Here is a 121,896-nt window from a genome sequence, read left to right on the forward strand (position 1 = left end):
AATACCATCTACAGTACTCCCCACTCTTCACTCTCTATCCTCTAACACTGTACCATTGTTCTTTTGGGCACTTATCGTCACCTGGCCCAACATCACATACTAGCATGTATATGGTGATCTACCTTCCCAAATAGAATGGAAGCTCTATACGGGAGAAACATAATTCCACCCTATCCACGTAACTATACCCAACATCTAGAGCACTACCTGGGAAATGGAAGGCCCTTAAGAAATAGTTAATGGATGAGGAAAATGCCAGAAGCTGTTTCAGAAAAACGGGGGCAGGAGGGTAGGAATGAGGAACTGTCAGGGTAACTGGAACTGGAAAGAGGTTACAGAAAACATCCCTCTGTTCAATTAGAGAGTTTTTTTGTTTTTTTTTTTTTTTTTAGCAGAGACAGAACATCTCTAACCTAATTACATTTGCAGGAATTGAACTGATTTTTAAATACTGTTAAAAATGCACAGCAAACACTGTAGAGAATGTCAAACTCCTGACACGAAAATGACAGTTGAAATTTGTCAGGAATATGTAATGAACATCTTCTGACAGAGTAGGCTATGATTAATAGACTGTATTTTAGAACTAATATGTTGAAGTAATGCATAAGGAACTTGCATTTGCATCAAGTTTCAAAGATTTACTAAGAATGTTATGTGGTAATTCTTCCTCATTTACTATTAAAGATTATTAATATCAATGATTTATTGATAGTTTAAACTTTAGCTCTTACAATCTAAAAGAAATATTCAGTCTATCACCTCGTGTCACTTCATATTTAATTTGTTCATTTATGCACAGTTTTCGGACGGCCCAAGTATTGCTAAACTTAGCAACTGGCATCTCTTCTCAAAAATGGAACACATGAGGAGTAAGGTAATAGCCCTTAAAAACCTTAAGAGTCTATATAGTAACCATCTCCCAGAGTATCAGCCTATTCAAATTCCCTTTTCAGAGCCTCTGCTTCCACCATCCCAACTGAGTAGGTAATAAGCCATGGGGCTGCCGACCTCCCTACAGATAAAGAGAACAGAAGTGGACAATTGACCCCAAAATGGGCCATTCAGATGGTCTTTGCCTGTAATTCTGAGATGGTCTTCAAAAATTCCAGCAAGAGAACTTTCATTTCCAGGAATAAAGAATAGATGTATTTCTCCCTATTTCTTCCACTAAGCATAAATAAAAGCCCTAGATGTTACACATAAAATTAACATAAGACTCTGAAAGGTAGAAAGTGGGTGGCAGAATGACTAGGGTCCTTGAGACCCAATAGTGGAACATCACAGTTGTGAGTACCCTGGGTTTTATTTTAGTCTCATATAACCCAAACTGGGTGCTGGAGAATCAGCAACCTGGAAGCACCAACAGGGATAACCAAGAAATGCCTCAACCAGAGCCTCTCTCTAGCCAAAGGATCAGAAAAGCAACAGCCTAGGAAAATAGAAAATTTAGATAATAACCACTCTACTTCGCACACCACAAAATAAACTGTGCTCCCACCCAGCAAAGGCTGAGTGAAGAGACTATACTTCCACCCTAGCCAGGTGGTAGTGAGGCACTCTAAGGTGGTGCTAGAGAAGAATGAGTAGGTCTCTAGGACGTTTATCCTTACCTTAGTGTCAGTGGAAACCACACAGGAACCTGGACTTCTACCACACCTGCAGAAACAAGTTGCCGTCTCTCTCCCCTGATGAGGTGGTATCCTGGGAGGCCTAGCTGGAGAGGCAGGATGCTCACCACTACCTACTAAAAGGCCATCTCTCCCCACAGTAGAGCATATCCTGGCCCATAAAACAAACCTCAAGAGATTGTAAAGAATTAAAGCCATACCAAATCTGTTCTCTGACTACAGTGGATTCAAACTAGAAATAACAGAAAGATACCAAGGAAATCTGAACACTTGGAAACTAAACTGCATGCTTCTAAATAATCCATGGGTCCAAGAGGTTTATTGGATATAAAATGTAATTGAACTTAATTAAAATGAAAATACTGTGTATTAAAAATTGAAGGAGGCAGTGAAAACAGCTCTGGGAGAGAAATTTACAGCATTAAAGGCATACGTTAGAAAAGTCTCAAGTCAATAAATGAAGCAAAGAAGTGAGAAATAAACCCAATGCAAAGAATGAAATACGAAATCAAGGGAAATGAAAAGAAAGAGATAAATCAATGAAACAAAGAGCTGATTCTTTGAGAAGAAAAAAACTGACAAACTAGCAAGAAAAAAAAGAGAAATAAGACAAATTACCAACATCAAGGATAAAACCCAGGATATAACTCAAACATTGTAGGTATCAAAAGAATAAATAGCTACCATGAATAATTCTAAACACATACATTTGACAATTTAGATGAAATGGATCAATTCCTTGAAAAACACAAATTATCACAACTCAGCCAATAGCAAATAGTTAATTTTATAGCCCTATAACTATTAAGTAAATTGAGTTCTTTATTTTAAAACTCCTCAAAAAAGAAATCTTAGGGGCTTCCCTGGTGGCGCAGTGGTTGAGAGTCCACCTGCCAATGCAGGGGACAGGGGTTCATGCCCCGGTCTGGGAAGATCCCACATGCTGCGGAGCGACTGGGCCCATGAGCCATGGCCGCTGAGCCTGCGCATCCAGAGCCTGTGCTCCGCAACGGGAGAGGCCACAACAGTGAGAGGCCCGTGTACTGGAGAAAAAAAAAAAAAAAAGAAATCAGCCCCAGATGTGTTCACTGCAGAACTCTACCAAACATTTAAATAATTAACATCAATATTATACAATCTACTCCAGAAATAGAAAAACATTTTCCATATTTTATAAAACTAGTATTACCCCAATACCAACACCATACAAAAACAGTACAAAAATGAAAAACTATAGATCAATATCCCTCATGAATATGACACAAATATTCTTAACCAAATATTAGCAAATACAGTCAGCAATATAAAAAGAATTAAACACCATTACCAAGTGGGGATTATTCCACGGCTGAAAGACTGATTTAAAATTAGAAAAAAATCAATGTAATTTCCTTTAACAGGCTAAAGAAGGAAAATCACAAGATCAGACCAGTGGATGCAGAAAAGGCATTTAACAAATTTCATGATTAAAAACTGTCAAAAAGTTGGAATGGAGGGAAATTTCCTCAACTTTATAAAGCACACCTACAAAACACCTACATCTAACATACTTCATGGTGAAAAACAGGATTAAGGCCAAGATGTCCACTTCTACCATCCTAACTCAACATAGTGTTAGAAGATCTACCCAGTGCAATAAGGCAAGAAACAGAAATAAAAGACATACAGATTGGATAGGAAGAAACAGAACTGTTCCAATTTGCAAATGACATGATCATCTATGCAGAAACTCCCAGTGCATCTCCAAAAACCAATCCTAGATAAAGAAATGAGTTTAGCAAGGTCACAGGATATGAAGATGCAAAAATAAGTTGTATTTTATATACTACCAATGAATAAAGGACACCAAATTCTAAAATGCAGTATCATTTACAATCACTCATAAAATATAAAATAATCAGATATAAATCTAACAAAACATGCACAGGACTTGTATGCTGAAATACAAAACACTGATGAAAGAAATCAAAGATCAAAATAAATGGAGAGATCTGACACATAGATAATGGAATAAAGAATTCAAAAGTAGTCCCACACCAACATGCTCAACATTTTTTTTTAACAAAGGTGCAAAATATTTCCATGAAGAAATAACCTTTTCAACAAATAGTAACTAGAGCAACTAGGCATCTATAGAGAAAAAAATAAAAAAGAACCTCTACCTAATCTCACAGCTTTACAAAAATTACTCAAAATTAATCACAGACAAATGTAAAATGTCAGACTATAAAAATTTTAGAAACAAAATAGAAAATCTTTGGGGTTTAGGGTTCAGTAAAGAGTTTTTAAACTAGACACTACAATCACAATCCGTGAAAGGAAATCTTTATAAATTTTATCTCATTAAAATCAAAAGTTTTGCTCTGTTAAAGATCTATTAAACATGAAAAGACAGGCTATGGAGTGAGAAAGTATTTGCAAGCCATGCATATAACAAAGGGACAGTATCTTTAATATACAAAGAACTGTCAAAACTCAATAAGAATTCTATTTGAAAATGGGCAAAAGATGTGAACAGACATTTCACTTAAGAGGGTATACAGTTGACAAGGAAGCACATGAGAAGATCTTCAATATCGTTAGGCATTAGAAATTAAAAACACAATGAGATATCGCTACATACCTATCATAATGGCTAAAATTAAAAAGTGACAGCACCAAGTGCTGACAAGGATATGGAAAACCCAAACTACTCGTGCATAGCTAGTGTGAATGTAGAATACTGCAGATACTTCAGATCATATTTTGGCAGATCTGTGAGACACATACTCCTGTGCCCTTCCAGTTCAAGTTCCTTTGGGCTTAAGCTAGTACAGGCAGGTTCTATTTCCTACTGCCAAACAATTTCTAAAGAAGACAGCCATGTTCACAATTACATCAACACTCAGAACCAAGTGGAATATTTTAAAAATGTGCGGGATACACCACAGGTACATACCTTATTGTTTTAGTTCCACCAGTGTACTAATTTTAAGGCTAATATAGTGTGACGTAGTAAATTTACATAAATGTTTATATTACCAGTATTGATTACAGTTGTAAACATGCACCTGCCCAGATTAATTAACCTATATAGTAACCTGTGATGTAACTATATAATGGCATTGAGATGTTCCATTTCAGTGGGAAAATCGTTTTTCCAGTAGTTGAACCAAGCTGTTTTGATTCTACCTCACTTTTCATCATTAAATTAGTTCATCTTCAATAATTAGAAAAACAAGAGAATATTTAAGAGAAACATGATTGTTTGGAGGATATCTGTTTTTCAAGCTGGATAGCATAAGTGGTAATCAATTTATTTATATTTATGTTACTGGGATGTGTGGACCATGAGTGAAACTTAATTTTTATGCTTGTATGCTTATGGTCATTCTTACGCTCTCCATGTGCCCACAAATAATCGCAAAAGGTGATTCTGATCCTGTCTTAGAAAGAAATGATTCCATTTAAGACGTAATCCTCTCAGAAGTGTTTTTCTCAGGTTTATTTAAAATAGCAATTACCCCTCCCTCTCATAAAATCCAGATTTACAAAAATTAGCCATAACTGTTTCAGAACCTATTTGTTATACATAGCGAGGAGCACTCACCCACCCAGGTATGCATTTATTTAACACGGTCGTGGTCCTCACCGTGTTACACATTGAGCTAGATCTATCAAATACAGCTAGTCCTTAAGACCCTCACAGACAATAAGGGTACCACATCTGCAGTGGGTCTGTGAACTGCACCTCAGGATTGTATCAGTACATGAGTAAGTATTCTGGGATGTGCAAAGGTAAGCAGCAAAAATTACTCCATTCAAAGTGAAACTAGTGTGGTTGTATTGATGAGTTTGTGTGTGAATCTAATCGCATTGACCTATCTCACAGCTTGTGGTATGACAGTTGAAGGTAAGCTGGAGCCTTTAGGAAAGTGTCATGAACTAGTTCTATCGAGATTGAAAACCTCAAACCAAAAAGCAATTCAATATTTTAGAAATTAGAGACCTTGTACCATGACACTAGAAGTGCTTTTAAATAGGGAGATATGAACCAAAAATGTGTTATACTCACACAAGCTCTGAATACCAGGATAGAGCTTTGTTATATAGCTGCTGGTAAGAGAAGTCTAAACCCCAGAAATGTTCCCTTCAGGCAGCTTGACATTTTAACTCAGCAAATTACAAAACCATTATCCCTGACATTTTCTGTGAGTGGGACAAGCTTCCAACTTGCTTCTGCTCATGTGCAAATAAGTATTCAAATGGAACAGACATTTTAATAAGATGAACAATGCTATCTGAGAGTATCATACAAAGCACCTTCCTTTCTTACCTCATAAAAGTGCTTTGTTATGAAAGAGGATTAACAACTCTCATAATTATAATCCTAATTGTTCTGTTGACTGAGTGCCCATCACATGCCAGGTCCTCTACTTGGTACTCTCCAGGTGTCATCACATTTAATCCTCACAATAATCCTATGAGGTGGAAGAGGAAACGGAGGCTCAGAACGATTAAACTAGCCTAAGGTCACAACTGCCACCAAGAAAAGTCAAACATCTCATGAATGCTTAGAAAAAGGGAGGAGAAAGACAGTGACTGCCCCGGGAAGTGAGCGTGAGAGGTGATGGGTGAGCAAGTAGAACTTTTATTCTTATTTTCTATATCTACTGCTTTTTTTTTTTAAATGAGAATGGATTATTTTTATAATAAAAAAACTATTGAATTCCTTGATCTGATAAGACACCTGTTGTATGAAAACATCAGATCCCTTGAGTGCGGAAAACACAGTCGGCACTAAGTAATTACTAGACAAAACTGAATTGGGTTAAAATATTTTATTCTTCAAGAAAATGACAGGTAGGTGGGAAGCAGCTGCATCGCATGGGGAAATCAGCTCGGTACTTTGTGACCACCTAGAGGGGTGGGAGGGAGACGCAAGAGGGAGGGGATATGGGGATATATGTATACGGATAGCTGATTCACTTTGTTATACAGCAGAAACTAACACACCATTGTAAAGCAATTATACTCCAATAAAGATGTTAAAAAAAAGAAAATGACAGCTAAAACCAGAAAATAATTAGCAAAGTATAAATAATGTGCTTGTCTAATATTTATAAAGTATCGTTAGGTTATACAAAAAAGTACATACTGTATAATTCTACTAATAAAATTTAATAAATGATAAAACTCATTTTTGCTGTTAGAAGTCAGGATACGGTTACACTTGGAGTGGATAGAGAGCGACTGAAAGGGAAAATAAAGTGGATTTCTTATATGCTGGAATTTTCTCTTTCTCAACCTAAGTTCTGGTCACATGGGTATGTTCATTTTAGGAAAAATTAATGAAGCTGCAGACTTACAATATGTGAACTTTACTGTAATCTATTATATAGCGATATAATGAGGGTAAAATAAAATTAAAGTGTCCATAGCAAAATTAATAGCACTTACTGCACAGTTTAAAATTTAAAAGCCAAGACATAATAAAATTTAAAATATATAGTCAAAGAAAATATGATGTAATAAAAAAAGAAAGAAAAATGGAGACATGGGTTAAGATTCCAACTCCAGCAGTGGCCTGTGAGATTAAACTTGGGCACATCTCTTGACTTCTGAGGGCATCTGTGTCACAGACTCTTAACTTCACCTCTCTCGCAGTTGTTGCCAGCATCATATAACAGGTATGCAAAGCATAATACTTGGCACATGGTTCCATAAGCATTCATTTCTCTTCCTTGGTTTTAGAACAAGATATGACTATAAGTTTCATACAAAAGCATCTGCTATTATTCTTAAATGTAGCAAGAGTTCATAACCAGTAGTATAACTCAACATCAATGTGGACAAGCATATTACAAAGGAATGCTCATGCCAGCTTAGAATTAGACAATTCCAGAGGATTTTTAAATATTTCCAATTTTACATGCTTTTCTGGGGTGGGAAAGCAAATGGTAGGTGGTGACGAACCTACCATGCCAACAGATATGGGTGTATAATGTGCTGTCTGAAAGAATACTGGCTGTGACACACTGTTTTTAACATACAGGAGCTGGGACCCTGACTCAGTAGGGTGTCACTAAAATAAGGGTCATTGAAGGAAGAAGTGATGAAACTCCAGGACCCAAATTCAAATGCAGCAGGAAAAAAAAAATGACCTGAGTATTGAAAGATTTTGCAATGCATGGCAATCATTTAAAAGGCAGATCATCATCAGATTTGGTGAGAGCTGGCGTATCGTTTGGCATGGTGCAGTGACTGAACAGCTACTGTGTATGGAGCCTCTGGCCTCACCAGCCATTTCTCATCTGGGCTCCAGAACGGGTGGACTTTGGAGAAGATTGAGAGGAGCAAAGGTTGAAAACAAAGACAAAGGAGCAAAACTTAAAATCACCCAGCATCATTCACGCAAAGAAGAGAAAAGTAGTGGACAATTCAACAACCATCTTTAATTGTCTTTGAGTTAAAAAAAATTAAGGATTTAGGGGGAAAATAACAAGTACATTGTCAACAAAAGCAAACATGCTGCATGTTTTTAGTGCCCTGCCTCTTGGTTCCATTACAGTTCTCCCAGGCAAAAATGATGCCTCCCCTACTGGCTTTATTTTGTTTTCAGAAAAGCACGTACAGTGTATAATCACTGTAACTTCTGATTACAAAAATGAAAAATGCGCCTGGAAATGGAAGCCAAAAAGTAGAATGGAAAAGAAAGGGATGGTTGGGTGAATACATTTGTTTTATGTCCTCCAATCTCCCATGACATTCCTTGGCCAATAGAGTCCATTGTAAATGGCTCTAAACGTCATGGATCGTGACCAGCTCCCCAAACAGATACTAACAAAATTTGGGGGCAGTTATACAGTCATGAAAGATTGATCTATTACATGGCAGACTTCTGAATATCAAAAAGGATGACCAATAGTAAAATATTCTAACTTTGCTCTTTACCTTCAAACCTTTAAAAGTTTAAAGTCTCCCGAAAAGTGAATTGATGGCTTACAAAAGTGTGGTCAAGTCCATGGCTAAGAAATAACATGAAACGTCTGTTTACATGCCAAATTTTCACATGCTCTCTACTGTGGTGACAGAGGTGAGAAATGGAAGTTTCTGGCTTATTCTTAGAGTCGCTACCACAGAAAAATTAAATGAGACAATTGTGAGGTGATAGAGAATTAGTTATTCTGCAGTAGGAATCAGCAGACTTTTTTTTTTTTCTGTGAAGGGCCAGATAAATGTGTTAGAATATGCAGGCCAAATGATTTTTTTCACAACTACTCAACTCTGCCATGTAGCATAAAAGAAGCCATGGACAATATACAAGTTAATGAGCATGGCTGTCTTCTAATAAAACTTTATTGAGAAAATGGGCAGGCAGCAAGTAGTATTTAGCCTGAGGGCCACAGTTTGATGACCCCTGCTCTAGACAGCATCACTAAGACCACCTTGCTATTGAGTGGAATACATCAAACAACCTTTTAACTGAATCTGGCCAAGAGACAGAGAGCCAGACACAAGCACAGACACACAGAGATAAGAGAGAGAAAGAGAGAAAGAGAGAGAGAGAAAGAGAGAGAAAGAGAGAGAGAGAGAGAGAGAGAGAGAGAGGGGGAGGGAGGGAGGGAGGGAGGGAGAGAGAGAGAGAGAGAGAGGGGGAGGGAGGGAGGGAGGGAGGGAGGGAGAGAGAGAGATTCAAGAAGAATTTAATCCACACATTAAAAGAGCACACTATGTTTCAAGAAAAACTGGCACGGAACAAGCAAGAACAATACATTTCCTGATAAACTTAACTAGAAAGAAAGCAAGAAGTAATTTCTTTCTTTCTTTCAGAAAGAAAGCAAGAAGTAGTGTGAGCATGATGATTTTCTCTTCCTTTATAGATCTTATGTAATGTTGATAAGTAAAGGTACACATACACTTAAGTCAGAAACGCTGTAAAGACCGTGATCACAGACACAGCTCCGCACAAGTCCTATGTGTTAAAAGCTTAAAAGAAATGAAAAAAGTCCTTTGAGCATCAAGACAGAAAGGGGAAACAATCTCACTAAACTCATACTTCTACACAGCCATATTCAACCCCAGAAGACGGTAGGACAGTATGTACAATGCCCTCTTACAGTAGCCAAAACACGGAAGCAATGGAAGTAAACGCCCATTGATGGGTGAATAAAGAAAATGTGATATACACATGCAATGGAATGTTATTCAACCTCTGAAAGGAAGGAAATCCTGCCATTTGTGCCATGATTAAACTGGAGGACATCATGTTAAATGAAAGAAGCCAGATACAGAAGGACAAATACTAGCTCATACCACTTACATGAGGAATCTAAAATAGTCAAACACAGAAGCAGAAAGAATGGTCTTTGCCAGGAGTTGGGGAGGAGGGGAAAACGGGGAGGTATTGGTCAAAGGGTACAAAGTTTCAGTTAGGCAACATGAGGAAGTCCTAGAGATCTGTTATATTGCACAGTACCTACAGTTAACAATTCTGTGTTGCATAGTTAAAAATTTGCTAAGAGGGTAGACCTTAAGTGTCCTTATCACCAAAAAAATGATAAGAAGGCAGGGGGAATCTTTTGAAGGTGATAGATATGTTTATGACATAGATTATGGTGATGGCTTGACAAATGTGTACTTATCTCCAAACTCATCAACTTGTATACATTAAATATGTACAGTTCTTTTATATGTCAATCATACCTGAAAATGGTTATATATATATATATACACACACATATATACGTATATATATATGCACACAGTGTTCAAGGAAAGAAAATGGGACAAGAATTTTAGACTAAAGTGTAAAGATAGAGAAGTGGTTTTGAACTATTAAGCACTCAGGGAATACAGTTCCATGACTCATTTTTAAGAACCCGCTAAAGAACAACCAACCAAGAATAACTAGACAGCAATGGCCAAACAGATGTTGGTAAGCATTCATGCCAGCAAACTGTAGGACTAAGCCTAGAGCAGTTGTGAAGATTATGATCACAAAATGGATTTAACATTATAAGCCCCAGAATTGTTTCGAAATGATATAATTAACAAAACCGGAAGGAAGTATCAGAAAGAAAGCAAGAAGTAATGTGAGCATGAAGATTTTCTCTTCCTTTATAGATCTTATGTAATGCTGATAAGTAAAGGTACACATACACTTAAGTCAGAAACACTGTAAAGACCGTGATCACAGACACAGCTCTGCACAAGTCCTGTGTGTTAAAATTTCACAGTGCATTAGTAGGTGAAGTATTTTCTCCAAACACATTACAGCCTTTGACTTTTTTAATAGCAAATCATCCAGAGAAAAGCACTGGATCTTTGTAGAGAAATTACCTGGAACCAAGTTACTAAAATGCAGTTAAAATGAACATTGATGGAAATGATAAAAGCAGAGAATCTCCAAATGAGGGATGAAGATACTCCAAGTGAAAGTCAAGGTTTTTAAGTGGCTACTAAGACAGTGGCTTCCAAAACTTGCTACATTTTTTAGGCCTTGAAAGTTTATACATAAGTGAAAAGAAATTTTTCCTAAGTATTTATATTCATAGGTATCTTCATTAGAATAATTCTGTTTTCTAGTGAGTCAAATTTTATTAGAATAACCAAATGGTGGTTCATAAGATGTGAAAATGTTAGAGCTGCCAATTTAAAGAACCCTGTGTTAGATGTGGGGAAAATATTATTAAATTGTTGGTGGAAATATAAATTAACATTATTTTGAATAGCTATTTGGTGGTATCTTTGAAATTTGGTATTTTCAATCCTAATACATTATTTACCTGTTTATCAAGAAGAGACTGGTCAAATGAATCATGGCATGTCCTTCAGAAGAATTGTATTGCCTATTTTTTAAATTTATATATTTAATTAAAAATTTAATATAATTATATATACATATATCACATGTATGCATATATATTATATATACGTCTATATATCACATGTATGCATACACTCATGCAAACACACTTGCATATGCAAAGAAAGTAGCTGAGAGGATCTAAAATATGGGCAGTATGATTGGAAGGGAGATCCTTTTCTACATGGTTTTTTAATAATATGCGTGTATTTTATTAGTTAAAATAAAAACCAATTTTAAGACATAGTAATACCTAAGTATGACTCGGGCACCAGAGCCTATATGACTGAATAAAAACACGTGGCAAAAAAAATAGATAAGCCAAGTATGACTTTCCACTAACAGAGTGGATAGTCATCGTTTTACTAGTCTGGGCAGAAATCCTTATTTGGGAAAGGGGTCCATTCCATACAGTCCCAAGGAAGCGGTCAATCACTTTGCCTTGACCTCTCCCCCCGGGAATGAGCAGTTGGCAGGTCCCAGACTGGCCAATTCGAGGGCTCCATTCCTCCCAGCCACCATGATTGGTTCAGAAACGGGCAAGTGACCCACGCAGGTCCAGTCAGGGTCTTCCCTGCATGTGCTAAAGGAATGTCACAAAGTTAAATCCTGTTTCACAAGCTTATGTAAAATCAGGACTGCCAACAGCTATCTTTCCCAGTCCCGTGAAGAAAGCCATGTGTAGTAGAAGAGAATCAGGTCAACTGAGAGGAAAACAGATTTCAGAGATAGAAATAGAGTCTGCACCTTTTCAGCCATTTAATCCAGCCATGCCTGAAGTATCAGTTCCATTCCTGGACTTGTCAGTTACCTAAGAAGCTCCTTTGACGCTTCTTCGTCTTGGATTTCTACCATTTGCCAATAATTATCCTGAATAATACAACTGCTATGCCTAAAGAGAACAAGCTGTGGGTTTTTTGTCTTTTTAACATCTCACCTTGAACCCAGTATATCCCAGTCATGGTTAGAACAGAAGATTATCCCTGGCTCTCTTCCTATGACCTTTAATTAGTTTAAATATTTTAAAATTATTTTATGTTTTTAAACATAACACATACATGCTTCAGAAATTTTATAAAATCCAAAATAAACATAAACAAGAAATCACCATAACTCCTTGGCCCAGGTGATTACTGTGAAAGCTTCCATGCATTTCCTCTCAGTTTAGGACCATGCACATGTGGTTTTTAAAGTTGAGGTCATACTCTTTGGAGTTTTTATCCTGCTTCTAGTTAATGTTTGAGTAACTTCCCACATAATGAAATGCTCCTCAACTATGTGAATCTTAAAGCTTCACGGTATTTCATTTGCCTTCTCTCCTTGAAATATTTCCTTCTAAGACCAAGGGAAGAAAATATTTCTCTGTGTTTCCCCCTTCCTCACCACGCCTACACACCAGTCTCCTCTGCTGGTTCTTCCTCACTTCCAAATGTTGAGGTATCATTGGATTCAGCTCTCCAACTGCTTCTTTCTCTCCTCAGATGTTGGGAAATCTCATCCTATCTCATGGCTTTCAATACCCCCTATACACTGACCATTTCCTAATTTACATCTGCAGCCTGGACTCTCCACTCTACCCTGGATTCAGCATAGTCATTTGTTTGTCATAGACATCTCAAGTTTGACATGCCCGAAACTGATCTGATATTCACCCTTGCTCCCCAAACTTGCTCCCCAAACTTGCTCCCCACTGAAGCACTTCAGTGAAGGGCAATTCCATCCTTCCAGTTACTCAGGTCTAAAGCCTCAGTCGTCCTGCCACCGCTCTCTTTCTCACACGCCACATCCTGTCTATCCATCAGCAAGTCCTGTTGGCTCTATTTTCAAAATATACACAGAATCTGATCACTTCTCACAAACCCATTAGCACTACCTTAGTCCAAGCCACCGTTCTCTCACCTTGAAACCAACATCCTGTTTCCATCCTACCCGCTACTCACCCCTCATTTCATTCTGTTCTCAAAGCAGCCAGAGTGATCAGTTTAAATGTATGTCAGACACAGATGTAGAGAACAAATTTATGGATACCAAGGGGGAAAGCGGCAGGGAGGATGACTTGGGAGATTGGGATTGACATATATACATTACTATGTATAAAATAACTAATAAGAACCTACTGTAGAGCACAGGGAATGCTGCTCAATGCTCTGTGGTGACCTCAATGGGAAGGAAATCTAAAAACCGGGATATATGTGTACATATAACTGATTCACTTTGCTGTACAGCAGACACTAACACAATATTGTAAAGCAACTATACCCCAATAAAAATCATTTAAAAAAAACGTATGTCAGAGCATGGCGCACTTCCGCCCAAATCAAATGGCTTCCCACGTCACTGTGGCCAAATGCCAAATCTTTTGCCCATAGTGACCCGTGGACTCCCAGCCCACTCATGCGGCTGCAGCCACAGTGACCTCATTGCTCTTTCTTACCCACCCCAGTCATGCCCCTCAAGCCCTTTGCTCAGAGAGAAATTTGCCAAACAACCTTCACCCCACTCCCCCTATATCTGCCTGGATCATTCCCTCTCCTATTTCAAGTCACTGATCAAATACAGCCTTCCCTGACCACCTACTATTACAACCCCTGCTCCAGTGCCTATCCCCTTCCCATGCTTTAGTTTTTTCCACGACACCTATCACTTGGAGACACTATATAATTTATATCCTTCCACCTCACACTCTCGGAACTCACCCTGCTCACCACCACCACGTTGCTCTTGTAGATTTTAACATTTTCGATGAAACTGGTGTTTATCAAGGTCACCAACCAACCCATGTTGCCAAATCCAATGGACTCTTCAATGCCTTCATCTAAATAGGCATCACATTTTATAACTTAAATTACGGTATTTCACTGCCTGAAACCCTAGGGGACTTCCCACTGTACTTGGAATATAATCCAGACTATTCAGCCTGGCCCAAAAAGCCTTAATGATGCCTGACCACCTCTCAGGGTTCATCCCGCACCAATCCCCCCCAATCCCAACCAGTCCTCAGAACCCCGCCTCGCCCCGCCACACCAAGCCTGGTCCAGCCTCAGGGTCTCCCCACGTGCTGCTCCTGCCGAGTCTTCCCCCATCTTCTCATCCTCCTGATCTCACCTCTGATCAGAAGACCACAGGAGACCCTCCCTGATCCCCTTATAAAAAATGTCCCTCGTTCTTTTCTATCGCAACACCACTTCCTCACAGAACTTAAATGACAAATATATTTACTTTCTCCCCTAACTAAAATACAAACCTTATAAAGGACTCTGATCATCATCTGACATCAACACATCTACCAGCTGCCTGTACCTGAGCCCACAATATTCTGTCTTCTCTCTTGTTATGGTGGAGGGACCCCCCCCTTCCACTTGTGTCCTTGACCCATCCCTTTTCATCAAATCAAGGACCTCATTCCAGCAATTATCTCCTGCCTCTATTGCACTGTCAATTTCCCCTTTTCTACTGGACTGTTCCCATCAGCACAAAAACATGTCATAATTTATCCTATCCTGGAAAAAAAAAGTCTTTGCCTCTTATCACCCTTCAATTACTACTGCATTATTCTGTGTTGTTTTTTTTTTTAATCCTCAAAGTAGTTCTTTACATTCATTGTAACTTCTCCCATTTTTTCTTAAACCCACTTAGTTGGACTTTTACTGTAACCACTCCATTGGAACAGTTCCAGTTAGGGCCACCAAAGGCTTCCATTTTGACAAATTTGATGGTCATTTCTTGGTTCTCATGATACTCAGGCTATCACGAGCATTTGACCCAGTTGAGCACTCTCTATTCTTGAGTCTTCACCTGACTTCCAGGATATCACTCTCTTTTTGCACCCCTCCTTACTCACTGGTTGCTTCTTCTCCATCTACTTGACTGGTCCCTCTACAACTCCCTGACTGGAGTAATCCAAGGCTCAGTCCTCAGACCTCTTTCTTTTCATATCCTCATTCACTCTCTGGATGATCTCGCCCAGTTTCAGACTTTAAATACCATCAACAGGCCATTGACAGCCCAGTTTATACCTCAACCCTATACTCACACTTGCTACCGCCAACAATTCCTTAAGTGAATGAATTAAGGCAGAAACACTGTCCATCTTCACGGTATTACTTAGCTCCTAAAACAGTGTCTGACACAGCACTTGGTAATTATCCATTAAATTTATGAATATTGTTAAAACTAGACACCACCGTGGGAAAACTGAAAAGACAGATGACAGTCATTAGCTAATTTCAAGTAGTTGTTTCTTTTCACACATGCCAATGACATTAACAGAAGGCAATGCAAGACACTGCTTTCCAAGCATGCAGTGGTCAAGCGGTCAGGCTTGTTCCAAACCTCAGAACTGGAACACCCAAAGGAAATGATGGATTACATATCATTCAGGAAATCTGGGAAATTCTTTTTCTCATTCTTAGACCATTAGTAAGATTTGATTAATAGAAGTCTCAGGGACATATTGTCAAGAATGAACATGAAATAAACAAATTCTACGTGGCCAATTTAGAAGAAAATCAGGTACAATTGAGTGGAGGTTAAGGTGGCCACTGTCTTTAAAAACAAAGCCTAAAAAGAACAGACAGAAGAAGGATCTAGTCTATGCTTCTTTGAATAAAAATAAGTGATTGACACCCCAAATGTCCAGGCCATTTAAGTTTCCCAGACTGCAATCCATTAAAAAAAAAAAAATTTACTCACAGCAACATGAATGAATCTTACATACATACAGTTAAGCAAAATAAGCCAGACACAAAATGAGCATGTACTACATGTTTCCATTTAAGTGAAGGTCCAAAGAGGGCATAAGGGAACTTTCAGAAATTATGGAAATGGTAGATGTCTTGATTGGGTAATAGTTATATGGGTGTATAATATATTTATCAAAATGCATTGAACCATTTAAGATATTAATATTTTAATGAATGTAAAATATAACTCAATTTTAACAAATAAATTTTCCTGCAATGAGTGTTCTGGGGGCTGGAGGGGGAGTGGGAAAAATAAAAAACAAATGCCTTCACTGCAGGATCTCTCAGAGCCTTGAACATGCTTCTGTGCACTGTAAATCTCTAAGAGAGGCTACAGGATGCTGTATGTTCCAGGTTCAATTGCTCAAGGAACTTTATGTTTTTCTTACATATATTAACATCTCTAAGGCACTAATGTTTCAGAACCCAGTAACTTTAGTCTGGAAAAATTCAAACAGAGGCTATAAATACCACTGCAGTCTCTGAAAAAATAAAATCAACATTTTTTAGTGAATCCCCCAGAATAAACTAGTTGCAAAACGTACCCTTAAAGAAAGTCCAATTAAGTACTGGAGTAATTCTGTCCAAAATAATAAATTTCATTTTGGAGTTGTTGACCTCAAATTCCTTCTCGCAATTATTAGACGGTAAAGCCAGTCGTCTATCAAACAATTCCACGTTTGTGTCAAGAAAGCATGCAACGATATAGACAATACTTATCTCTCTGTTCTCTGTAGGACATGCAACTCATCCAGAGGTAGCATCAAGTCATCGAAACACAAATTTAAAAATAGAAGTCTTAGATTGGGTTCCCTGGGAACCCTTGTGTACCCGTTTACTGTGGAAAGCTCCAGACCAACACCTATCGGGAAACACGACTAGGCAGGGGGAGGAGTGTAACTGTGACACAACCACAACAAAGGTGGGCAGCTCTGGAACCAGGGCAGCCCTTAAGTGTTGTCCAGCCTTGAGGCAGAGGGGGCCAGACTTTTATATCTTCACAACAGACCAATCACTGTATCCTGGCTGCCCTAGGAAAGGGGCACAACTATGGGCACGGTGGCCTCTTTGAGGGTCATTTCCACAGGGAGGATCAGCTGAGAGCCATCAGCTACCAACACTTCCAGCAGCAGAGAGAGTGAGTGCCTCAGCCTTGAAGGGAGAGAGGCGTCACACACCAGTGTCCACTACAGCAGCCAATACGCACCCCTTTCACCAGGCTCAAAGGGGTGTCTGATCTGCAAGAAACCCTCCGGACCAAATCTAATTCTCAGGCTATTAATAGTCAAGCTCTGTTCAAGTACCAGGAGTCAAGGACTGAGATTTTGCCCATATTGCTTTGTCCTTGACAAGCATTCACAAAACCGCAATAGAAAGTGCAAATAATCTTAGATGGTTACTAAAAAAATTCTCTCACAATATAAACTATACACCAAGACACTCATATGACTAGCTTTGCCATGACTGGAAACCTAGCTGTTCTTCAGGAAGAAGAATGGCCTGAGAACATCAGATATCTTTAAGAACTAAAACACAACAATCAGTAAGACAAGATTTAGCATCAAAAAGCTTTAGAATCACCTTCCAACACTGAAGTGTTCTTTTTTCATCACATTTTCCTTTCCTTTTTTTTTCACTTTTTTAAACTGAAGTATAGTTGATTTACAATGTTGTGTTGGTTTCTGGTGTACAGCAAAGTGATTCAGTTATATATATACATTCTTTTTCGTATTCTTTTCCATTATGGTTTATTACAGGATATTGAATATAGTTCCTTATGCTATACAGTAGGAACCTGTTGTTTCCTTTGCCTTTTTTTAAAAAAATAAAATTTAGTATCCCATTGGACAAACTAATTAAAAAGTGTTTAGAGGAGTCTCCCTGAGTCTGCTTTTCAATATATGCTAATAATCAATTCACATATTCCTTCAAAATGCATCTACCAAGGACATCCCATTAAAGGACATCATGCTTGGTATTGAGGGTACAGAGATGAATAAGAAGCTCACCATCTAATAAAGATGACAGACATGTAAACAGGTAATGATAAATCATTCATTCATTCACATATACCTAGGCACCATACCTTGAACAACAAAAACATAGCCTTTGCCCTCATGGGGCTTACATACAGTGTGAGAAGTGTTCACACAGAAGACTGTAGAAGGTGCTATAGCCTCTGCCTACACAGGGAAGGAGTGCCACAGAAAACTCTCTAACAGGAAGCTCAACAACAATAACAATTAACCTTTCCTGAGGGTGTAAAAGGTGCCAAGCACATATGTAAGTTTATTTAACCCTCACATCAATCCTCTGAGGCAGGAATTATTATTATTCCCTATTTACAGGTGAGGAAATCACAGCACAGAGAGGTTAAGCAGCTTAATCAAGGTCACACAGGTGGTAAGCGGTGGCCTGGGATTCTCAGAGGACATAACACTGGAACTGAGCCTTGAAAGCTGAGTAGGAATTTGCCAAATGGACACAAAAAGGGGGGTGGTGGGAGTACTCCAGACACAGGAAACTGCAAGTACCAATGCTTAAAAATCCTCAGAAACTTCCAAGTTCATCCGCATGTAGGCTGCTGGTGGGAGAGTTACAGGAGTCCAGGCCTGAAAAGGGGGAGCGGTGGGCTTGGGCAAAGACAGAATCCATGTGCCCTACAGAGACTGAAGGAATGCAAACACAAACTGCAGGGGTTTTTAGTAATATCAATAAGAACATTCATAAGAATTAACATGGCTAACATTCTTCAAGAGCAGTCAGACACGGGCTACATATTTCTACTCGTTATCGCATTTCAGCTTCATTACGATCAAAGGGAGCAACTAGATTGTCCGGGGTTCTGCTGCTTATGAGTTACACAGCTGTGGTTCAAAACTAGGGAACTCTAACCCCAAAGCCTGTGCTCTCTCAGCTGCTGGGTCTACAATACGTGGCAATCACCCCTTACCCTCACCCGCCCAACCCCTACTCGGGAAACAGAGGGGCAGTGAGGAGGGACCTCATGCTCCAGCCCAGGAGACAATGATGCAGCTGCCTTTAACCAAAGAAGTGAGAGCTGGGGGCTGGAGAAGAGATTTGAGAAATACATACACAGAGGTGGCACTGGAGACTTCTTAAGATCGGGCCGTGAGAACGAGGGAATAGATGTGGAAAGACATGGTGAATCCTTCACCAAGTGAACGGGTGGAAATAAGCACTGAGAGGTGGGCAGCGGGATGGGAAAAAAAAAAGATGCTAAGGTCAAGGTCTACCTAGGCTAGAGATAGAAGGGCCTGCTGGGCAGCTAGATATTTAGGTTGGGAGCTGAGGAAAATAACCCACCGTGAAGGTACAGATTTGGCCAAAAACATGTTGAAGGCATGGGAGGAGGTTCATTTGTCTAGGGAAAATGTAAAGAATAAGAAGACGGACAGAAACCCAGAAAACCATTCAGGAAAAAATCCATTTTCCCACCTGTAAAAATAAGGATACACACACGCACCCACACACACACACAGCCCCTGACATATCTACCTTCTTGAACAATCTGAGGAGCTTTCTTAGAAGTAAAGCTGGTTGTCCTTTAGTGTTACCTCTGGAGAAACCACCTTATTCTCTTCCACATGTGAGGTATTGAATTACTTCTAGGGGGTATGTTTCTGCCGAAGAAAATAAGCTAGTTGAATGACGTATGTATTTAATAATAAACAGTACTGATAGTTTATCAGCGTTAGCACCAAAAATCTGCTCGGCCACTCTGAGCCCGTCACCGATGTCAGTAATTCCACTTCAGGCACAAGCTCGGTGGGCTCTGCGTGGAAGCACCGATGCTCCTAGGATATACCTTTCTCTGGCTTCATTTACGTTCTCTCTTCACCCTTCACCCTAAAAAACGTCTCAGTGGGGCTTACCTGCCTTAGGAATCTGTACAAAGGGCGATTTCTCCCGTTTCTCTCTTTTTAAAAAACAGTGGAAAACTTCCCACTGTTAATATGTAGCAAAAAGAGGGAAGAAAAATAAATAAAGCCCGTCTGGTCCGCCCTCCCTGGCTGTTGCTACCTTGCAGTTTATGACACACAGATAGAGGGAGGGCTGCCGGAGTGAACGAGGCGGCCCGGCAGCAAGTCCATTCCCGGGGAAACCACGAGTGCCCGTGTGCAGGCGCCTCTGCCTACTTTGTGCCCTGCGATGTCTTCTGTGCGACTTTGAGAGGGGCTGGGGACGATGTCTCACCGCGCGCCCGGCCCAGGCGAGCCCCGCGGGAGGGAGGGAGGGAGGGACCCAGCCAGGCGGGGGCAGAGGGAGCCGCCGCGGACCTTGCAGCGCTGGAACTGGCTCGACTCTCCCAGGCAGTTTTTGAAGTCAGCAAAACAGAAATCGAATTACTATGACGCTGATGGACGACGCTCAGGGAAAAGGGGGCTTTCTGCCGGCTTAATCGCCATGAGAGATGCAGCGAGTCACCGAACAGCCAAGTGTGTCTACCGTGTGGACCCTGAAGACCGACCTATGTAAGTCAGGCTGCTGTATTTTATTGCTGTATAATTTTCTTTCTGGCTTGAAAGGCTGCTTGGCCGAAATGTAATCGTTTCAGTGAGAATCTCTAGAGTGGAAAGTTGTCTGCTGATCTTTGCTGAAGACTTTTTCTTTCTTTGATTAACTAAGCCACATGATACAAGCTGACATTCCTGCCAGCAGCCGTGGCGATTCAGCCTAAGACTGACGGAGACCTATAACCCAAAGTACATCCAATTACTATGGAATTAACCCTGGCTGTATTTTTAATTGACTGTCAGTGTAGAGTACCTCCAGCCCCACTGTTTTGGATTGCTTGCTGTTTTAACGCTGCCGTGGCTCAACTAGTATTATCAGCATAACCAACCGAATGAGACAGAGCTAAGAGAGATTCCCGGTAGTTACAAAACTTTTTTTTTTTGGCCAGGATCACATTTTTCTCCCTGACCGCTAAAAACGCAGCAACCTGTATGTTAAAAGTTCATTCTGCTTTTTTGTCCTTGCCTTGGAGAAAAAAATCAAGCCAGACAAAGGATTCTACTGAAATTGTGAAGGAAGGAAATATAAGGAAGCCACCACAGTTCTTTAACTACTATTGTAATAATGGGAGAAAAAAAGCCAACCAAAGAAGCCCAGCACGTACGCCAGCCTGTGACAGAGCATGGGGACGTAAAGCTGAATGGTGAGCAGAGCCTGTAACTCGGTTTTTCGGTACTTCATCTGCTACAAGTTCCAGCTTAGACATGGATATTCTCTGTGAAGAAAACACTTCTCTGAGCTCAACTACAAACTCCTTAATGCGATTAAATGACGACACAAGGCTCTACAACAACGACTTTAACTCCGGAGAAGCTAACACTTCGGATGCGTTTAACTGGACAGTGGACTCAGAAAATCGAACCAACCTTTCCTGTGAGGGCTGCCTGTCACCACCCTGCTTCTCCTTACTTCATCTCCAGGAAAAGAACTGGTCTGCTTTGTTGACAACTGTAGTGATTATTCTAACCATTGCTGGAAACATACTCGTCATCATGGCAGTGTCCCTAGAGAAAAAGCTGCAGAATGCCACCAACTATTTCCTGATGTCACTTGCCATAGCTGATATGCTGCTGGGTTTCCTTGTCATGCCCGTTTCCACATTAACCATCCTTTATGGTGAGTGGCGTTGGTTTCCCAGCTGTACCCACACTGGTAACAAAGCATGTGCATGTTATTAGCAGATGAGTCAGGGCTCACGGGACAAACTAAGAGCAGGGCTTTGTTTATACAGGAGGGTCTACCATGTTATACTGCTTAACTTTTACTTTTAAAATGAGACCTCACATTTTAAGAGATCAGACAACCTGTTATGTGTGATCACTGGAGAGTTTTGTGCTTTGAAACATGTATATTTTATGCAGGGAGATAAGGTGTTGTGCTGAAAAACATGTACATTTTATGTAGAATTATAAAGGTCCCAACACAGTCATGAAGCAATGACATCTGTCGTTCTGAATCCACTTGGTTTTCGCTCCTTTATATTCTCAAGCAAATATTACAGCCCTCAAGACAGGACAGTTTTATCTTTGTCACACTGTTTTCAGCACTTCTAATGGAGTAAAACTTTCCCAATTACCTTGGAACATTTGCAGAGAAAATATTAGTGGTGCAGTAGGTTTACTGTTAAAATACGGAGTCTCCATTAGAATAAATGAATTATACCAGTTTTAAATTGTTCCCTGCCCAGAGAAGCTAATTTAGAAGTGTGCCTTTGAATTAGAACCTCAACTCTTTAAAAATGCATAGGCATAAACTCCTCCCGTCTGGTTTGGAGGAGGGTGGGAAACACATGGGAAGAGATTAATCTTGCTTTCTTCTCAATAGAGTTTGAAAGAGTCAGACCTCTCAGCAAGTAGGCAGACACTGGGATGGCTTCAGCGGGAAGCAGAATGTGATATTCTTTACAAATTATGAGTAATACAGCTAGATTTCTGTCTTTAAAAGGGGGCAGAGAATCTTCAGACTGCTGACACAGGCACACCGGCAGTCACGCAGGGCTAGAAACAAGTTATGAGCGCTGTCTTTTAGAAGGGATGTTCTGGCCAAGTCTTAAGTGTTAAGAAAAAAAAAAAAATCAACCCAGCCCCAAGGAATATGGGGGAGGAAGGAGGTGAGCAATGGAGCGCAGGGGCGCCGGTTTACACAAGGTCGATAGTGCTCTTTGCAAGGCCAGCCTCCGCTTGACCACTCACAATGTCACACCAGGATGATTTGATTAAATTCGCCTGTCATTTCCCAGACATCCTGGAGAGGTTCCCGCTTCCTAAAACCCCGCTGCGTTGAAGGCAAACTCCAGGAGTGGGAGATGACTCTCAGAGGGCCTGTCCGGGAACCAAAAGCCCGGTGGGGGGGTGGGCGGGGGGACCTCCGAGCGGCAGGTGGACCCCCGAGTTGCCCGTGGGGACGAGCAAAGGCCAGCCGGGTTAGAAAGCCGACATCTACCCGGAGCCTCCGGCTCGGGGTGCAACGGCGGCCCCTGGCGGCCACAACTCTGCGCACAGCTGGTTCCTGCCCAGAGATGCCTGGGCAGGCATCTGAACTGTCCCTGAACTGGTCCTGTCCCTGAACTGGTCCTCCGGACACCGCTGGGTGGCTGAGGAAATGCCCCCTCCTTATCCCCACCACGGAAACCCAAACTACGGCCCGCGGCTGCCTCCTTGCAGAGAAAACTCCTCCCAGGGTCAACATCAGTTCCGACCAGGCAAAGCATGGCTTCCCCCCAGGCACTGCTAAGAAAAGTTCTCTCCTTTTAGCTCAAGCTCTCTGCAAATGGTGTGAAAGGCACCAAGTCCAACCTGTATCCTGCACCCTTTACTTTTCTAAATATCGGTGGTGGCATTTTGGTAAAGAGTATGTTTGTGACTAGAGAGTTTGTTCAGCTCTGTGGATCTAGAACGCCGTGAAAGAAAGGTGGTCTTCATAATTTTCCTTCTCACACGTGCACAGATTTAACACCATTGCTTATATTGTCATCAAAACTAATTAAGGTTTACATAACCATTTGATCTCCCTCTAAAACAAACAGAAACAGGAGACTGTGTCCATAAGGCATACCCTGCCTTCCTAGTGCAGCAGGTGACTTCCTGCAGTGCGTCTCACAGGAGAATCCTCTGGGTAGCTTTAAATCACTTTAATGTTGGGGGGCGCCCTCCACCCACCCTGCTGGGCATCAGGACCTACAGAAAAGCTGTCCAGCTGATTCCAATGTGCAGCCCTGGGTGAGAACCACTGCCCTAGGCAGACGTTACCCAAGTGTGGTCCCTGGACCGGCAGCGTCAGTACTAGATGGGAAATTGTTAGAAATGCAAATCCCCCTGCGTCACTGCACACTTTCAGAATCAGAACCCCTGGAGATGGGGTCCAGGAGTCCCATTGTAAGAAGCCACCTCAGATTCGGAGGCTTGTTAAAGTTTGAGCACCACTGCCCTGAAACAGTTCTCAGGACAAGAATACCATGCTTTTCTTTACCACTGTCTTCATTTTCACCCCACACCCCCCAAGTTTGAGTTTAACCCCCAAAGTATTATTAGGTAATAATTTTTCGTTTTCACAAAGGAATTCCCAATCTGGCTTTTTAATCATTTCTTCATTCACACCAGTAGCACTTTTGAGAGACCACTAGATGCCATCACTGTGCAAGACTGAGCAGTTGTAATAATGGCTGAGAGACGGCCGAACCTCAGGGAACCCACAATCTGTGAAAGATATGTGAATAAATGACAGCATACTGCAAGAGGTGCTTCAGTAGAGGAACCCATAGTACCTCATAGCTCCTGACCTAAGTCATCAAAAACAAAAAGGAGGGACTTCCCTGGTGGCGCAGTGGTTAGGAATCCACCTGCCAATGCAGGGGACACGGGTTCGAGCCCTGGTCCAGGAAAATCCCACATGCCATGGAGCAACTAAGCCCATGCGCCACCAAAAAAAAAAAAAAAAGGAGGTAGATCTTGTTAGGCAGAGGAGACAGAACGAGAGAAACCCCAGGGAGACACACCCTGAGTTTACAACACACCAGCATGATTCCAGCCACAAGAAGTTTTCAAACCTTGTACTCAGCCAGTGCAATCTTATTGTAGTTAAGTACAGTTGCCATCAGGCTGTTTTGAAATATTGAAAATGTTAATATCTTGTGTTGCCCTTTGCTGTTACCTGTGCCTTTTCCCAGGATGGAAACTGTTCAAGCAGGGTAAATTCCACACACCAGAGAAGGTCAAGGTCGCTAACTGATGCTTACCTTCTGCATCTTAGGGTACCGGTGGCCTCTGCCTAGCAAGCTCTGTGCTGTCTGGATTTACCTGGATGTGCTCTTCTCCACGGCCTCCATCATGCACCTCTGTGCCATCTCCCTGGATCGCTATGTTGCCATCCAGAACCCCATCCATCACAGCCGATTCAACTCCAGAACTAAGGCATTTCTGAAAATAATTGCTGTTTGGACTATATCAGTAGGTAAGTAGGAACGGTATTTTGGAATCTCATTTGCAATGACAGTTCATGCCTTCTAAGTAGACCTGTCCTGTTTTGTTGCACTGAACCCTGACATCCTGAATGTGCTGTTTTGCTTGTTGCAAGACGTGTTATAGTAATTATTAGATTTGCTTCAGGAAAGAAAAATCTGTTAATGTCACTGGCTGGCAACATAAATTTGTATTTTTTTGCACAGGTAAAAACATATACACCGATAGAGCCAAACGTGAGAATAACTGTGCCATGGCCACCTCCAAACACTTTCCCATCTCACACTTTCAAATTCACTCAATTCAAGTTTCTAAATTCCTAGATCTTGAGTTTCCCAGAGACCTCAGTGTTTATAATCACTGGACTTGTGGTCAGTATAAGAATACAGAGCCCTATACAGGAGAATACACAGCTTCTGGGGGATAGAGAAGGTACCAGGTGCCGTAACTCAGAGGGAGAAACAAAGTGAGGACAGAGGATGGTGGCAGAAGTACCCAGCACTTACTGTCAACTTCCTCCTCCTCCTCTTATGATAAAACATGCCAGAGGATTTCAACCCACTTCACTCGGGTTGATTACACACCTTCACCTGTTGCCAGTATTGATCTCCTCTCACACACCTAACAGGAAAGCCCAGGTAGGGGAAGCTAAAGGAACAGCTCCCAGGCAGCTAAGTCAATTGCACCTGTCCCCTAAGCAGGCTTGGTTCATAACCAAAAATTCCCTGGGATTTGTTTTAAAGTTGCCAAGTGGGAACGATGTGCCTGCTTACGGCCACATGGGTGCCAGTATCTACTAACATGAGAAACGGATTTGGTGGCAGGCTTGACATCAAGGACTCCAAACCCTGCTTGCACTGCTGAACTTAGTAAGTTCCTTCCTGGGAAACAGAGGTCGCTCCCAAAATACGCTTGGAGTTTCTGGGCCTGTGCAGTCTTGGACTCATCCTACTAGGATCAAGAGAATGAAGGACTAGTGGTTCTCGATCCCAGCTGCACATAAAAGCCCTGGGGAGAGTTCTGATTTCATTGGTCCATGGCAGGGCCTGGTGACTGAGGTGCAGCCAGGGTTGAGGAATGAGACAGACAGTTGCTGAGGGAAATGCAATTAGAGGGGCAAGAATAACGTGAATGAAGAGAGCCAGGCTATTGTCAAGTTTACGTAGCTTTGCCCCTGGACACTGTCCCATTGGTGAGACAGACGCTGGGAGAGTCACCCAATCTTTTACCCTCAGCCGCATGCCACCCCTCTCCCTGCCTTAGTCAAGCTTAATAAGAGCGGTAGTAGTAAGGGCCGTTTCTGAGCAACGACCAGAGACACAGTCATGTTCAAAGCACCTTATGGAAAATAAGTTGCAGAGAAATAAGTTGCACAGGATGACACAGCTCATAACCAGGAATCACCCTGGGTCAAACCTATTTGAAAGCCTTACACCCTTACTACTGCTCAGTAAGACAGTCTGCTTCCTCTCCTTCCAGCCAGTCTGCTTCCTCTCCTTCCAGCCATCACCGCAGGAGGCAGGCAGGCTGGAATGAATAGTTGTGGGGTGACGGTCAGGGGTCATAATCCATTTGGCCAAACTTTTACTGCCTAACTACTATGTGCTTGGCACTGAATATACTAAGGTATGCATTCAGAGATCTCTGACCATGTGGTCGGGGAAGGCAGATAAGAAAACATAAGAAACGCTGACGTTACGTAGGCTGTATACCACAAGTCTGTGAGATGTGTGTCTGAGGAGTTGGTAAAGATAATAATGTCTGTTCTAGTGAAGGGGCTTAGCATAGATAGCCTCCCGAATTGTTTTTCTAGTGTTTCTATTTCCATTGTTGTTTTGTTGTTGTTGTACATTTAAATCCTTAGGGTAGACTTTCTGTATATGGTCTAACATGTTTTCTTCTACCAATTATTAGAGCCTTTTCAGTATCTATTGATATCAGTTTTTCCCCTTCAATTTCCTGATGTATCTCATTTTCTTTGTAGATTTTAATATTAAACTGCCCTTTCATGCCTGGAATGTATTCATGAATGAAATTGGATTTCTATGACTTTGTTAGTTGGTTTATTATTCTTATAAGGTTTCTTTCTGTAGCCTTATTAAATTTGGGAGGGTTCTGATTTTCCCCTAAGGTCTTGAAATATTTAGTAGGAATGTACTTTAAAGGTTACATAGAATTTAGTTCAAATCGTTCTCGTCCTGGTGCCTTTTCAAATGGTGTCTTAATTATATCACAAACCTCTTCAAAATTTTTCATTTACATTTTCTACATTGTATGCAGCTAATAACCCAAAACAAAGTTTAAGTTATCTTTTGTGTCGATTCTTTTATCATGATTAAGTGTAATGCTATTTGTTTTAAACTCTGCTTCATCTGATACTAGTATAGCTATGCCAGTTTTTTTACGTTGTCGTTTTCTGGATATATCCTATTCCATCCTATATACTGTCAAACTCCTTTCTGACTTAATATTAAGTACATTGTAAGAAGCATATAAAGTTGTTTTGTTTCTATCTAGTCAGTCTGTCTTTTTCTGTTTAAACTTTTGAAGATTGCCATTTTTTTTAATAAATTTATTTTTGGCTTTGTTGGGTCTTTGTTGCTGTGCGCAGGCTTTTTCTAGTTGTGGCGAGCAGGGGCTGCTCTTCATTGTGGTGCATGGGCTTCGCATTACAGTGGCTTCTCTTGTGCGGAGCACGGACTCTAGGCACGAGAGCTTCAGTAGTTGTGGCTCACAGGCTCTAGAGCCCAGGTTCAGTAGTTGTGGCACATGGGCTTAGTTGCTCCATGGCATGTGGCATCTTCCGGGACCAGGGCTCAAACCCGTGTCCCCTGCATTGGCAGGCGGATTCTTAACCACTACGCCACCAGGGAAGTCCCCAATCTGTCTTTTAATTGGAATATTTAGTTCATTTACATTTAATGTAACCCAGATATATTGGGCTTAAATTTACCCTCTTACAATTTTCTTTTTATTTCCCATTTATTTTATAATTCCAGATTTTCTCCATTCTTGCCTTCTTTTAGACTAATCAAGAAGTGTTAATTCATTATTCCCCTTTATAAGCTTGTTAAGTTATCCCATTCTTTTAAATCCTTTTAGTGATTACAGCATTCATTTTTGACCTAAAGGAGGCTAATACAAATTACTTGTATCACGTTTGTTTGTTTGTTTATGGCTGTGTTGGGTCCTCATTGCTGTACGCAGGCTTTCTTTAGTTGCAGCGAGCGGGGGTTACTCTTCATTGAGGTACGTGGGCTTCTCACTGCAGTGGTTTCTCTTGTTGTGGACCATGGGCTCTAGGTGTGCGGGCTTCAGTAGTTGTGGCACACGGGCTCTAGAGCACAGGCTCAGTAGTTGTGGCACACGGGCTTAGTTGCTCCCCAGCATGTGGGATCTTCCCGGACCAGGGCTCGAACCTGTGTCCCCTGAATTGGCAGGGGGATTCTTAACCACTGTGCCACCAGGGAAGCCCCTTATCTCTTCTTAACTGATGCAAAAACCTTAGAATATTTAACTCAATAGTTATTTTTTTAAAAGAAACTTTTATAACATTTTTATTTTGTTTTCATTTTAAGCATATTTTTGTTCAGTATAGAATTCAAATTTGGCAGTTATCTTTTTTCAGCAATTTATGGGTAACATTCTAAAGTTCTAGCTTATATTGCTTCTTTGTGAGAACTCTGCTGTCAGACTTATTGTTCCTTAGAACAGAGGGGTCCCCAACACCCGGGCCATAGACAAGTACCTGTCTGCAGCCTGTGAGGAACCAAGCTACACAGCAGGAAGTGAGCAGCGGGCAGCGAGCGAGCGAAGCTTCATCTGCTGCTCCCTATCGCTCTCATTACCGCCTGAACCATCCCCCCGTCCGTGGAAAAATTGTCTTCCACGAAACTGGTCCCTGGTGCCAAAAAGTTTGGGGACCACTGCCTGAGAAACTACCATCTCTTACCACTCTCTGCTGCTTTGGGATTTTTTCTTTGTATTTTAGCAATTTTACTATAATGTGCCTAGATGTGGGTTAGTTCTGGTCTTAACCTACATGGTGTTTGTACTGATTCTTAAGTTTGTAGCTCAATGCCTTTTGTCAGTTGGGGAGAACTCTTGACCGTTCTCTTTTCAAATATTGCTTCTGCCCCATTCTCCCTTCCCCCACCCACTTCTTAGACTCCAATTTCTTGTATGGTAGAACTTTTACCCATGTTTATGACTCTTAAATGCTTTTCTACATTTTTCACCTTTTTTCAATTCTTACTTGAGTCTGGATAATTTTACTGACTTTTCTTCTCCTGGGTTACTAATCCTCTCACCAGTTATTTCTAATTTGCTGCCCTTTCATGCCTGGAATGTATTCATGAATGAAATTGGATTTCTATGACTTTGTTAGTTATGTATATGACCTATATACTTTATTTTTAATTTGGTACTGCATGTTTAGTTTTAGAATTGCCACTTGATTCTTTTTATAGATTCTGGTTCTCTGGAATAACTCTCCATGTTTTCATCTATCTTCTTAAATACTAATCACAGGTATGTGGGTATCTGAGTAACCTGGGAATTTCTATTTTCTGGGGTCTTTTTCTGCTTGGTGTCGTCAGCTGGTAAGCCTGGTAATTTTATTAAACACTGACAATGGGGGAGAAAAATGTGGATACTCCACTGATGTTCTCATTCTTCAGACAGGGGTCCTTTAACTTTAGCAGGCAGTTAGAATAGGTCCCCTAAATCCAATCAGGGATTAAGCTAGGTTTAGGCTGAGTTTTTGTAACCACTGGTCTGTTTTCAGTTTGCCCTTACACCTGGGATATATTCCTCCATGAGCTCAGATGGAGGACCAAGGTGTTCTCCATTTTGAAGAGCCCTCAACTCCAGTTTCTGTCTCCTCAGCCCTATAAGGCTGCTAACTCTTTCTGAAAATTTTTTAATTGGGAGTACAGTTGATTTACAATGTCATGTTAGTTTCTGCTATACAGCAAAGTGAATCAGGGGCTTCCCTGGGGACACAGTGGTTAAGAATCTGCCTGCCAATGCAGAGGACACCGGTTCGAGCCCTGGTCCGGGAAGATCCCACATGCCGCGGAGCAAATAAGCCCGTGCACCACACCTACTGAGCCTGCGCTCTAAAGCCCACAAGCCACAACTACTGAGCCCGTGTGCCACAATTACTGAAGCCCACACACCTAGAGCCCGTGCTCCACAAGAGAAGCCACCACAATGAGAAGCCCACGCACAGTAACGAAGAGTAGCCCCCACTTGCCACAACTAGAGAAAGCCTGCACACAGCAAAGACAACACAGGCAAAAATAAATTAATTAAAAAGTCAATCAGTTATCCATATCCACTCTTTTTTAGATTCTTTACCCATATAGGTCATTACAGAGAATTGAGTAGACTTCCCTTCTCTAGAGTAGTGTGTATATGTCTCTACTCAACCTCTCCATCTGTTCTTCTAACAAGTTGGTAAGCACCTTAAAGGGAAAGGAGGCTCATACTATTACCTTACTTTTTTCCTCTTCCCTTCACTCCAGAATCCTAATCCCTGAAATCCTGACTGCTTAGACAGCCCTAACACCAGTTTTTGATCTCCCAGTCCCCGCTGAGACACAGTTTGGGGCCTTGAATTTTGCTTTATTTGACACTAATATTCCATACTTCCTCCTCGTTTGCATCTTTCCAGGCTATCTTTTCTCACCTCTTCATTTTTAATATCTTTGTTCTTTTGTTTAATAAACATATTTTCACAAGTAACTTACAGATGGATTTTTTAAAATAAAATCTGACAGTCTCTGCCTTTTGCTATTGAAAGTCAGCCTGTCTCCATTTACTGTGACCACTGACATAATTGGTTTTATTCCTCCCGTTTTACATTCATCATGTATCTTTCTTTGTAAGAGTTCATTTTCTTCCCCATTTCATGTTTGCTGACTTACACAATGTTTTCTTCATTTCCCTCGCCCCACCCCGTTAGTTTGAATTTCTACTTGGCTTTTCCACTCCGTGATTATAGTCCCATCCCAAATAATCATTACACTGATATTTCTATTATTATATACAAAATAAATAACCCCACTAAATCGTTTTATTTCCTCATTCACCCCGAGTCCCAATTCATAGGTTTTTCTATAATTTTAAAGTAACCTAGTGGCACAATAGATCTTTTTTAAGTCAAAAAATGCAGAAACCATAAAGATCGATATAGACATAGCTGACTACACTAGAAATAGTACATTTTATGTGGCTAAAATCAATATAAACAAAGTCGAAAGAAAAATTTCAATGTCTGTGAATAACAGACCAAGGGTTGCTACCCTTAACATACAAAGAGCACCCACATTTTGATAAAAAATGAAAAGCAACCCAACAGGGAAATAAGCAAACTATATGAACAGGCAATTCACAGAAAGTTAAAATGGACAAAGTTCATGAGAAACGCTCAGCCTTTTCACAGTCACGGAAATGTAATTTAAGACAACAATGCAGTATTATCACCCATCTGATTGGCAACATTAAAATGAGTGAAAACACCCGCTGCAGTTTTGGATATGGTGCCCTATGTACTCAGATTCTGTTTGTGTGAATTTGAATTGTTTGTTCTTGGACAATCTAGCAAGAGTTATTCAATATTAAAATTTGACCTACCAACCCCACCTGAGAGAATCTGTTCTAACAGAAACACAAAAGTACATTTAAGAATCTATGGGAATTTGGGGAAATAGCAGAAAAGTGGAAAGGCTAGGTCATGGCTGAATGTATTATTTTTGCCTAAATTATGGAATATTTTGCAGCTCTTAAAAATATCGAGTTGGGGTTATTTGATATTCCACCGGAGGAATGTTGAGTGCAAAAAAATAAAACAAGTTGCAGTGTGGTATGCACGGTCTGGGCCCATTCGGGTAAGATAATAGTAATGATATATGGATACATTTACATATTAGCACTGAGGAACTACTGAAAGATTTCACGCTTGTCAAGAAGGTAAAATTAGCCATAAGAATAAAATAATGCCATTTACAGCAACATGGATGGACCTAGAGATCGTCATACTGAGTGAAGTAAGTCAGACAGAGAAAGACAAATACCATATGATATCGCTTACATGTGGAATCTAAAAAAGGGTACCAGTGAACTTATCTACAAAACAGAAACAGTGTTACAAATGTAGAAAATAAACTTACGGTTACCAGGGGGTAAAGGATGGGGAGGGATAAATTGGGATTGACATATACACACTACTACGTATAAAATAGATAACTAATAAGGACCTACCATACACCTGAAACTAACACAACATTGTAAATCAACTACACTCCAATAAAAATTTAAAAGAAATGTATACAACATAAAAAAGGTAAAATTAGAATGATAGGATTGTTATATTTTCCCTTATATATTTCTGTAGAGTTTTGCCACAAGTATGATGATGATGAAAGTGCTTTAGATGATCAAGAATGAAACAGTTACACCTGCATCATGGGAGGGAGGGCTCTATGGAGGAGGTGGCTGACCCTCAAAGTTTGCGAGGATCTAACAGATGGCAACCTTGGTGACCACATCATAGATTACTCAAGTTTTCTTGCACTGAGTATTTCTGAAATTAGCCTCTTCTTTCCCCTCCTTACTGCAACCGGCTTGGTCGTCTTATTTTCGCCAAGGCTTCTATCTAACTCTGAGGAAAATGAACATAATTACAAATCAATTGAGTTTTCTACTTGTGAGCTTCTCTGAATAAAGAAGTGATAAGAGTAAAGATTGAAGCATTAGATTAAGAATGATCCTGAGGTTCTCTGGATTTCATTTTGCCTTCATAAACCCAGTTCCCTTGATCAGGGGAAACCATGACTTCAACTACAACATATAAAATGAGCAAACCTTTTCCTCATGATGATTGCCTTGCTAATGCCATGTGAGAAGAGGAAGTAGATGCTACTTATTCCTTGACCATCCTTAGCAGGTTAAAGTACGTATTAGATAGAAAATGTGAAAATGACTATTTTCACATTGTCCTATCCTGACAAGCAAGCAAAGACACCAATTTATTTTCTTGTGCTCATTTCATTGCAGAAATATATTTGCAGCTCATAGAGTAATTTTGAAGTATCATGAGTGTAAATAAGATTTTTTTCCTCAAGGCTAAGCATGACTTTGTATTTTATGCACTATTACTTTTATAATAGAAGAGACAAGCTGTGTCCATTTATTTTGTCCTTTGCCTTCACAAACTGGGACACCACACATAGAACCCTAAACTAAATGCTTAGAACACTGGGTCCAACCTCATGCCTTCAGGCAGGTCAAAAAACCTACCTTCCTAGACAGTGCAGCTGAATAAGGCAGGTTTGAGGGAGAGTGAAAATGATATATATCACTATAGTTTTAAATTGTATTTATCTGATCATATAGTATTCTGAGGATCTTTTCATGTTTGTGAGCAAATGTATATTATGTTTTCTATGGTTGGCTGCTTAGTTTTTGCTGTAGAATTTGGTAGTTATAAGCAAAAGCCTGGAGCCAAATATCTGGCTGTGTCCCCATAAGCTGTGTAACCTTGGGCAAGTTACTTAACCTCTCTGCACCTTCAGTTCCTGATGAATAAATGATAATAACAGTACATATATTGGTGAGGTTGCTTTAATGATTAAATAAATACAGCATTTGTCTCATAAACGTTAAGAGCTGACAACATCATTTGAACTCCTTTCTGTGAGGTTCTTGGACTTTTCCTAACATAAAGTAGAAGAATTAACTTTGTCTGTATTTTCACGATTTGTGTATTCCCAGTGTGTTGTCACTTACCATTGTTTATAGTGGTTTTCTTTTCCCCCACATGGACTTTTATGTAATTTTATCTATAAATGTTCTTTTCTCCTTAACGGCTTCTGAGTTTTGAATCATGACTAACATTGCCTTTCCCACTGCAAAGTTATAAGAGCAATTCTTCCATATTTTCTTCCATTATTTTTATGCTTTTGTTTTATACATTTAAGTCTTTGACCCATTCAGGATTTAACCTGTGGTTCAATCTTATTATTTCTACACAGCTACTCATTACATCACTTATTTCCCCCACTGATTTGATATGTCACCCTTAGTACACTCAGTTCTCATGTATGTATTTAGGTTTATTTCTGGACTTTATATTCTATTGATCAGTCTGCTCATTCACTTGCAGTATATTTTTAATTGAGGATATGTAATAATATGGCTTTTATTATCTCTTAAATCTAGTATTCCTTCATTGCTTTCTTTCAGACTTTTCCTGACCATCTTCATTTGCTTCTTTGAGTTTTTTAGGAACGAGCTTCTATCTAGTCCCAGAAAAGAAAATTTTATTAGAGCTGCGTGTAACTTTTTAAGTCAGCTTTCTAGACCTTTTTCCTGGCATACCTGTGTACTATTTTTGGTCTTGTTTATTTTTTGTGGTTTGTAAGCAACCTCAAATTCTATATGGAATAAAGTGAAAGTATATAAACAAATAAAACGTAAATTTTAGCACTTAGGTTTAAAAATTTTTGAATGCATGTTTAGGTCCAAAAGGAATAATATTGAAATATGTATGTTGAGTATTCCTATCATACCATATCTTCTGGGGGAAAAAATGGCTTGGAAAAACACAAAATAAATTAGCTGAATGAAATGGGCTCAAAACCAGATGGTGTTCTGTTGCCCTTTCGAGTGGGGGACATCCCTAACTCCACTGTCAGAAACAAATATATCTGAGGAGCCCACTTTGGAGTCTCTCCTCTAGGACCTTGCAGGTTTAGGCCCGAGTCCCTTACTGCCAGGAGTCAGCCTAGGAACTGAGTTTCAGATACTCATCGTGCAACCAGGACAGGAAAGGACTTGGGTTACCTGTTCTCTCCCCCACTGCTTAGAGCTCACATTGTAGGTGAGCATCTACCGAGATACAAAAGGAAACTTGTGAAGAATTAGTCTAAGTCGCCTTTCCCTCAGTTTCTCTATCTTCTAATTTCTCTCCTGGGTGAAGTAAAATCGCCTCCCCTTTTTCCCCATCTTTTTTGTCCCTGCCACAATGCATTAGCGCATCAGAGGTCCAGGAAGGAGCTCTGGGCACTGCCGCAGCCTGCAGGTGAGCAGGTTGGTGTCCAGGAGCAGGGATGCTCACAGCCGTGGTGAGAGGGGGCTGCTGGCCTTCCCTAGGGTGCTTCAGCACCAGAGAGCTGCGAAGGAGCCAGCTGTCACTGTCACTGCCCTGAAGCAAAGCCTCTGCAGGGTCGCCACTCAGCCCATCTCCTTCTCTTAAACCCTGAGTGCAGCAGTCCTGTCCCTTTCTGTACACGGGTGCAGGGAATTTAGGGACAGCTCCCCCACCAGACCACCTCTTCTCATACTTAAGCACATAACATCACAAAAAAGACTGTGCTCTTGGAGGATGTGTCCTTGGTTGTCCTTCAGGACACCATCCCATGGGTAAGAGGAGACTTACTGGCCTGGGCAGCTCAGAGCCTTCCAGAGTGACAGCTGACTTCTCTCTGCATGGCCGACTCTAGCCATAGTCATGGGACTACGTGCTGAATAAAACAGCACTTAGTAGCATACACTCTCCATGGCCACGGGAAACTGGTGGGCAAAAGTAAGAAATGACCCAATGAAAAAGAACCGCTTTATCCTTTGTTAATTTGACCTTCGTCATAGACTGAGTTTCTTGGCTTTTAGCTCATCCTTCTTCCAAGGAGAAGAAATTAGAGGAGGAAGCAAAGGACTGGGACTCCTGTTGCTTCTGGCCACTTAAAGCAGAGGATCACCATCCACATATGGCCCCCTCCTGCCCTTGGACCGTGTCAGGGACTCACAGGCTAGAGAGGCATACACTTGCTCCAAATCTATCCATCCTTTTTGGGCCGCAGGTAGGAATCTTCACTAAGTCCTGAGCGACAGCAGATCATCTGATCCATTTGTTATCACCCGCACCCTTTGTGCCCTGGTACCTGTTCTTTCAGTGGCCTAACAAAACGCCAACCCTGCACAACCAGACTTGACTGTTGCTGTGTTCTGTAACCAAGCGCTCCTGGAGAAAAAGTCACATGCTGTGAATCGGACACCACCTATCTGGTTTCCAACCTTGCCTCGACTCTCATTGCTGTCAATCCTTTTGCTTTGTCCTTAGTGGATTTTTTTTCCAAGTCTTTTTCCTATTCAAGGCTTCTCAGCAACCCGAGGTGCCATTCTCTAAGCAGACAATCTTACTCCCTTTTGCCCTAAGGGGCCGTCAGGCGCAATTCGTTTTCTGTTTCTACTCCCACGTGCCAATTCCACTTTCAGTTCTCAATTTCCAAATGGGTATCCCAAGAAGACGCAGGTTCTTCCGTACTTTGTCTCGACCTCCTATCCCTCCCAGAAGAATCTTTCCTGACTTCTCTCCATGTCCCTCCCTGATTTATTTTAATTCCCTGAAGATTCTACTCATTTGCTCCATTTTGTCCCCTCTCGTTTGTACCTCCAAGCACCATCCAGCTTTGACCTTCCTCCTTTTTACTGTTCAAGGTCACCAAAACCTTCCTGATTCCCAATTAAATCCAAAAGATTGTTTCTATTTTAATAATGTACTCAAGTAATACATGAATACATCCTCAAAGGGAGAAAGTCAAACGGCTCCCACTACAGGGAATAGAAGTGAACTTGCCCTTCATCGCTCCCTGTGTCTCCAGACCAGCACCCACAGGTACTATGCTGACCTTGAACTTCTGTGTGACCGTTCAATGTGGAGCATAGCAGGAGAGGAGGGAGTCTTGCCAGGCAAAGCCCCCTCAGTCCCCTTCTACTGGTATATCCTTCGACTCTGGGCTTGCATGTCAAGCTATGCCCTCCAGACCCTGCTGACCTCTGGGGCAGTTTTTTCTTTCGTTTTGGCCCTTTCTTCAACTTCTACTTCTCTCTAAACCAGGTCCCATCTGCTGTCTTCCAGAGATTCCTCCATCATTTGTGAAATACTAACGAGATGACATTTTCATGGGTTATAATTTATTCTGATCAATGTGCTTTATCTTTTCTAATCATTAAATGGAATTTTAGGAGGGAGTAGAGACATATGGACACTGCTTGGCTACTACCTTGATCCAAATTTTATTTATACATATCATACCTTATCTACTATTCTTTTATGCATTTATTTGTGTGTATTGACGTCTCCTCTTTGAAACTGTCTCCTTCCTCATCACCCTCTCCTCCCTCTCTGATAGGTTGCTTTTGTAAGCTCCTTTTTCTCTTATCCCTTATATGGTAGTGTTCCCTAGAGATCCATTCTCTACCTTCTCATTTTTTCTCCTCCTTGCTTTTGCTGGGTCCTTTCCATTTCCATGGATTCAGCTATTAGCAGAACACTGACGAACTAACAAATCTGTATTTCAGCCCACAGTGCTCCCCAGGGCTTCAGACTCCTGCATCCAACTATGTGCTTCTAGCCAGAAGGCCCACAGGAACCCGTCTTACCAGATCAAAAGCTGTGCTCATCGTCTGCCATTCCTCCTCCTGAAATCCCCATCTTAGAACACGGCATTAATATCTGCTCAGTCACTCGATACCCAAAATTCCTCCCCTTGCTTTCCTCCACATCTAAGCAATTGACTAGTCCTTTGGTTTTTTGGGCATCACTTGCTAGTTGTTGCATACATCAGCCTTCTCTCCTTTCATTCAGCCCCATCATTTGTCCTGTGTCACTGCACACATTTCCCTGTCCACAGGGTTTGGGGTTTTCCGGTTTTTTGTTTTGTTTTTGCCATCAGTCTCCACCTTGTCACCAAAGTCACCATATGAAATAAAGGTTTAACTAAATCCCTCTCTTGTTGGAAACCCTTGAATGCCTTTGCTGCCAACGGATTATAGATTCTTCAGTGAGAGACACAAGGCCCTGTAAGTATGGTCCCTGTCCACTCTTCCATTTCATCTCCCACCATACTTTGCCTCACATTTTCTTCTCCAGTTACAATACACTGCCCCTAATTCCCACGTCATTTCACCTTAATTTTTGCATCTTCTGCTTCCAATGCCTTCTCATCTCCTTGCTTGGCTAATTTCTACTATTCTTTTGGCACCACCTCCTCCAGGAAGCCTTCTTGGTTTTTTTTTTTATTTGGAAACAACCAACATTTTATTATCTTTCCAGCTCTGTGGGTTGACTTGGCCTCCACTGGGTGCTTTTCTGCTCCATGTGCTGTTGGCTGGGCCTCTAGTGGACAATCTGAACTGGACATCTGCCATGGAGAACTCACATGGCTGGTGGTTGACGCCAGCTGTCGGCTGGGAGCTGAGCTGGGGCCAGACACTGAGTGTCTCGGTTCTCCTCTCCTCCAAGGAGCCTTGGGCCCCTCAGAGCATGGTGACTGTGTTCCAAGGAGTGGAAGCTGCCAGGCTCGGGAAGCCTTCTTGATTTCTCCCTTTTCTCCAAGGATTAGGTACTTGCCCTGCTTGGAGTCTTCCACAACCTCTACATGTATTATCTTTTCACATATTATAATCATCTGTTTATTCCCTCACCAGATGAGTTCCCAGAGAAAGCAAAAAATATATATACTTCCTCTTAAGCCCAAGTTATATAACAGATAATGCCTATCCAAAACTTAATTTCTAGAGTCAGAGGCTGAAAGCATCTTTAAGAAACTTATTTCCTTGTGCACTTGGTTTAAAAACCTATTTTTAGATTGCTTTCCCCATAATCTAACTACTATTTATTTTTCTACTTAATACCAATCATGTTGTGGTTATTGTAAATGCCTAATTAGTAGGGTCTGTAAGAAAGATGTGGAATTTTTTCCCCACCAGATGGTGAGTTTGAGATTTTAAGACCTATTTTGGAAGTGTAGGACAATCGTCCCACTCCTAAGCCCAGTTCTCTCAAGTCAGAATCTACATAGCATCTCAGGGTAGTTTGCCATTGGCTGCTTTTTTTTTTTTTAACTCATTATGAGAAGGCAGGTAATGTGTCTCTTAGAGGCCTCATGGGTCTCCCAGGAAGAATCTCACTGTTGCAGCTGGACATCAGTGGGGTCTCCACATTCTACAGTCCAGACATCAACTTTGCAAGTTCAGATTTTTCCCCTGCTTTGCCCAGGAATAATCACACTCTGGGAAGTTGACTTACAAGAGTCAAATTCCAATAAGCTGACTTATTTAATACATAGGTAATATATACCCATTTTCCTGGACCCATACACCGGGAGTCTCCTTCCTGGCAGGGCAATCCTTTCAGATGGCTGTACAAAATAGCAACGTGAAGTAAGGGAGGATCCGTAATGGGCCAGAGGCAGTACAAGCATGTGAGGGACACAGTGAGAACTGAACAAATATACAAGCATGTAGCAAAGGGTTTGACGCATACATTTAAGTTTTAAAATGTGAATCAAAATATAAGTACACAGCAAAGGGCTTACAGTCTAATGGAGAAGATCTATAACAGAAACCAGAATTTGCCAATAAAAATGAAAAGAACTCAGCAGAATTGGCGATGAGAGAAGGTTGTATGAAAACAGACATTTGAGTTGAGCTTTGAAAAAGGGGAAAAAGTTGGGAAAATGGAGAATGAGACAGAACTCTCCAGAAAGAGAATAATGCAGGCAAAAGCCATGATATAGCTTGATAAACAAAGGATTGAGATATCAAAATATCCTTTAAAGGATGTCTAAATTCATCTAACTCTAACTGATGAGTTGGATGCCCTTTTCCACTCTAGGGATATTTGTCTTTAAATAAGCAAGACCGGTCATCAAGTATCAGAACATCTTTCCCCTGGACAGCACTGAAGAATGCTGAAGATTTCTTAGCTCTCGGACTCTTTCAATATTTCATCTCAGTCATCAAAATAGTCCATTATATATAAACGTTATGGCTCTAAGATTGCTTGCATTAGTCATGTTACAGGTGCTGGCTAAGAGAGGTACCTTGGAGTCTCAGATAAACAGGAAGTTATGTTTTTATCAGAAACATTTTCAAAACTTTCTTCTACAGAGTTGCTTCTAGGAAGAATTCTGCAGATGAAGAGTTTCATCCATTTTATTGTGATCCTTCTTGATTTTAATTCTAGAAGGTGGTACCTTCTGGTCTTGCCCTGTATTCTGCTCTCTTGCTTAGTGGGGGGTAACAGCCTTTAGTTTTGGCCACAGAGTCCGGAAGTATGAAGTATGCTGGTACTTTAAAATGTCTTCCTAAATTTAGTTTCTAATCTAGCCTCATATTTCTTATTTTTTAAATTAAAGCTTGATTTCAGGAGTTAGGACTGTTGGCTATGGTGGGGTGTAGAGGTGGATAGAAACTTTTGCTCAATTCCTATTAGAATATGCCCATGAGAACCTTTATGATAAGTTATCAATGCTTGCCATTATCTTAGATTTTTAAAACATTTCCAAAATTAGTTACATTTCTCTATATTCCATAGGATGGATTCTTTTTCATATTCCCTATTCCTTTTTAACTCCCAGATGAACCATTGTAAAGGTTTATATGGGGTGACCTTGTTTACAGGCTGTACTCAGATGGTTAAAACATAACCAAGCTAATGCCCACTGTGTGTTTTATTCAAAGAAACCACCCAGTTTTTCCATTTGATATAGGAACTTTAGAAACCACCCAGTTGATATAGAAACCAAAAGTCTGTCTACTCAGGGGTTCTCTTTTTTCCTCTAATACAGCAATTAACCCACCTATTGGGTAAGGGCTGTTGCTTATTCAACTTTTTGTTTCATCCCATGAAAGATATTCAAGTCTGTCTGGAAGAAAGCTGATCTCCGTTTGTCTGTCTTCGGCACACTGGTTATTGTGTCTATTTCTGCTTTAGGCCCTGGCTTCTGAACCCCTGGTAGATGTCCATGATGTACCACAAACCGCGTACCTGTGGTTTCTCTACTTAAAGGGAAAGGAGAGATGCCTTTTATGTTTCTCAGCTACCCCAACTCGCCAACATCTTCCCATACAAGAGTCTGCCAGCATTCTGTTGTGGCTCCAACCATTCTATTCAGGCATCAGCATTCTTGCATGTGCACTGAGCCATCATGCTTTGGACGGTTGGGATGCAGAGACAACAACCCTGCCCTTCTATCAGTGTGTTTAACTGACATGCTCCCCAGATATACTTGAAGACAGTATCCCGGTTGGTTTTGTCTCCTAAAGACATCTATCTGACCCATATAAGATGGGAAAAATGTCTAGATTTAACCACATATAGGCGCTCAATTATGCTTGTTGATTGAATAAATAAAAGGAATGAACAAAGAAAGGAGGGAAGAAAGAAGAAGAGGATAGGAAAATAAAGGGAGGAGGAGAAACAGGGTTTCCTAGAAGCCCTTGTAATTTTTCCCTGATAGCAAGTCATCTTTAGAATGTCCACCTGCGCCCATTTTGCATCTGGGGGCGTCACCTGGCAAAGGACAGCAAATAAAAATTTACAAGAACATCTCGATTGTAGCTTCTCTAGTATTTTCACAGATTTAATGTGTTTCCATAGAAACAGGTTTGGCAAGGCTTGTCCATAGAAGCTAAGAATGCGAGACACATACCATGAAAATTTCACATTCTAACTTCAAGCAAAGCTAACTCACGGTTTTATCTTCTCAGTAACTTAGTGCTTTAAACTCAGCATCAGAGAGCCTTATTAAATAGTTTCATTACATTAGCGAGGGTTTCATTTTAACTGTTTATGTATATCATAAAAGTGAAAGCCATTACAGGAGCAGTGTTACTAGGGAATGTCCTTGGGGGAGTGGAGAACTTTGGGATACCGGGTATGGCCTTCAGAACGAAGTCTCCACCAGCCACCCTTTCCTCAGTGAATGGTCTTAGCCGGCACTTGCTCACCTGCCTGTGTTGTTTTCTTCACATTTGGCTAAACCGTTTATAAGTGTTTAGAGAAAACTGAGTGAGACTCAAAGATAACATGAACTAGTTCTCTAAGCATCCCTCATAACCACTCTCAGACCAGTTTCTGAAACAATGTGAAAGACACAGAAACAATGACCCATCACTGAAGACCGTTTCACCCTTGGATGAGAAACTTGCTGTGAAGGATGACTTTTCTCTAAGGAAACAATGGAAGTGTGTTAGAATCACAGGAAAGTGCATCTTCTTAGGGCCCACTCCCAGATAATCTGATTCGGGAGAAAGCAAAGGGAAGCCCAAGAATTGGTGTGCACCAAGCAGCACTGTCTGAACCATCAGTTTAGAATTGGGATGGACTTTTTAATATCTATTCTCAGAGATTGCCTCACATATGCACTTTCTAAAATTTCAGATAAGTACATTGCACGTACCCTTGTTTGCAACGAACCAATGATAGTGTTGCACAGAGCTATCAACCCGTGCAGTAGAGCATACTGGGTTCTTACCTCTCAGGTGCAGGGAGGAGTCATGTCTTATTGTCTTTGATTCACTCATCACTAGCACAGTAGGCACTTGATAAATGCTGGCAAAACTGACCCTTAATGAGCCAATCCTGATTTCCTCAACCAGGTGCATTGGCCTTGGATTCTTTATAATCTTTTATCTTTGATTTAAAAATCTAAATTTAAGAACGGTTTTCATTCCAAACTGGTCAAGGTAACCAAGGTACCTTCTCACATTTCAAAGAGCACCATGATTTTTAAAGCTATCATTGCACATCATGAACATGACCTGAATTGAAGAGGAAGAAATAAAAGATACGACTGAAGTGATTTCCCTGGAGGTCTTTTGAAATCATAAGACTTATGTGGGATTTGTCTAGAATTAAATCACATTTTGATAATCCTTTCCGGCTCTATAATATTTTCTACTGTTAGGTCTCAATACCTAGATTGTCAGCAAGCCGTTGAACAAACAGGCTTTTGTTCTGGTACAGAGGGATTCTATTCGACCTTCAGAACTACGCTTAGAGCAAGTTGGGTGCCAGATACAGAGAAAGGCACCGAAACCTCTCACTGGCCTGACCAAGACAGGTGGCGTTATCTCCAACTCCCATCCATTTGCCTACCCGGAGAGTCTGCTAACACTTTGTAATTATTGATATTTTGAAATAGAGTTGGTTTGGGTCAATAAATCACAGACCCTATCGAGAGAATAACGCTAAAAAAGTCTATTTTCAGAATATTTGCTTGTTTTTCTTTTTCCATAATGGTTGAATGCAGAGCAGACAATTGATTATTTAGCAACCCAGTCAGTGGCTCAGCAGCCTGAATTAGGCCAGGAGGGGACTGATGGACCAGAAGGGGGTTCTCTTTTAATCAGCTTCAAGTGATAAAAGACAGGGTTTTGCGATTGATTTCCTTTTTTGTTTTTCAGATCAAAAATGGACCTGTTTAGTTTATGGGCTTTTAACAGATTTTTCACAAGATATGAAATATGAATCAGGTTGCATTTATATTTCTTTAGAAAGCTTTTTCTGCATTAAGCTTCTAGCATGCTGAAAAGTCTAATTACTGATAAGCTGAAATAATTCTCACAATGTAAAATATCCTAAAAGTTGGAGGAGGAGAGAAGGGATGACGGGTTTGGTTAATTTAGTATTAACAGCAATACGCTAACAACATTTTGAAGATGAATCTTCCAGCACTAAGCTCCTCTGGCTATAATACATTGTCATGCACGTACAGCACTGGATATGAGCAAAGTATGAAGACCCAGGCAACCTGGCTACTATCCGGCTTTCTTCAGAATACAGGCTGTGTATATGTTTCCTTGCTTGTAAAATGAGTTTGGACTACCAATTTCCTAACTCTATAGTCCTAGAGTTATATAAAAGGAACCCTGAAGTCTTGGCAATTAAATGAGAATATTTCATGAGATCCCAAGCAACACTTAACTGGAGTTTAACTTATAACACCTTTAAAACCACTGATTTAACTCTGCTGTCGTTAATTGTAGCCCAATTTAGACATGTCTTCAGACTAAAATTGAATATAATTGATACACCTCCAGGATAAAGGGAATCTAGTTCAAAACACCAGCATTACTTTGCACAATAGGTAATTACTAGAGAGAAAGTACTGAGCCCACCAATGTTTCACTTTTCCTTTTTTGAAAAAATTAAAGCAAAAGCATTAGAAATATTTTTTTCCTAGAACTGTTTTTTGTTTTGACTCCCACATAAAATGTATTTTAGCAAACGTATTATATATGCTATTCTATATTCTGATACATCATATAATGTTGTATTAATGTGCTTTTATTTTTCCACATGGGCTTCATAATTATGATGTTAATGGCTACAAGTTATTCCCTCATGTTGATATAGTCTATTAGCCATTTTCCCAATTCCCAACTATTTTCCCAACTAGTTTTGACTAATAAAGTAGTGTATTCAAAACAGTAGTTTGGCATATAATTTGATCTTATTCTATCCCTACAGTAGTCTATTTGTCCTTTTAGTTTCACTCACCTATAATTACCTCAGATATATTTACTTGGTCCCAATAATTTTACTTTTTCCGTTTTAAAAACTCCCTTGACCAATTTAGAAGCTAAATTATTTAAAAGTCACAAATGAAAGGTATGTACATTTAAACAAATTATGGTTAAATAACAAATTTGCCATTTTCAGTATACAATTTAGGAGTATTATATTCATAATCTTATGCAACCCTTACCATTATCTATTTCTAGACTTATCACCCCAAAACAGAAACCCTGACCGTTAAGCAATTATTCCCCATTCCCTCCTTCCCCAGCCCCTGGTAACCTCCAATCTATTTTGGATATGAATTTATCCATTCTAGATATTTCATGTAAGTGAAACTTTGTCCTTTTTTGTCTGGTTTATTTCACTTGTCATGTTTTCAAGGTTCATCTATATTATAGCACGTTATCAGAACTTTATTCCTTTTTACAGCTGAATAGTCCATTGCATGTACATTTTCTGTTGGACAGTTGGGTTGTTTCCATCCTTCAGCTATTGTGAATGATGCTGTAATGAATATCGGCATACAAGGATCTGTGAGTCCCATTTTCAATTTTGGGAATCTACTGAGGAATGTAGTTGCTGGGTCATATGGTAATTTTATGTTTAGTTTTTGAGGAACTGCCCAACTATTTTCCACAGTAACTGTGCATTTTTCCATTCCCACCAGTAATGTACAAGGATTCCAATTTCTCTGCATCATCGCCAAAGCTTGTTATTGTCTGTTATAGGCATCCTAGTAGGTGTAAAGTGTTCTCTCACTGTGGCTTTGATTTGCATTTCCCTAATGATTAGTGTTATTTCATATGCTTATTGACCTTTGCATATCTTCTTTGAAGAAATATCTATTCAAGTCCTTTGTCCGTTTTAATTAGAATGTTTGAGTTTTAGGAATTCTTTATATATCCTGGATATTCAACCTTTGTCAGATACAATTTGCAAATATTTTCTCCCATTCTATGGATTGTCATTTTACTTTCTTGATAGTGTTCTTTGATGCACAAAAGTTTAATTTTGATGATGTCTAATTTTTTCTTCTGTTGCTTGTGCTTTTGGTGTCACTGTTCTTTCAATCTAGTTTCCCATTTTACTCCCTTCCAATTCCTTAAAGTGACTTTATCACCTCAAGTATTATAATCCAACAAGTTATCTGAGAATAAAAAAGTAGACTTGCAAAAAATGTTTTTCCTATAATTATTTTAAAGTATTGACATTTCTATGTGACAATGTTAAAAGCTGAGAATAATTTTTCCATCTTTACAAATGGCAATCTTCCAGTTGTTACGGAATGTAGATTACTTTATAAGCCCTTTTGGTATTTCAAGGATGAATAGCCAGACCTCCTTGGGGAAGTGCCTGAAGATAAATGATGTAAATTCTGTGTAAAGGATAAAATAGAAACTCAGTCAAATATAGGCAATTTAAGGTATACCCCCTGTGAGTAGTCTCTCTCAAACAACTAGGTATAATAGTTATACATCTTTAAAGGTGCAGTTCCCTAATTTAAGGGGAAAAAAAATCCAATGATATTTTAGGGAAGTGTTAGTTTGTAATTCCTTGAGTAGGAGTTTGCTTTTGGTCATATGGTCAATTCCTCCAAATACATCATCTTCTGAATAGTTTTGTTCTCAGCCATGCCTTCACCCTCAAAGAACCTTGTACAAAACGTTAAATCTCAATACCAAGCTGTCAGAGTTTTGCCTTCCATTTCATCTTCAAGCTGCATTTCAGCCACACAAACACGTTCAGTAACTCCATTCAGCTTGACTCTGCCCTGGCTCTGGTAGCATCGCACATCCAAGAATACTGAGCATTCAGATTACTCAATGTACTGCGCTCCCTGAAATCTGACCTCTTTAGGGAAAACACATCCCCATACCTTTAGAGAGATGGGGGAAAAAATGTGCTTGAATATGGAAACAGAATTTCCACTGATAATATAAACTTGTGAACTTAACTGACTAGGTTCCCAGTTGCCTAAGGAAACCAGCTACTTAAGAATTGACCCCCTCTTTGCAGCAGTGCTGAGACAAGTTTGATGAACTATTTCCTACATTATCTGGGTATTTTGTACTCAATCAGGACAAAGTTCACATTTAGACTTCAGGAAATTCTTCAATAACTTGTTATAAGGTATATCATCATTTCTTACATTCCTTTAACTATTCCCCTTGGTCTAACAAAATTGCCAATTCATTCCAAAAGTGCACATGAAGATTGAAGGGTGCATCTTAGATTTTTACTTTACTTGCAAGCTAACAGGTTAGGCCTGCCACAGTTTCATGGATGCTGGCAGATGACGTGAGACTCTTGGACCAGAGATTCCCGCAGTAACAGCCAGCATATCATCCTTTTCTTGTGCTGTTGCCTGAGCCCCGTTTCACACAGGGCAACGCCAAGGGAGCCGCAGTAGATTGCACAGAGAAAAGGAATCTGAGTGTCACGAACCCAAATCCTTTATGATAAGCAGTAAGCAACCTCCCCCTTTGCTTCAGATGGATACACTGTACCATCCAAGGCTGTTCACTATTCAGACATCTTCGAAAAGATACTCTGGAGAAATAGCAACTCAAAGTTCCAGGAAGAATTGTCTCCACAATTTTATAATACATTGTATTCACATTAGTACCAGGCTCTGTCATAATGTTGATATAAATTCATAAATGGTAGATTGTAGAATACGACATTCAAATTGAAAATGGCCCCTTCCCCGAGAGCTGGGAATTTGTTAACATTTGGGGGTTAGCCTTCACTTTCCGGGATGAAGGTCAGCTAGTAACCAGCTTGCAGAATAAGATATTTTAGATGTAAGATATATGCCAGATAACTCATGTCTACTACATGATTAGCATACAGTAAGCATTTTAAGAATATGCTGTTGTCGTTATTAGTTCCAGGCAAGGGTCAACAACTAGGTTTTACTTTCCTATTTTCCTGTTTCTGGACTCAATTTGGAAAGCTCTTCCCAAGATAGGTACATGTTCTATTGCCTCATTTGCTTTAAGCCTTTGCTCAAATGTTTATTTCTTGTGAGGCCTACCCTGATCTCCCCAGAGAAGTTATCACATTCTCTCCCATCTATTCCCCATCCATTTTCCTCCTCTACCGTATTTTATTAGCTTCTATTATATATTTACTTATGTTTTATCTTCAGCTGAAATGAAAGTTCCATGAGGGTAGGGGTTTGTAGTCTACTTCTCTGATGAATCTCCAGCCCCACATACTATACCAAGCCCAATAGTTAGTGCTCAACAAATTTGTTAAATGAGAACTAGCTCAAGGAGACTCAGTAGCTAGTCAGGATTTCATAATTAAGAAGGCAGAATTGGTCCAATGCACGTCTTCTGACTTGAAGTCCATGACTATTTCCACTGTGCACCACTGTCTTTCCTCAGCCTCTCCCTACCCTAAGGCCTTTAGGCAGGTCTAGGGTGGATCTGCCCAAGAGCTGAGAGACCCCAGGAAAAAGAAGGAAGCAGAGAAGGGAGAACTGTGAGGCCAGGCTAAGGCTGAAGGATGGGTCAGCTTCACAGATAAGCACATCAGGAAGCGGATCACCTGATCCAACTGTCTGTGCGAGCCAGCCTCCTGGGTTAATAACACAGATGCATTTCTCTGGAAATGTCAACTGTCAGACGTCTAATCTCTCCAAGTCAGGACTGCTCAGAGTAATAAACACTTTATAGAGAATTTTAATCTACAAAGCAATTTATAAAACTCTTACAAATGAATCCTCTTAGGATTCCCAGGATGTAGGCAAGATAAAGACAGCAGAACTTGAAAATAATGAAGACAGCAAAAAGGTCTCATGAGATGGCTGGAGGGAGCCCAGAAAAGCTTACCTTGTTCTGAGCATCCACACGTTCCCATTGCTGCTAACAACTTTTAGGAGTGCTTCACCTTCAGTCTGTGTATCCTCCAGTCAGTGATAAGTGTTGCTGAGCATTCCATACTTCAGATTCATCCTCCCCCTGCCCCCAATAGCACAGGCGTGTATATACATACACGTACCCATATATACATATACGCTAAGTAAATGACCCCAAAAATGTTTTTGCCTTGAATCCAATAGTTCTGAACTGTAGCCTCTAGACCTGTCTATTGCTATTTAAAGGTCCTATCTCCCTTGATGGCATTTCAAAGAGTTAGCTCCCTGGTCCTTGGGAAAGACATTCCTAGTTGTAAGACTTGAAAGAGGCTTTTTAAAAGATTTAAAGCCCAAAGCCAAAGAAAGAATTTACAACTTTACAAAAGAAAATGCTCTAAGAGAAGGGAAGGGATAAGAAGAAGAAATAAGGCCTCTTCCCTTATTTGTAATAAGGAGTATTTATCCTCGTTTTTAATTTGTATTTGCCCTTAAAGTCTATACAAGTAATATGCTAACTCAAAATTGTATAACCATTTATAATGTGACTGACTAATTGCCGGGAAAATAAGTCTGAGTTAAAGAACCTAAGTTACAGATTTTAAAGAAACTTTACTCTCAAACGTACATGGTAAAACAGGGTTATACCAAAGAGACTGTCAGTATAGAGGCCCTTGATATTTTCTTTGAGGATTAAATTGAAAACTTGTATAATTAGTGATTTAAGTCATTTACACGGAAATGACCAACAAGTGCTTAAAAGCATTCTACTCTTTTAATATTTCCACCAATAATTTGTTTTATTTGTAGAACAAATATCATTTTATAAGTAGTACCAGTATTTTTCTACATAGTCCAAAATAGGGTTATTCAAATAAAGTGTTAAAATGAACCAAGCAAAGAACTTAATTTTCCTTGGGTGTATTGCCTTACTATAGTTCTTTGCCTCACGTGTTGTGTTATTGAAAATGTTGCATATAACAATCATATGCTCTCACCAACTTCCTTATAACTTAGGAAAACTAACCCCCTATACTACTTTATTAAAAAAGTTGGATTTCAGTACTTGATAAGATTCACAATCAAGAAAGTCCTACCATTATTTACGTCAAGAAAAAGTCAGCTGTGGTCCCTGTACTCTGTATATTTCATTCTCCATAAAAGCCTTCATAGTAATCAACTGGTCACAACGTGCCGAAATTGTTTATATACTCATTAATACATACACCTATTAACCCAGTTAATTTGTAGATGAACACTTGAGTGTTTAAACCACCACGGGTTTGGTTCATTATTCACAGAATTCAGAGGTCTGAGCTATGTAAAATAAAGACCTTTTAATAACTTTTCAATGGCTTCCTTCTCCCTTAGGATGACTGAAATGCTTTTGTTCAGCTTAATGCTAAATAAGCCCTTCTGCCCTCAAGCACCTGCCTATTTCTCCACCCTCACTTCACCTCACTTGCACCTTATCTCCCTTAGGACCTGCCTACTCTTCCCCCAGTTACTAGATTCTTTGGCTTCAGGGTTGAAATATCATTTCCGATCCCACCCACCCCTCACTTCTTACTCTTCCTGTAGGTCTTGCCTCCAAGTTCTGTAAAGTGGAGTATTTTACCAGCGAAGTTCTTACCAATTAGAGGACACCCTTAGAGTTAACTGCCCCAACAGATGTTGTAAGTTGTCTTACAAAGACTTCATTTAATAGGAGTCACTAACAGCTGCATCTCCCAATCAAGGGTCAGCCAGTTTTATTTCCCCATTCCTCTTTCCTATTAGGGTGGTTTCTCTTTGGGGGCCTCTATATCCCTCAGAGCCACCCTGGATCTATCCCAAAGTTCTACAGTACTTTTTTCCCTGCTAATTTTCCTTGTCCTGCTTATATTTTATTAAACTTGATAGTATAGTTTGCCCTCCCTATACATTAATTTGCATAGGACATATCTTATACAGTGCTTACCTCTATTCTTAGATTGTGGTACCTGCAGAATAGGCCCTTAATGACTGAACACAGGGGAAGAAACTTTTTTCAAGGAGCTACTCTCTGTGAGTCACCTCCTCTAAAGTGTGAAATGCTTAAATTGATTGGTTCAAAACCGTACGCTTTGCCTATATACTGCGCACCAACTGCTGGGTTGAAGTACACTTACAGAAGGTACAATAAATTTGATTCATTGTAAGAGTCAAATCTGACAAGGAACTTCTTCACTGTCGTCTGGTTCTCTATCTTGCATGCTCGCACAGAGGTCATTTTCAAGTCCGCAGCTAATTTCTTATGTCAGAAATTAGTAGGATCCTGCTCCATCTCCCAGGAACTAAAGGGCAGGCAACAGCAAGACCGTCTCTTTTTGTCTTCTAAAGGGGGGTTGTCCCCACATGGATCCAGTATTCCTCATTACCTTGGGCTCTTTGGCAATAGGTAAAAAGCATAAAAGAAACTGACTTCAGTTCGGTAATTAGTGATCCAGGAAGTCTGGGCAATAGAGATTAAGCCAGAGAAGGAACCTCCCATCCAGAGTTGTAAGAGAGGCGCAAATAGGCTTTTCCACCTCTGCAAAGTAGCACTTGGAGGAGGGGAAATTTCTCCAAAATAATTAATTCCATCTGCTTCAGCCCCTTCAGGGCTTCTATTTGCGATAAGGTTTTAGTTGATAAGAGCTAATGGGTTCTAAGTTATCACGCCTTCCAGAAATGGGTGCATTTTAAGTAGAGAGTGCCAGAAAGATAGAGACGTGCGATATAAAGAAATGAATCTGATGGGAAAATCTGGGGAAGGTGGGAGAGACAATTTGAAAACAGACCTTTCTATGTCTCCCAAACTATATCAGAAGCGCAAGTTTACTCCTTGGCCCACAGCTGATTGGGGGTGGGGGAGGGGTGGGGGAAGGAGCTGTGTTGGTATTTGCTGCTGGGTCATGTGTCTAGAGGTGCTGAAAATTTAATAATGGTTTTGGGGATAAGGGGAGGACATTTTTCACAATCTAAAAGTATGTCAGTGAGAAGGAAGCTGCTTAGGAGAAAAAATAAAATAAAATCATATCCTTTGGAATCCCAAACTCCAAGTTTCAGAAATGCTAACACTCAATAGGTTTCATCTTATTCTCCTTTTCTTGCTGCTAAGCTTTTCTCCTCCATTTGGCTCTGAACCTGGTTGCTTTCTTCATTTTATCATTTTGGTTCAGTTTCCTACTAGCTATTATGAAATGACTAGGACCTTCTAAAGGGATACATTCCTATTTTCCCATTTCTGCCTACAACAAAAACATCTGGTGATTCTAATATTAAGTAATCAACCTTTCAACATGGTGATTAAAAGATCTATATCTGAATTTGCATTCATTTGTAGAAATTCTTCCTGGGAGCCATTCATTTTTCATCAAGCTCCCTGTGCTTTTCATTACTTCCTTCCATCTCCCTGGGGTCAACCTGCCTGAGTAAGCAGCTCTATTTCACTCCAATCTCTTGCTTGGCAAATGTAAAACCATTAGCAAATGTTAATAGTAACCCATCAGACTTCATTATTTCAGTAATGGAATCTGTCAAGGTCAGCCACTGATAGCTGTTAATAACCACTTTGTTAATAAATAGGGGGTAACTGCAACAATATTCATTTTAAGCAAATAAAATATGTTCTGATTAAGAATTCATTCTGCCTGGTTGGAATCCAATTAAGCCAGCTTCTGGAGAAAGGCTCACTCAGGATCTCTCTGCTTAAGAATATAGTCATAGAGACAACATAGTATAAGTTGGACTTCTTTCCATAAAGCTCTTCCTCTCTGGGTTTTTTTTATTTTTCGGTACGCGGGCCTCTCACTGTTGTGGCCTCTCCCGTTGTGGAGCACAGGCTCCGGACGCGCAGGCTCAGCGGCCATGGCTCACGGGCCCAGCCGCTCTGCGGCATGTGGGATCTTCCCGCACCGGGGCACGAACCCGTGTCCCCCGCATCAGCAGGCGGACTCTCAACCACTGTGCCACCAGGGAAGCCCTAAAACTTGTTTTCTATTTCAGGCTCCACTCTACAAAGCTAAAAACCTTCAGTCTTCATTTTTCTTCCTGTACCCACACCTAATCACGAAGTTCTACCCCTTCTCTTAATGTCTTATGAATCCTCCACTTTTCTCTGTCCCCACTGCTGTCACTTTCTCACCTTGTGTACTGCGTCAGCCTCTTTACCGGTCTAGTTCCCTTCTAATCCATTTTCCACACTGCCAGACCTTTCATCCGATCATTTCCATTCTCTGCCTTAAATCGTTTAATGGCTGCCCATGGCCCTCAGGATAAAGTTAAAACTGCTCCAAATGGCTCACAAGGCCCTCCAAGATATAGCTCTTGCATCTCTCTTCAGGCTCATCTCTCTCTGGAGGATCCTTACCTCATATTGAATTACTTTCCGTTCTTATTATGTGCTGTGCTTTCTTGTCTCTAGGGAATGTATCCAATTTGTCTGGATAAAGCCTTAATTTTGAGGTCTCAGTTTTTGATCCCTTTCTACAGAAAGTTTTCTTGATCTGTCCCCAAATCCAAGTGCCCTTCTGTGCCCCTCATTGTAGCCTGAAACTGCTGCTACCCTAGGATGTATTACCCTGTTAGTAATGCCTTCTACGGAACTGTAAACTCTGACGTCAGGGGCTGTTTTGGCCAAGGTTGTATCCTTGGTGTTGAGCACCATGCCCGACACTTAGGAGACATTCAAGAATTATTTGCCCCATGAATGATAAGTAGTTAATGATATCCCTTTAACCTAAGTTATAAGCCTTTTCATAAGAAACCCTGATCCCAGGATGAAAGTACTGTGAGAGAGCAATATATAAGAACCACCATACTAGATATACCAGTAGTCCCGTTCGGCCTAGTATTTTGGACTAAGAGTTGAACAGGCTCCACTAGAGAAACGCACGCTGAAGTTACCTTTCACGAAGTTTAAGGTATATATAAGACTCGTACTGACTTAACAGATCGATATTCCATAAGGTAGAGGTCTAGCCAAGCCCCATATCCATTTAAAAGACTCATTTCTATTCCAAACCCTGCTGCAATTTTTATCTCTTGAGTTTCATAAGCTCATAGTGAGTGAAGTAACATTCCTACGTCTTTACTTCCCGTCCGTCTTTGTTGGGAAAAACAGAGGTTAAGTAATTAGGTTTATTGAGAATTCACTGCAAAGATAAAGTTGTACCTAGTGTTTGCATTTATTTCAAGTCTTTTCTAAATTGCCTATTAGGTTGATTAGAAAGCCATGAGGGATTACTGTTTTGCTTTATTTTAATGAGGGATTTTTACAGAGAAAAACTATTCAAATTGGGTACTCTTATAAGGAGAATGAGAATCATATTAGCAGGACACAAACGCCTGAATCTTGTTCTTAACCCACTGTTTAGAACACTCTCAGTTTTCCAAGCGAAATGTATAACCAGAGGATGAAGCAGGACAAAGGATTGCTTTGTTCTACCCCTTTTGTCCTAAATCCAGTCTCTTATCTTGAATGTCAAGGATATACCAGCAAGGAAGAGTTTTAAGTATCAGATGGTGGTAGCCAGAGGAAAGACCATTTGCCCCAATGTCCAGGGTTGTTTAAGACCTTTGGTAACTCTTATTCTAGACCCTCCACCCACATCATCTTAAACATGTTCAATGTGGCATATTAACGTAGCCAGGTCAGCCCTGTTAGATGTTACATTGTATTGACACTTAGACGTTTCTTTGAAAAGGTTACACACACGTGTTTTGCATTTTTCCAGATCTTAACATTTCATAGGCCCTTCAGAACACCAAAAGGTCCCCACCTGCCACCCCACCTCAGACCTTTTGAGGGAAAGCAATTTGGAGTTCCGTCTGTTACGGTTTGGCTACACGTCATAAAGAGCATCTACAGACGCATAAGCAAAGGCCAGAGAAAACGCGGCCAGGATATCTCCCAGCTGGGAGCCCCTTCACACTCCAGACGAGGGAAGAAGTGGAAATGAGAGACAGGCCCCCCATCCCACCCTAATGAGGTTTATCTAGGGTCTCATACAAGAAAAGTGTTAGGTTGGATCACGTGAAACTCCTTTCTGAAGGCCAAAGGTAGCTAACTATCAACCTTCTCATGTTTCAACCTAATAATTCAATGAGTGTCCTTGAATCTGACCCATCCATAGCATCACTTCTCCGAGGAGGCAGAGTGAAGGGAAGAGGGTATACTAGTTTCCTAGGGTGACTCAAACAGAAACGTATTGTTTCACAGTTCTGGAAGCCAGAAGGCCGAAATAAAAGCATCGGCAGGGTCGGTTCCTTCTGAAGGCCGTGAGGGAGAGTCTGCTCCATGCCTGTCTCCCAACTTCTGGTGTTTTGCTGACAATCCTTTGCATTCCTCGTCTTGATAGATGCACCACCCAATTTCTACCTTAATCTCATGTGATGTGATCCCTGTGTGTTTCCTCTCTGCACCCTAATTTCCCCTTTTTATAAGGTCACCAGTCATACTGGATTAGGGCTCATTCTCATGACCTTATTTTAACTCGATCATCAACAAAAACTAATTTCAATTAAGGTCACATTCACAGATACTGGGAATTAGGACTTCAACATCTTTTCCAGGAATACTCTTCAACTAAAGCCAGGGGTTGCGGATGGGTGGCGGGGAGAGTGGGATGTAATCTGTGATCTTAACCAAATGCTGTGCTGTTTTTCCCTTAATCAAATGTTAATTATATGATCACATCCCTGAACCTAGGGAGTCTCTGCTGACTTCTTTTATTAGTGACGTACACCATAAAATCCCTGGGAAAATTTCAGCCTAGAAAGAGTTGAAGTCAGGTAGGGCCAGACCTGGAATAGTGATGTTTTATTCTAATAGAGGCTAAAAAAAAAATAGAAAAGAAAAACAGACCATCACTGGAATTCCTGACAATAAAAGTCAATTCTAGCAGCTTCTACCTCAAGCCAGTACAAGCCTGAAATGAGCTAAATTGTATGAGCTCATTATGTGTCCCTCTTACAGGCTAACAGAGGAGTCTAATTAACTGTTAACAGAGTCTAAAAGCAATCGTAACAAGAGTACTAAAGGTATGGCTCACAGCCACGGAAAAATACCTAAGCCTTTGATATTTGTAACACCACCTGCTAGATGATTCTCTTACTCTCAGAGCATTGATCCTCCCGTCACACATCAGTTAATGAATGTTTCTGTCCTATTCACACCACAAGAGTTCAAGTTCGGCTAACATCTGTGAGCATCTCCTAAAAGATGCCACTGGGGGCCTTGCCACTTTCTCTCATTTAATCCTCACAACTCTGAGGGATAAACTTTGTTAGGAAAGACTCAAATCCCAGACTTGACACTGTGTCCAGAGCCCCTCCCCCTACAATTTGATAACGTCTGGAGGAAAATATACGTGCTACTGATGACCAGGCCCTTCTGGCTTAGTTTCTCAGGCTGGTTTCCCTTTAGTCTTCCAGGTTTAAAAGAAGGACCTCCAGGTGCTATTACAAAGGCAGATTCACTGGGACTGCAGACTACTTCTTCTAAAACCTAACAGAAGAGGGGAATTGGGGAATCATAGAACTAGCATAAAAGCTATGAAAAGCTCTAGGAAAACAGAAGGTGATCAGGTCCACACGTGGGACACACACAACCCAGAGGGGAAAAGCGCCGAGAGCCACAGACAGTGGAGTGGGCTCCCCTTAGAGCCACTCTGCCCTTGGCAGGCACTGCTTGCCTGGTGACCAAACAGAGAAGAAACAGCAACCTTGGCTGGTACCTCCTCCAGCCAGTGGGCTAAGTTCAGGCCAGGGCTGCAGCCTTCACAGCACATAAGAATCACCTGTGGAGTTTTAAAAACCTTCTGTCCTAGGCCTCCCCTGGGGCTCAAAGTCAGACTATAGGTTCAGGCCAGGTGTCAGTATTTTAAAGCTCCGAGGTGGTTCCAATGTGCTCCAAGGTCGAGAACCGCCGAATCAGAGCCCAGGGAAAGGGGAGCAGCGGCCAGCTGGCCCCCCGACCTTTCTTTCCTCCTGCCCCTCCCAGCCCAAGGGATAGGGGACTGGGGGCTGGAGCAGCAGCCCACGCAGGTGCCGTGGAGGCATTCAGGCAGGATGTGGGCAAGTGGGGGATCTTCGAGCCCACATTTTAATGCTAGAGGTCCTCGCCCTAAGGTCCATCCTCCCCCCACACACCGAATAGAATCACCAGGAGACACACAGGCTAGGGCATGAGCTGTAAAACCCCTTCTCCTGCTGTACACAATCAGCTGTGGCAGCTTAAATCCTCAGAACAAACTCCAGAAAAAAATACTTAGGCCTATGAGAAGCAAATCTATAAAGGAAATACTAGTAGCCCAACCTTTACCTGACAATTCAGAAGTAACACACCATACAAGGGAACAATAACAACCACACAGATGGACACAGGCAGCAATACTGGATGCAAGACAGATGACATAAGAATTCCCAAGACCTTTATGACAAAAAAGCCTTAAATTATTATAGACAAAATACGACTTAGCCAGTTAAAAAGATATAACATGTTCATATTGGGATAATTTGACATCGTAAATTGCAGAAGATGTTAGTTTCCCCCCAAATTAAACCCACAGTTTCAATTCAAGTATCAAAAGGATTTGAGGAACTTGACAAAGTTATTGTAAATGTTTATGGGAGAACAAGTCCATCACATCCGTAGCTTGTATGAGGAAGAGGAAGGGCCAAGGACAAAAGGCAGGGCTTCGGTCCCCCAGTCTCATGCTCATTTCACCCCAGGTGGCTACAGCTGTGAATTGCACTTTAATAACAATAAAGGTGAAAAACAAGGCTGCTTTTCATATTGTGGAACAGTTTTCTTCCGCACAGGAAGGTTTAAAAGTTCATACATGAGCTTGGATGGCATCGAAACTCATCAAGTTTTGACGAGTTTGCCGGGTGAATCTCACTCCAAATGAACAAAGGCAGTACCATCAAAACAGTGGGAGCAGAGGGCGCTGTGGACAAGCAAAGGCTGGAAAGGCCCCACTCTCTGGCTGAACCCCTGAATGTGCCTACTTACAGCAACACCCAAGTATCAGAGAAGGAACCGGTCCAGGCAATGTGTGTTCCCTTCCTGTTGCTGCAGTAACAATTATCACAAACTTACGCAACACTTCTGCCAACTTTAAAAAAAAAAAAGTGTTACCTTCAAGTCTAGTTAGAAGTCCAAAATAGGTCTTACCGGGCCAAGTCAAGACGTCAGCAAGGCTGCGTTCCTTCCAGGGGCTGCGGGAAAGCATCACCTCGCCACCTTGCTCCAGCTTCCAGAGTCCACCGGCCGCCATCTTCCAAGACTGAATCACTCTGACCTGGCTCTCCCGCCTCCCTCTTCCTCCTTAAGAACGCTTGTGATTACAGTGAGCTCACCTGGAGGATCCAGGATCCCCGCCCTGTTTGAAGGTCAACTGATTGGCATCCTTAATTCTCATCTGCAACCTTAAGTACCCTTTGCTGTGAAATACAACGTACCCAGGTTCCCGGAGTTAGATGTGAGCATTTCAGGGGATCATTATTCTGTCCCCCACAAAATGTATCAGTTTTAAGAATTTAGTGGGCTGGAGCTGATTAAACAGTACCTTGCTACTATTGCTACCTTGCTCACTGTTTAGAAAAGCAGTGAGCGTATCATCAAGAAGTTCACAGTTTACTTAACCGGATCCACCACTACCCCCATGCCCAAAATGTTGTTAAAAGGAGGGTCTCTCTCTCTCCCACTTGCTCTAAAACCATCCTACCCTTGTAAACTGGACAACTGAGCAATTTTTCAGAGTTCCTGTTTCCTTTGTATGAAAGTTGTCTTTTGTCTATGTGAAAGTATTTTTTGGTCTGACTTACTGTAAGAATTGCTTCAATTTTAACACGTATGTAACTAGCAAATTACCTTCTCCCCAGAATACTAATGTGTTTTGTGGTGTGTGTGTGCACGTGCGTGTGTGTGCATGTGTTTTAACCTGAATACACAATTCATCAAAAAGGTCATCCTTTTATCATTTTCCTGCCTTTCCTTAAAATTAACTGGCTCATTAAATTTTTGACTGTGACTTGTGTCTCTTGATGTGTTTTTAAAGTATAAACTGCTTCCATGGTTCTAAGAAACGCACTCTCCAGGAGATATGGAACTATGAAGCTGTGAAGCTGTGATTTTATCAGGAGGCACATACACTCTCTCTCTCTCTCTCTCTCTCTCTCTCTCTCTCTCTCTCTCTCTCTCACACACACACACACACACACACACACACACACACACACAAATGTAGCCTTTGTATATCCAGGTTCAATGGTCCAGAATCATTTTTGTGTTACAGAGTTTTGCGAGATTACCTTTCCCCTGAAAGTTTTACATAGTCAGAAGGGCATAAACTTTTGCATTCATTTTCAGAGGGTTTCTGCCCCACCCCCATCCATGAAATCATCTAAAGGTTAACTTGGAAGGAAAGCATTCAACCTCAGCGCAGGTGCAGGATATCAATCAGCTGAGAACCAGGGAAAGAGAATGAGTGTAAAAAAATAGTGGAGGTAATTTTAAAAATGTTAAAATTGTTCATGTTAATGTAAAAATGTCAAATTAAAAAAACTGGGAGATGTGCATTAAAGACTTATAGTAGATAATTCCTCCTTAACTTTAAGCTCCTGAACGACCGGTTCCATATCGTCTCTCTTCATTTTTGTTTCTCTCTTATGGAAAGCCATGACTGGCCTTCCCGTGAATAGCATCTAAATGGCTCTCAATGTGAAACTGATACACAAAAAAAGAAGGAGGCTTGCACTCATCAGCATGTTTCATAGCTAGGGCCCAGCATGAATTTCAGGATCCAGACCTGATGATGCAGAATCCGGGAGTGGTGTGATTTGTTAAGTAGCAGATTTGCTGAAATGAGGTAGTTTGACCCCTCGAGCCTGCATGCCTGACGGCTGAACTGTGCTGAAACCACAGAGCAAAGAAACATACACACTCTGGAGCCAGACTGGCTGCATCTCAAAATCCTAGTTCCTCCACTTACTGTGTGACCTTAGGCAAGTTACTTAACCTCTCAGTGCCTCAAGTTTTTCATCAGCAAATGGAGATAATAATAGTACGTATCTCACAGGGTTGCTGTGAAAATTAAGCGAGCTAATTTGTGTAAAGCACTTAGGACAGTGCTTAGAACATAGAAAATATCATACAACTATTTGCTACTACTATTACATTATTATTATTATTACCATCCCTACCACCACTACATAGTGTCCCTAAAGAAGCGTTAGGCTGTAAAGATGACGGATCTTATTAACTGCAGGGTATTAGAGAAAGGCTACTATCTCTTGGAAGCCTTCATATTTAATAGCTTTGCCTTTATCACCTACAAAGACCTAATTTGACTAGAATTTCTAGTGCCCCAAATGACCTATATTTGGGCAACCTCTTGCCCTTACCCCTATAACCGAGGTACTGAGAAACTCTATTATCTAATCATAATTGCTTTCTGCTCTTCTTCATATGTCCCAAAGGCCTCTGAATTTGCTTGTTCATTTATTCCACGAATCTTTCTTTATTTTTTAATGCTTAGATACTGTGTGGCAGGCACTATCTTGGGAGAAGTCCCTGATTTTTATGGCGTTTACATTCATGGAAAAAGACAAACAATAAACAAGCAAATAAATAGACCAATAGAAAAATTCATATAATGACAAGTGCTATAAAGAAAACAAATCAGGGAAATGTGCTCTAGAGTGACTCAGGCAGGGTGAACAAGGGCTAATTGAGGTTAAGGTGTCAGGAAAGGGCTCACTAAGGAGAGGGAATTAAAACTGATGCTGAATGATAAAGAAGGAGCCAGTCATGGGAACATGGAGGACACGTTCCTGGCAGTGGGAACAACAAGTCCTAAGTCCTCTGTGGAAACCAGCTGATGGGGTTGAAGGATCAGAAAGAAGCCAGTGCAGCTCAGGCAATTCATCAAGAAGCGATGAGATGAGTGTTGGGAGACGAGGAAAGACAGGGAGGCTGGGCTGATAAGAGAAGGCCTTGCAGCCAAGGTAAGGAGGTAGACGTCATTCTAAGTGCAATGGGTGATCTCTGAAGGGTTCAAGCAAAGGGTTACATGGGTAAGGGTGGACACAGTGAGAGCAGTGGGGAAGCTCTTGCAGTAATCCCGGTGTGAATCTTAATGGCTTGGAGTGTAGAGATGGATGGTAGCGCCATTAACTAGGACGGGGAAAGTGGAGAAAGTTGGCGGAGCGGTGAGGGATGCAATCCAGAGCTCTGTTGTGGCCGTGTAAAGTTAGGATGCCTATTAGAGACATCCACGTTGCAAGGCCAAGTAGGCAACTACATATTTGTTTATTGCTTATTAAAGAATTATTTGTGACCTTGAATAGGATACTTGTATTGAAGAGCCCTGAGAGTGAAGTCTCGTTATATCAGTGGCAATGCACAACCCTTTTGTTTGTTTTCCACTTCTATCTCCTGTTTCTATTCCTACCTCCAGTGTATAAGATCCCACATGATATTCATTTGCGTCTCAAGGCTCTTGACCCATGAACATTCTTAATCCCTAAAACCCAAAAAAGTATTAGTTATAAAGTGAAAGCAGTGAAGGAGCTAACCAAACATTCTGATGTAGTCAAAGGACTACTAGCCTAGGGACCACGAGGCCAAGGTCACGACAAAAAGTGAGGCATAGGGGGTGCCGGGTGGTGGTGGGATGAATTGGGAGATTGGGATTGACATATATACACTAATATGTATTAAATATGTAACTAATAAGAACCTGCTATATAAAAAATAATTAATTTTAAAAAACCATATAACCCCAGACTAACCATGAGAAGGACATCAGACAAATACCAATTGAGATTCACTCTACAAAATATTTGACCAGTACTCCGCAAACTGTCAAGGTCATCAAATATAAGGAACGTCTGACAAACTGCCACAGCCGTGAGAAGCCAAAGAGATATGACCCCAAAATGTAGTGTGGGGTGCTGGATGGGATCCTGGAACAGGAAGAGGACAGTGGGTAAAAACTGAAAAGATGGGAATCAGGCATGAACTTACAATAATGTATCCATATTGATTCCCTAATTGTAATAAACATACCACAGTAATGTAGTGTCTGTAACAGGGGAAACTGGGTGTGGGTATATGAGAACTCTCTGTACTATCAGCACATTTTTTTTGTAAATCTAAAGTTCTTAAAAAGTAAAACTTAAAAAAAAAAAGGTACAGAAGAAAACAAATGATTCCTAGGCTTGACTCCTGGCTCATTCCTTTACTAACTGAAAAACCTAGAGCCAATTATAGAATCTTTTGGAACCTCAGTTTTCTTCCCCTGTAAAATGGGGATAATAATTCCTGGCTCATTTGTGCCTTGTGAGGATGAAATTTGCTAACATCTGTGAACACCTACACAGTGCCTATACTATCTATGGTGGACATCTGTAAATATAGGTTTTTTTCTCACTCTTTTTACTTACTATCTCTCTACCTTGGTTCATCAAATGTAAAAAGAAGATGCTTCACTAGATGATCATTAAGCTCTATTTCAGCTCTTTAAAAACCAGTAAACCATCCTCTTGATAACAACTGGATAAACTTCTTGGTTAAAGCTACTTTTTAACCCAATATTAGTACATCTTTCTGCAAGCTTTGGTCACATTTAGATTAGGGAAGATGCAGCGTTCAGAAGCAGGCATTAGACCAGAGAAATGTCTCTCCAAATGTTGCAAAAAAAAATTTTTTAACACCTTTATTGGAGTATAATTGCTTTACAATGTTGTGTTCGTTTCTGCTGTATAACAAAGTGAATCAGCTATACGTATAGCTATATCCCCATATCCCCTCCCTCTTGCGTCTCCCTCCCACCTTCCCTATCCCACCCCTCTAGGTGGTCACAAAGCACCGAGCTGATCTCCCTGTGCTATGCGGCTGCTTCCCACTAACTATCTATTTTACATTTGGTAGTGTATACATGTCAATGCTACTCTCTCACTTCATCCCAGGTTACCCTTCCCCCTCCCCATGTCCTCAAGTCCATTATCTATGTCTGTCTCTTTATTCCTATCCTGCCCCCAGGTTCATCAGAACCACTTTTTTTAGATTCCATATATATATGTTAGCATACGGTATTTGTTTTTCTCTTTCTGACTTACTTCACTCTGTATGACAGACATGAGGTCCATCCACCTCACTACAAATAACTCAACTTCATTTCTTTTTATGGCTGAGTAATATTCCACTGTATATATGTGCCACATCTTCTTTATCCATTCATCTGTCGATGGACACTTAGGTTGCTTCCATGTCCTGGCTATGGTAAATAGAACTGCAATGAACATTGTAGTAAATGACTCTTTTTGAATTATGGTTTTCTCAGGGTATATGCCCAGTAGTGGGATTGCTGGGTCGTATGGTAGCTCTGTTTTTAGTTTTTTATGGAACCTCCATACTGTTCTCCATAGTGGCTGTATCAATTTACATTCCCACCAACAGTTGTTACAAAAATTTTATCTCCCCCAACATCAGTAAAATTTCAGGGTAGGAATAACCTTGTAGAAGTTAGAGTAAATGAAATCGCACAGAGTGGTACTTTTAGTAGCACTTGCTGAAAACACAGTCTAGGAGAATCAAAACCCAAAGCTCTTCATCTCAGACTCCCTTAAACTGGATGGGAAGTTTGGAGGTCTGGGCCAACCAGATGGATGGGGGATAAGAGTGGGAAGCTGTGAAGAAGCTTCTAGTATCCTACCAGCTCAAAGAGAGAGGGGCTAAGACAGGAGGGCCATACAGAAGACCAGCTCAGGTTAAAAACGGGAGTCACTAGTTAGGGACTTTCTGTGTCCCCCTCCTCCAGGGACACCTGTCAGAACAAGAGCTTATCCACCTGTGTGGCAGCAGCACTGATCTGAGTCCAAGGGGAGTGCATCTGCAACCCATGCTGAGAAAGACGCTGCTTGATCAAAGGACTTAGGAACAAAAATTAAAATGTGTTTGAGCCTTATGGTAGAAACAGCGTCGGTTTATCAGGACAGGGACAGTGACCCCAAGGACGAGGCCAAGATGAGAAGCCTATAAGAGATGTGAATATAGAAGAATCTACCGCAAAACACTTTTTAAAGCTTCAAACCTATGCCAAGCTAATTGAAAAATGAAAACTCGGTCTGGCCCAGAGATCTGCTTGGTTTGACTTGCACAATGTGTTTTTTCTTAATTGAACCCAATTGTCCTGTTCAGTTTTCCAAGCACCACTCTCCTGTCATCTTATACCCCAACCCATAACCCAGCTATATGACTACATTAGTCCCGTATGCATTCAGGTTCACAGCTACTGGTATGTAATTTCCAGACTGATTTACTTTTAAGTATTAGATACTTGAACATATGCCGACTGCAGGGATGACGGAGAAAGAGAACAATCGTAGGGAAAAGAGGAAAATAGGAAAAGGCTAGAAATTCCAGCCTTGCCATCTTTGGACGAGGCATCTCCCCACACCCAGCCCAATTAAAACAGCTGCAAATCGGCCGTACCTAGGTCCAGTGACATGGGTACCCGCCGTAGTCATAGCTGCCTGTCTCTTTCAACTAGCCTTTCTATATTTGGAGAAATTCCCGAGAGGCAGAACTCAAATTCCCAGCCTTCCTGGTAGCTAGGACATTGGCTCATGGTCTAGGTTCCTCCAAAGACCATGGCAAAACTGTGGTTCCTGGCAAAACCGTGATGTGGAAAAGGGCAAAGTGAACAAATATGTCTTTGCCAGCATGGAGACAGCTTGGCCATCAGGTTCCCAGTGGCTGCATGACTGATTCCCTAGTAAAGAAGTGACACTGACGAGGCAGGAGGCTCTGATGCTCAGTGGACAAAGAAAAGAGCAGAAGTTTCCGCATCAGACCAGGTCGGCAATGCAGTTTTACTCCTGGAATTTTAGCCTGGAGCCCAGCCCTCTCAAGAATTCCTTGAACTACTCAGTATCCTTTTATTAAACTCATTTTCTGCTAAATCAGCCCAATCAGCTTCTATTGCTTGAAACCAAAATCCATGACTGATAAAGCAAGCAGCGGTAGATCCATCTTTGAGAACCTTTCACTGGGGCTGCCTTGGGAGAAAGCCATTCGTGCTGATTTCCACGAATCCCAGCACCTGTGAAAGAAGCCCCAGACGTCATCAGGCCGCCCTTGTTCCCGCAGAGGAAGTGCACAGGAGAAAACTCTTTTATATCCTTGCTCTGTGAATCCTAACATGTACTTTCTGAAGTCATATCACATTGCACACCCATTACTCAGTACTCGTGGCAGTTGACTTAATTGTCACCATCTGCAGAAGAGGTCATTAAATTTTCACCACTTGCTACTTAGTTGTGGAAAATATCAGAGCAGGGGAGTCTGTTCTCAGCCAGTCTAGGAGATGGTCTTGCTTTACATGGCCCTTGTAGTGACTAGAGAACTGGTTCCCTCTTCTCAGACCTCTGTGCAAAAGAGGCAAGCAAGACAGATTTTAAGCTAAGCTGCAAGGATGACAGCAAGCTGGTCTGCACACTAAGAAAGGCTGTCGAACATTCTTCTCTGTTATTTCTGTCTGCTAGGCAATTCTGTATTTACTATAACCAGTAGAGCAATTCTCATTTATAGTCCTCATGAGAATCCTTTAATGGGGATACTATTAAATCCTCCTTTTTTTTTTTTCTTGCGGTACGCGGGCCTCTCACTGTTGTGGCCTCTCCCGCTGCGGAGCACAGGCTCCGGACGCGCAGGCTCAGCGGCCATGGCGCAAGGGCCCAGCCGCTCGGCGGCATGTGGGATCTTCCCGGACCGGGGCACAAACCCGCGTCCCCTGCATCGACAGGCGGACTCTCAACCACTGCGCCACTAGGGATAGCCCAAATCCCCCATTTTATGGGAGAAAAAGCTCAGATACATTAGGTGGCTTGCTTAAGGTCATAGGGGATCCAAACGTGAGTTTTCTGATTCGAAGCTGGTGGCTTTTTCTTCTACACGTCAGTGGCTTGCAATGTGGGTTCCAGGGATCTCCGGGATGCTTTCGGGAAGCCAGGGAGGTCAATACTATTTTAATAATAATAATAGTAATAATAATATCCAAAGTAAAGGAGATCACTATCTCAAAGAGCTATCTACACCCCCATGTTCTTCACAGCATTATTCACAATAGCCAAGATATGGAAACACCTGAGTGTCCACTGATGAATGGATAAAGAAAATATGGTGTATATATATTTGTGTCCTGCCTTTTGTGACAACATGGATGGACCTTGAAGGCACTATCCTAAGTGAATAAATCAGACAGAGAAGGACAAATACTGTATGATTTCACTTATATGTGGAATCTATACAAACAGAGTAAAATGATGGTTAGCAACCCCAGGGTTGGGGGAAATGAGGGTGCAAACTTTTGGTTCTAAGACGAATAAGTCCTGGACTGTAAGGTACAGCGTGGTGACTATAGGTAACAATACTTACTGTATACTTGAGTGTTTCTGTGAGCGCACAGCTTTAATGTTCTCACTGTAACAACAACAAAATGGTAATTATGTGAGGTAAAGGATGTGTTAACTAACCTTATTGTGGTAAACATTTCGCAAAATATATGTGCATCAAATCGTCACATTGTACACCTTAAACATACACAACGGTATATGTCAAATATATCTCAGTAAAGCTGGGAAAATATAAAGTGTCATTTGCCCTCTTCCGTTTCATCCTTTTATGAGGGTGCAGGGGAATTTTCCAGACGATACCTGACATGCAATATAACAGACTGAAGCAGAAGCATATGTGAGAATCCAGCTGTCTTCTATTAAGCCAAACATTAAAGAGATTTTCAAAACTGCAAAACAGTGCCACTCTTCTCACTGTTTTGTTCTGGAAAACATAAGTATTCTTCATAAAAAATATTATTTATGTTAATATATGATGGGTTTATTCGTTTCATTTAAAATGGATTGATAACTTATCTTCAGTGTTCACAGCTTTCATTTCTAATACGGCAAATATTTATAGATGTAACCCACAGAAACAAAAACGCTTTGGAGTCCCCAGTAATTTTTCAATGTGTGAAAGAGTCTTGAGACCAAAATGTTTGAGAACTGCTATCCTGCATTATAGCTGCCTTAAAAAAATATATCCAGGGTAGGTACAGATTTACCTTGATTGCATTTTAACAATTTGATGCCAGTGCTAAACCTAGATTTTCTGTTTACACCTCGTATGTTCTTCCTCCTAGTCTTGCTTTGGATTGATGAGTTCGTGAACGACAGCCAAAAATCTTGAACTGTAGTGATTATAGACTCAAGCAGCTTCTTCCTCTCAATTCCTAAAGTACCTAGTTCACTGTACGTTCGATTAATATTTGATCACTGGATGAATGACTAAAACAGATTGCTGTCACAGACAGAGGACCTTCTTGAGGCCTCTGATGAGCATGTGCGCTTACTCCTGAGTTCAGCTGCCTGCCAAACCCAGCTCAACTCAGCCCCGGCAACGCCAAGTGCACTTCGGCCCCGGATGTACAGCGATCGTATACCTGTCTCCGTGCCTTTGGACCTGACCCCTGTCCAGAGTCTATTCACCCAAAAGACCCAGCTTAGCCATCCTGTCCCCTACACAACTCTTTCCTGGAGACACTAACCCACAATGATCATCACATTCTGACATCGTGTAGGAGTGTTTATCCCTGTCACCTGTTTTGCCTCTTGATCTCATTCTATCCTGCACTGCTGTCTTTCTAAATCACCTGTGTCTATTTCATTTTCCCTACAAGATCTTAGACTTCATGAAGGTTCTCAAAGGTCTTCTGTGGTACCCACAGAATCAAGCATAGTGCCAAGTTAATAATAATCACTTTGAACTTAAGAGTTTACAAAATAATTGACACATCACCTCACTGTTTTCTCACCAAAGCCCTGTAGGTAAATTAGGGAAGGCCTCTTTTTATTATCTCCACCTTCCAGAGGGAGGCTTTAAAGTTCAGCAGCCTAAGGTCACTCAGCTAGTGATGGTGCAAACCTGTGTCTTGTGATGCCCTAGTCTGTGCTTTCCCCACTGTATCATGCTCTAGTTTCCTAATACATACCTATTTAATTTACTTGAAAGAGAGCTTTGAGAAAAACAACAGCTCTAGATCTATGAGTTAGGACAGTCAGGAATAAACCCAGGTCTCCTGATTCTCTCTCAGGTGCTGCATTTCATAGCCACCTTTTCCCTTGTGATTTTAGCTGTTAAGGTAGTCGGCACAGCACATGTGCTGGTTAGTCCTATACATAGTTCTCTCACAAGGTATACACGTTAAGTGCCACATAAATATCAGTTTTCCCTCTTTCTGCCCTATGTGGCTAATTGGTAACCTCATTTACTCATTTGGTTTTTGGGCAAAAATGAAGGAAAATATTCTGAGATGATCCAGAAATGCAAGTTGTGTCTATAAAATTGATTATACTTTACCTTTATAATTCCTTATCTCTTCTCTTCTTCTCATTCATATGCTCACTAACCCCACAAGCATTTACTAAGCTCCAAGTATGAGCAGAGCTGCATGATGCTGGAGGGACCTGCCATAAGTAAAAGAAATGATATCCCTGCCATTAATGAGATTATCATCACATGGTTGAAATGACATTTCTAGAGAAAAATTCTAAGGCATTAGAAGTGTGAGTTAGCTCAGTGTAAATTATTTATGGAGGTGATGAAGGACTAGAGAGTAAGAAAAAAGGAGTTCTTATTACAGAGAGAAATAATTTGGGGAACGCTTCATACAAGGGATGTCTTGAAAGAAGGAGGTCATGAGATATGTCTCAAAAGAAACGTAGAGTATGGTCTGGGAACATGATCTCCATCTACAGCCTCCAGACCACCCCCAAATAATCAAACAGTCAAATTAAAAACAAATGTAGCCACAAAATAGGTTGCCTGGCTCCCCACACCCAGCCAGCTGCCACCCCTAGGTCCTTGCTACAGAGAAATTCTGGAGTTCACCATGGGCTGGTAGAGCATTTCAGGGGAATGGGTGGCATCAGAACTGGTCCAGGGCAAAATGAAAAAGTGAGTCCATACCTCCCAGATACTATGTACAGTGCATCTTCCCTCCCCCATGGTGCTCAAGTCTTTTAGGAACAACTCAACATGCCATGGACACCACATTCCTCTCTGACCTGCATCCCAAGCTATTCTCTGTGTCTCTCTCCTATGATGGGCTTCTTTCCGATGCCCATGCCCTCAGGAGTCTCCCCTGCTGTGCATCTCTGTGCCTCTACAGCTCAAGTTTGGATTAATAGTTGACCCACCGAGGTACTATAGGTACGCAAAATGGGACTCTTCACTCTAGCAGCGGGACACTGCAGTATACCAAGCACGCCACTGGGGGAAGACACAGTGGGGACAGAGGGATCTCGGGAGCTACCCAGACCACGCTATGTGATTAGCTGGAAAGTCAAGCTACGTGTAATACCTTCCTGAATAGTTCAAGATATAACATAAAGAAGAGAGAGCACACCACATGGCTATGTCAAAATCGAGAAGGTTGAATAATGACATTAAGACCAGATCACAGAGACCTTGTAGGGTAGGGTGGGCTCCGTCGTTGGTAATGGCTCGAGCATTAGGGACACTGTAGTTCTTCATAACGTAATGTGATAAATGTGGTGCTTTGTGAAGCCGTGGATGAGAGAGGTTGGGGGAATAACGGACTCCCCATAGGCCTGGATTATGAAGGCACCTGCTACAAGCTCACTTTCAGACGCTGTAACCATTTCTACACACACCTTCTAGATCAGAGTCTCTGAAATGAGGTGTCGCGTGTGAGTTTCATTCTCCAAGCTTTCAGAAGGAATCACTCCAAAATCTACCCCCTTTTAAACAAATGGAAGGATGTAGTTCTTTAAAGATGAGGTTCCATCATGTGGGTCAGAGATGAATTTCTTTGGCAAATAAACCTTTGCTCATGAGCACGTCGCTAAATATGCAGTCTAGAAAAGAACACTTTTCTGTTGGTGGATAGGATGATATCCACTTATTACAGATGACAAGTTGAATGGAAGAATTTGAAAAGTAGCTTTACTGTGATTCCAACAACAAAATGAGGCTCTGATAATTTTTTCAAATTCCGTTGTATCATTCAGATTCTGTTTGGGTTTCATGACATATTGTCAGGGGAAGAAGGTGGTGGGTGGTCGCCAAGCTGCCTGGGATGAGAGATGTGGATGGACTTTCAGGTGTCCCAGTGACAGCTGACAATCCATGTTTGACGAGTCAGAATTCAATCTCTTTACCTTTCAGTGCAAGATCGTCGCATTAAAGGCCCAGCTTCTGGGGGGGGGGGGGGGGGGCGGGACGGGGAAGAATAAATCGGGAGATTGGGATTAACATATACACACTACTATATATAAAATAAAATAGGTAATCAACAAGAACCTGCTGTATAGCACAGGGACCTCTACTCAATATTCTGTAATAACCTACATGAGAAAAGCATCTGAAAGGAATGGATATATGTATATTATAACTCAAGCCCTTCAGCTATACACCTGAAACTAACACAACATTGTAGATCAACTATACTCCAATATAAAATAAAAATTACATTTTAAAAAAGCACAATTTCTGGGCTATGAAACACAATGGGAAAGGAGCGTGGGTCAGAAGAGCAAGAAATCGCCTTTCTAGGAAGCAAGGACCGGGAACCAAGGCCACCAGCTCCGGCAGTGAGTGCACGACTGTGTACCACAAGGAGACTTTGAGCATTTCTTCCAAGTATCATGTATGGACTAGGGCAGAACACAAACTTTAAAAGCTTTTTGGAGATGCAGTCATAACAGTCAAAGAATTGAAACAAGGACTTGGGGCTTAACATAATAACCTCACTCAACACTCCCCCCCACCCCCCGGACAACTCCTGCTCAGGAAGGGGGAGGGATAAAGGGCAGGTTTCTTTTCCTCTCCATCAATTCCCCATGTTCCTTTGCTGTTTGCTGCGGGAAGTTAGCCTGAGCCCCTTGGAAAATTCATAGATGTGTTTAATGAAGGCAAAGGGCAGAATTGTAAAACTTTACTTGATTTGGTTTTATTTTAAAATAAACACATTTTTACTACACTTTTAATCCTATACCTCTTAGGTTCTCGCCACTGGTTGTAGATTAGCATCAGCTGGGTGTTCTTTTGTGTTGATAATAATGTCCCTGTGGGACCTGAACATTAGTATGGTTTAAGGTACTAATGTCAGAACTTCTGGGAATGGAGCCCAGGCAAAGTAATTTTCAAAAGCTCCCCAGGTAAATCTAATATGCAGCCATAGTTGAGAATAACTGCTATATTGAAAAAAGAAAAAAAACAGGTGTTGGTTATAAGGATTTCAGTTTTAAAGTATCTGTCTGGCCTCAAAAATAATGTCTCACTGGAGGAAATTTCGCCTTTGAGATGAAAGAATGAAAAAGAAAGTATCAAGATGTAGAGAATCATTGGTGTGTGTGTGTGTGTGTGTGTGTGTGTGTGTGTGTGTGTGTGTGTGTGTGTGTGTGTGTGTGTGAAAGAGAGAGAGAGAGAAAGTATGTCTTCTCCTCAAACAAGGGCACGGTACATATATGAATTCCAAATGACTGAAATTTGGTGTTTTAGGTAATCCTATCTTCTGGTAATTGAGAATTGCCACTTACATAAATTACCAGGTCACAAACAAATAGGGCAAAAGGCTCTCAAGGTGGTGACTTCCTTTGTATTAATCAGGAAAATGCACACCCAAGAGTTGAATAACAAAATCATATACTTTTTTCTTGGACAGTTGATATTTTGTTTCTGTATATCATGACTAATCATAATGGCTATAATTCATCACTTTAGAAAAGCAATCTACAGTTGTAGCTGTACAAAACTAAAATTGACTGAGACCCTTTGTCACCCTGGCAGAAGATAATAATTACATCATTATTTATTAACTATAGAGACAATAGCCAAAAGTCTTTTTAACTTCGTTTGATTTAAGATCTGTTATACATTATAGTCCAGCATACACAAGCCAAGCAAAATAGAACAAAATTAGAGAAAAATCAAGTTAGTGTATTTAATCTGAATAATCCTGCAAAGAAAGCTACCCTCATGTTTACCTACCATTGGTAGAACATCTACTCTGCACTAAGCACTGTCCTAGGTGTTCCGCATATTTCATTCATTTTATCCTCACCACATCCAGGGAGGCATGCTGGTTGCATCCGTTCTAATTAGTGAATAACTACACTAACAAAGATCCTGTAGATTAGTACAGGCAACACCTTTCACAGATACTATGTTCAAACATTAGAACAACAAAACACTCTTCTTGGAAACCGTGTCTTAACTTTTACAATCAAGAGTTTTTTGAAGGATAAGCAAAACTGAATCTCAGAGGATGTCCCTCTTGGAGCCACATTTCTTCCGTCTCTCCTTGGCCCACAGAATGTTCCCAGAAACAGGCCAGGGACAGAGAAGAATGAAGGAAATGAAGAGTCATCAACCACACTGAGTGCCCTTAAGAACGGCTCTGACGTCATTTGCCTGCACCTTCCACGAATCCTGGGATGGCCCTGCACAGACAAGTGACAGATATTGACAACTCAGTCTGTGAAGATAGTGGCGAATGTCACTGAGGGAGATTTGTGTTAAGCATTACATTAACTCAAGCTAATGTACCCTCCTTGCAAGGATGGCCAGTGTGAGGTGACGCGAGGTTAGGACAGTCCGATCAATAGTTGGATGGTGATAAGCTCTGTTCTGAGTATGCAGAAGTTAGATTATAGATCCTCAAAGGAAGTTTTTCCACGGATAGCAAGAGTCAAGCAAGCGGTAGCTCCCACCTCTGGAATGAACCTGTGTTCCTGGCTGGATTGTGACCACTTACTAGACTCTAAAGGGTGGTCAGAAGCAGGGACCAGGACACTCCCTATTATACAGTTCTGAAGGAGCTGAAAACATGGGCAAGAGTTAGGAAGACAATTTTGCTGCCTCTCCCAGGGTGCCCCTGTGGTATCTACCCTTCACAAAGGAAGCAACCTTAAACTAAGTTATAAAGAGTATTTGATTCATGTTTCCTCTCCTTTCTCCATCATCCTGATTCTTCCTTTATGACAAACACATGATTGCCTGGCCTGACCAGTCCCAGGCCAGTAGAGGAAGACATTCCCACTTCCCCCAAACTGTACAATGGTGGTTGTGGCCAGCTGGTCCTATCATCATGGGGGAGAAATTAGCATGATTAGAGGCCAACTGTTGCCTTCATTCCCTCTGCTCCCTCCTCTGCCTGAGCCTAAGACCTTTACAGGTTCCCCAAATGGGAGTGACAAAGCAACTGACCACGGCTCACGTGCCCATATATTTGTCTCATTACGTACCCAAATTTGTATCTGTCAATAAGAAAAGTCTCTGGCTGCTTATTTGTTGTAATCCACCCTTTGGAATGTGCTACTTATAAAAATACTATTAAAATATATAATGACTTTTATGGGACATTGGAAATGTGAACACCAACTCTATATTTAATGATATTAAGGAAATATTAAATTTCTACTTAGAAGTAGGAATGGTATTGTGATAGTATTAGGATTTTTAAGAGTGAATAGCTTATATATATGTATATATATATATATACTAAAATGTTTACAGATTGAATGATATGATGTCTGGGATTTGTTTCAAAATAACATGGGAGGGTTGCAGCAAGTAGGGATATGGGTGAAACAAGATTGGCCTTGAGTTGATCATTGTTGAAGCTGGGCAATAGGTTCATTGTGCTGGATTTTGTTTTGTGTTGTTTGTATATGTTACAATTTTTCCATAATAAAAATTTTTTAAAAAGAATCAAAATTGGTTAAAGTTAATTTAAATTCACATTAGAAAACATGTTTTTCAAAAATACTTTAAGATATGTGCAATTTTATGATTTAATGTTAAATGGAATAAGAAGATATAAAACTGCACATAAAATATTGCATGCACATATATATATATATATGCATGGAAATGGAAGAATAAAACTACACAAAAAGTAAATTATGGTTGCCCCTGACTGGCAGGAATACATGTTATTATTCTTTACTTGTTGTTACTTTTTTGCATTTTCCAAATTTTCTAGAAAGAAAATATATTTTGTTTTTGATTTTATGAAGTTATTTGTATAAGCCATGCTCATGATACGTAAGGTGAAAAAAAGTGTTATAGAATTGTATATGAAATAGAATCTGAATTTGTTTTTAAATGTGCATGCATGGTGTGTGTGTGTGTGTGTGTGTACCTAAAATAAACATCATCAAATTGTTAATGATGATTATCTCTGGGTGGTGGCATCATTTGGTCATTTTTATGTTTCTTCTTCAGTTAATAAGTATAATGTTATAATCAGATAAATATAGCATGAAAAAAATTAAACTTAGATTTATTGCATTTCTTTATAAGTAAAGGATTGTCTATATAGGGCAATGTAAATATAAGGAACCATGTAATATATATTTATAAAACAGATAAGTAAGTCCAAGGGAATTTTAATTCTCTTTGAAAGCATATGTTAAGCGGTTTTTTTAGATTTTTTTTTTTTAATGTGGACCATTTTTAAAGTCTTCATTGAATTTATTACAATACTGCTTCTGTTTTATGTTTTGATTTTTTGGCCACGAGGCATGTGGGATGTGAGCTCCCCCACCAGGGATCAAACCTGCACCCCTTGCATTGTAAGGCAAAGTCTTAACCACTGGACTGCCAGGGAAGTCCCTGTGTTAAGTTTTGAACAATGCTAATATAAAATCCTGTGAACAGCCATTATGTGGTGATGCTCCTGCCTTCATATACTCAATTCCTTAATAATCATGTTTCATTTTCTGTCCAACTCCAGGTATATCTATGCCAATACCAGTCTTTGGGCTCCAGGATGATTCGAAGGTCTTTAAGGAAGGGAGTTGCTTACTCGCCGATGATAACTTTGTCCTGATTGGCTCTTTCGTGTCCTTTTTCATTCCCTTAACCATCATGGTGATCACCTACTTTCTAACCATCAAGTCGCTCCAGAAAGAAGCTACTCTGTGTGTGAGTGATCTTGGAACACGGGCCAAATTAGCTTCTTTCAGCTTCCTGCCTCAGGGCTCCCTGTCTTCAGAAAAGCTCTTCCAGCGGTCCATCCACAGGGAGCCAGTCTCCTACGGCAGGAGGACTATGCAGTCCATCAGCAACGAACAGAAGGCTTGCAAGGTGCTGGGCATCGTCTTCTTTCTGTTTGTGGTGATGTGGTGCCCCTTCTTCATCACCAACATAATGGCCGTCATCTGCAAAGAGTCCTGCAACGAGGATGTCATCGGAGCCCTGCTCAACGTGTTCGTTTGGATCGGTTACCTCTCCTCAGCGGTCAACCCTCTAGTGTACACACTGTTCAATAAGACCTACAGGTCGGCCTTTTCCAGGTATATTCAGTGTCAGTACAAGGAAAATAAAAAACCATTGCAGTTAATTTTAGTGAACACTATCCCGGCCTTGGCCTACAAGTCTAGTCAACTCCAAATGGGACAAAGAAAGAATTCAAAGGAAGATGACAAGACGACAGATAACGACTGCACTATGGTTGCTCTAGGAAAACAACATTCAGAAGATGCTCCTACAGATAATATCAACACAGTGAATGAAAAGGTTAGCTGTGTGTGATGGACTGGTTGCCATGGCAACTGCGGAGGGCACACTGAGCAATTTTCCCCTTATCTGGGAGGAAAAAGGAAAAAGAAAAGAAAATAGGGAGACTGGAAAAGATTAGGCCAGTCTAATGGAACCAACAATAATATCTATATGCCTCATTTTATTATGTCAGTGAAAAGCAGGGTTCAATGCCACAAAACGTGCACTTCAAAAATATTCTGACAGCATTTCAGCTGTGAGCTTTATGATATTATTTTTAACATTGTAAATTATATGTCTTTAAAATAATTAGCTTTTATTGTATAATTACAATGAGGCCATAAATAAATCTAAATTTTCTTCTATTTGCAAGTGAAAAACTTGCTACTATGTTGTTAATTGATGGCATGAGTTGGTTACCTGTCGCTGTAAACAAAAATAGCTCTAAATAGTGAAACATTGGATGAATATAATGGCTTCTTACACAAAGAAAAAATTCTCTTTAAAACTTACCATAATACACGTTTTGGATGACAATAACAAAGACACTAAAGACAGTGTTATGAAATCTGTATTGCTAAGATACTTAAAAGAAATACTTGACAACTTTTTCAATCCTGCTTTTTCATAGATGCCATTTTGCAATATTCACAAAGTTGCTGGCATTTGCTGCACTTCAAATTAATTCTTCTCAGAAGTGAACAAGATTTTAAGTGTTATTTAATAACTATTGCTGCTTTCTCTTCTACTACTTGTGCTTTATTCTGAATTTCCAGTGTGGTCTTGTTTAAGTGTTTGCTCTATTAGGTAAACTATCAAAAGGATAATCAAACATTACCAGATACATTTCTAGAAACTGCTTCTCCTAAGAGCACCACAGAAGCGTTTGGTAACTTGCTCTTTAATGACTGCATCATGCCTGCGCTCCTCTGAGCAGTAAGAGGTATTGATGTAACTGTGTCAGGATTGAGGAATAAAGTCAGGTTTTTGGCTACTGACAGCAGTAGAGTCTTAGGACATCTCTGTAAAACGCAGGTGACCCACCTGTTGGCACCCATCAGATAAATCGATGCTTTCAGATCAATCTATATTATTTACTAAAACTGTTCAGCTTTGGATTCACAATCATTGATTGAGTGTACACCATCTGTGAAGAAATTTCCTAGGTACTAAGGATATAAAAATAATTAAAACAAGATCTTTGCCTTTACAGAAAAGGACCTACTTTGAATGGCACTTATCAAAACAGTAATTAACAGACATTTGGAAAATCTGTTCAATTTATTTCCTTCTCACCTGGCTTAGAAACAAGTTTATTTCAACCCCAAGGGTCGTTTTCTCAGTAAGTTTCCTGACTGGTTGCCAACCAATACCAACCAAACAAAGGAGGGGGAAAATACCACTTGAGGTCAAAATCTGCAATTAATTTAGGAATATGAGCTTCAACTTGGACCCCAACTATGACTACCATAGTTTTGAGCAAAATATTATTCCACTTTCCTGAAAACAAACTCATTTATTACTCACTGACACTGGACATCCTACCCCCCAAAAAGCAGTAATATAATGTTTCATAGAAAAGTTTGTTAAGGAGACAGAGATTAACAGCAGTTAATTCACCTTGATATTATTACTCTAGGTTAAATTGCACATTCTTATTGGAACGGATGTTAGATATGTGATGACAATACTGAAGCATTTCTATTGAATGAGGAATAGTTTTTGCTGTATGCCATTAGAAAAAACTATGTATTTGAAAACTAAAGAATGTGGGAGGTTCTGTTGTGTAATTTGGAAATGCATTAGGTCTGTCCTAATTATGTCCTTTTAGGTACACTGAAAGGGTTTTTTTTCAAAGCTAGAATTTATAATAAGCTGCTAGTATCTAGGCTGCATTTGAACTAAACTATTTTCATGATTATACCATACTAACTGATACAAATGTTAAAAAGTCTCTACTCTAATGTATTTTGCCTTAGTTTATAACTCTGCCCATCTCATTACATATTAGAGAAAAGACTACAGATTCTACACCCATATACTCAATCTTGATGAGAATGAACATAAATACTGCCTGATAAGTCTTTTGACTACATATATATTACAAATGTGTTATGTTTTTTCTCTCCATAATTATCTATTCAAGTGTATATAGACAAACATGTATCTGTATTCTTGTACAGACATGTTCCCATGCACTTTATTCAGTATTTATATATTTATATGGAGGAAAAGCAAGTCATTAATGAAAACACAGTATATACACGTGTGCATGTTTGTATCATGTCAATTTAAATGTGAATTTCATGTTCTAATGTTTCTATGACCTTCCATTGCTGTCAAAGCAGATTGTAACAGAAATGTCAGCTCTTTAAATAAACTGGATGTTGACATAATTTTGTGGGAAGACTTTTAACACAATTCTATGAGGGTGGTGAAGACAATGCTCCTTTTACATAGTTGATTGATCCTAAATAAAATGGTACCTCTGGGCCCTTTGTTTAGTCTGGGGACGTTCTGATTACTAAGGCTTTTGTTTTTTTTTTTTTTTTTTTTTCTTTTCTTCTTCGGCCAGGCCATGCAGATTGCAGGATCTTAATTCCCCAGTGAGGGATTGAACCCGCGCCCTGGGCCATGAAAGCAGGGAGTCCAAATCACAGGACCACCAGGGAAGTCCCACTAAGGCTTTTTAACACACCCCTCACTCCAGGGAAACAGCCTTGAATTATTCATGGATCTGTGATCAAAGGACTCACTCCTAGTCAATATTGTTAAAGCGACCAACCTTATTCTACTTTAAGTTGAATGGTAGATTCTTCTAAGTTTAAAGAGTAGAATTAAATGCCATAATTAGGGAAAACTTTCACGTTAAAGCATACACTTAATCTACTTGGGCACAGCACCATCTCATGGTCACTTTTTAAAATGCTACCATAGCCAAATTGAACTAAGTTACTGTACTAATTTTGCACAAGGTGCTTCTTCCATTTGTGCATCAATGAAACATATTATAAAGTGTTAAATTATTCTGTGCCATACGTAACAAATACAGCGAAGATTTTTATGTCATGATTTTAATCAAGGCTATTTTAGAAGATTTCACGAAAGAATGAATAATTGTAAATAAAGTATACTCAAAAATAAATGCAACTTTTTGAGTCTATAGCTGTGTCCGCTAAAAGAAAGTTGCCCGAAACCTCCCATGTCATCAGGCTGGGAACTCCAGGTACCATCCAGGTGTTCTGAGAGTACAAAGCCTGTGCTTCTGGGGCTTGGTCATAGAGCTAGGACCCACCTGGTTGAGTTAGATTTATAGTAATGATCCCGTTTCTAGTTATCTGTAGCAGACAAATGTTCCATGTTTGATCACTATGTCTGGTTCCACCTGTGGGTACACGTGTACAGGTGCCTGAAGACATTCACAGATACATTTATACACACAGACACACACACACACACACACACACACACACACACACACACACTTTTGCAGGAGCTAGCTTCAAGAATTCAAGTAAACCAAGGAGACGCTATATCATTGAATAAACAGGAAAGTTGCTCTGATTCATCATCTCACCTCTAAATGTAGGGAAAGGGAAATAGGGACAGTATGTATCTTTTCCAGGTGTTTACAGCTCCATGTATTGAGTACCTATCATGTGCCAGGCGTTAAGCTGGCTGCTTTGCTTACTTTACCTGATGGAATCCTCACAAGTCTACAAGGTAGGTATTATTATTCACTCTTTTTCATAGATGGAGAGACTGAGATTCAGAGCAGTTAGTAACATGCCTGAGGTCACACAGCTGGCAAGAAAAGTGACAAGTGCAAGCCTGACTCTGAAGCATAAACTCTTTCCCCTGCTCAGTTCGGTACAGGAGGAAGAACACTGGGCTCAGAACCAAAAGATGCAAGTTCCCATCTTAGCTTCCCTGTACACTGGTTACATGAACTTGGACAAGTCATTGAATAACCCTGTGCCTCAATTTCACTGTCTCTGAAATGGAACTACTAGCACCTGTCCTGGCTAACTAACAATGTTGCTTAAATGAGATCATGGCTATGGCTGTGCTTGATAATCTGTAAAACACTGTATAAATGTTGTAAATGTGTTGTTATTAAAAAGAAAAAAAAGCCTCTATACATTATTAACCATCAGAGCAAATTCTAAACAAAACTGTGGGATAAGCAACATTATTATTCAACAGCTTCTATCCTTTCTCTGAATGCTTCTCATTTTTTACAGCTATTTGCTTCTGCTTTGTTCTCACCATAGAGTTCCCTTCATTGGTTCTCTGCTGCTTACATCAAAACCTATTTACTTTATGTGCCATTCCCCCAGGTTTTTCCTCTTTGCTAGATCACTAATAAGTAATTCAAGCTGGTAATCCATTGTCTCTCACTGAGATCCCTTTAGCTGTCCACCATGAAGATAAACCAAAAGGCAGGAACAAAAGGCAAAAATTTTAGGCACCAGAGACACAAGTGAGAAAGAAATCGGGGGGCAAGAAACATCCTCCTGGTATTGCTCAAATGACCTGCAAAAAAACAGGTGCCTTCAGACACTTCATAATTTATATAAAGTTTTATAACTTAACATTGAATTTTAATCCACAATAATAACGATGATTTTGAAATATTTGTGACTTTAAAGATTTCATTCTAAACTGAGGACAATAATAATATTACTAAGCTTTCTTTCAATGGATATTTGCCCCAGTAAATATGCAGTAAGACATAACTTCTTTGTTAATTTTTGATTATCTTTGCAGGCAGTTTGCAAAAACAAATAGCTTCCTTATTTTCCCTGAATAGTATTCATGTCAATCTTAGCTCTGTTCTTCCTTTTTGATATTTAACACCAGTATGTCCACCTGAGCCAACACATTATGGGAAGTTTTCACATCCAGTTGGAGCCTCAGGATTTGATGGGATCCCACTGGAGCAGAAGATTGAGGCAAGAAACCTAGGTCTGCTGTTACTGTCTGACACTGGACAAGTCAAAACCTGTTTTCCCTCAAGGGTATTATGAAGGACTGAGAGTCAATGATCGTTGCAGGGTCTAAGTCTATGCTTCTTTGAGTGCTAGGGAGTCCAGTCAAGACAGCTTTGATGAACCTTGCACATGAAGACAGCTTCATGGGCAAGGAATATTCTGGAACCCACAATTCTCACATTTTCTTAAATTCTTTAGATGAATTTCAAATAAACGACAGCTTTAATTTTATATGGGAATCTTATGAGAAAAATCAAGTTGTTAGTGATTTAAGGAGTTTCTAAGATACGAGACTAAGAGTCAGATATTAACAGGTAGGATTCCTGCTGTGGCGTTTTTCTCCAAGTCAGCCTTCCCTTTGTAGTTTCTAGCTGCTCCAAGATATCGGGTTACTCTTTTTTTTTTTTTACATCTTTATTGGAGTATAATTGCTTTACAATGGTGTGTTAGTTTCTGCTTTATAACAAAGTGAATCAGCTATACATATACATATGTTCCCATATCTCTTCACTCTTGCGTCTCCCTCCCTCCCACCCTCCCTATCCCACCTCTCCAGGCAGTCACAAAGCACCGAGCTGATCTCAGGCTACTCTTTTTAATAGCCTCTAGGCTTGCTGTAGAACAAATGTTCCCACTATCTGAGTCCTTGAGCAGTTAAAATTTAAAAGCCCAAATAGATTTAGAATGCACACTGCAGAGAAAATCTTTTTCAAAAGCTAAATTTTTGTTGAAAGTGAGCCAAGGTTATTTAAGTTTTTATTTATAATTAAGATTATGAGTTCTTAAAGGGGGTGTTTATTCTGGCTTCTAGAGAACAGTACAATTTGTACTTCCTATCCCACATTTATTTCAGATGTTGAAAGGTAATAATATGTTATTATTCAGATGATCTTGTCTCAGTTGGGGTGACCCCAAGTGCAGAGCTGAGACAAGAACTTGACAGCAGACTGTTTTATGTGGGAAGTGCTCCCAGGAAGCAGACAGAAGTAAAGAAGATGTAAAATCCTAATTAAGGGTGTGGTATCAAGGTTACTGCAGACAGTTAGGACCCAATTCCACCAGCAGTAGGAGATGACCTGGAACTCTGCACCATGGGTACAACTAAAATCAAAGGTGAGCTAACAGCACCTGGCCAAGATCTTGCATGAATGTTTTATCCAGTTGGTAATTAATCATGGTCTCAAAAATCATTATGCTTCCTTAATAGCAAGTGGTATTATTATGGTTAGTAACAATTTTTAAATAAACATATGTTCGTATCACACAATCACATCTAAACTTATTTCTCTGACCAGCATACATGTTTCATACAGAATCAAACTCAGAAGCATGATGCAGATAATTCTTTTCAGCTCTGCTAAGATGGTTATGGTCAGCCAATATCATTCCTACCGGAGCTGTAGAAGACCTAAAAAAAGCACTGTATAGTCTGAACAGGCAAATGATCAATTCTTTGTATGAGTTCTATTTATTTAGCCCCATTTTTTGTATGAGTTCTATACAAAAATGGCCTAGTAGCATCCAAGTCAGCTATGGGATTCAGACCTCCCTCATGGTACCCAATCTCTACTTTTCTCCTCTTATATGAAAAATGGATCTAAGAAGGGCCCATTGGTTTATGGACCATATGGTTTACCTGGTCATATCACCAAATATATATTTAAATCAGGTTGAGAAACCAGGATTGCAAATTCACTTATTCTCTCAACAGGTTTATTAGCAAGGGTCTACTATGTGCATGTTATACCTAAGACATTATTAAATGTGGGAAGTCTGGGGATGTGGGAAGTCTTTTTTTAAAGAATAGAAATAAGATGTTTCATGAGGAATTATCCTGTCTTCTTTATAAATTAAAAATTAGATAAAATGTTCAATATCACCATCTCCAGGCTCCACTACTAAAGTTCTGCATTCTAAGACCCAGGGTTCACAATGGGGTATATAAAAAAGAATATCCAAAAGACGGGAATTAAGTCAACATAGAAAAGTAAACCAAGAAGAATTTTTTAAATAGAAGAAAAAAGAAATTAAAAAACAATGATAACAAAACTAATTTGCTCAGCATGCACACATTTAATAATATGCCTCTCTGACCTCTAAAAATGGGATATATCTACAAGTATTTAATTTCTAAATATGATGTTTTTTATTCTGAATTAGCAGGAAAATAGGAAGTAGTTATTCATGAGTGATTTTGAGTATGACAAATTTAGGAAAACTAAACATTTTTAATACTGAAGAGAAAGAAGAGTGATTTGCATGAAAATGTCACATTATAGTCAGCCCTTAAATATAATCACCAGAGAACTCGACTATGATTAATTCATCCCTGCACTTGTCTGCAGTAGAAAGTGGAACCTATGACCACATTTGTTCCTCTACCCGTTCACCAGGTGGATCGGACCAAGTCCAGTAACCCATTAGGACTACTCAAAAGGAGCAAGTCTTGTCAACCTTAGAATTCTAATCATAACCATGATGCAAATATCAAGTTATCTCAATTTATATTAAGCATAATAAATAAATATTGAAGCTATGGGTGCATTTATCTAACGTTCCTTAAGAAATTTGTTTTAATGACTTTGAAAGACAAATTATTTTCCCCTTGGAGAAGAATATTTTTAATTTAAATTTAGTAACAGCTAATGTTGCTCATGGCTTTGAGCAATCCTACTTGGTTCTAAGAATTCAGATGAAGAACAACTACCCACTTATAGGTAAATGATAATGTGTACATAAAGCATAAATTAGCAATGTTTTGACCTTTTTTTGGAAACAAATTAAACCCAGAACCATCAGCCTACCTTCCTTACTATAGGAGAGAAATGCAGAAGGAATGTAAAAGGAAGATACGGATGTAAATATTTGTATACATTCCAACAACCATATGTAATCACAGTAACATCTATTTATGTCTCATTGTAACCAATGAGGAAACTGAGTCTCAGAGGGAAACTTGCCCAATTTCGCCAAACTAAGGGGTAGAATCAGAACTCAAGAGCAGATCTGTATGACTGTTAAGTTTTTACTGTTTCCTGTTTCTACTACGCCAAAGGTCAGGAAACATTTTCAGTAAAGAGCCAAACAGTATATATTTCAGGTTTTGTGGGCCATGTGATCTATCACAACCATTCAACTCTGCTGTTGTAGGGTGAAAGCAGTCACAGACAATAAGCAAATGAGAGGATGCCACTGTCTCCCAGTAAGACAGTATTTATAGAAACAGGCCAGACAAATCCCATGGGCCATAGTTAGCCAATCTCTGGACTACACTAATAATGACAACTAATACAACACTATAACACATACAACTACTGCCTTCACAACTATGTATCTGAGTCCTTACTGGATGCCAATTCTTGTGTCAGGTCCTTTTATACATCATTTTATTTAATTCTCACAAAGCAATACTACATGCTTAATACTACTATCATCTTCATTTTGTATATAAGGACAGTAGAGATTAAGTGATGTGCCCAAGCTCACACGTAGTAAGTTTTAGAGCCGGGTTTTGAATCAACATTCATATTCTCTGTTCCTTGCCCTATTTCTTGCCTAATTCAGAAATGCAAGAGCACATCACCATCAGGCATGCATTATGTCTGAGTCTGCTTTGCCTCAGTTAAACTGAAGAACAAGCTCAACAGAACTCTAACCTTGTGAAGGTACAGTTTCTCCCAAAGTCGCTAACTTACAACACAGGTTAAATTAGACTTTGTTGAATAAACACAATTTCAACCCATAAATATAGTTCACCGTCAACATGATTCATTCTTTCTATAAAGGAGCATTCCTGATCTTATAACATACAGTCATGATAGATCGATTGCTGTCTTTTCTCTTGATTCACCTTCTTGCCCAGAGAATATAACTAACATTAAGTTCCTCTTAAATGAAGGGAAAAATGAGTAAACTCTATGCCCTTCATCCAGTAGAATTATGTTCAAAAGTAAATTTCTATATATCCTTTCTATTTCTTGCACTAACAAATAAAAGAATAAATTTGGGCTGAGGGTACAAAGTACCATTTAAAATGAGTGTTGACCTGCTGATTTGTTGAAAAATCTCCATCAAGTTCCTCCATCGATAAATGGAGTTTATTGTCAGGATACACATAGGAACGAGCAAGCAGGAATCACTGATGTCAAAGAGGTCCCACAGAAGCCCAGAAAGAAAAACACAATCAGCTCTGTACCAAACCTACGGCTGCCTGAGGTTACACAGGCCCAAGTTCCCCACTTCTCCATGGGATTCAGCTACTCTCTCCAGCCCGTTCCTCTCGGTGCCCCTCTCTCCTCCTCTGCTCCTACCCATCGGCTTCCTTCATTTTCTCCTTACTTTTCACATCCTCACTCATGGTCCACCACGATCTCATTCATCTTCTATACCTGCCACTCATTACTTGATCTTTTCTATACTCCTCTGTTCAGAGTTCTAAGAGAGGGTAATCAGGTCGGTCCAGGTTCTCTCGGTTTGGGCAGAGATTTTGTTCTGAGCCCCTCTAATAGTCTTCTCACCAGATTATGGCCAGTTGCTGCAATCCAACCAGCTGTGGTGAGTGGGGCAGAATGTTCCCCCTGCTGGATCCCTGGACAGAAAGAGTTTTCACACAAGGGGCTAAGAAGGGTCAGCACTGTGTCTAGTCAACACCTTCTCAAAAAAAGAGAGAATCTATTGACTCACTCTTCTGGTAAGTGTTGCTGTCTCTTTCAAATAGCACTCCCATTTCTTACTTTACATTATTTTCCTTCCGGTACAACTATTTCCAGTTTCCTATCTGTTACCTAATCTATAAAACAGAAGATTCACACTTTAAAGAATGTCACCAACAAGTGAGCCAGCCAGTTTTCTTTTACGGGGCAATCTGCAAAAGAGTCATTGCTTTAAAATACAGAAACTTCAATATGAAATCCGGGAAATACAATGGACGGGAAATAAACCAAACTCAGGTGACGCTTTTCCAACACTTGCCCTGGGAATCGTGATTCGATGACCTCAACAAGCAATCACAGTGCACTGTGATTAAAGTAGCCATGTTACAATCTAAAGAAAATTAGATAAATCAGGAGGAAAAATCTGCCAAGCCTGAGAGAGAAGAAAATCATTTAGTGTTTGAATCAGAAACATTTATGCCATGGGACCGACATAGGCCTCCAACCACCTGATCCCCCAATGTTATGAAGATATACCTAGGAGAAGAAAGGCACAGAATGATACACGGACCTGCAGCTCTCAGGAAGATGCTCAATTTACACCTGTAAGTAGAAAAGAGCATGGATTTAATTATCTACAAACCAAAACTCTAAGAAGAAATGAGAGAATTAACTATAGGACATAAGTAAAAATAATCTAATAAAATACTTCCCCCTGCAGTGCAGCAAGAATTGTTTGAGTTGTTCCATACTCCTTAGGTTCACAAAAACAAGAAGTTACATAACAGAGCTTGGGAACTTTATCTTAGTGAATTTTGCAATGAGTTAAAGTTCATGGTAAGCCCATTAAGGGAAGGTTGTATTTTAAATCTCATGCTAAAAGATTTAGGAACATGCTTGGAATTTCATGGGCTTTCAAGAGTTACATAGACATTACTTCAAATTCTGCCTCTGCAGGACATTCCTGGTGGTCCAGTGGTTAAGAATCTGTCTTCCAATGCAGGGGACGCAGGTTCAATCCTTAGTCAGGGAACTAAGATCCCACATGCTGTGGGGCAACTAAGCCTGCATGCCACAACTACTGAACCCCTGTGCCACAATTACAGAGCCCATGGGCTCTGGAGTGCCACAACTAGAGAGAAGCCCATGTGCCACAACGAAGAGCCCACACGTAGCAAGGAAAGATCCCGTATGCCACAACTAAAACCCAACACAGCCATAAATAAATATATTTCTTTAAAAAGAACAAATTCTTCCTCTGCTATTTACTGGAAATATTAAAATGAAAAACTTAAACTTTTTGAGCCTCATCTGTTAAACGGAGACAATAATATCTTGTGGAGTTGTGAGAATTAGAGGTAGATCCTTGAACAGGATTTGGCCAATTATAGAACACGTGACAAATATTAACATTATTAGCTAAAGAGCAAAGAGGTAACTGCTTGTTAGGAGGAACTGCGTGACTATATCCCACAGAAAGGGGGAGAAAAATGTAGGCAAAGGAACCTCCAGAGTTAAAAACCATAGGCAGGACTTCTCTGGTGGCGCAGTGGTTAAGAATCTGCCTGTCAATGCAGGGGACACAGGTTCGAGCCCCAGTCCGGGAAGATCCCACATGCCGCGGAGAAACTAAGCCCGTGTGCCACAGCTGCTGAGCCTGCACTCTAGAGCCCACGAGCCACAACTACTGAGCCCATGTGCCACAACTACTGAGCCTGCACTCTAGAGCCTGCGAGCCACAACTACTGAAGCCCGTGCACCTAGAGCCTGTGCTCCACAGAAAGAGAAGGCACTGCAATGAGAAGCCCACGCACCACAACAAAGAGCAGCCCCCACTTGCTGCAATTAGAGAAAGCCCGTGTACAGCAACGAAGACCCAACGCAGCCAAAAATAAATAAATTAAAAAAAAATAGGCAAAATTTACATGTGAGGTCTGGCAGCCTGTCAAACTAATCTATCCCCATCTTGGTTTTCCCTTGGTGTTCATATAATAGGAAAAAAACAAGAACAATCTACTATCGTTTGGGACTCTTTTACCAATATGGACTTAAAAAGGAGGCATCTCCTTTCCTTACCTGCACCTGTCTCTAAAGGTCTGAGGTTCCTTCCAAAAGGGGCTGGTCCACAGGCCTGTTTCAGGCGCACTGAGGGTGTGTCACGTCACATGCAGAGAGGCTGGGAACGAATGCTTTAAACTGCAGTTGGGAGTGATGGCTTATGCCAAGGTTTTCCTGAGACTCAGAAAGTAAAGGGGTGAGTACTTCTACAAGTGCGAAAGATCTGCCAGTTAGTAAGGCCTCTGTTAGGCGCCTTGCCAAGGGCACTCCAAGCCTGATGCTGGCATAGAGCGAGTGAGCTTCCCAGCCTCCCTCCACTGCACAGCCGTAGACACGAGCATCTCAAAGTTTCTGGACTAGGACCTGGATTCTTCTAAAGTAGGGGGATTGTTGCTTCCTGGCATCAGTGACAAAACTGGACTTTTACCAACTTCTGACAGGGGAAATCAGGCCCAGATTTATTTTTATTTAGAAAAATAGGTGATATTTTTCTCTCAAATGTTATTGTATAGAGCGGTAATAAGAAGGAAGAATGAGGGAAAGTTACATTTCCTTTTCAGATCTGCCTTTTGATGATAGACTATCAGTCCTGCATGCCCGTGCAGAAGGCAGCCTCATTCTGTTCTAGGTAAGCCTTCCCTGGGCAGAATGATCCTGTTCTAACAAGGAAATTCTTACACCATGGCTGACACTTTCTTAGCATCGGCTGTCCAGCAATCTCATCATTCTAGAACAGGGCTATGAATAGAAATGACTAAGAAGAACTTCTGAGTAGCCATAGACCAACTCTGTCCTTTATTCCATAGAAAATGCCCTCAAACACCGAAGCAGAGTCACTCGATCGAGACAATGAGCAAAATTCTCTCACCCACAACTTTTATAAACTTGAAGTCCCAGGCACCTCGAGACTGTTGTGAAGATCAGGGGATAATCACAGTCCACTGGTCCCTTGTTACAAAATAGGTAAGAAACAAGAGATTGGGAAATAGAGAGGAAGTCGGATCTAAAGAACAGTTGATGAATTGGGAGACTGGGATTGACATATATACACTAATATGTATAAAATGGATAACTAATAAGAACCTGCTGTATACAAAAATAAATAAAATAAAATTCAAAGAAAAATTTAAAAATAATAATAATAAAGAACAGTTGAGGTATGGGACTGCCATTGAAAAAAGTAGGCAGAGAAACTACACATTGGTGCCAGTGGAAAGCCGTCTGTGGAAGGTGGAGTTGATGATGGTTACAACTGAACAGCCCAGTTTTATCAAAAACGATGGTAGCAGAAGTGAAGAAGCACAAAATGTGGAAATTGTTTGCTAATATAAGGGATGAATCGGAGATGGGAGAACTGTAGCATCAAGCCCTCCAGAAACCATTACACAACAGGCTCACAGTCTTTTAACCTCAATTCCAAAATCCTTTATCCTCAATTCCAAAGCCCCAAAGTTCTGGACACTAAAAAATAATTCTTAATAACTGATTTGGTAACAATACCTGACCTGATCTAAAGTCTTTTGTGGCAAAATCTGCCCTGAGCTATGAAACTATGCGTAATTTTTAGTTACCCACTTGGTGTGACTATTCATATGTTTCACTGAAGAAATATTAAAGTATATGATTCCTGGGAGCTGTTCTAGACCCTGCTAGAGACATGTTTTCTGGAATTACAGGGTTTAGATTACCTTTCTAAAACCAAAACAATCTGAGTTTACAAATACATAGCATCAGAGAGAAGAGGAGATCAACAAGACTTAGCCATGAACATGATGGAGAGGAAGAAATTTTGTTTCTGGTTTGGGTTTAAGACAATAAAGATTATCACTATCCAGAATGAGGAAGAAGGAGCTCCCAAAATTAAGGAAACTTCCACTGGAGTTTAGGAATTTTCCAATTCAAATTATTCATTTTTTTAAAAACAGTGTTTAAATGCATCATTATACATATCTAGAAAACCGTGTCTGGAATATCTCAAACCTCTTCAAAAGCAGATAAGTGAGAAGGAAAACAATGCCTTATATCACTGTAGTGCTTTAGAACTTACGGAGCACTTTCCTATAATTATTGCACTGAGTCCTCTGAACCACAAGGCATTTTTGTATGCATGTGCTCACACTTAGCTAAATCTTAATTTCAAAAAAAGCATTCAGTTTATTTTTACATATGTTTCAAAAAATATATTCAATACCAGAAAAGCCTCTCTGTTCAGAGAAAGGCTTGATATTCTGGGAAAAAGCATCTACAGAGCCACACTCATTCTAATTAGTTGTCCTTTTACATCAATATGAAAAATGTGGAAATCTATACTGAATTTATCAAATAATACTGCACTATGGGACTGCTGTAAAAAAAGGGGGGGGGCAGCCTGTACCTCTCTCCCTTCAAGCGTTCTAACAGTATGGTTTGACCACTATTTTCTTTTCAATCAGTAAACTTTTCTCCCTTCTAAACAAATGCACCGCGATCTATAATCATGTACCTGTTAACCTCAACTGTATTTACATCTCAATCTCCTGAGTCAATAACAAATATAGTTGTTCCATTCTTGATTGAATTTTTCTTTCTAATGCTGTATTTATCAGATGGTTCGATGGCACTTTGCAGTGCCCTTGCTAACTGTAGATGCAAACTATTTCTCTTGATTAACCAGCATCTCTGTAAAGCTCATGTTAAAATGGCATACATGTTGCATAAAGGAAGAGAAATGTGTCCTTGGTAAAAGTTGTCAGTCTTACCCGTAACTTTTAAAAAACTTATGCAAGTAACATAAAGCTATACTGTTGTTGTAAAAGATTCAAATATACAGCCGCACACAGCAAAATGGGAAGGTTCCTTTTACAGCTGTTGAGGCTCTCCTACTTCAGGCCATTGACAATAGTTTTGTGCAAGTCTCCACGCCCTCCACACCTGTTCCTATGCTCCAGGAGTAGTTCAAAGGGAGAATTCAATTGGTTTTCCTTTTATATTTACATTTAGAGAGAGAGAGAGAGAAAGAGAAGAATACACTTAATATCTTCTCCATCAGGAAATACCGTTGGCTAGGGCTTCCCTGGTGGCGCAGTGGTTGAGAGTCCACCTGCCGATGCAGGGGACGCGGGTTCGTGCCCCGGTCCGGGAGGATCCCACATGCCGCGGAGTGGCTGGGCCTGTGAGCCATGGCCGCTGAGCCTGTGCTCCGCAACGGAAGAGGCCACAACAGTGAGAGGCCCACGTACCACAAAAAAAAAAAAAAAAAAAAGAGCAAAAAGGAAATACCGTTGGCTCAATCTTCAAAATATATCCATCACCCCACACTGCTACCACCTTTGCCCAAACCATCATCTGCCACCTGGATGACTGCAATAATCTGCTTCCTGGTCTCCTGGCTTCTGTTCTTACCCCACCCTAAACATCTGTTCACACACAACAGTGAGAGGGATCCTTCTGGAAACAGTCTTCTGCTCTCAAGTGTCCAATGGCTCCCCACCTCATGCAGACTAAAAGGCCCAGTCCTTTGGGGCCTAGAAATTCCTGTACAATCTGCCCCAGCCCTGACTCTCTGAGCTCATCTCCTGTAACTCTCCTGGCTCTGTCCAGCGACACTGGCTTCCCTGCTGGTCTGGGTCTGAATCCACTTAGGGTCTGAATCCATTTAGGGTCTCCAGAATAACGTATCTCCGCCAACACCTTGATGTTAGCCCTGGGGGACTCACTGCAGATGTCTGACTGCCAGAACAGGAAAATAATAAATTTGTGTTGTTTAAGCCACTAAATTTATGGTAATTTGTTACATAAGTAATAAGAAACTAATACATAATCTGCCCTTCATTTCATAGTAGTCACAAAAAGCACTCCTTCTACACACAAGTGGTAAAAGTGCTTCCAGCTGCAAGGCTGAGATGAGGAGGAGAGTCTCTACACACAAACCAGCATTCTTCTCAACAGTCCATTGTTAACTTATGCATAAGAAAAGACAAGTTTCTCGGTATATTTATTTACTCTCTTGCTAACCTAACATGCAGAAGAACAATTTATTCAAAAAGGTTCAAGAGTCAAGAGAATAAAAGACCTGGCTGGGCTTCCCTGGTGGCGCAGTGGTTGAGAGTCCGCCTGCCGATGCAGGGGACACGGGTTCGTGCCCCGGTCCGGGAAGATCCCACATGCCGTGGAGTGGCTGGGCCTGTGAACCATGGCCGCTAGGCCTGCACATCCAGAGCCTGTGCTCCACAACGGGAGAGGCCACAACAGTGAGAGGTCCGTGTACAGCAAAAAAAAAAAAAAAAAAGAATGCATACTGTGATTCCTAGAAAAGCCACTTGAAAAATATAAAGAGGTAAAACTAAAGGGCCAGTAGAGGAATACTGACCAAATACTGAAAATGGAATACTGAAAAATATTTAACAAACCCAAAAGAAATCTAGAAAGAAGACTTAGAGAAATAATAAAACAGGACAAATAGAAAATAGATAGCTAAAGACCAAAATCTAATCACATCAATACTTACATTAAATATAAATAGACTAAACCTTCCAATTAAAGGACAAAGACACTTCATAATGACAAAGAAGGTGTAATAATAGTATCAGGAAAGTATAATAATAAGAGATCTTACATGCTTAATACCAGAGTTTCAAAATACATGAAGCAAAAACTGACAGAACTATAGGAAAAAATAGATAAATCCACAATCACGGTTATACATTTAAACACTCTTTTCTGAATAATTAATAGGACACTTTTAAGACTAGACAAAAGTTAGTAAAGATATGTAATATCTGAACAACATTATCAACTAACTTGACTGCATGAATATTTATAAACTGTACAATCAACAACCCAATGATACATATTATTTTCAAGAGCAGATGGAATATTCATGAAGATAGACATTATGCTGGGTCACAAAAATGTCTCAGTAAATTTCAAAAGATTGCAGTTTTTCACAGTATGTTCTCTGACTGCAAGGGAATTAAACTAAAAATCAATGACAATAGAGAAGATGAAAGGGAGAATTACAAGTACAGAAAGGGGAGAAGACTAGACCTATGATGTCGGATAGGAATTGGGGATCTCAGTATGAACCCATTAATTTTAATATGTATAGAGAAAAATATAGAAATAAATATAGGAATATATACATACAGGAAAGTGTGTGTGTGTGTGTGTGTGTGTGTGTGTGTGTGTCCATCCTAGTTTGGTCTCCTGAAAGGACCCAGAAGCTATTACATACCGGAAGCAACAAGCACATTTAGCTCCCAGATCTTAGTTTATAGATACAGGCCTCCTTGGAGAAAAGTCTAATTCTAGCTCTGGGACAGGGATAAGCCTATAACATCTTGTTACTCCAGAAAGTAAGGAATTGCTTAAAGACTGATGGGAACATATCAAAAAGACATGGGAGCTGCTTGCAAAATCTGGCACGATTCAAGCATTAAAATAAATAATCTTAGTTGTGGATTACATAATCCACTGAAAAATAAAAATTAATGAGTACAATATGATAAAAAATAGTGAATGAATGAATAAACAAACAAATAAGGGAGAAGGGAAAGCTTTTCTTTACAGTAGGATGCCACCTAATAAATAGAGAAGAAATAACAGAGTTAGAAAAGCACCAGTGAGTACTAAAACTAGTGACTAAAAGCTTAATAAGAGGAAAGCTACTCTGGTGGATGCTGTGATGTGCCTCTCAGATCCTACTTCAGGTGTGAAGGACTTTTTACCCCAGCTGCTGGAGGTCTGTGGGCAGGCCCGACTCCAGCTGTCAATTAGCCCTTTTTGGAAACTGCTCCAACCAAAGAGACCCATCTCACCCAAGGTCAGACCTTTTATTCTGGGCACCTGACAATCAATAACTACTCAATGCAAGTGTAAAAGCCCAGCCCTCTCATCAACTCAGGACAGCACTTAACAGTCATCCCATCTTCAGAATATCCTGTAGGATCCACTGAGGCCCATTTGAGACTGCACTGCAGTTTGACTTCTCTCTGCCCAGTCCTGTATCCTTCCCTTCCTTTCCACAAGTATTATCCCAAGAGCATTCTCTGTTAAACTTTTGCAGGCTAGTGTCCATCTCAGAATCTGCTCCCTGGGGAACTCAATCTTTGACATTTACATAGTCACAAGGCATACATTATTTCTTAATTACAAAGGTAAAATTATTAACTTTACAATCGAGAAACTTGGAGAACACCAACTTAACGACATGATCAACATTAATCACCGATATTGGAATAAACAAACACTATGTGCCTCTGTGCCTTCTGGTACGATGCTCTGAGGATACAACATTATTTCAGAGTTCTGCTGAAAATAAGAAGAAAAAAAGCCTGAGTATAATCATGAGATATCATCAAAAAATCAAAATTACAGGATATTCTAAGACTAAAGTAACTGGTCTGTATTCTTCAAAAGTATCAGGATCAGAAAAGACAAACCTAAGGAACAGCTCTAGATTAAAGGATACTACAGAGATGTGGCAGCTAAATGCATGATACTGGATTGAGAGGGGTAGATACACACTCACACACACACACTCACATACATACATGCATACACACTTTGAATAATCAAAGGGAAAACTGACAAAATTTAGATGTGAACTGTGGATCAGATAATAGAGTTATTATCAGTGTTAATTTCTTGATTTCAATAATGGTACTAGGTTATTTCAGAATTTAAGTACTAAGTGTCCTTGATAAAGCAAAAGGAGTAAATGATACACAGGGGTTTCTTATATTAATTTTGCAATTTTTCTGTAACTTTTAAATTATATCATAACAAAATATTACCCAAAAATGAATATCCCAAGTTGCTAAAATTCTTGTAAAATCTCTTCTGCCACTTTTGCAATGCACCTCCTTGAGACTGGTTTCCCCGGCATGGTGCCATTAAAACAAAACGTAGAAATAGTTTAGACATCCACTATCCCCTGTGGGTAACACGGTTATCAATTCCTAGATTAATAAGGTAACACACAAGAAGCAAACTCACTTGCCACATTGAAACTTTTAGTATTGATATGCATTATGTTCATTCAAAGTATGCATATAAGCATTTTATATATGGAAATCACTATTTGATTCAACTTTTTTTTTTTTTTTTTTTTTTGCGGTACGCGGGCCTCTCACTGTTGTGGCCTCTCCCGTTGCGGAGCACAGGCTCCGGACATGCAGGCTCAGCGGCCATGGCTCACGGGCCCAGCCGCTCCGCGGCATGTGGGATCTTCCCGTACCGGGGCACGAACCCGTGTCCCCTGCATTGGCAGGCGGACTCTCAACCACTGTGCCACCAGGGAAGCCCTCAACTTTTAATTTACTTATGATTGTGGAATAAAAAAAAGTTATTAGCGATTCTCTCTATTATCCACCTATAGCAACATTCAAAAAAGAACATTTTTCATGATTATTTTCTTTTGGGCTCTTTGTTGTTCTAATTATATTTACTGAAATGTAATTTACATCGTTGAATATAATAATTAAAAATTGGACCATGTATTTTGGCCTTTGTGGGTTTTTTGGTCTCATTTTACTAGAAAGTCATTTTTATTATATTGGTCAATGACACTGGAAGTTATATATGCATAGTTAACCACAGACAGTTTCAGAGGTACTGGTTGGTTAAAGGGCTGATTAATGCATAAACAAGCCAGCCTCTCAGGAGTATTTGCTTTCTGAAAGGACCTGATCTCATTCACTAAAAGGACAAAGCATCCAATGAATTGGTAAGGATTTTTATTTGTTTATTTGCTTGATTTGAACAAGTATCCCCACTATAACTGAATTATGCTGTCAGTAGTGTCCATTTTAAAGAGTGGTGCTAAAAGAGCTCAAATGTGTGGGTTTCATGTTTTTTTAAAAATTAATTAATTAATTTTATTTATTTATTTTTGGCTGTATTGGGTCTTCATTGCTGCACACGGGCTTTCTCTAGTTGCAGCAACTGGGAGCTACTCTTTCTTGCGGTGCACAGGTTTCTCATTGCGGTGGCTTCTCTTTGTTGCGGAGCACAGGCTTAGGCGCATGGGCTTCAGTAGTTGTGTCACATGGGCTCAGTAGTTGTGGCACACGGGCTTAGTTGCTCCACGGCACGTGGGATCTTCCTGGACCAGGGTTCAAACCCGTGTCCCATTGCATTGGCAGGCGGGTTCTTAACCACTGTGCCACCAGGGAAGTCCCAGGTTTCATCTTTGAAAGGATCAGCTACCCTTGCTCACAGAGATATCGTTCAAGACCACAAAATGTACGCACACCTCTACAGCCATATGCAGTTATTATCAGGGGACTGTATACTTAGCTCAGTATTTGGGGGCCTGAGGAATGGGAAGTGGGGTACTGTTCAGAGGTTAAAATCATAGACTATTTAAATCTACATGGAAATTTATTTTTAATTTTGTTTAACTAGAAAAAGTCTTTTCTTGCGAGTTCTCATTAAAAGCCTTAAAACTCTTAAATCTAGTGGTACTGTGCTAGGCCTTTTCCCTGGCAAGCTAAACCCAGTGGAACTGGGAATTGTCTAAGGACACTCTGGGTATTATCCTATTTCATGGGGATGTGCATCTGTGATTGATGTTCTCTTGACTACACTGTTTTACAACCCTATAGAGGTAGAAGTTAAATTATAAAAAACTTATAGCAATGCAAAGAATTCCAGTTAATAGCAATGCAAATGATTTCTGTCCATAGTAATTAATATGAATTGATTTTATCTAGCAGAAAACATAAATCTCTGTAACTCAAGCTCCCATTTGAACAGTTTTCACATCTTACTGGTCCCTCATTTAATGAGTTGAATAAAATCTTTGATTCATGTGCAGTTTTTATTTGTATAGGAATCATGCACATAACCTTCTTAAAATTACATGGGAAGTACTATAAGGTAACAAGTGTTTCCTCTAAGGAAACCAAGGACAGCAGCATGGTTGAAAGAAGAGGGAGGGGTGACACCTTTAACAGTAACAAAAACAAATTTCCATGCAGAGAAGTTAGGCTTATTGAAAAGGCTGAAACAGCCTAAGCATGTGTTGATCAAAGCCCCCAGATGAGGATGTAAGTCCAGAAAAATAAAAAGTGAGAAATATTTGTGAAATTCTGTGAAAAAAAATGCATCATGACTTGGCAATTGATGGGGGAGGTATTGATAGAATCAAAAGCAGTCAAATGTAAAATTGCTTGGAGTTTCTTGTTTGAGAAATGGGTGATACTATGGTATTGAAAACTAAGATAGAGACCTCAAATGATTAAGGGAACGTAAAGAGTTAAGGACTTTATTAACAGAAAAAGATTATGATTGGGTCTAATTCAATGGGAAAATGACCAACCCTAAACTAGATCAATATTTCCCAGACTGTGTTCCAGATGACACAAATCTGTCAGAATGCTCTGCGACAAAAATGGTCCCATATCTCTCAATGGGAGATTCATAATGCACACTAGCACCGTAACTTTTCAGGGACGCCTCCCTTGTCTAGCCTACCATTCTCATATTTAATCATAGAAACATGACTCTAAATAAAATCCTATGGAATTAGAGTTTCTTAATGTCACTTTGAGAAATGTGGGACCAGATTTATAAAGAAAGTCTGTTTATTAACCAAATTTTATCAAGTGATGATAAAATTTAAAGTGAGATATAAATTCTTATGTCAGCTCTGACTTCACCTAAGTGTATTCCTGAAACATCTTAGCCTATAATTTTATATAACTGGTTTGTGAAAATACCAGAAATCTGTCAGATTTGCAGGAATAGTCTTTTCTATACCAGGCAATCCAAATGTAATAATAAAATTATCACTGTTTTCCTTACCACTTATAATAAGTTCAAAATGGTCCTGGCATTTTTCTAGTTCTTTCATTTTGAATCAGGCTTCAATCTATAAAAATCTCTCCTATTCACACGTCTTATTCTCCTATTATTCTTATTCTCCACTCAGCTATTTTACTCACAGTTTTAAAAACTCCTCTCTTCTTCCCTTGTTGATCCCAATAAAAACATTTTTAGAACTGGCTCAATCCCCGTTTCCTACTCACAACATAATGTTCCTAGAGTGTTTATATAACATTGTTGACTTCCATATTCTATGGTTTAATTTAGTTGGAGGTAGACTGGAAAAAATCAGAATTTAAAAGAATCAGGAGATACTGGCTATGTCTTCTCAAATTCAACTGAGCTAGTCTGGGCTGAAAGCAATGGTCATTTACAAACACTTATCAGGTTTCATTCTGTGGGATTGATTTTGCCTTTCTTGTAGATCTTGGTCTGCTCCAAGCTAATACATACTAATAGAAAGATAAAATTCCAAACACAGTAATGTTTCAAAAATATATATTTCAGGATGTCAACCTAGGGTTGCTAGATCTATCACTGTTATAAATGCAAAATGTTAAAATGTGCAAAACTTTCTTCTACAGATAGTTTTGTGTTATAAAAGAATCCATTAGATGTTTTATTAAATACAGTTTATGAAAACAAAATTAGATTAAACCTAAAATAAAGCCTTTTATTAATCCCAAATTCCTATATTCTTTTGCCAGGCACAGAAAGGTGAATAGCAAAATAACTCACACTGTAACTTTTTAAAATTATTTTTTCATTGGCGTATAGTCACTTTACAATGTTGTGTTAGTTTCTACTGTACAGCAAAATGAATCAGCCATAAATATACATATATCCCTTCCCTTCTGGACTTCCTTCCCAGTCAGGTCACCACAGTGCATTAAGTAGAGTTCCCTATGCTCAACAATATGTTCTCATTCCTGTGCTCCACAACGGGAGAGGCCACGGCAGTGAGAGGCCCACGTACCGCAAAAAAAAAAAAAAAAAGAAGGCCAAGAAACCTGGTCCGTAACAAAATAACCTATCAGAAAAATTAAATGAAGTTCTCTCTTAAATAGTAGGATTATTGGTGATTTAATTTTTATTAATTTCTATATTTTAAGTGTTCTTTTCAAATTTATATTTGTATTAATATAATCAATACTGTATTTAATAATATAATTAAAATTTATTAGACCTTGGGATGAATCTAACTGAAATCATGAAAGTGGGAATACGTAATTTTTACTTTGTGAAGCTTTGAAATTAGTGAAAGACAAGTAAGGTGAAAGTGGTATCAATTTGGGGACGTTGAGATATTAAGAAAGAGAGGAGAACAGCCTTTTGGCTCTCATGGTTTTCTAAGCCAGATGTTTGAGAGATTCATTTTTCAGATGCAGGTCTTAAAAGTTGGAGGGCCTGAAGCAGGGGATAACCCTTCATTCCTGGGGAGAAGCTCAGGGTCTGTGAGGTCCCTTGGGATTGCGGGCTGCCACGCCAGGGGTTGGGTTTATGGCGAGACTCTGTCTCAGCCTTTCCTACCTGCTTTGATGTGTTTGCTGATGCGAAGGAGTTACTCAGCTAATTTTCACGTCTTTTTCGCAGTGAACTGTACCATAAGTAGCTGTAGACTTGGTGTGTCTCTGGGAGGAGGTGAGTTCAAGCTCTTCTTATGTCATCATGTTGAACTGCTTTTCAGAGCCTACATATAAATGAAATCATTCATTATTTGTCTTTGATTTATTTCATTTAGCATAATGCCCTCAGGTTCATTCATCTTGTAACAAATGGCAAGATTTTCTTCTTTCTTAAGGATAAGAAAGTAATATCCCTAAGTAATATCCCATTGGGCACATATACATAAAATCTCACATTTTTCATCCATTCACCCATCGATGGACACTTAGGATGTTCTCATGTCTTGTCTATTGTAAATAATGTTGCAATGAATATGGGGGGGGGTGCATACTTATATCTTTTCAAATTATATATTACAAAATTATATATATAATATTAAAGAAGAAACAGAAATTTATTGGAGCTATATATTATAATTGTATTTATGTTGAGTAAAATAAATTTTAAATTTTACTTCCGGTTATCATCACACTGTATCAACACAAGAACCTTTCAGCAAAAGGCTTGATCTCACAGTTCTTAGGCTAGTCTGCACCCCAGAGCAATCAATTTATTAAATAAATCCCCTTTAAGCTTCTCCAAATATTTCCTATCAGTTCTAAATAACTTGCAAACTTGAGTATTCTATTTTAGTTGTGAAACTCAGTTTGAAGAAAATTCCATTTTCAGTGACTTGTATTAAAAAATAGTACACCGCAAGGAAGAGTAGCCCCGGATCGCCGCAACTAGAGAAAGCCCGCAGGCAGCAACCAAGACCCAACGCAGCCAAAAATAAATAAAATAAAATTTTTTAAATAATTAATTTAAGAAAATAGTAGAAAGTAAAATGAATTTTTCATTTCAATGCTTCCTCAGAATAAAAATACTATTTTGATTAAATAAATGCTACCTTCAGCCCGAATTCCAGTCGATCCACAGCTCCACAGATTAGTTCAGTCCATAGGTCACTATGGCCAAATAGGCCTGGGCCACGGGGACAAATGCTGACAGGTAGTCTCCTGCGTGGCATCTATATTTATAACATAGGTTCCAATAGAGGTCACTTACCCTACCACTCCTTTCAGAAGATCGGCCACATCATTTGCAGGGCCCAGTGCAAAACGGAAATATGTGGGCCCTTTCAGAATTTATTAATAATGCGGCACAGGAAAGAAACTAGGACCTCAGAGTCCTTCTGAGGTCCTGTTCCACTGGACAGGTTGCATGCCCACAAAACCAGCCTTGTCTTTCAGAAGATGTCATTTACAATATGTCTATCTAGCTGTTGGTTAAAAAATTTTTTTTTGGTAATCATGTTTAATTTTCTCAACAGGCAAAGTACACTAACAATTTCGTTAAATCAAGCAACAGAAGCAAAAGGGCAAGCATCTGTTATAAGTCAGCAACCAACAACTGTATTGCTCAATTCAACTAACATTGAGAGAAGGGAGAAAAGAGGACACTGGGGAAGCTTCTACTATGTTTCCAGCACAGATTTTTAAATGGCTCCTATTTCACTCCAGCTACCAAGTAGGTGAACTGGAACGACTGGGGAGGCGAGGGGGAGGAGATTTGAAATTATGTCCTGATTTCTAAATAATTTCAAAAGACTACGTGGAAACATTTTCCACGAGTTAATCGGGGCCAGAGCTCACGTTCTTTCAAGCCTGGGCCTTATCCCGCGCCCGCCGGTAAGAGTCTGGGCCAAGGCAGCTGGCGGCTCCCTGACGTAGGACTCGCGTCAAGAAAAGGACGAGCCGCCCACAAAGCGCTGCGGGGAAGTGCGAGGCGAGGGAGGGGGCGGGGACAGTGGGGGGCGGGGCCGATGAAGGGCGGGGCTGAGGAGAAGGGACTCGGGAGTTAGGATCCAGGAGTGGGCGGGCCTAGAGGGGGCGGACCCTAGAGGGGCGGGGCCGAGGCCGTGGCCCTGGCGGCCATGATGAGGCCCCGCCTTTCCCTTACGGCTGCTGCTCCACTTCCCTACGCGGTCCGAGGTAAGACTAGGTCTGGACAGAGGCCCGGATGTCCTCGGCCCGTCTGGGTCTCGTGCTGTCCCGGTGACACGGCGGGGCCCGGTGGGGGCGCACGCTGAGGCCTGCGGCGAGTCGCGTGGGTGCGATCGCGAAGAACGCGGACCCGGGCCCAGAGCGCGACGAGCCGTGGCAGGAGGCCGAGGGAGGGGCGCTGAGCCGAGGACTTTGTCCCGAGGCTCGGCCTCTTCCCGGATCCCTTTTCCTCATTGAGCTTCCCAGAATGTGTAACTCGGGGCGCTCGGGCGTACGGTCTCTGAGGGCATCTGCCGGTTTATCAAATACCCCACTACGTTTGCGTAGCTGTTCCTGCGTCCGGTGGATGGGTACCTCGCTCATGGAGGAAACAGACCCCAAAGCGTTCGCAGCCTCCACGGGCGCCTGGGTCAGGGGGCCGGGCACCTGGGGATCCCGCTTCTCCGCACACGCTTGCAAGCACTTTGGAAGGCTGATCGTATTTGTGAATGCGCTGTCAGTTGTGTAGGGGTCTGGCGGTCGTCTGTGAGTGGGTCGTCAGGGCGATGGCATTTGCGCGGACCTTGGAGGGCATTCGAGGTTGCAAGAATAATAATAGCTAAAATTTGTGTGCGTATCATGGCCAGCAGTGTTCGAAGTACGTGAATTAACTCAGTCCCGGGAACAACCCTATCAAACTGATCCTTTTAATATCCTTACTTTACAGATGGGGAAATGAGGCATAGAAAGATGACATAGTTTGCCCGAAGTCACGACCACTACCAAAGAACTACCGTGTATAGTACGTGGTGAAGCCAGAATTTGAACCTGGAGGGTCTGGCTCCACAACCTGCTCTAAAACCATTGTACCTTGGCACCCAGTAGAAACATCCAGGCTATGCTAGAATTATACATAATTGAGTTTGACTAAATTAAGATAACAGAAAACAAGGCCAGAAAAATACTGTGGGACCACTGAAGACAATTTTGAGAGCTAAGTTAAGGTGCTTGGAGTTCATGGGTGCTATGTTTTTCCCCAGGGTGGATTAAAAATTCATGTATGGACAAGCCATGTGAATTATGAAGGAAAAGCGATTATGCATAGTACAGTTAATAATGTGACCAAAGTATATATGGAGTTCTGTTCATCCTTTTTGTCAGTTCATAGTTTCAATTTTGTGAAGTTTTAATGGCATCAAGCTTTTAAAAAATTGCATAATTACTGACACTATCTTCCATTTCAATGACTTATTGGTTTTCACCTACTGCCCTGACAGCAGAGTGGGATTAGTTCTGGACACCTGTAGCAGCATCCTGGAAGTGGGCAAGCATTTTTCATCTGCTAGTTAATGTGGGCAAGCTAACCATGTTTTAAAATTGACAATGTGCTTAACACTACTGAACTATACACTTAAAAATGGTTAAGACAGTAAAGTTTATGTTATGTGTTTTTTAATCACAATTTTAAAATAAAATTAAAAATAAATTTAAATGACTAGTAATTCCAAGTAGACCATGTTAGGCCTGAAGATGTGTCGTGTATAGGGATCCATTGAGCAGTAAGTTAAATGGATTAAAGCCCTAGGCCTCCAATGCAGGATTGATTTTAGTGAGACACACAAGAAGGAAACAAAGTAGGAAGGAAAATTTAATTTCTTGTGTATAATTAGGATGGTGGCAGTGGGAATTCAGAGACGGGGTAACTTTAAGACATTTCAAATGTAGGTTGGGCAAGACAGGCATAGACGAAAAAGAGAAGCAAAAAAAGGAATAGAAACACTTGGTTTGAAGGTAGGAGACAGAAGCTTGACTTTAGATGCGTTGAGTTTTACTAGCCTGTGGCACATCCTGTGAGAAGGGTCCAGCAAGAAATTTAAATTCTGGCACCAATGCCTGAGAACGATTGAATCAAGAGAGGCAGATTTATATTGTTTCAACGCAAAAATAGAGCGGAAACTTAGGGAATGGAATCCTGTTTTTTCATGGAGGAGAGAATTTGAACAAGGAAGTGATGGTCAGCAGTTCCATAATCGGGTGATGTTGGGAAGACCTGTGTAGGTCATTGAGAGCCAGTGGGGTGGGACACACTGCAGATGGAGAAATGGATCAAAGTCCATGAGAGAATGAGAACAAAAACCCAGGTAGAGATAGATAGAAAACTTTTGAGGCTCATGGAAAGAAGGAAAGAATGGGTGAAATACAAAGAACACAGATTGCTGGAGATAAATAACACTTAACTTCAATAAGTAAAGGGAAGAAAAGTAAGATTTGACAGTTTAGCCTTCTGGGGAAATGGATGCTTTGTGAATAAAGATGACTTTGATACTTTTTACCTCATTGGCTTTCCATGTACCATGCATTGAGAGAAACTTTGTTCTCTGAAGAATATTGATGTACATTTCGTTGACTTTCTAGGAAGACTGGCACTGTGAAATTTTTTTTGCCTTTGTTTTTGGTTTTTCTTGGGGGAGGGTGTTTTTTATTATTCTATTCTACTCTGTAAGTTCTTTTCTCCCCCAAAATATGTTCTAGAACCGAAATGAAACGTGTCAGACAAATGACACATTTGGTGTCATTTGGTGCACACTACTACGTACATTTCTATTTATTTGTTTGTTTATTTCTGTGTATCAGTAACTTCACCATCATTCATAAGCCCAGTCAGTTTTCTCACCAGTTCATCCTTTCTAGCCAGTCAGCCCAGTAGTCCTTAAGCCGTCATCTCTTCCCTTCTTTATCCTCCCCGCATTACACGTTTGACCTACAACTCTTAGCTGATGAGTCTAGGCTTCTTTTTATCTTTCTCTACTTTTCTAGTCTCCACTCCTGTTTTCTTCACTCTCAGCAGTTGACTGTATCTCGTACTTTCAAATTACAATCTAAAACTTTTTCTATTTATTTAAAAGAAAAAAAAAACTTTCTTCATAGGACTCTTATTCCAGGAGAAGTTTTTAACCAAACACAAGGCCTTGTGGCAAAATAGGTGTTAAGGTACTTAGATTATGGGCCGAGGTAAAGCGATGGTGCTGTCCCATCAGCTGCCCTTTTGACACTGCCATACCCAGAGTAGGTTGTCATCTACCTCACAAGAGGAAAATGTCTCTGTTGAGAATGTGTAGTGTACTATACATGTCTGTATAACCTTTGTTGTGAAAAGTATGTCCCATTTCTACACCATTTGATCTTTTTTTCAGGATCATCTACCCTTTGGTGCAGATAAAAAAGCAAGTAGCAATTGGACAGGTACATTAAAGTTTTATTTTTATGTATTACTTTGGAAGTTGAATGAAAAATCTAGTAACTTGGTTTAAAATATGCTATTTTTTACATAGAAAAATTTTAGTGAAAAATGTAATCACCTAGTATATCATTTCTTATATCATAGTATATCATATCTAGTTCTTAGCTTATGTCTTATTTTTTATTGAGCCTAACTTTCTTAATTGACAATTGAAGATAGTTCCTAAAATGGGTAGTTAGGGGGAAAAAAAACTTTAAAAGCTTTGATTTTATTTTTATTAATTCATTCTACCAATTTAAAAAACAGTATTTTAACTTTGTTTTCTCTGGCCCAATGGAAAGTGTTTGATTTTGAATTTTAATTAAGAACATTCAAAGAGCAGAAGAAATAGACTACGTACGGATTACCAAAATAGATGAATAACAAAGTATAAAAACAATAGAGGTAAAGAATAAGCTAATTTTAAAAACTTTCACATAATTGGTAGTTAGAAGTTAAAAATTTATTCATTAATTCAACAAATAATTATTAGGTACCTCTCACGTACTAGATATATGCTCAGTGTACCATGTTTTGGGAAAGCAGACATAGCCCCTGCTAGATCTAAAAAAATAGGATTTCCTTTAAGAATAATTCAGGTAAATTTTTTTCCTTGGTCTCATGTGTATATATTTTAAAAGTATACATCTATCTCTGTTAATTCATTATTTAAGATAGTGTCATAAACAAGAATAGCTGAAGTTAATATTCAGTAATTAATAACATTTTGTGGGCAGTTTGTTTAAAAATTGGTCTTTTAAAGGTTAAAAGCATACACCTGTGAATAGAAGGTAATTCTACCTCTGTGTATAATTGTAATACCCTAATGCTATAAAATTAGTCAGTCTTTTCTGAAAAAAATTTTTTTTGTGAGTATTTAAAAACGCCTTCAGGAGGCAGGAAAGCATAGCAGGAGAGTAGGGGCTCTGATGTCAGACTTTCTGGTTCACATCCCACGTTTCCAATGCAAAGCTCAGTATTTGGATTTATTGAGGAGATTACTTAAACGTAGGATTGAAACTAATCTTATTTAGAATTTCGCAAAGGCGTTTCCAAAATAAGCTTCCTAAGATTATTGCTACGTATCTTTTTAGAGTAACCTTAACACCACAACTGATTAGCGTACAGTAGAACATTTCACTGAGAAGACCACCAGAGAGGTAATACTTGTGCCTGGTATCTGAGGATTTTTTATTTAGTGTGTACGATTTAGTGATTTGTAATAAGGAGGGGAAGGGAATCCTTCCTCGAGAGATACAAATCAGAATCAGTCTGGTTTCTCTTTGCTCAACAGGTATTTACCATAAAGATGGTGTTCCAGTTTTTTGGGTATTTATTATTAAAAATTAATAATGTGTGGTATTTTAACATTTAAGTTTAAATTATTTATGAAAATTTAAAGATGTGTTGGAGAGAAAAGAAGTACTAAACTTCAAAATTTCCCCATGACAAGCTGTACTTTTAATTCACTCAGGACAGAGTTTTGTTTTACTTGCTGGTTTGTTTTAAAAGGAGAAATGTTGATCTGAAAATTGTATATCACTTTCTCTGAAACACTCTCCTAGGATGAGTAATTTGATCTCGTTCAACATGTAGGAAAGTGCCTGTGACACTGTGTTCAGTAAATGTTACCTGTTATTATTATCAAAATCATTATTGTTATACCATTTTCCTCCCATTTTAATATCAACCATAATGTCATACCATTGCCTCTTGTTACAGTTAACAGGTAAACTATTAACAATTTTTAATCTTATAAGCTAAAGTTAATTATATTTATATTCTGCCTCTTTCTGAAAAGAATTTGGAAAAAAGTAAAAAGGAAAGGGACTTCCCTGGCAGTCCAGTGGTTAAGACTCTGCGCGTCCATTGCAGGGGGCATGGGTTTGATCCCTCATTGGGGAACTAAGATCCCACATGCCACGCGCACAGCCAAAAAAATAAATAAAAATAAAAAGAATTTGGGGCAGTCCACAGTCATACAGACAAAAAAGCTTGTTAATAAATTAGTAATGACATTCCAAAGTACTAAAGTTTCCTAAAGTGAGTACCAAGTGTAAGTGTATGTATCAAAATTAGTCAGTTTCATAATATTGTTTATGAGAGGAAATCAGCATGTGAAAAAAATTCAGGGTGGCAGACAGTTGCATGTTTAGATCATTTATCCCCAAAACAGTTAGTTTTGTTTCAAATTTTTTAGGAACTGATTCTCTAGAAACTAATGAGATTAATCTTCACTAATAGGAGAAGAATGGCGTTGAAACAGATTTCCAGCAACAAGTGCTTTGGGGGATTGCAGAAAGTTTTTGAACATGACAGGTAACTACTAAGAAGATACAATTTTAGATATCTCTAATTCTGCTTCCGCCTATTTGATTCTTTAAATAAGCCCATGAAAGATCTCTGTTGCGTGAATTACTGTTTACCTGTAGAAAATACCTGTGATTTTTATCAGCTTTATCTTATCTAGTTTTGATATTGGTGATGGTAATAAACTCTTAGTGATAAAAAGCAAATTAAGGACGTGATGCATTTCAGTGCCCATGAACAAACATGTAGTTTAAGAGCTTTAGAATTCATTTTTTATAAAAGCTGATTTATTATTTCATATATCTCTTTAGAAACAGTTTTTCTTTTAATAATTTTAGTGCTGCATTGAGGGTGTTACATTTATTCTTTGAATTCAGCCTGCTCAGAATGACTGTGTACCCTGCACAGCATAGGCTCAGTTTGGTTAATATCAATAGATCAGTATGCTAAATTGGCCTCATTCTTTCTTTAAGGGCTATGGTATATTCCTGAAATGTTGCTGGAATCACTTATATTGGACATTAAATCACTTATTTTATGTTTCTTTCTTGACTGATGACAATCAGGGCAACTGATTTTTTTTGTATGTATGACTGTTAAAATTACAGTGTTGAACTGAAATGCAAAATGAAATTTGCTATCTATTTACCACCAAAGGCAGAAACTGGAAAATGCCCTGCACTATACTGGCTGTCTGGTAAGTGTTCTGCATTTGAGTTTTATAAAGGAGTTTCTTTTTCTTTTTAACTAGCTAATCTTATTCTTTAATCTTTACTTATTGGTGTGCTTTCTAAACCATTTATAAAAGACTTCAGGAGCCTGTCATAGTCTACTCTTACTTTATCCCGAGAATAATTTCAGACCTGCTGAATTACATTTATTATACTTCTTTTTCAATTAGACCAAGTAACAGCAGAGAATATAAAGTTCTAGACGCAGTGACAAGAGCTTAGAAAAGTTATTTACTTTGTACCTACTCGAGCGTTTCTGAGAGACTTTACCACTCAAATAGAACAGTATTAGGTAAAACCAGGACACCTGTGATACGCTAATTAGAAACTACAGCCAAGAAACTTCTTGCAGTGTTCTCGGAAATATTTTAATTGGACACACCTTCTCTGGCCACAATCTGGAACATCACAAAAGAATACTAATGCTTCTCAGAGGTGAATGTTGAAGATTCTTGAATGGATTGTGAGAGAGTAATTCTGAACCTCTGTGCTAACTTTTCTTTCACAAGACATTGGCACTTCATCTTTAGAAGCAGACGTTATAAGAGACTCATAGAAACCAAATTATGTCATAGCGTTCTATTTTTGTTTCTTTAAAATTGCTTCTTATAACTTTGATTTAAATCCTCCTTTATGTATGTTTCCTCAAAGATATGCCCCAAATACCAGTCTTTAAAAATGAGAATAGTATTTCATTTTAAAAGGTAAAAATTAAGTGCCTACCTAGTTTTTTTTTAACATCTTTATTGGAGTATAATTGCTTTACAATGGTGTGTTAGTTTCTGCTGTATCACAAAGTGAATCAGCTATACGTATACATATATCCCGATATCCCCTCCCTCTTGCATCTCCTTCCCACCCTCCCTATCCCACCCCTCTAGGTGGTCACAAAGCACTGAGCTGATCTCCCTGTGCTATGTGGCTGCTTCCCACTAGCTATCTGTTTTACATTTGGTAGTGTATATATGTCCATGCCACTCTCTCACTTCATCCCAGTTTACCCTTCCCCCTCCTCGTGTCCTCAGGTCCACTCTCTATGTCTGTGTCTTTGTTCCTGTCCTGCCCCTAGGTTCTTCAGAACCATCCTTTTTTTTTTTTTAGATTCCATATATATATGTTAGCATATGGTATTTGTTTTTCTCTTTCTGACTTACTTCACTGACTTTAGGTCCATCCACCTCACTACAAATAACTCAATTTCGTTTCTTTTTATGGCTGAGTAATATTCCATCGTGTATATGTGCCACATCTTCTTTATCCATTCATCTGTCGATGGACACTTAGGTTGCTTCCATGTCCTGGCTCTTGTATATAGAGCTGCAATGAACATTGTGGTACATGACTCTTTTAGAATTATGGTTTTCTCAGGGCATATGCCCAGTAGTGGAATTGCTGGGTCATATGGTAGTTCTATTTTTAGTTTTTTAAGGAACCTCCATACTGTTCTCCATAGTGGCTGTATCAATTTACATTCCCACCAACAGTGCAAGAGGGTTCCCTTTTCTCCACACCCTCTCCAGCATTTATTGTTTGTAGACTTTCTGATGTGCCTATCTAGTTTTAACTCAACAACTAATTTCTTTGATTGGAAAAAGCAAACCAATTTTGCTAGAAGAGCAGGGTATTGCCAAAAGCAACAACACATTACATGTTTGTTTTAGAAACATGGTATTCTGTAGCTAAAGATGCTCTTAGAAATCATGTAACCTGTAGAATAGGAAACTGTTCTGTAGTACCAGGGAAATTATATATTACCCAGGGTCACATAAAAGAGTGAACAAGTTTTCTGATTCATGGTCCAAAGCTGTATTCATTCTTTTCTCCTGTTCTTTTTACCTTTTGTTTCTGGTGAGAGCTACTGCAGTCATATGTCTTGTTAAAGGAATAACACACCATTAGGGTTGTAATAACATTTGTTTTATGCGCCATATTGCCATTCTACAGTTTGAATAATTCTAAATTCCCAAACACACTTGGTCCAAAGGATTTCAGTAATTGAAATTTTAGTGAGTGACTTTCAAAGGACAGCTATGGGAGCATTTAACCTAAGACAGTTCTTGGATTAATACTGTTACGTATTTTATGAGAAGGGAAACTTTAGTGTCTTTTTCAGCATTATTTCTTAAAACAAACAAAAAACTTTTTAATAAGTGAGCTTGTTTTCTGTGTTATAAGAAGATTAAAGCTTATAAACTCACAGCATATCATGAGATAACAATATTTTTGATCTTTAGGTTTAACTTGCACAGAACAAAATTTTATATCAAAATCTGGTTACCATCAAGCTGCCTCGGAACATGGCCTTGTCGTCATTGCTCCAGATACCAGCCCTCGTAAGTGTTCTTGTTCCAGAGGTCCTTTGTAAAAATATAGATCTTTAAGACTTAAGTTATAATAATGCACAATTCATTTTATATTTTTGCTATTTATTAATCTTTCAAGCAACATCATGACTCTAAAATACCATGCTGTACATTTTCCTCACTGAATTTTACTCATAACGTCACTCTTATGAGAGGAGACAGTTTTGCTATTCCCATTTTACAGATTAAGACACTAAGGCACTTTAAAACAGAGACTGAGCAACTCAAGTAATAATGTATCACATTGGCACTAGTGCCAAAATAACCTACAATGCATAGGAAATAATTTTTTTATTCCTTGGGTAAACTGCCTTGTCACGTGGTAATTATCTTTTCTCATTTCTGTTAGTCATCAAATAGTCGTACAGTTAAACAAGTATTAGTTTTAATATAAGTGATTATAATGTTTACATTAGAGAAATGAGAATATCAAATATTTGAGAATTCAATCCATCAGATAGTTGAAACTTGTTTTGGGACCCTAGAAGCGTCAGGAAATGGAATTTAAATGGTAGCTAAAACTATCTGGAAGTTGAATGGCTGGCCTTGAAAGTAATGCATTTCCTTTCACAATCCATATTATGTAAAAGTAAGACGTGTCACAGGAAATGTAATAAAATGTTTAATTCAGAAGAGCATCAAAAATATAAAATGCCTTGGAATAAACTTTTAAAGTATGAAGATTTATTTTTTAAAAAAACATAAAATTTCCTAACTGTTGTAAGTGGAAGAATGTCATGTTCCTGGATGGGTAGACTGACTATTATGAAGAGGTCATTTCCATCAAATTACGTATCACTATAATTTTATTCAGAATCCCAGTGGTTGGCTTTTTAACTGTATGCAAGGATACAAAATAAAACGTAATTAGTTAAAATAGAATATAAGAAAATCCCATTGGGGGATGGGTAAAAAGGGGAAACGTGAATGGAATGATTCCCAAGTACATAAGGAGACATCTTCAGTTCAAAATAGTGAATTGAGCACAAGCATTTGTTCCCCTTCCCTTCTAAGATCACAGTGGTACAGAGAAGTAAAGAAGTGTTGGTAATGAGGAGGGGCATCAGAGAAGGAATCTTAACGCATTTCTGAAAGATAAAAAGAGAGTATAAGCCCTTTGACAGGTAAAACAGAGTGAGGAAAGATATGTTCAGAATACATAGGAGGGAGCTTCATCAGTGAAGAAAGCCAGTGAATACCCCAGCCTGGAGGGCCATTCCCTCTCTTGCCTCATTGGCTAGAACTAGTCACATGACCCCACTCAAGGGGGCAAGGAAGTATGTGCCCCAAAACGCAGAGAGCCCACAATACTTGGTGAACAGCTCTAATGCAAGTGAAATTTCAGGTTCATTTTAAAGTGTGTTATTAAACATGGGCCATTACTACAGAGTAGATGAAACCACAAGATTTTTCCTTAATAGGTGGCTGCAATATTAAAGGAGAGGATGAGACCTGGGACTTCGGCACTGGGGCTGGGTTTTATGTGGATGCCACTGAAGATCCTTGGAAAACTAACTACAGAATGTACTCGTATGTGACGGAGGAGGTAATTTAATTTACAGTGTAATTATTAGTTGATGACTGCCAAAAGTTTCATTTGGGACACAGAGTCCTTCCAGTCCCGAGAATTTTAAACTAGGGTATGGTATTGTTGAATCTATTGGGTACATATTTATTAATTATCTTGGTAAAAATTCCAAAGTTTACAAGTACTATAGTACTATTTTCTGCAATTTAAATGAACACTAAGTACAATTTTGAAGAGTTTCATAATTATATTGACACCTGTATACACTACCCAGGTTATACAAAGAAAATAGTATATGAAAAGACTGTATTTTCTGGCAGCTGGTTCATCCAGACATATTTCATAGTGATTAAAATCAAAAAGGATAAGTGGTAAAGCATTGCTTCTATTAATAATGTGTGTGCAGTTTATGCATTTTTCTATGATTTTAATTGTTAATGTGCACATCATAGAAACTCAGAAACGATAATATAAAATTTTAATCACCCATAATTCTCTCACCCCAAACAACTATATTTTCGTATATTCCAGACATTTTTTATGACTAGTTTTCATATAAAAGTAAAACATTTTTATCTTGTTCTTTTTTTAGTTATATAAAGTAAATATTTTCTAATATTCTGATCTATTTGTAACATAATTTTAATAATTGTATAATATTCTGTCATATGCTGTGATTTACTTTTTTCTAATGGAGGCTATTTATATATTTACATATTTTTTTTACCATAATACGTATTACTGCATTGATTATCTTTGTTTATAATTTTTTACCCATAAGGACTTTTCCCTTAGAAGAGATTCCAGGAAGTGAAATTACTAGATCAAAAGTTTGCATTTTAAAGTTTCTTTCTGCATTATCTTCTTAAAGTCACTTTCTAAGGAAGATGTAACATATATTCTCCAGTGATATATTAATGATCATTGTCTATCTGACTTTTTTTTTAATCTTTACTAGTGTGAACCATTTTAAGACTGTGAATTTGGAAGTATTGATTATTTTAGATGACTTTGAAAAAGTCTAAATTTATTTGTCATATCTCTTGTCCCACTATTAAATTCTCTGTAGCTTCCACAACTCATAAATACCAATTTTCCAGTGGATCCCCAAAGGATGTCTATTTTTGGCCACTCCATGGGGGGCCATGGAGCTCTGATTTGTGCTTTGAAGAATCCTGGAAAATACAAAGTAAGATTACCTAAGCTTCTAGTGACAGATATTTCTCGTGAATAGTATAATATTAGGAACTTTCAAAGATTGAAATTAAGATACTGTTGTTTTAGTATTGGGACTAAACTTTTCTAGTCTTGGGAATTTCAAGGGGTTTGTGGGGAAAGAGCATTAAATTTGACCACACAATACATGCTACAGAATCAGAAGTATAGGAATTTTATCCCAGTGGTTTCTCATTGGTCTATTAGAGGTATTATAAAGCAGTTTTCATTGCTTCTATTCAAACTATAGTTTTCTAGGCTTTTTTTCCCTAAAAGTTATTATTGATTAATGTTATTGTGACAGTATGTTATCATTTACTTTTACCGGGAATATTCTTGTAAAGTTGACTTTGATTTTCCACTGTTTTAAGTGGAAAAAATGAGTAGAAACGCTGAACATAAACTTTCATTTGTGCCTTATTTAATGAAAATGTAGCTCTTTTAATAGAACACACAAAGGATGTGGTATCTTGGAGAGGCGTATAATCTAAGCCCATAATATAGCAAAAGGAAAATTGTTCACAGGGATTTTCATGCAAGTCAGAGTTTTTAAGCAAGTTGTAAATACCTGTTCATATTCAATTTAGCAAAATAAAACTTGTTTTTAATTTTTTTGTTTGTTTCTGAAGTCTGTGTCAGCATTTGCTCCAATTTGCAACCCAGTGCTCTGTCCTTGGGGCAAAAAAGCCTTTAGTGGATATTTGGGAACAGATCAAAGTAAATGGGAGGTAGGTACTGGATGGCGGTCTTCATACTCATTCTTAAGTTTTCAAATTTGTTAAAAAGCTACACACTACAGACGTTATATTCTTAACTTACTCAAGTTAAGGATTCAGAGCAAAAAATAATTAACTAAAGTGTATACATATAACAACAACAACAGAACAATATTTCAATTGCATTTCAATTGAATTGAAATTCAATTTCAATTGAATTATGGCAGATATTCTGCGGCTACACTTTTTTTCTGCTAATGGTTAATTTATATGTTTATTTTCTAAATTAACATTACAAAAAATACCCCATATTACTAAATTTAGACTTACCTCATATTAACTGTGTGCTTAATTGTATGATAAGAGCTACGAGGCCTGGCTTTTTATTTTGTGTATCTGTTTCAAAGTCTAGCATCTCTCAGATTGGATTTTAAATTCTAGACTTAAAAGCTTTTAAAAATAGATATTGTATATGTAATATACATTTATGAGAATATTTCCAACAGTATGATTGCTTTTTCAAGCATAGGAGCAGATGCTTCTAAATGAAAATAAAAATGGTAAAAATGGCCCTTTTTTCCTGACACTGATTTGCTCTTGTACAGAAATGGGCTATTTGAAAACTCCACCAAGAGTTTGAATATTTTGCAGGTGAACTCATCATCATGTGCATGTTAGCAAGTAGAAAATCATCGAGTGGGAAAAAAACTTTTTTGTCTTATTGCTGTATATTCAAAGTCATTTACACATGGACCCCTATTTTATTTAAGATTGGTCATTGAAATTCTGACAAATTGGAAGGTTAATCTTTTAGTCATTAGAGTTTTGTTTTGCTTCGGCTTAGATTTTTATTATATTGGAAGAATGCTGAAAATTATTACTATTAGTTACTTTGGGGACAGTGCATTGACAGTGCTTGTGCCTCAGTGTTTTGAGTCCTCACCATGTGCAGAGTTTGTGTGGGGTTTTGAGATCTTATGTCAAGAAGGTGATGACCCTTTCCTGTCCACAGGGGCCTTATGGTCTAATAGAAGTTTTGAGTAAAAGACCAACTGATTGGGAGAAGTAGGGGAGAGGTACCCTATAAAGGAATCTGTATCATTTCTCTCCAAATGGCAGTAGATTTTACTATTTTAATTATGCAGTGTTTAGGCTATCATTTAATTTACTCTTGGAATAAGGAGGCCATGCAGAATTATGAAATCGTGGAACTTAGAACTAGTTGGACTTTATAGGTGTCCTTCCACCCTCTCCTTTTAAGATTAAAAAAAGCAAGTCTTAAAAAGCATGCTACTTTAGAAGGGGAAATCTTTTGGTTTTTGTGTGTCTTGATCAATGCATAAAAGTTGTCATTAGTGAAGATACATGAATAATCAATATTTAAAGATGGATGGTAAAACAGAAAATTGTAACTAGCGGCAGCTCCTCACATAATAAATTTGAGTTGTTGATATGATTCAGATTGTTCAAATCAAGTCTTCCTGAAAGTTCCTGGAGATAGTAGACATTTGGTGCCGTTCAGCAGATAGCAAAAGAGAGATTTATGTCTGGAATTAGTCAAAAATAGGGACAAAAAATAGACTATTTATTCGAAAAAGAGAATATTTGGAAATAGAAAAAGATAATGGAGTTAGAAGAAATAGTCCATTTGTAAAAGGATTTACAAAGAAAACAAATTGGTTTTCTTGGAGTTGAGAGGTGATTAAACCTTAAAGGTTTGGAAGAAAAAAGGCTATATACTATGAAGAATACTTGAGATATAGAATTCTTGCTGTTGGTCTAGGACTGGTTGAAAGTAGGGAAGAAGCTGTAACTGAGGATAGAATTCTGAAGGCTGTAAATAAAAACCAGACAAGCCAACTTAAAAGCATATTTTCAATTTAATCAGCCTTAGAGCTGAAATGACTTTAAATTTCTATTCAGTTCTAGTATAGGGTATTCTGCAGAATATCTTTCTGGGCACTTCCAAATTTATTTTTCATTATTTCTCCCCTTTTTATAGGCTTATGATGCTACCCATCTTGTGAAGGCCTGCCCAGGTACTCAGCTGGATATACTAATTGATCAAGGAAAAGATGACCAGTTCCTTTCAGATGGACAGCTACTACCTGATAACTTCATAGCTGCCTGTACAGAAAAGAAAATCCCTGTTGTTTTCAGATTACAAGAGGCAAGTACTAGGAAACCTTAGCTTGTTCTAAATTAACTATAAAAAAAACAAGATTCCATAGTACTTTCTTAATTTTATTTTAGAATTTGAAAAGCTACCTCTAGTAAGGTATTTTTTAATTATAATAAGACATTTAAAGTGAAAGCCTTCCTATTAAGTTACTGATATCTAAGACCAAATTCCATAGAAATAGGAAAGGTTTTGACAGTGAAAAGTATTTACAATTTTCTGTCCCACTGTAAAATCAGTAAATAACACGAATTTAACGCTTGAATAGTACTTAATTGTCAACGTTATCGGGTATATCTTTCTTGACACATGCGACTATTGTTGCAGTAAAATAAAAGGACAAGCTTCCACCTTCATTACTCTTGAGTTAGGTGCTAATCTATTTGTTGTGCTACTTGCTAGTTGTTTAAGAATAATTACTGAATTTCAATTGGTTCGCAAATTTTCCTTGACTAAAATACTTTTGACTATTCACTACTCACCTAACTCTATGCTAATACAGCTATAATTAAAGAAATTCTACCTTTATTTTTTTTAAATTATGTATTCATAAGCTTCAGAACATGATAAAAACAAAATTTTTATTTCAGGATGAAAAGTGAACACTGAAAATTATACATGGTTGTGATTTTTTTAAACATTTTTATTCGTGTTTAAGGGTAATATGTCAGGCACATTGATCTAAAACATATAATGATAAGTGTTCAGATAAATCTAGATCAATGTGTAATGTGGTATATTTCAGTTTACAAAAATGTTTTCGCAGCATTAGCTCATTTTAACCTTATATGACCAGATGAGAGACCATTCCTAGCCTATCCACCTGTTTGGGTTTTTTTCAACTTTTTTTTTTGTTGTGGTAAAATACCACAATACCACATAAAATTTACCACCTTAACTATTTTTAAGTGAACACTTCAGCGGTATTAAATACATTCATAATGTCATACAGCTATCACCACCATTCATCTCCACGATTCTTTTCATCTTGTAAAATTGAAACTCTGTTCCCATTAAATACCGACTCCCCATTTCTCCCTGCCCCCAGCCCTTGGCAACCACCATGTTACTTTCTGTCTCTCTTACTACTCTGAGGATCTCATATAAGTGGAATCATACAGTGTTTGTCTTTTTGTGACTAGCTTATTTCACGTAGCACAGTCCTCTTAAGGTTCATCCGTGTCTCATGTGCCAGAATTTCCTTCCTTTTTAAGGCTCTTCATTGTGTGCATATACCAAATTTTGCTTATCCGTTCGTCTGTCAGTGGACCACTTAAGTTGCTTCCAAGTCTTAGCTATTATGAATAATGCTGCTGTAAACATGGGTGTACAAATATCTCTCAGGATTCTGCTCTTAGTTCTTTCGGTTATATACCCAGAAGTGGGATTGCTGGGTCATATGGTAGTTCTATTCTTAGTTGTTTGAGGGACCTCCCTATTGTTCTCCAGAGCGGCTGCACCACTTTGCAGTCCCACCAGCAGTGCACAAGGGTTCCAGTTTCTGCACCTCCTCCCCAACACGTCTTTTCTCTTCTTTTTTTCCTGGATAGTAGCCATCCCGGTGGCTGTGAGGTGGTAATGTGGTTTTGATTTAAATTTCCCTAATGATTACTGATGTTGAGCATCTTTCCGTGCTTATTGCCCATTTGTATATCTTTTGAGAAATGTCTCTTCCAGTCCTTTGCCCATTTTTTCATTGGGTTGCTTTTTGTATTGAATGCTATTTGTATTGAGTTTTATGAGTTCTTTGTGTATTGTGGATGCTAATCCTTTATCAGATAAATGATTTGCAGATATTTTTCTCCCATTCTGTGGGTTACCTTTTTACCCTGTTGATGTTGTATTTTGATGCACAAAATATTTTAATGTTCACGAAGTCCAATCTGACTATGTTTTATTTTGTTGCATGTTCCTTTGGTGTCGTATCCACGACATCACTGCCAAGTCCATTGTCATGAAGCTTTTGTTCTATGTTTTCTTCTAAGAGTTTTATAGTTAGTTTATAGCTTTAGGACCTATATTTAGTCTTTAATCCAATTTGAGTTAATTTTTGAATATGGTGTTAGGTAAGGATTCAACTTCATTTTTTTGCACGTGGATTCCAGCATCATTTGTTGAAAAAACTATCCTTTTGCCATTGAATGGCTTAACACTCTTGTCAAAAATCATTTGACTGTATATTCCAGGGTTTATTTATGGGCGCTCTATTCTATTCCATTGGTCTATATGTCTGTCTTTATACCAGTTACCACACTTTTTGATTACTGTAGCTTTGTAGAAAAATTTGAAATCTGGAAGCATGAGTTCTCAGGTTTTTTTCTTCTTTTTCCAAGATTGTTTTGGCTATTTGGGCTCCCTTGAGATTCCACTTGAATTTTAGGATGGTTTTTCCTGTTGCTGCAAAAATTGCCTTTGGAATTTTGATAGGGATTGCATTGAATCTTTACATCGCTTTGGGTAGTCTTGACACCTTAACAGACCATGAACATGGGATGTGTTTCCATTTATTGTGTCTTCTTTAATTTCTTTCAGCAGTGATTTATTCACTGTACAAGTAGCTCATCTTCTTGGTTAATTCCTAAGTATTGTATTCTTTCTGATGCTGTTGTAAATGGAGTTGTTTTCATAATTTTCTTTTCAGATTGTTCATTTTTAGAATATAGAAATGCAGCTGATTTTTGTGTTTGACTTTTTATCCTGCTCCTTTTGCTGAATTATTAGCTCTAACAGTTCAGGGTTTTCTACATACAAGATCATATTATTTATGGACAGAGATAATTTTACCTCTTCCTTTCCAATTTGGATGCCTTTATTTCTTTTTCTTGCAAATTGCTCTGGCTAGAACTGCCAGTACTATGTTGAATAGAAGTGATAAAAGTGGGCATCCTGTCTTATTCCTGATCTTAGAGGAAAAGCTTTCAGTATTTTACCATTAAGTATGACATTTGCTATGGGTTTTCATGCATGACTCCTGGCCATCTGTTTTACAGATGAGGAGACAAGCTCAGAAAAGTAACCTACTTATCTAAGGTCACACAGCTAGTTTATGGTGGAACCAGGCCTGGAAGCAAGGTCGTCTGATTGCAAATACTATCCTCCTTTCATCTGTCTAACCATTCCAAAGCAAGGCAAAGCAGTACTCCTGAAGAGCCAAGGGATGGAATTAGAGCTAACGTAGGGGAAGCTGTGCATAAGCTGCTACTTGTCTAACTCATGCAGCAGATCTTAGCAATCTCCCTGATGTCCTTTTAATCTCCTTGATATTTCTAACATGTAAACAATATATATATCATGTGGGAAAATATGTCCAAAACCAATACATTATGTATACCTTGTTTGTGGGTATCCATCACATAGAAATAGATTTTTTTAGATTAATTTGAACATTTATCATCAGAAGTACATGTTTCAGATCAATAATCAACCTTGATAAATTTGATTATAAACATAATAGTATGTTTATATTAACTGTTACTCTAAGTGATGTGACAAAGCATGTTTTTTCCAAATGACGTTAACTCCTTGGCTCTAGTGGTGTTGTTGCCTCTTCTGCTTCCCTTGTGTCTGTGCCAGGAAATTTCATTGTTACCACCAACAACCAAGTTTCATCCTGCCAACAAAGACTGAAAAATCTCTAGAGTTTGTTATAAAAACAACAGAGTTAGAACACTGATGAAATTCTTGGGGGCAGAAAATAAATCAACTTATTTCTAAAATGACTAACTCCCAAGCAACTGAAAAACGTAGTTGTCTGTACTTAATGAAGAGTCAGTACAAAGCATTCAATTCTTTAAAAAAAAAAAAAAGTGAGAAAGTATTGAAATCATCAGTCACAGTTTTTAGCTCAGGCACAATTTTCTATTCACTTTCCTTCCAGCATGGACAGGTTAAAAGTGAACTACACAGTCTCAAGCAGATTATGTTTAGGGTGGTTGTAATTGAATGAGCGACTGAACGGACATACCTGGGCACTGGCTCCAGGGAAGCAACTTTTCAGACTTTCAAGCCAACTTCCGTTGACTTCAGATTACCTCAGGTCTGAGGGCACTTGGTTATAAGTACAGTTGATCTGTATTTCTTTATGAAGTGGGAGCTGTGAAGGATTAAATAAGCTGAAAATAATAGTGGGTAATATAAATGAGTGATCTAGGGAGGAAAAAAGAATTATTGCAATCATGTACATGGTTTACCCAACCTCATTCATTTTCCTCTTTTTAATGGTGTTAAATGCTCACAATCTACATTTCTATCAACTGTCAAAAAAATTGAGGGGGAAGTGTAGTCTATAGGGATATTAATTTGGTTTTTATTATACTTCATAATTTTTTCTTTTTCTATTTTTACTTCAGTGAATCTAAATTGAAAATGCACAAGGTAGCAGAATTCTGATAGCCAATATACACAGATCAAGTCTTAGTCTGAAGAGGAAAGGCCTAGTATGTCTTATTATCAGTTATTGAAGTAATATAGTGAAGAAACATTTTCAGTTTCAGACCTAATGGAAACTTCCAGAAACCAACACTGAAGCAAGGCTATAGTAACTTCTCAAGTCTCAGGCCCTTTTTGAAGATTCAGAGGTTGTTTTGGTCTCTGTGCCTGCCTGTTAGAGAAGAGTGTAAACATGGCACAGAATTCTAGAAGTGCAGGGCTCTCTCACTCATCTGTATCGCCATGCTTAGCACAATTACCTGGCACATAAACCCTCAGGAAGTGCTTATTGAATAAACAAAAGAGCAGCTTTCAGCCGTCTTCTTTGTACTCTGAAGAGACTTCATAACTCGGGAATTCATATCTGAGCTTTGCTAATTGGGTCTGGAAAATATGTAGGAAAATACTGCCTGTTAGAATAAATGTTCGTCATAGCCGCTGAAGCACTGCTGCTTTTTTTGAGAACTGAGCAAAGAATAAAAGAATGAGTTCGTTTATTTTTATACTCTAAGAGTTTTGCTACCAAGGATTTTTCCATTTCAAGTGTGAGGTAGACGAGGAAAGGAAGGCCCTTTCAAGTGTCACTAAATGAACGTAGTTACACAAGCTGCTTAACATACAAACCAATTCAAAGAATTCGATGAAGGGAGCTACTACCCCCATTTAATAATATTGACCGGCAGAGCTTGAAACTCATCAAGAATGACACAGTCAGCTCTAATTATATAAACGTCTTATATCTACCAGAATGGCAGTAATTCAAATGTATTCTCTTGCCTTTATGTTGATATTTTAAAAAATCTTTCTTGGTCCCTCATGATAGGCATTTTCTGTTTTCTCATGAAGGTAGACCTTCAGTTAAATATCATTGTGGAAGGACATTTGCTTTGCATTTTAGGTGAAATACACTGCTATCTTGCAATACACCCCTGAGAGCTCAAAACTGTCACTTTGGTTTACTCTGGGACTTCTCTAATAAAATAATAATAATAAAAAATAATAACAATAATAATAGTGGCTACCCACTATGTGCCTGAAACTGCAACACACTGAACATATGTGCGCCTAAACATGAAAATACAGCATAGTCAGTCGCGTTAGGATCTCTGTTAACAAGTGTTTCAAGGCATCTACACCTGTTTTCAGTCAGATCCATCTTATCATCGGTGAAAAATGGCGGGTACTTGGTACTATATTTCACAGGTTCTGTGGCCTGAAAATCATGGGCATATTTAGCCTCTTAACAACTCAAGAATTCCATGGTGGAAAATGCTTTTCTTTAACTTTCTTTATGTAAGAAACTGTCCTTCAGCTCTAAATTTAACTAATTTAACTGGGACTGGTCTGATCGTCGAGAGACGTGAAACCAAATAGTTCCAAGGCTCAGCCTTAATTTTGACAACATTCATGTGAGATTCACTTCCACAGTTTGGGCACTGAAAATAGAAGACAGGTTGCTTTTAAGTTACTTTGATGATTTTAAACTAGAACTCTTTATTAACTGCTGTTCCCAAGATATGCACTGCATACCCCTGCCAACTAAGAGGTAGAGAACATTTACTGATTCATCAAAACCTTAGGGACTTTACCTTGTTCCCTGAAACCCAGGTGATATTTTTATTAGGTTTTTTTTGTTTCTTAAGTGCTTAGAAAAATTCCGTTTTCCTCCCATCAGAGACCATTCGCTCGATCTTAGACTTTCATCTTTGTCAGATTATTCTATTTTGTATTTTTTTTTTCTATTTTGTATTTTAATTGTGTTTTGGCAAGGTAAGGGCTGTCCCCCAAATTATCTGGTTTTTAACTCTTTGATTCTTCCCACCCTATTTTTCTTTTCTTTTTCCTTTGAGAGCTACTTATTTTGTACTCAGAGGACACTCCAAGAAAGGATTGCCTCTCCATTTACCATTGATTACCTATCAAGGATTTTATTTGACCAGACAGAAATCTGTTTCAACTCAACTACTTGGCACATTTTCTCTCTGCTTCATGGTAGTTTTCAAAAGTTTACTGACTTTTTACCCAGTTTGATTTATTGCTGAGGGATGTCAGAGTGTAATGAATTATTCCTTTTTCCTCAGATAAAGGTACAATATGCTTTTACCGTGCAGGAGGTCGAATTCTTAACGTGATTTATGATGGCTGTGCTTAACTTCCCAGTGATAGGGCATTTGGGCGTTCTTCATGTTCTTTCTGTATTGTTTACGTGTGCTTATTTTGTATCTTAACATTCCCTTATTGAGGGTGGTGCATTGCTTTTGTGAGTTGAAACTTTTTTCAACTACTCTTTTTTCAGTGAAAATGTTGAAGTACAAGTGTAATAAGCTTTACTTTGATTATAAACCTTCCACATGTTGTGATAGTTTGATTATTTATAAGCAAATTAAGTGACATGCAAGATATATTTAATGTACCTAATATCGATTTTTCTGAATAGTAGATAAATGTCTTATCTCTATTTTGTCTTCTAGGGTTATGATCATAGCTACTACTTCATTGCAACCTTTATTACCGATCACATCAGACATCATGCAAAATACCTGAATGCTTGAAAAGCTTCGGATAAGAGAATCTCTTCAGGATGATAAAATTGTAATAAACAGGCTGGCAAGGAAAAAAGATTTTAAAACATTGGATTTTGTAGTGCCAAAAATGCTTCATTCTGTAGTTGAATCACCCTCTAAATAAATATATCAAACCTGCTTCTGATTTAAAAAGTTACCTTACCAGTGTTCACATGGGAAATATTTAATACTTCACAGTTTTCTCGAGGTAATTTGGAAATCATTGTTGTGTTGACCTCAGGACACAGAATATGAATATAATCCCATTGAAATCATTAAATGCTAACTCTGGAACAGAGAGTTTAAAGGTAGTTTAGCCTAAACTCCTCACCTTTCCAGACTTTAAACCTCTGAAGGCGTGGCCTGTCTTCTTCCTGTTCATTGTTACACACCTAGTGTCTAGCAGCCACTTGGCGCGCTTCTAGTAGT

The 121,896-nt window shown here is 39.4% G+C and overlaps 2 protein-coding genes and 2 long non-coding RNA genes across 19 annotated transcripts; 2 read left to right on the forward strand and 2 right to left on the reverse strand.

The window, feature by feature from the left end:
- Positions 1-20,515: 20,515 nt before the first annotated feature.
- HTR2A (5-hydroxytryptamine receptor 2A) lies at positions 20,516-78,100 on the forward strand. The gene is made up of 3 exons (XM_019936576.3): positions 20,516-21,875; positions 25,008-25,208; positions 74,286-78,100. The coding sequence occupies exons 1-3, from the start codon at positions 21,464-21,466 to the stop codon at positions 75,083-75,085; spliced, it is 1,413 nt and encodes a 470-aa protein (XP_019792135.1). The 5' UTR covers positions 20,516-21,463; the 3' UTR covers positions 75,086-78,100.
- Positions 61,150-99,939, reverse strand: LOC109550218 (uncharacterized). 2 transcript variants are annotated; one of them, XR_012327676.1, is made up of 6 exons: positions 99,079-99,939; positions 98,094-98,253; positions 69,199-69,742; positions 67,883-67,989; positions 65,903-65,947; positions 61,150-61,428 (listed from the first exon to the last, which is right to left on the reverse strand). It is a non-coding gene; the product is annotated as an uncharacterized lncRNA (long non-coding RNA). The 2 variants fall into 2 exon arrangements; XR_002176619.3 differs by lacking the exons at positions 61,150-61,428; positions 65,903-65,947; positions 67,883-67,989; positions 69,199-69,742 and adding an exon at positions 80,455-93,044 and having other exon boundaries at positions 99,079-99,908.
- LOC141277039 (uncharacterized) lies at positions 73,922-80,448 on the reverse strand. The gene is made up of 2 exons (XR_012327677.1): positions 78,348-80,448; positions 73,922-74,724 (listed from the first exon to the last, which is right to left on the reverse strand). It is a non-coding gene; the product is annotated as an uncharacterized lncRNA (long non-coding RNA).
- A 145-nt stretch (positions 99,940-100,084) lies between the features above and the next one.
- On the forward strand, positions 100,085-121,605 carry ESD (esterase D). Of its 15 annotated transcripts, none has more exons than XM_033843617.2 (12): positions 100,085-100,162; positions 100,881-101,157; positions 103,348-103,396; positions 104,528-104,593; positions 105,678-105,752; positions 106,352-106,440; positions 108,709-108,807; positions 110,259-110,383; positions 111,435-111,554; positions 112,210-112,308; positions 114,299-114,466; positions 121,375-121,605. In XM_033843617.2, the coding sequence occupies exons 5-12, from the start codon at positions 105,685-105,687 to the stop codon at positions 121,453-121,455; spliced, it is 849 nt and encodes a 282-aa protein (XP_033699508.1). In that variant the 5' UTR covers positions 100,085-100,162; positions 100,881-101,157; positions 103,348-103,396; positions 104,528-104,593; positions 105,678-105,684; the 3' UTR covers positions 121,456-121,605. The 15 variants fall into 15 exon arrangements, with proteins under 15 accessions (XP_033699508.1, XP_019792126.1, XP_073651307.1 ...); XM_019936567.3 differs by lacking the exon at positions 104,528-104,593 and adding an exon at positions 104,728-104,762; XM_019936569.3 differs by lacking the exon at positions 104,528-104,593 and adding an exon at positions 104,728-104,762 and having other exon boundaries at positions 100,137-100,162; positions 100,881-100,955.
- The last annotated feature ends 291 nt before the right edge of the window (positions 121,606-121,896 follow it).

Source organism: Tursiops truncatus, chromosome 18 (genome assembly GCF_011762595.2).
Source record: "Tursiops truncatus isolate mTurTru1 chromosome 18, mTurTru1.mat.Y, whole genome shotgun sequence".
In the NCBI taxonomy this organism is placed as follows: Eukaryota; Metazoa; Chordata; class Mammalia; order Artiodactyla; family Delphinidae; genus Tursiops; species Tursiops truncatus.

Bases quoted from the DNA above. Each gene is read 5' to 3' on its own strand.
- ESD (XM_033843609.2), top strand. The intron at 104,763-105,677 runs GTATTTATTATT...CTTCACTAATAG, and splicing joins ATGGTGTTCCAGTTTTTTGG to GAGAAGAATGGCGTTGAAAC. The intron at 105,753-106,351 runs GTAACTACTAAG...TTAAAATTACAG, and splicing joins AAAGTTTTTGAACATGACAG to TGTTGAACTGAAATGCAAAA.
- HTR2A (XM_019936576.3), top strand. From the start codon at position 21,464: ATGGATATTCTCTGTGAAGAAAACACTTCTCTGAGCTCAACTACAAAC. The intron at 21,876-25,007 runs GTGAGTGGCGTT...TCTGCATCTTAG, and splicing joins CACATTAACCATCCTTTATG to GGTACCGGTGGCCTCTGCCT. The intron at 25,209-74,285 runs GTAAGTAGGAAC...GTCCAACTCCAG, and splicing joins TGTTTGGACTATATCAGTAG to GTATATCTATGCCAATACCA.